Here is a 144,179-nt window from a genome sequence, read left to right on the forward strand (position 1 = left end):
AAGTTGATGACGTGATCTGTGGTGATGAGGTGAGGTGGCAAGATGGGTACGTTATCCCCATCCGGACCGTTGGTCCTACTCCAGTGCCATTATGGTATTTCATGTCGCCTGACCGCCATCACTTTCATTATTCCGTTATATGCCGCCACCACTATCGGTTCTGAGCTTTTTTCTTCCCAAGTTGACGGGTCACACGTGCTAACTGCGTATCTGAACTGCTGTTTGAATGGGACAAAGCTTGTTTGAACTCAACAAGGGTGATTTGAACTGAACGAGAGTGGCCAGTTCGCTAGCCACTGATTTCATTTAATCATGACCATCCCAATAGTTCATGCAGTTCCTAAATAATATTCATTCAACAGAGGAACAAGTTTAGCCACTTACCTGTTAGTCGTTGTTGTGCTCTGCATGCTCGGACTTTGGCACTTCATTTTCTCATTGTTGTTGCTGCTGGTGCTTTGCATGCTCGAACTTTGGCACTTCATTTTCTCATTGCTGCTGCTGTTGGTGCTCATGGCCTCTGAACTGGTGGCTTATGCTGGTGATTTTTCGATCAGGCTCTACTCCTTGCATGTTGCATACATCTTGGCTGCGCCAACCCTGTCTCTGGAGCTTGTTTTTTAAAGGGATCAGCTGCTACAGGAATCCTGTAGGATTTCCTGTAGCTGCTTCTCCCTCTGAAATTTCAGGCTGATGCTTGAGTAGGGACTGAAGAGACAGCTGAAGAAGGTTCTGAATGAAAGGAATAACAGCTGGAATGCATCAGGTAAGAAACAAGTGAAGAATGTTGTTGTTTTATTCATCATTTTTTTTAAGACAACAGAAAAAGAATTTTGTGTTTTCTGTGCAGGGAAGAAAAAGCGAGTGGAAATGTGGGTGTGCAGGGATGGAATGGAGAATTAGGAGTATGGATGGTGGTAGGGAGGTCCACAGGCCTTCTGGACAAATTTCTAGCCCTCGGATTCTTTCCTAAACTCGATTTTGAGCTCTCTATGGTTTCTACATGAGCCTATTGTAGAATGCACAAAGTTTCCTGTAGGATGCGAAATTTTCAGAACAAGTGAGACCAAGGCTTGGGAAAAAATAATGGTGATGGAAAAATGGACTATGAAGGGCGTATGCAGCCTGGCCATGTCCTTTTTTCCCTCTGTGACCCTCCTGCAATCTGTAATGCATTCAAAAGAAGTTAGTTTTTTTTCTGTTTTTTTCTCTTTTTTTTCTTTTTTTCCTTTTTTTTTTTCTTTTTTTCTTTTTTTTTCGTTTTTTTCTTTTTTTTTTGAGACAACTGGGGCGCCTCCAGGAGGTTTTCACCCTCACTGCCTGCCCTAGGCGCCTCCAAGAAGTTTTCACCCAGGGATCTTTGATTCCTTTTTCTGTTTTCTGTTTTTTCTTTTTTCTCTGTATATATATATATATATATATATATATATATATATATATAGCTCTGGGTGTGGGTGGAGTGGAGACAGAGACTTGCTCCACTACCAACATTGTTTTACCCAGATTCTTAATGAATTCCTGCTTGGAAAGGGGCTTCATGTAGATCTTCAACCTATGCCCATTGACAAGCATGGGGATGGCTTCTTCGTCAATGGTCCGGATCAGGATTGAACCATTGTCATTGCATTTTTCCACTGTATATGGTCTCAGCCATCTTGTCCTCAGTTTTCCCTTGAAATCTTTATATCTTGAATCATACAGCAGTGCCCAATCTCCTCGTTGAAATTGTTTTTCTTTGAGGTGTCTGTCATGCCATATTTTTCTTTGAAGTTGGACTACCTCTGAGTGGAGAAGGGCCTACAATCTCTGCTCATCCAATCCATTTAGCTGAAGTAACCTTTCCTTTTGTGCATCGTTGAGATCTAGGTCCAGCTGAGCTGCCATCCTTAATGTGTTACATTCGAATTCTATTGACAGCAGAGCCTTCTTCCCATAGACCAGTTCATAGGGTGTGAACCCTGTGGTGGTTTTCCAGGTAGTGTTATAAGCTCAGGTGGCCTCAACCAATCGATCTTCTCAATCTTTTCTGCTGCTGCTCACTACCTTAGTCAAAATCCCTTCCAAAGCTCTGTTAGTGACTTCCACCTATCCATTTGCTTGTGGATGATAAGGGGTGGAAGTTCTGTGCTTAATCTTGTGATGTGTGAGCAAGTCTTCAACCAGATTGGAGGTAAACTGACTCCCTTGATCTGTGACTAACTCTCTTGGATAGCCAAACTTGTAGAAGATATTTTCCCTCAAAAACTCAGCTACTTTTTCTTCTATTACTACCTTGATCGCCTTTGTTTCTGCCCATTTTGTCAGATAATTGGTACACACAATGATGTAAGATTTCTGTTTTGAAGGAGGGTTGATAGGACCCACAAAATCCATGCCCCACTTCTCAAATGGCTCGAAAGTCACTTGAGGTTGCAGGGGCATCTCATCCCTTGGAGTAGGTTTCCCCATCCTTTGACATCGGTCACATTGGCTAATATATCTCCTGACATCTTGATGAAGAGTGGGCCAATAGTAACCTGCTTGCAGAATTTTGAAGGCAGTCCTCTTTGCTGCAAAATGGCCCCCACAGGGCCCATCATGACAGGTTAGGAGGATGTCAAAAACTTCCTCCTCCCTGACACATCGCCTCAAAATCTGATCTAGGCCAAGTTTAAAAAGATTGCCCCCAATCCAGGTGAATGGGGCACTTTTCCTCACGATCTTGCTCTTCTCTTTTGAGGACAGGTGTGGCGGAAACTGTGCTAAAACCAAATAATTTGCTATATCAGCAAACCATGGAGAGAGTACTGAAATAGCAAATAAGTGTTCATCTGGCATTTGATCATCCACCATTCCTTCTTCACTTGCAGGCAAATCTAGTCTAGACATAAAATCAGCAACAACATTTTCCTTACCCATCTTATCAACAATGGTCAGATCAAATTGCTGCAATAAAAGTAACCATCTAATGATACGAGCATTTACATCCAATTTATTCATCAAATACCTAATTACAGCATGATCAGTGTGTATGAATGTTTGATAGTCGGTGATGTAGTGTATGAACTTATTTAGGGAATGAACTATAGCTAGGAGCTCCTTTTCGGTTACAGTGTAGTTTAGTTCTGCCTTTGACAAATTTTTACTGACAAAGTATATGGCATAAAGCAGCTTCTCATCAACTTTCCCTAAGGCTGCTCCTATCGCTTTGTTCGAGGCATCTATGTGAATGTGGAAAGGTAGGGCCCAGTTTAGACCTCTCAAAATTGGCGTAGTTACCAGTTTACCTTTCAAGGCATCCAGAGCCTCTTGACAATTGTCAGTGCATATGAACTCAGCATCTTTTCCCAAAATGCCAAACAATGGAAAGGCTAGCTTACTAAAATACTTAATGAATCTTCTATAATACCCTACTAAGCCTAGAAAACTCCGAACATCTCTTACCTTTTGAGGAGGTGAGACCCTTTGGATGATAGCAATCTTGTTGGGATCCACCTATAATCCTTGCTGAGAAATTGTATGACCTAGCACAGTCCCTTCAGTCATCAGGAATTCACATTTTTCAGGACTGAGGGACAGGTTCATTTCAATACACTTGGCTAGAACTTTCCTCAGGTTAGTCAAAGCTTCCTGGAAGTTAGAACCATAAGGGGTAAAGTCATCCATATAGATTTCCACTAAATCATGAACCAGTTCAGCAAATATGCTCAGTACTGCTCTCTGGAAAGTGGCGGGAGCATTGCACAACCCAAAAGGAAGGACCCGGTATGCAAAAGTACCCCAAGGACAAGTGAAAGTGGTCTTATCTTAGTCTTTCGGGCTGATTTGGATCTGGTTGTACCCGCTAAACCCATCTAGGAAGGAGAAGAACTTCTTCCCTGCCAGGCCATCTAACACTTGATCTATGAAAGGCAAAGGGAAATGGTCCTTCTTGGTGGCCTTGTTTAGTTCTCGATAATCTACACAGATTCTCCACTTCCCATTTTTCTTTGGCACTAGCACCAAAGGAGAGACCCATTCACTGTCAGAGATGGGGTAGATGAATCCTGCATCCAGCAACTTTTGCAGTTCTTCTTTGACAATGTCCTTAAGGGCTGGATTCATCCTCCTTTGAGGCTGCCTGACTGGTTTACAATCTTATTTAATGTAAATGTGATGAGTACAAACTGAAGGGTGGACTCCCTTCATCTCCTTATAGCTCCAAGCAAAAGCATCCAAGTGGTTTTTCAATAAGCTACACAGTTCTTTCTCCTGAGAGGTGGATAGGGATGAGTTGATCTTCAAGGTTCTTTCTGGGCCAAATTCCACATTCTTAACTCGGAGAGAGGTCGGATCATCCACACAGAGATCAACTAAAGCATTGGCCTGGGTTTCTTCCACCAACTCTTCTAATGGCAACACACTGGGGGGTGGATTCTTAATCAAGTTTTCAATAAGGTCATCCTCGGTTTGTGGGCCCCCCATGGTAGCCTCTATTGTACACAATGGTGTGGAATAGACTTCATCCTCATCTTCCTCCTCCAACCAGAGAGGTAAATCATGTTCTAACAGAGGTTGGGCAAGAGGATATAGGACTAGTTGCTTGGACATATGCCCATTCTTGATTGTCATGTTCCCAGCTCGACAACTAATGTAGGCATCTGCAGTAGCCAACCAAGGCCTTCCCAGGATGAGAGGATACCCAGTGAGCTTTGCCTTTGGCTGGAGAACCAGGAAATCAGCAGGGTACTCCCAGGAATCAATCGAGACCATTACGTTTTCCACAATCCCCTCAGGGGTCACAATGGAGCGGTCCGCTAACTGCAGTATTGTTGAGGTCTTTCTCAGGGAACCTTGAAGGTTGAGTTTGAGCATAGTGTCCCTGGTCATCACATTAATGGCAGCCACTAGATCAATCAAGGTATGGAGGATTACAGTGCCATTGATGTGGACATCGACTATAGGACTCCCAGGGTCTATATATTTCGGACAAATTACCTGCTCCAACATCAAGTCAGACAGTTGTCCTATGATATTGATAGTTCGAGCATCTCTCTTGCGCCTGCCTGGGTGCCTGAAGCACTTCTCCTTGATCATCTTATTGTATATAGGCACATCCTTTATGGCTTGGACAAGTGGTATTTTTACACATAACTGTTTCAATTCTCCCAGAAGTTCAGTTTCTTTTGGGGTCGGTTGTGTGGTTCCAATTAGTCTCTCAGGAAATGGTAGAATGACTCTTGGTTCACTTTCCTATTTTTCTTCCTCACTCTCCTTAGGAGGAGGTTGGCTATCTGGGAGAACCTTCCCAGATCGTAGGTTAATCTCCTGAATCTCCACAGCATAGGTCGGGTATAATGTTTCTCCAGTATATACCTGTTGGGCATGTCTATTATTGGGGTTCGGGTTCAGTTGAGCAGGTATTTGGGGTTGTCTTGGTGGAGCACGAGGTAATGGTTGTGGTTTAATAGGTGGTGGAGGCAAAAGAGTGGGAGGAGAGTTGTATTGGGGCCTCCACCCCTGATGAGGTGCATTCCACTGAGGCTATGGCTGAGCATAAGAGTGAAACGAATGAGCAACTAGCGGAGCCTGGTACTGAGGAGGATATGACCAAGGAGGGGGTGTGGACCAGGAAGGATGAGCAGGGGGACCCCAAGAAGGCATGGAAGTGGCTTGATTGGGGTTTTAATAAGTCTGGGATGTCCCTTGCATTCCCTGCTGGTAAGGTCTAGGTCCATGTGGCCTCCTTTGGTTCATGAAATAGAGTGGTTCAGTGGCTCCTTCAGCCCCTTGATATGCAGCTTTAATTCGGGCAAGGAAGGGCATTGATTCGTAGGATGGTCTTCTTCACAGACTAAACACACTTCTATAGAGTGCAATGGACATTCATTCCTATGATGCTTTCTAGTGCACCTGGGAAAAAAGATGGCTAAAGCCCTCTCGGCTTCCTCTTGTTTCCTTTGGATCCGCAAGATATCCATTTGCATGGCAAGAGTCTACCTCATCTCGCTCTTGAAATCTTCCAGCTGATTCTCAAGTTCGTTTTTAAGGGATGAACTAGATAAGGGTGTACTGGCTAAAGGTTGACTTCCCCTACCTCTCTTTCTAGCTGCCCTAGAATGGTTTCTAAACACAATCTTTATGTCATCATAAGGCAGTTGATAGATGTCTCCCCCAACCAGCAAATGGAGGGTATCTAGAAGGTCTTCAAGGACTCCTCTGAGCAGAACCAACTTCAAAGATTTGGGGTCAAGTGTGCATCTAGCCCTTTTATAACTGAGTTGAAACCTTTCTTCATAGTCTTCTAAAGATTCATCACTTCCCATGGTCATTCGGAAGATTTCTTCCTTGGCATCCTTTGACCTACAGTAGTCCCGGTATTTGTTGTTAAAGGCTCGCTGCATCTGAACACAAGTTGTGATATTGTTTCCTGGTAACCCCATGAACCAGCGTAATGATGCATCTGAGCACAAGTTGTGATATTGTTTCCAGGTAACCCCATGAACCAGCGTAATGCTGAATCCTTGAAGGTAGAGGGAAACAGTTTCAACTTCTGCTCGTCTTCTGCATAGTCATAGGTTCGACAAAGAACAGCAAACTCAAACAAAAAGGTATCAGGGTCTTCGGTAGTCAATCCATGGAAGTGAGGTAAGGCTGAGGGACTTATGTTTTTCATTTTTGTGTCCCCATTGGTTTCTCGGATAGGAAAGGCACCTTCTATTCTTTCCCCATTTCCTCTAACGTTTCTGTTTTCAGCCATGGTCTCAGGAGGAATGGTTTCTTTCTCTTCTTCTGTTATAGGATCTTCGTATATCTCTGGAGGTTGACCTATAGGTTCTTCTGGATCACTGCCACCAAAGAAGAGAGAAGGGTGACTTAGTGATGTGGTGGGGGTGTTGGGTAGGAATTTTCCTGAATTGCCTCTGTTCCTACGAGGCATGAAAGGAAATATCTTTTTGTGTGATTTTTGTTTTTTCTGCGTGTACCTGCAAAACTGAAATTGATTGAATAACAAATTGCAACTAGCTGAAATAAACTTGCAAAATTGAAATAAAAGCAAGGAAATGACTAATCTACTTTGCTGGAATGGAAATTGCAGAATTGAAATGAAAGCAGGAAATGACTAATCTACGTTTGCTGAAATGGAAATTGCAGAATTGAAATGAAAGCAGGAAATGCCTAACCTATGCTTGCTGAAATGGAAATTGCAGAATTGAAATGAAAGCAGGAAATGTCTAATCTACGCTTGCTGAAATGGAAATTGCATAAATGAAATGAAATAAACTACTTAACAGAATGTTGCAATAAAAAATAGAAGAAAGCAGTAAACACAAAGTACTCTGACGCTTCCCCGGCAATGGCACCAAAAAGAGTGGTGAGCTCCAATATTGCAGCAATAATGCTGCAACTCCTGGGGCTCCCTTCTTTACTTTTATCAACCCGGTAGTTCGTAACAAACTTGGAAGCGACAGTGTTGTATGCACAAGTACTAGCTCTTACTGCAGGTTGTCACTTGATCAACTGGCACAAGTTTGCTAGGAACTTAAGCCAACTTCTATGAGTTCTCAGAAGAATCTTTTAACTGTGATGGAAGAAAGCTAACTATACAGATGTTATCCTATTTGTTGAAAGAGAAGGAAAACTGAAATGAAATGCAAACCCTAGCAAACCCTAGTTTACCCACTAACCCTACTTTTGCAATAAAAGAGATGGAAACTACTAAAATGGGTGCCATTGACTACTGAAAAGGTAAATTACATTTATTCATGCTACTTCTGAAGAGAAATGAGAATAAATCATCTTTTTGTACTTTTGAATATTTTTAGGTAGAATTATTATGCTTGTGATTTGACTGGTTGTGATTATGCAGAGGGTTGGTGGCAAAGGAAGATGGAGTTGGCATTTGCAGAAGGTGAGAAAGGTGTGGAGAGGTCCTAAGAAGCCCCTAGTACCCTTATGAAGACTTCCATTGCGATCAGACTTCGAAAAATCACTCACAGGAAATTCTACAGGAGGCTGTAGGGGATCTATAGGAGGTTCTACAGAAGGATCTACAGGAGGAGGCTGAAAGTGGTTTTTGGAGGTTTGAAGGTGGAAAAATGATGGGAGAAGGGAAATGAAGGTTGGACGAAGGTGTTGGGGTGTCTATAACTTGTCAAGGAAGATCAAGGATGAAGGAGATGGTTGGATTTGTTCAAGGGACAAGAAAGCAGCTTTATGGAAAAATGCATAAATTAGGGCAGATTGGCGAAATGTGGCGAATGAGTGGGGAAATCTTGGAGAAGTGAGTTGGTGCTGGTTGTTTGATGGAGGGATAGTGAGCTGAGATGTCCTACAATAGATCTGCACATTCACTTAGCAAAACTGACCATAGCAAGAACAAAGAAACAGAGTTTTGTCTAACTTAACCTAATTTCTGACCTAAAACCAGAGAAATGCTTAACAATATCTTATGAACAGGAAAGCATGTGAAAAAACCATGGTAAATAAACAAGAAATTATCTAAGCATGTGAATCTAAACTAATGTCAACTTCTCCAACTCGAAATATCACACTAGCAGTTGCATTGGAAGAGCAAAAATTGTGTTTTTGGTGGCAGCAGTAGTGCCTTGACCTCAAATCATGGTCCCAAGGAAGGAGAAAGGAGATCAAGACCTATTGTTGACTTTTTTTGGATCTTTTTCTGTTATTGCAGCAAACTACTTAAGCAACTTGAAGCAAAAACAACTATTCTAGCCATCAAAAGCAACCTAATCTAATGAAGCAAAATGAACCTAAACAACAAAAATTATCTCATGAATGAAAGCAAAAGCATATAAATACACAAAGGAGGTGTTGGGCAGCTTAGGTTGGGCCCTGACCCAAGAGCTTCAGCCCTCTAAAAAAGATCAGTGCTGGTTCAAAATTTGGTTCATCTTCATTTATCAAAAAATAGCAATTACATCACAAAATTGTCTCGAAAATTAGTTGAGTACAATGCTGCGCAAAAGTGCGAAAATATACTAAGAACTGGCTAACCTACTGAGGCTTGAAGCCTTCTTATTTATACAAGTGGGGACTCCCAATAGTCCTCCTAAACTTAAAGAACTCGGTTGTCTAGAACTGAAGATAACAGTAGCCCTACTTGACTTGCTCGGCTGCCCCTTGGAATCATCAATGTGGGCCTTTGTACTCCGAGCTGCTGATGGAGAATTCGAGGAAGGGGTCATTAATGAAGGAGACACCCTCCTACAAGTCCTCATCCCTGTTTCCTCGAGTTTGGCTGCCATTTTGCTCATAAATTCCTTGTCCTTATCCAAAATTGTCCAAAAAATCTGCAATAAACACTCATTAGACTACATGGCAAAGTGACTAACCCATTGACTCTATTGACAACAATATATTAAAAAATATGCATAAAACTATTGAGAATAGTGGATTAAATGAAAATAATAGGCAAAATGAGCCCATATAGTTACCCATTTCTGGGGCTCATCATGGACGTTAAAATAATTTCTACTTATTCTTCTTCTTCTACTACTATAAGGAGAAAGCTAGTACAAGCTTATGAGGACCAATTTTGAAAGTAAAGGAAGGCTCAACGATGATTTTTTAATATTATACCTATCATATCAAAAAAACAACACAAGAATGAAGTGTCTTGGAAAGGTTCAAAAGTGTCGTATCTGCTAAAAGAGAAGCCAAAATCAATTTATATTTACACCAATGCCTACAACTTTTGGCTGAGACCAAAACCATGAGACATGATATACATTAATTTTATTACCGAAAGTTACTTTCATTTAAAATTATAGCTTAAAAGCTTCATAACTTTATCAACAAGGAGATATATAATGATATGTGTAATGAGGCCTACTTAATCCCTATTTATACTAGTAAAGTGATTCTCTTTGAGGTCAACCTGGTAGTATATTGTAGGACAACCTTTGTCGAGTATTATGAGTCCAAACCTTGTGACCTCCCTACAAGTGGGCTCACAATCCACTTCTATATTTATGTCAAATCATGTTTCCCTCACTGAAGTCCCTTTATTTTCTTTAAAATTAGGCTATGATTTGGTTAAATTGAAGGATACACCAGGAAAATTTTATCTTTATAAGAATCCTCTTATTCATGGTTGTAATACATTAGTAGCATTACAATCCAAGTGGGGTATCATATCGTAGAATACAATCATTGCACCTTTGTCACTAGTACAAGGTTGCAGAGTTATAATTCAATATGTAGGGATCATTTACATGCTTAAGTAGGATTACACACACACTAACTTTTCCATAATTGCTTTATCATTTTGTAGGTACAATGTTAAAATTAGAAACTAGGGCCAAACTCCATGTGGGTCATCTTATTTATGGCAGCTGATATTTTTCTTATATTCCTCTCATTGAGAGGTGTAGGATTGATCTAACGATAATCCGATTCTAACATGTATTCATGGAGATATGAACTTATTTGTATTTCTTAACAATTTGTCAAGGTTAGCCAGCATGTAAAATAGTGTTGCACACCCCCAGCTAAACCTCAACGTGGGATATAAATAGAGGAGACCTTGAGGCATTAGATCACTCATCTCATCCTCACATATCTTCTCTCTCCTTGTCTCTTGGGTATACGAAGGAAAGAGGACGCAGTTCTCACGTGGGAAAGAGGATGCAGTTAGGGCATCATTGTGAGAGGATACAGTTAGGGCAGCAAGGACGCAGGAAGGTGCAGCGATCTTGTTTGGGGTGATTTAGGCCTGCGTTGACTAGCGTATTGCCTCCATTGACTGCGAATTTGAGTGGGCAGCCTCTCCTAGGCTAGGGACAGCGTGCGTTGACATGTGGGAGGGCACATTTATGACAGCATTGACTGGTTAGGGTTGGTTGCAGTTTGTTGTAGCATTCATTGTTGTTTAACCATCTTAGATTCACTATTTTGGGCTTCCATTACTGTTGTTGGAGACCGAGTTCTCCTAGGTTGTCTTGAGGGAATTTTGGGAGCTGATTGATCACCTTTGCTATTGTTGTTCAAGGGTTCCATTACTACTATTTTAAAACACAGATTTGTGATATTGTACTATCTCTCTCTCTCTGTTGAATTGTTGAAGAATATAGAAGAATTGATCAAAGGGTTTTCCCGCATTGGGGTTTGTCCCTGGCTAGCGCCACACCTTGTATCTCTTGTCTTGGTTTGTCTTATGTTGATTCCATTTATGTTCTTTCAACATTTTACTTTTATGTTAATGTGATTGCTATACTGAGAATTAACATTGGGCTAATAGGAATAATTGAAGTAAATTGCTCTAAGAATAGAACATACCATAATTTAACATGGTATCGGAGCTGAGGTGAAGACAAAGCCCAAGCAAGAGCAAGAGAAATCACCGAAACAATTGGAAAAAGTCAAAAGGCTTCATGGGTTCCTCAACACACTTCTCCGCCAAAGACAAGCTTCGTGAGAAATCTGACTATCACAGATGGAAGATGTCTCATGATCTGACATTGGAAGAGCAGGAAGTGTTGGACTATGTGAGGGGCAGAATTACAGAACCTCCATCAAATGCACCGGCTGCTACAAGGAACAAGTACACTAAGGGTGAAGTAAAAGCAAAGAATATCATCCAAGACTCAATTGACAAGCGTCTGGTGGCCTACATTTCCGAGTTGAACACCTCCAAGGAGATCTAAGATAGACTGGTAAGCTTGTTTAAAGTTAGTGATGCAAATCAAGTTTTGTTCCTCAAAAATAAGTTGAAGGATATTAAGAAGGGCAAGGATGAGGATATTCAACCCTACTTCTTAAGGATCACTGAGATCAAGAATGATATCCTATCAATCAGAGAAGTCATTTCTGACAGGGAACTAACTATTTGTACTCTTGGAGGGCTCCCATCCGAATGGTATGTATTTAGAACCAATCTTCTCAACAATTATCGAATTCTGGGATTTAAGGAATTGATGGCGAGATGCATTCAAGAAGAGACAAGGATGGTGGAGCAAGAAATGCCTTCAAGTAAAGGCAATCCCACTGCTTTCTCCTCTCATGCCAAAAGGAGAAATAATTTTGGGTCTAAAGGTCACTTCAAAGGAAAGACCGGATTGAAGGGTGGAAGGAAGGGAAGATGCTTCGTTTGCAATAAATTTGGCCACTATGCAAAGGAGTGTCCAAATAGAAAGGACTCATCACATGACGATGATCAAAATCACTCCCGGGGCAACTCCAACCACAATCAAAGGAATGGCAGGTTCAATGGAAAAGGAAAGAGAAATGCGGGAAATCAAGGAAGTGGTCAACCCTCCAAGAAAGCAAGGAACTCCATGTATGAATCAAATGTTGTTAACAATAAGCAAGATGAGTATTATCTGATATCGGCCCTCTCCACTACCTCTCCTCTGGACTCGTTGGGCAATTGGCTTATTGATAGTGGTGCCTCAAGGCACTTCACTAGTTACAAGGAAGTTCTCTCTAATCTGATAGAGAAGGAGACAAACTTGGAGATTATTCTTGGAGACAATTCCACCTATCCTGTAGAGGGTGTAGGGAATGTTACTCTTCAATTAAATCAGGGTAACACAATTCATTTGCAAGAAGTCTTATATGTACCTGATCTCAAGAAGAACTCGATGTCCATTTTGGCAATGGAAGGCAAAGGCCACAAGGTGGCCTTCATTGATGGCAAGGTATGTGTGTGGAAAAAGAATTTTAAAGATGCTTTCACTCTTGGGTTTCGAGTTGACTCTTTACATCAAGTTGGAGGAAGTCCGTTGGGAGTCATCTCTTGCGACACATCTCTTCTGTCTGAACACCGCCGGAGGTTTGCCCACCTTCATTATAAGGCTCTACCCAATGTGAGACAAATGGTGACATGTATTCCGAGTTCAAAATAGAGCATGAAGGTGTATGTCTGGGATGTGTCGAAGGAAAGCTCAAAAGAGGACCATTCCCCTCTAGCCATAGCAAGACCTCTGACATTTTGCAGTTGGTTCACTCCGACATATCTGGTATGATCCCTGTGAACTCTTCGGGAGGATATCTATATTATCTCACTTTTACAGATGATTATTCTCGCAAGACTTGGATATACTTCTTAAAAAAGAAGGATGAAGTGTTCTCCTGGTTTCGTCACTTCAAAGTCTTGATCGAGAATCAAACCGAGAAAATTATCAAGATCTTAAGGACTGATAATGGGACCATGTATGAATCTAATGAGTTTCATGACTTTTGCAAAGAAGCTGGCATTAAGAGGGAGACCACAACACCGTACGCTCTTGAGCAGAATGGTGTGGCGGAAAGGAAGAATCATACGATTGTGGAAGTTGTTCGTGCCATGCTCCATGATCAAAGGCTTCCGAAATTTCTACGGGCCGAAGCTACGAATATCGTCATATATGTTCAAAACCGATGCCCTCATCAAGCATTGGATTCCAAGACTCCGAAGAAATGTTCACTGGTAAGAAACCCGACGTCTCTCATTTTAGAAATTTTGGAAGTCTCATATATTTTCATGTGCCGAAAGAGAAAAGGAGCAAATTGGGTGCATCTAGAAAGAAACGAATCTTCGTGGGCTATAGCGAAAATTCTAAGGGCTATAGAATCTATGTGGTTGGTCAAAGGGAAGTCGAGATAAGTCATGATGTCATCTTTGACGAAGATATGGCTCTTAGCAAGGTTGACAATCTTCCTATTCTAAGAAAAGATAAAGACGCTGACACCAGGAAGTCGGATGAGAAGGAAGATGAGACGATGCCCGATGTGGAAGAACCTATGGATCCCATTGATCCCCCTCCGCAAGAGCCTTCCTCTTCTAGGAAGAGGCCCTCGTGGCTTAGGGGGACTCTTGAAGATGTCGAGAGACATATTGCACCCAAAGGGACTTTCCGTGAAAGTAAGAAGTCAACCAGGTATCAGGGATACTTGACCATTATGAGCACCATCATTCAAAACGAGCCTTCATCATTTGAATAAGCCGTGAAGCATCAAGTATGGAAGGATTCTATGAATGAGGAATACGAGTCCATCATGAAGAATGATGTCTGGGATGTGGTCCCCAAACCCCAGGACAAAACAATTGTCACCTCGAAGTGGCTTTACAGAATAAAGCATGGCGTTGATGGGAGTGCTGAAAAATATAAGGCTCGCTTTGTTGCTCGAGGCTTCTCTCAAAAGGAAGGTGTAGATTATGACGAGATATTTGCACCTGTTGCCCGATACACCACTACCTACTTGATCATAGCCTTGCCTCTTCACAAGGATGGAACCTACATCAGATGGATGTCAAGACCGCGTTCTTGCATGGTTCGATTAAAGAGGAAGTCTATGTGGAACAACCCGAGGGGTTTGAGATTCATAATCGGGAATCTCACGTATGCAGGTTGAAGAAAGCCCTCTATGGGTTGAAGCAAGCACCCCGAGCTTGGTATGAGAAGATCGATAGCTACTTGATGAAGCTGGGATTCACTAGGAGTGACGCCGATCCAAACCTTTACTTTAAGGTTGAGGATGATAAGCCTCTCATACTGGTGTTTTATGTTGACAACCTCTTTCTAGCAGGTGCAGACCCTCTCATTCACAAATGTAAGAGGGAGTTAGCTTCTGAATTTGAGATGAAGGACCTATGACCAATGCACTATTTCCTAGGGCTGGAAGTTTGGCAAAAGCCAGGAGAAATTTTCCTATCTCAAGGAAAATATGTGGTGAAGATTTTGGAGAGATTTGGTATGGTATGATGGAGTTTAACTTCAAGAAGGTATGCGGTAGTGTTGCGCAACCTGTATTGGGTAATGCTTTTGAGTATCGTCAACTCATAGGAGCATTGATGTTCTTGGTGAACTCCCGTCCAGATATATGTTTTGCAGTTAACATGTTGAGCCTCATCACGCACATTGGATTGGTGCCAAAATGTTCTGAGATATCTTCGGAGGACAATCACTTATGGGTTGAGATACATTGCCGAAGATGTGAGGCTACATTGATATTTGATGCTGATTAGGCAGGCAGTGTGGTGGACCGAAAGAGCACTTCCGGGTGTTGTTTCTCTTTGGGTTCTGCCTCGATATCCTGGATGAGCAAGAAGCAGAAGTTTGTGCCTTTAAGCACCGCTGAGGTAGAGTACATTGCTGCGAGTATGGCCTCCTGTGAGGCTATCTGGTTGAGGAAGCTCTTCAATGAGTTGTTTGGACATACATTGGATACTACCATGATCCTCTGCGACAACCAGAATGGGATTTGTTTATCCGAGAATCTCGTATTTCAGGATCGCTCCAAGCACATCGATATCAGGCACCACTTTATCCGGGATACGTATAGCGAGGAGCAATAAGGCTCCATCATATTGGGACAGATGAGCAGGTTGTCGACATTCTCACGAAGCCCCTGGGAAAGGTCAAATTCTTGACTTTCCAAGAACGACTAGGAGTCGTTGAGAGACCCTCTTATGAGGGTCCTGTATAATGCATACAGTGAGCTATGGGAGCTCGGGGGGTTTGGGGTACTTCTTGGAGTGACGAGCGACCATAGGGTGACTCACCCTCCCCTAGTGGTGTGCTATGTATAGGGTGAATGATTCAGCCTTCCCCTGCGATACCCCGTGGCGACATGTAAGCAAGATGAGTGGTTCATCCTTCTCCTACCGAGACATCCTACCCATGCAGTCTGGGACTCATGGGAAGTACCTCTCATCTGGCCAATGAATAGGGAAATGAGGATAGGGACCATAGTAGTATCGATGGACGCATCGTGTATCTACTGTACTCCCTATGCTAGGATGACATTGATCTGGGATCAATTGGAACTGACTTTGGGTCAGTAAGAGTGATATAACTCACTCTCTTTTGGAACTTACTTCGGGTCAGTAAGAGTCGTATGACACACTCTCTTCATTAGGACTGACTTCGGGTCAGTGAGAGTGCTATTGGGCACTCTCTTTTATCTGGGACTAACTTCGGATCAATAGAGGATGGTATGATACATTCTCGATCATTTCTTCTTCTTCATAGTTCAACAGAGCAGAGCAGTGCATTTGATGGCTGAGATAGTACCGACAAACAAATGGATTAGCAGATGGAGTTCTCCCTAGTTGAGAGGGATTGTTAAAATTGGCAACTAGAGCCAAACTCCATGTGGGTCATCTTATTTATGGCAGCTGATATTTTTCTTGGATTCCTCTCGTCGAGAGGTGTAGGATTGATCTAACGATCATCTGATTCCGACATGTATTCATAGAAATATGAATTTATTTGTATTTCTTAACAATTTGTCAAGGTCGACCAGCATGTAAAATAGTGTTGCACACCCCTAACGAAACCTCAACGTGGGATATAAATAGAGGAGACCTTGAGGCATTAGATCACTCATCTCATCCTCACATACCTTCTCTCTCCTTGTCTCTTGGGTATATGAAGGAAAAAGGATGCAACTCTCACATGGGAAAGAGGGCGCAGCTAGGGCATCATTGTGAGAGGACACAGTTAGGGCAGCAAGGACACAGGAAGGTGCAGCAATCTTGTTTGGGGTTATTTAGGCCTGCGTTGACCAGCGTATTACCTCCATTGACTGCGGCTTTGAGTGGGCAACCTCTCTTAGGCTAGGGACAACCTGTGTTGACTTGTTAGAGGACACATTTATGACAGCGTTGATTGGTTAGGATTGGTTGCAGTATGTTGTAGCATTCACAGCTGTTTTGACCATCTTACATTGACTTTTTTGCGGTGCAATTACTGTTGTTGGAGACTGAGTTCTCCTAGGTTGTCTTGAGGGCATTTTGGGAGCTGATTGATTACCTTTGCTATTGATGTTCAAGGGTTTCATTATTGTTGTTGTAAATCATAGATTTGTGATATTGTACTATCTCTCTCTCTGCTGAATTATTGAAGAATATAGAAGAATGAATCAAAGGGTTTTCCTGCATTGGGATTTGTCCTTGGCTAACGCCACATCTTGTGTCTCTTGTCTTGGCTTGTCTTCTGTTGATTTCATTTATGTTCTATCAACATTTTACTTTTATGTTAATGTGATTTCTATACTGAGAATTGACATTGGGCTAATAAGAAGAATTGAAGTAAATTGCTCTAAGAATAGAACATACCATAATTTAACATACAAAAAGTCAATCCTTAAATGGGAGATGAAGGGAGACCATTCCCTTATGTTACGAAGTGTTTATATGCATGCCTTGTTTGACTTGTGATATCCAACTATATTAACAACTTATTGTTATATCAATACAACTTGAGTGGCCCTAATTGTTAAAAGCATTTGTTTCCTCCTAAAAGGTCCTAAGTTCAAATTCAAAGGGCAATAGAGTATGTACGCCTCTGTAGACTTTAGCAATCAAATCAATGAACAGAGCCAGATCCCTTGTCCCACAAACAAGGAGGTCCCATGCACCAATTTGGTGTTTGGCTTGATTGTGACCTTAAAATTAAATTAAATTATTATTATTATTATAACAATATCAAGACTGTAGATCCAATACGTAAAGTCAGACATATTGATGTAAGTCAAAACATGTCAATCTACATAGTTTGTAGTTCATCAACCCGACACAATGCATATCTGCGTCTTGATAAGCTAAAAAGGCTTATTTTTTTACCACGTTAGTAATTGATTTTCTATGAACCAATTAAATTTACCAATGTCACAAGGTTTCGTTTCCTTGAAGAATAATTATGTCTCTATTTTATAGGATTTATTGGCATTAAAACCTTAATGTGGTTATGACACTGCCTCCTACCTAACATTACTATTAAACATACTTACAAGCTCAAAATGATTATCATTTATCCTCTAACTATGGAACTCATATTCAAAGTCCATACTTTCTTTTTGTTGGCTTGACCATGACTTGCGGAACCAGGTTGAGATCTAAAAAACCGCAACCCAAGGACATCTAAACCATCAAAATCACATGGGGATCACACCCAGCCAGGCCACATCAACACTTTACATGGCTGGATTTTTCTTTTTGGCATCTCTTCCCAACTACAACAAGTTTCAAACCTTGGCTGCCTTATAGAATGAAACCCTTGAAATCCAGTGATGCTAATGGGATTTGATTATTTGGAGCCCACACTTATCTAACTGCAATCAAATTTGACAGTGGAAAAGGCATTTTTAATGAAAAAATTTACTGATAAAACTTAAATTATTTCAAAGGTTGCTCACCCAATATACATCAGCTAAGAATTTGATGCCTCCATGAACATAGTATAAAAAAGTGGGATAAGATGGACAAAGTGTAACGTGTAGAAGTGCTGCTCATGCATAGTCGAGGATGTTGAAGTCTTGGATATATTTGATCCCTCTTACATAGAGGAACCCCACCAAAGTATAATGATATATTGTATTTCAAGCATCTGAACTTTGAAAATGACTACCCAAAATAAAACTGCATTTGTATAGCATAAGGTATTTGCCTATTGAGACGGTCTACAGAAAATTAGAATGATTCGGAATCAATTTTTAAGAAAGCCTGCAAAGAGAACAGCTACACTTGCAGTGATTATATATTACTTAAAACGAGAAGATTCCAAATGATGCAAAGAAATATTTGGCTTGTATTACGTTTTTACCGACATCTAATTTAAGATAACTCTGTAGTTGCACAACCCAAACGCGCATTATTCAACACTAGCTTGAAACAATACACAATTTGCACGTATGCACACATGGAATGCAAGTATGTATAGAAAGAGGAGAATAGTTCTTTTTTAATCAATCAAAAAAACACAGAAATGTGTGGAACAATAATCAAGTTGTTCCACGTGGTTACAAAAACTCTCAGGAACATGCTTGACCTGAATTTCGAAAGGAATTTTCAAATCCCTTGGGCATTCTTCAGCAATCTGCCCTCCTACAAGATATATTAAGAGTAGAAAGAGAAAAGACTTCAGGATAAACTACTAAACATTCTCTGATGCATCATCCGTTGAGTCATCACTCGCTTTGACTGTTTGGCTTGCCTTTGCAGAAGCCAATCTTTCTTCGAGAGCACGAGCCCCACGTTCCCTGTACAAGGTTAAACAGCAACAGATCTGAATCAGCTTCCTAAATAATACATTTCTAAGGTTTATCCCTCAAGCATGCACTGGATGCCTGTGTATATATGTGCATATACATTTATTATCTGGACATTCATGACTTTGAGCAATGAACATAGAATCAAAGCAGATTAATAAGACTACGGTGATGTAGATACAGAAGCATGATTTTAGAGAACCTGCCCAACACATTAGCCCATAGAAAGAGTTTTCCATAGCTATATGTGGCAAAAATTTAACGTTTGAACCACAATTCAACGTTCACTTACAAGTCAAAATTCATTTATATTTAAAATTCATAGCATACATACAAACATACACACACTTATATCTAACCTTCATTTCAGAAAATGAAAATAATCCTTCTGTTACATGCCAATAGCTCAAATATAGGTACTCGGAATTAATTCTATTAGCAGGGTGCCTCAATTAAAAGCCCAGTCAGTTTGATAGAACCAGGAATTATTCTCATTCATTTCCAACAACCATGCTTTTGCAGAGAGGGAATAAAAACCAAATCTGACATTAGAACACATTTTGACTGACTGTCACTTTGTTATGCAGTAGTGATACTGATAGTGATAAGGCCACCAATATACTATAAATTATCTTTATATGGGTCAAAAGAATAGAATAACTTCTACTGATTAAAATAGAATGTCATCAGTGGATCATTAAAATGGATCAGAAATCACCCACAATAAATCTCAGTAAAATCAATCAGGATGCATATTGCAAGCATAACACTGGAGTTACAAAATCTATAGATTAAGATTAAAGTGATATCATGATATTGAGACAATGAGACCTCCAGAAACGTTTGCCACAGCTACAGTTTCACAATTCATCCTGGTTATGTCAATGCCCCCATGAATCCCCAGCCCTACAAAACAGATTGACACCACCAACTTCACTACCATCAGTTTTGACAGCACCTTCGCCTCTCCAAACTCATCCTACTTTGCAAATCCCACCCAATGGTCGTCACCACGACCTCGGTCCCACTCCCCTCTATGCCCCCTCCCTCCTCGACCCATCTCTCCCAGCTCATGATGGAAAAAGGCAAGTAGAATACCCCTCTAGCAAGAGATTTGGCAGTGGCTTTGAAGCCATCAGCCCAGCCCTTTCACCCAAACACTCGATCTCATCAACTTTTTGTTACAACGGCCCTACTTCAAAGGCATAGTATTAACCAGTAACCAAGTGGAGAACCCCTGACCCCCGAAGTTTGAATGGTAAATAAAGTTCTTAGCTTTGTCCACCATAGTGGTTGAAGACACAAATGAGCAGTCCAACTTCTCACAAGAATAGGCATTAGTATGCAAATTCAATGACCTCTAGCCAAAGTCAATTGATTAACAACAATGGATCTTCAAAATGTGGAAGCCAAAAATCAAATAACCCTACATCTACCCATCCGCAAAACGGTTTTTTGTTGTGGAATTCAACCTCCCAAAGAATAGTGAACAAATACTCAACTATGGCCCCTTTGGTTATGGGGCAAAGTGGGACTTCTCATGATGTCATGGGCTCCAACTGATTCAATAATGGACACTCTCCATAGCTCCAATCTATGTAAGAATGCCAAACCTCCTCTCTATGCCTCCTCCCTCCTAGACCCAACTCGCCCAGCTCAACGAAAAAAGGCAAATAGAAAACCCCCATAGCAAGAGATTTGGCAGTGGCTTCGAAGCCATCAGCCCAGCGCTTTTGCCCCACCACTCAGATCTCATCAACGATGCTACAATGGCCCTGCTTCAAAGGTAAGGTGTTAACGAGGGACCAAGTGGAGAACCCCAACTCCCAAAGCTATGTTGAAGGAAATGCCTAAAAAGGTGGTGTACCAATACCGAGGACAGCCCGAAATGCCGAAACGACTTTGAAACGCGGCTGAAACGCCGTTGGCCATACCGTACAGCGTTTCACTATTTCGAAACATCGTACGGTACGGCCGACGATGTTTCAGCCCCGTTTCGGCTACTGCAGGCCACGTTTCGAGCAACAGAAAGGTGAAATTAATTTTTTTTTACTTTTTTCGGCCAGCTCAAGGGGTGAAAAAGGGCGTGGGAAACTTTTAACACCCAAATGTCCAGATTTAGAGCTCTCTCTTTCTGATCTAGATATTTGTGCCAATGGTGGTGCAAGTGCAACTGGAAGTCCTAGTAGAGTTGCATCTTTCTATTGAACAAGCATCTTGTTCTATCTTTGCTGATGAGGATGAGAAGGTTATTAGTAATGATATGTTAATGTAGCCATAATTGTCTTTAGCTCATGTTTTATTTCAGTTTTAGCACATATAGCCTCACATATAAAGGTTGATTTTGGAGCCTTGGATGTAAAGCCTCATCTATAAAGGCTAATTTTGGATATTTGCATCATGTAATCATCTGTTGGAGTTAATATAAATTTGGATTTCCTTCTAAAATGTCATTTATATGTCTCATTCTTTATTTTCTTGGAAAATAATGTGTTATTTAATATTTGACTATTTATATATATATATATATATATATATATATATGACGTTTCAGTCACATTTCCATTTTCTAGGGGTCACGTTTCAGTCTGTCCCCGTTTTGGAAACTTCTAGACGTTTCGGCATTTCGTGCAACTTAGTCCCAAAGTTTGAATGGTAAATGAAGTACTAGCATTGCCCATCATGGTGGTTGAAGACACAAATGAGCAATCGAACTTCTTGCAAGAATATGCATTGGTATGCAAATTCAATGGCCTCTAGAAAAAGATAATTGATCCACATCAACGGATCTTCAAAATGTGCAAGCCAAAAATCAAATAACCTACATAAGGGATTTTTGTTGTGGAACTCAACCTCACAAAGAATAGTGAACAAATACTCAACTTTGGCCTTTGGTTCTAGGGCAAAGTATGACTCTGCGTGAAGTCATGGACTCCAACATTTGATTCGACAATGGACACTCTCCATAGCTCTAGTTTATCTAAGAATGCCAAACCTCCCCTTTCACTTATGGGGTTTTGATCCATTAAAGATGATAGGAGATATGATAGGAAAATTTTGTTTCACAAGTGTCAAAACCCATCAAAGGCACATCACTACCTTCACACGCATTTGTGTTGGCATGGACTTTGAGAAAGGATTCCTAAGAGAAATAAAGATCGTAGCCAAAGACCATGCCTCTCGACTACAAGAAGGTTGCATTCAAATATAAAGCTTGCTTCAAAATAAGCCACATCACAGCACACTATGCCAAGAGATCTAAGATGTCAAAAAATCATATGAGGAAACCCATCTAGTGGGATGGAACAATGCATCTAGTAGGTTCCACCCTCTTCCAAGTCCCTACAATCATCCTTGTCTCTCGCCTCCAAAGAAACACTAACGCAAGAACCATCACCAATTTTAGGATGCAAGAAGGGCTAAAGGCAGATCTAGCCCTCTCTCTTTGAACCTTAACTTCCTCCCATGGTCCTTCAAAAGGGCAAGGCAGACTGGGCATATTTGGCTAAGATTGAAGAGGTGGCTCTCAAAATCTTTGATGTCTAGCACACCTTGATGGAGAAGGGAGAACTACCATGGATCTAGACGAAGGTTAGTTGTTAGAACCAGTAACATCCTACAAAGACCAAACTGAAGAATAAATTGCTATCTTCAAAAAGGAAAAAAAAAAAAAAAGCAAACCTCTCCTATGAACAATGACCTAAATGACTAGACACTGACATAAGAATTTATTTTAGCTATGTATTGTTTCAGCATTTAGTTGTGTTCCCAATTTTTTCAAATTTACTCTTGTAAACTAGTGTTTGAAAGAAACTCTGGAAAAAATATAAGACTCGCAAGTAAGGAATCACATAGTATTGGCACTAGGAGAATCCTTTAGTTGATCTATGCTCTCACAGCTCAATATAGTCTTCACCATAGGGGTATGGCCCAGGGCTGCAAGGGAGCACCCCCCCCCCTCGAATTCGTTTCCAAAGCGCACTCTAAGCAGGAGCGCATAGGTAGCAACCCCGAGAGCGTGCTCCCGTTTGGGAGTGATTATCAAGAGCATGCTCCCGAACAAAAAATAAATAAATAATCACTCCCTACCTTTTTTCGCAAAAAAAAGAATTATAAAGTCATTAAAACTGCAAATTTTTCAAGCCTGTGGCCCTAGTGTTGATATGCAATTCATTTTCATCCTTTTACTTGAATTTTTAACATTACCATGAAATGACTCAGGATGCTTGAGAGTGGTTCCGACCTCATTGAATTTCATATGAAGAAAGTAGAATTTTAGATCTCACTCAAAATCCAATAGACTTATCAGTTTTTTAGGATTTCAGGATTGGGGGGATTGCAATGATTCCATTGGATTTTTTCATGTACGGTATGGAACTCGTATTTAATCAAGAGCACCAAGCCCTCTATGTACCTTGATGTAAAAGACATTGGTTTTCAAACTATCATGACCCTACTACAAATGTACCCATCACACATGTTGAGAAATCAATAGGGCAACAAATAGGGTGATTTCTCTTCTACTTGATAATTGCTTGTGAAGATATGTTGGCTTTTTATTACTTTTATTATGTTCTTTTCATCAAACAATTACCAAAACCATAAACCAGGAAGATCATGAAAAGACAATGAACACAAGATACACGCTCCAAGCCGGGGCAAAAACCCCTCCAAGGGGAAAACCCAGTCAAATCTTATCTTCTTATTGAATCAGATCAAAGAGAGAAATCCAAGGCCAAGACCTCCCACAAGACCCAAGTCAACCCTCCTTTAAAGCTCTTCCAACAAGTCAAAGTCAACTCAAGTCAACAATAGTTAAATCCTTCCAAATTTGCTCAAACTTTAGATTTTCAGCCCCTGCAACAGATTTTCGACCCCTGTAATTAGGTCTACAATTCTCAACCACTGCAATTCTTGAAGTTTTCACACGTGTGGCCGATTCTAGGGCAGATTCTTTGCACGTGTGGTAGAATTCTTCCTTCTTTGATCTTCGCTCTCTCTCTTGACTTTTTCGCTAGTATTTATCTCTCTTCCGGGCACAGAAATCGAACTTGTTTGCTTGTCTCTAAATGAGGTTGAATTATTCTCTATTTATACATATCCAGGAGGTCGAATGGGTCCCTTCCAAGGCCGACTTGTCCAAGCAAGGTCGACTTGGTCTTGTGGGGGCAAAATTGACAATTTTGACTCAAATAAAATTATTTTTCCATCTCTTTTCAAAAGTCCAAATGGGACTTGACTCTAGTACTCGTGACAAATATTCTTTTGACTCAAAGAACCCTAGAAGCTTGAAGAACGTGCTTGACCTAAATAACAATTTGATTTGAGCATGAAACCCATGCTTGAAAACAAAATTTATTTTTCTTCTTTTGCATTTTACATGAAATATACAATGACATAAGTACAATGATAATTATAAAGACCGAACCTAGTTACATTTTCCAACAACTCAAACAAAATCTTGACTTGACATGCTATGTTTTTTCTATCTTATGTTAACGCTTAGAGGGTGATATTAATGACAAAGATCCCAAGATAGGCAATGACTTTGATGACAATTAGGTATTTGTTGTAGCATGAATTTTTTGGATGCTAGCAGCGAGTGGCCATCTAGAGCCTATTTGTTGATGTATTTTCAGTTCAGAGATGGATCTCACTCGATGCTATTTTGGTTATGTGCACCCTTACATGCTATATAAATGAGAACTATAATTTTCGGACCTGCCGTTAATGAAGATTATAAGAATGATGTTATATGGTTTAATCCATGTTTTTATGTTTTTTATCACTAATTCATCATTATACAAGCTTTTGTTGACATATATGCAGCAAAATATATATTATATAAAATTCGCTCCCAAAATCGCTCACAACCCGGGAGCTTTTGAAATTGTCACTCCCCACTCCCGCTCCCAAGCAGCCTTTGTATGGTCACAGTTTTTTACTCAACACAATATGGTTGTTTCAATTAGAAAAAATAGAATATCATCAATTCTCACCTATAATCCAACCACTACATGAAATCAAGAGGAATCAGGGTCAAATTTCCAATGGTAACAGTCCTTTTGACTACTGGTCACTTTATTATAGCATACAAGTCAAGAACACTCTTGACAAAAAAAATAGACCTTGCAAGTCACACCTCAGCCTCCCTTTGAACATTGGTTTCTATCTCAGGGTATGATAAGTTTGCAACGAGAGTCATCAAGAAAACAGAACAAAAAAAAAAATAGATGTCAGGCCTTCACTTACTCATACTTCATTCATCCTTTACATGGTACATAATGAAGAACCTTGAAGATACAGGTCTATGGATTTATGGAAATACAGGATTGTCTCAATTTTGTTCAGCTATTATTACTCCAGCGAATCAAGCATGTTATACTGTGCTATAGCAAGAGAAAAGGCCCGTTTCGGGATATATATTGATTGTCTTTATTTAAAACTTACATCATACAAAATGACAGATGTTGTTGTACTGATGTATGCAACAAATAACCAGACGAAATTTATTGAGAACAGTGACAAATGTTTCAGCTCCAGCTGCTTCAACTGTATATGACACTTCCCTTGGTCGATCACTTTTATAACCTCAGCTCATAAACAATTACCTCTGGTAGCCGATCTCAATGTGTTCACAACTGCATGGTATTCAGTACAACCCTAGAACTGGCTTTTCACAATCTTTTCTTAAAGCAAACAGACAAGTTAACCACTGAATAGCTATAGAATACAACTAAAGTTAAATTTTCTTAAAGCAAATCTCCAAACGTTCTGGCACATCTCTTTTGCCATAGGAAGCGAAGAGTTATGATTTTGATTACCTACCAAAGATTCAAGAGTTCAAATAGATTTTAGGTTCGCACCAAGGATCTTCAAGCAAAACAGCCCACCAATGGAGTTGTGACATGAACATGTATACAAACAAGCTTTGTATCCATGTCTAAAATTGCTTAGCAAATGAGCAACTCCAAAATGTACACCCAACATCTCCTAGTTTACCATAATAACTGCTACTCCCATCTGTGGAGTCTTTTATGAAAATCTTCCTTTAGTCAAGGGCATCGTGTACAAAGCTAACCAAGCAAAGAGCCTCAATTTGAAGGAAACCCTTGAATCCCAAATATCATGTATGCTTTTGAGTTGTTTACTTTGATAAGCAGTGAGATGATCTCTTTTATTCAGATTGGTTTCAACACAAGGTTTGACGATCATATATATTAGAATTCTCTTACATTGTATATTGTAAAAGATGCCTCGTAACTCTAGCTCCAATGGCCAACCCCTCAAATCCTAGGAGACAGGGGCAACTAACCTAATCTTAGTCTTCTCCTCTTGAGGAAAAGCTTTACAAACATTAAAAAAAAAAAAAATAGAGCTTTGACACTCCCTATTAACCCTTTCCTTCTAGTGAAACCTTTACACTAGAACCAATCTTGCTTTTAGAAGTATCAGAGGTCCTTCCACCAATTAATCCCTTTATTACTAACATGCTCCCCCCATACATGTCAATCGAACTAAGACATCCTTTGGCAATTGCAAAGCTCCAAATGTCGTCATTAACAATTGTAATTTGTAAGGGACCCTCTAAGACCCACTAGGTCCCTTTCCAGATTTATTGCAACCTCTTGGCAACTTTGACGAATGCTCTTCAACATAGGAGTATTCTCTTTGTCAAATCTCTTGCATGAGTGATGATGTCATATAAGTTGAAAGGGAATTAAAGACCCTTTCACTGTTTGAATATAGCAAGAAAATATGGAGTGACAAGTTCATTCATATTATAATGTCAAGGTTAGGGGATTGGGGGGTTAAACTACCATAACCACCTTAGGATGCTATAAGATGATATATTGAGAAATGACTAAATCGATACATGTACTTGTTGACATTTATAATCTCCATCATAACCATTTTTTATTTGCTTATACATGAGCCCCTCCCACCTTGGAAAAATTTTACCATTGCCTTCTCCATCATAGAAACAGGAATTTCTTTCTTTGGGGAGATGCAAGCCTTGTGAGGCCCTCCTCCATTCACCTAAAACCTTTTGACGCACCCTTTCCCTCAAGATAACACTCTCCCCCCACCACAATCACCCCCAACCTTCGACTTAGATCATTAGTCCATGGTTTCACATACTATCTCCATTTATGATGTTCTTGAGCAACCACCTATTTGTATAAACTCCCCCCCCCCCCCCCCCCACCTCCTGTCATATTCTCTCCTCCAACAACATCAACAAAGCAATCAAGGCTATGAGCATTCATAAAGCAGTTGATGAGGAAGCCTTCCACGCCAAGTTCCTCAAGCATGGCAACCACTCTCAAATCCCACACTATTGATTTGTTTAACCACGTTGCTTGTTTTCCTTTCCCTTAGGCATGCTCCCAATATACCATCCACCAATTCAAATCTACATAATTATATGGCCATCAAGATTGGGCACAACTTCTCCAAGATCTATGCTATAGTCCTTCATTTATGACTCTCAAATGAGCTTCAAAGGACGTGCATCAAGACTAAATGACAACCAAGTTTCCACCCAAGGTACCAGACCACTAATTATTTCTCCATGCTCAAGGCCATGATTAAGGAGGCTCGTCATCACTCTTCAAAAGTGTTTTAAAATTCTTCTATTGTTTTGTGGACTTTCCAAAGGCATATGACAGGGTCACAAGAGAGGCTTTGTTCCATAGGCTCCATGATATTACTCTCTCGGTGACCCTTTTGGCTACCATCGTGAGACTCTATGAGCTTGTTATTGGCCATCTACAAACAACCCACAACGTTTCAAATTTCATCAAGAGTAACATTGAGGTTAAGAAGCAATACCCTCTCTCACTAACTCTCTTCAAGATTTACATTAATGAGCTAGTCTTTTCTCAATGAGCATATTCAAAATGATTTGGGGATTATGTTCACATAGTTGTGCTTCAACTTGCAACATGCTCTCCAACCTTAACTCAACAAGGGATATGGTTCCCTTTCCCTCATTGAACAACAATGTTCCTATAACCATTTCCAAGACGTCTCATACAAGGTGCACCTCTTGGACACAATTATCAAACCCACTATCCTTTATGGTTTTGAGGTTTAGGGATCAAGTTTAATTGAAAACAATCAAGTTAAGGCAAAGAGAGTCTAGACCTTCCTCCATAGACACATCATCAGAAGCAAATAGATCATTCCTCAACCTATTGTTCTAGCACAGTTCAAGGCTCTACCTTTACAACTCAAGAAATTTTCAAATTGATCTCTTTCCTTCATAGAGTTCAAATCTTTGGGGACTTGACCTCAAGTAGGGACTGATATCCTTTCTTCAACTTTGTTCTTTTGAGCCCATTGCCTCAACAAACCCACCATGGCAAGTCCATTGTAGGTTCTTAGGGAGCTTCTCAATTACTTTAGTGAATGACCATCTCACTATATCATCTACCCCACTTCAAGTACTCCTTAGATGCTCTAAGTCACCTACTTCCATATAAACAAGACTTTGACCAAGTAATAAAAGAGGATGCTTATAACTAATATATCCAAGTAACTTCGATCACACCTCGTAAGGGTTTTGGTCCAAAGATGACCCTTTATTCCAAGCACTTTCTAGCACTAATAGATTGCCTTATTATCAAACCTTTGTATATGCACAAACATTGAATGCACACCCTCAAGATGCTCCTTTGTTAGTTCCAAGTGGGTTCTCACTAACATCAAGTTGTGACTGGTCAATACATCTCATGATCAGATAGAAATTGCTAGATATAACACCTATAGAACACCAAGATAGAGAAGCATCTCATTTTCTGATGTCCTGTCTACCATAAGATTAAAACGAAATACTACTACCTCTATCAAGACTCAAGAAGCTCCCTCTCCCTTTGTTTCAACCCAATTTCATCCAGCAGCCCAAGAGAATAAATACCATATGAGTATGAATCAATACCTCAATGTTACAACCCTTGCGGCACTTTTCAAAATATATAACAGATCTCAAACGTTATATTACAATGGATTAGAATAGCAGCAAATCTGCTCCTTTATCTTCCAAATGTGTTAAATCACTTGACCAATGCAGTGATATGTTTTGTCAAATCAGCATCAACAATGGCTGAAATCTACTTAATCATGAAGATAACAAAACTGAAAATCAAATCTGCAAGTACACACTATTTGAACAGCCAGAAACTTCATGTATTTATAAAAGATGAAGTACAAATACATATCACAGCTCTATCACAAAGCTGGTACAAATCAAGCTCTACAAACCCTAGCTAGGGAAACCATAAGAAAAACCTAGCAACCAACTCCTAGCTAGGAATCACTCCCAACCTAAGTTATAGGAAATGTGTGGGGGGAGTGGGGAAGCATAACATGTGCATTTTCATACAAAAATGTGGAAACACATGTGGTACACCCTTGAAACGTTTTTCCAACTACACAAACACATCTCGCGTGTGGGAAACATGTTTCATACCACCGAAAGGGCATTTCTAGGCCATACCACCATCCATACAACACATTTCCAAGAGAATAAATGCACCAATTTTGAGTGGCAATGTTATGTTCTTAAATTTGTCATTTCCTTTATCTTTCATTTTCTATTCTTCTACTTAAAATTTTTATATTACCATTTTTTGTTTCAAGATGTTTGAGAGTGGTTCAAACCTCATCAAACTTTCATATCCCATCGAAAATTCAATAGACTTAATAGTTTTCAAGATTTCAAGATTGGTAGGATTTAAGTGTTTTCATTCCATTTTATCTTGCATTAGGGCATGGAATTGGAATTTCATCAAGAGCACCAGGCCATTTATGTACCCCGATGTTGGTGGTGTTATTTGTTAAACTCCTCTATCATGGCCTTCACAAAAATGTATCCTTCACTCAATCCAACATCATTGATTAGACATGTTAAGCTTTTTCTACCATATTTTAGGGATTAAACTAGGCAATTTCATCAAATTTGGATGGTATTGACCGATATGTGTGTATGTGTATCGTGTTTCCCATTTCCAAATTTTTGAGGAGTCATGTTTCCCATGTGTTTCCATTTCAGAAAATTGTACCCATTTCCCTGTATTGTGCAACTTAGATCCCACCCAAAGCTAATCACTCCAATAAAGATCCTCGAGATGCTAGCCTAAACACCTACAAGTCTTCCTCCACACATACTCCAAGCTTAATCACACTAGCACTAACCCTATCCATGTTGCATCACACAAATACATGGCAATACAACTCTGGCGCTAACCTCCATTCTAGTGTTTGTGTCCTCAAACCGTAGGTCTTCAACTCTTACATCAATACAAACAAAAGACCTCCATGGAACATCAAGAATATTATAACCAAGTCTTCTTCCAAGCAAGGCATCACACTAAGCTTGACACTCATCAAGCTAGGCTCTCCATGATCTTGCCCTAGACTCCATTCATCCCACCAAAATGAAGCTACGATGTCATGCAAGGCATTAGCTCCACTCTCCTTGTCTTCAACTAGGGAAGAAACCCTAGTGGTACGACAAGAGCCACAAGACAATCCATCATCACTTCTAACGTCATGTTCTTCTCTAAGGTTTACTTGCATAACACAAGCCCTAGAATCTCACAAGACCAAACCCTAGCATCACACGAGAGCAATCTCTCCAAGAACAACTAAGACATCTCTATCTCTTCTTGTCTTCTCCTAGGGTTTCCTTATGGACCCTGGTGTTTTGCTCCCTATAAAACATCCCCAACACTATTACAAAGAATAGAGTAAAATGTAATAATGATATAACAAAGCCCTGCCCTACCCTTATACATACAATAAGGGAGGAGGCTAACATAAAACACGGCTATGTGTGCATACAAGTAATCAACAAGGAAATCCCACATGGAGTCCTTTACAATACAAGGATGTACAAGCATCATACTAGGGTTTATCCAACCCCCAAGATGAAACACCCTACATAATACAAGCATCAATCTCCTGCGAGTCTTTCTCCACACATACTCCAAGCTTAAGCACACTAGCACCAACCCTATCCATGTTGCATCACACAAATACATGGCAATACAACTCTAGCGCTAGCCTCCATTCTAGTGTTTGTGTCCTCAAACCCTAGGTCTTCAACTCTTGCATCAATACAAACCAAAGACCTCCATGGAACATCAAGAATTTAATAACCAAGTCTTCATCCAAGCAAGGCATCACACCAAGCTTGACACTCATCAAGCTAGGCTCTCCATGATCTTGCCCTAGACTCCATTCATCCCACCAAAATGAAGCTACAATGTCATGCAGGGCATTAGCTCCACTCTCCTTGTCTTCAATCAGGGAAGAAACCCTAGTGGTACGACAAGAGCCACAAGACAATCTGTCATCAAATCCAAGGTCATGTTCTTCTCTAAGGTTTACTTGCATAACACAAGCCCTAGCATCTCACAAGACCAAACCCTAGCATCACACAAGATCAAGGCAAAAGCCTTTTCGAAGAAGCACACAAGCTTCAGATCTCATTCAACATTCAATATAGTTCAGCCAGGCAGTATTCAAAGAGTAGAAGAGGTTGTGTTTAGGTGTTATGAATATAATTTATAGAAAAATAATAATAAAATAATGTAAACAATAATAATCATAATTAATTATTAACTAACTAATAGCTAGTAGTCAAGAGGCGTGTTCTAAGGACATGTCCGTTTGTGAAGGGGTACCTGCCTAGGTATATTAAGCAGGCCCTAACCCTCAATTGTAATCATCATCTCACTTGTATTCAAAATATTCTAATATACATTCTTATGCTCAATGGATGCCTTTGTCTTTGAAAAGGCTTTTGAATTTCAAGTACTATGTCAACTTCATCGATGACCATTCGAGCAAGACGTGGATCTTCTTCATGGAGAAGCAAGACGAGGTGTTCTTGAAGTTTCTGGAGTTTAAAGCATTGGTGGAGAACCAGACAAGAAAGAAGGTCAAAGCGTTGAGATCAGATAACGGTGGGGAGTACATCTCCAATGTCTTCAAGGATTTGTGTGCCAAGGACAACATCAGGAGGGAGTTCACCACACTCTATATCCCTCAGCAGAATGGGGTGGCAGAGCACAAGAACAGGAGCATTGCTGGAGCCAATGTTGCACGAAGCGGGAGCGAAGCGGAAGCGCGGAAGCGGAAGCGGGAGCGCGGAAGCGTCATTTTCCAAAAATCTAGGAAGCGAAGCGTCCGCGGAAGCGTCTGCTATATATATATATATATTTTTATATTTTTTTGCATTTATACTCAAAACAAACATCCCAAATACCAAATTAATTGTAGAAGACATGAAAACATGCATATTTTTGCATAAATCAAGATAGATATGGCATCCATGATTCCATTGTAGTTACTAGTATGTACAACAATCATCTATATTCTAGCTATTACAAACATACATCAAATTTTTAAGCATATTATAAAACATAAAACATTTAAGCATATTATAAAACATAAAACATAGAGCATATTATGATTTATCTAGCAAGTGAGCAACTGTCAACATTTGTCATGTCCAAAATTCAAATAATAATGTTTACAAAATATGTCACTTGGTCACCGCCAAGCCAAAAAGGTTCAAAATTCAAATTCACAAGTCTACAAGTCTAATGAGTAATCTATGACAAAAAGTAGTAGATTGTGAATATATCTACTAATCTCTCCTCCTTCCACCACGAATAGAACGTGATGGCGGGCCTCCACGTGGTGGCAATGAAGAAGATGGTCCCTGTGTAAGTCGTGGCACTGAAACTGATGAAGAAGAACCCCCTGCTGTTGGTGTTGAACCATGGAACCTAGGAACCAAGGGACCAGATGGGGGTGGGGGTGGTGGCATATCAACACGGTCATCATCATCCTAGAATCGCTCAAAAAATTCATGCAAAAAAAAAAAAACACTAGTTAACAAAGAAATTAAAAACATGAATTAGAGAAATGCTTTATAAGGGAAAATTGGAAAATTCATACCACAATGGACATACCTGGATAAGAGCATCCTCTAATTGCTCTAGTCGCAACACTCCATCCTCCAAATTGGGCTCCTCTGGATTCTTGTCCCAAATCAACAAGTCTTTATTAGACTTTGCATCTTCACAGTAATGGGACAACAATCGCAAGTTGTAATGAACATAAACCAAGCTCTCTGCCTGGTCTAAATTCAACCTGTTCCTTTTAACACTGTGGATGAAAGAATAAGAGCTCCAACACCTCTCTGCAGAAGAAGTGTTTACCACCTGTGATAGCACCCGCAATGCCAAACTCTGTAGAAGTGGAGTACCCCCTCCATGCATGTTCCACCACTCAAGAGCAGAAAAAGTCTCTCGATCTTGAATTGCACGCATGCTCCCAAATGGACCAGTGTTGAGCGTATAGTTTCTCACCTGTCTCCGTACCAATGCAGCCTCCTCCTCATCAGGGATTAATTTACTCAATGCAGCCATATATTTTTCGTGAACCTCTCTATCTTGGTGTGGTTTTTCCCTGCTTCCCCCCCCAGGTGCTAGTGTTGAAAGCCATGATGGATGATAGTATTTAGGTGTCAAAACATATGCTAATGCATGCAATGGAATATTTAGCATTTCCCATCGGTTTTGCACCTCTACACGAATATAATTGTACAAGGTGGTATCTCTAGGCTCAACAATGTCTTTAATCTGCCCCAACATGCTATCCATTTGCTCATACACCTCCCCAATTACTGGTCGATCTGAATCTGCAAACTTGATCATGTAATAAATTGGTTTGGTGAATTGCAAAACATATTTAACCTGTGACCAAAAGTAACTGTCAAGAACAGTGTCCTTGACTGCATTAGCACCATCTGTGTCAGTGTTAATTTCATCTCATGTTTCAGCACACACCAGATTAGTTAAAGCTTGTCTCACCCTCACTAGCCGCCTAAAGGTGAGGTAATAACTAGCAAATCTTGTCTTTGCAATTTTAAGCAATTGCAACTTGGAGTAAGTGCCATAGAAGTAGTTTACCCTTGTATGCCCTGTGATGAATTTAATGAGCTGCTTCCCTTTCCTGTAAACCTCAGCAATCCACCCACAATCTTTGTGTTTCACAATATCATGCATCAAAAGGTTCAATGTGTGAACCAGGCACCCAGACCAAAAGATGTGTGGATGAGTACGCTCGATAATTTTTCCTGCTGCCTTACAATTTGCTGCATTATCTGTGATCACTTGAACCACATTATTCGGACCAACATCTTTGATTGATTTCAATAGGAGATCTGCAATGTTTTGTGCAGTTGCACTGATGGAGGAGGAGTCATGACATGCAATAAATACTGCACCACTAGAAGAAACACCAAGAACATTTATCAAATGTTGGTTTCTAATATTTGTCCACCCATCTGATACAATGGATACCCCAGAATCCACCCACTCATGTGTAAAACGTGTCAAAGCTCTTTGAACCTTAGCTTTTTCTCTTTCTAATAACATTGTTCTAGCTTTCTCATAGTTGGGGGCCTTGTATCCTTTTGGGGCTTCATTGATGGCCTTTACCATGTCATGCCAATAGGGAGAGCGAAGCACATTGAATGGTACACCGCAAGCACAAAGAAAACGGACTATCTTTCCATCCACATCATCCCTCCCAGCAACATTAAGGAAATCCCCTATTGTTCTTCTACCTCCAGAGGTTGCAGAAGTACCATGAGGAGATGGGCAACTACCAAATTTAGAGGTTGCACTTGAATCAGAATGAGTTTTTTGTTTCTTGTTTTTTTGTTGTGCAGCCATCTCTATTTGGATGTATTTTCTTCTTTCTTCAGTTGAAATGTTTGGGCAAATTTGTACCCCCACAGAACCCTTTTTTTCATCACTGTCCAGCACCCCACAAAGATGCCTCCTCAGACGGGTATATGAACCACAATATGGTTTTCCTCCATGACAACCATGAGGGCACACAAATTTGTAAGATCCACCACCCTTTCCCCCATCAAGTTTGGTCACATAGTTCCACAAGGGTGTTGATGTACCTTTCCCATCTTGTGCTTCAGTGTCCCCTTCAAGTTCATCCCCTTCCTCTTCAAACCCTTCCTCCTCATCATACATTGGGTCACTACTATTAGGACCAAGTTCATCCCCTTCCTCTTCACTTCTATTCCTCACCCTTGCCATCATTAAAACCAAGAGTGGAATGATACATAGAAGCCAAAAGAACACCATCTTGGAATATGGATATAGGTGGTGGACAACCTGTAAATAAAGGAGCAAGTAGAAACAATGGGAAAGAGTAGGAGAGGGAGGAGAAAAATACAAATTTTTTTTCAAAAAAACAAGGGAGTTTGGGGTTTGAACTTACCTCTTTAGCTCTTGTAGATGAAGTCCTCCAAGCTCTTGCTCCAAGCTCCTCCTCCTTCTCCTAGCTCCTCCTTCTTCACTCCTCCAAGCTCTCCTCTCTTCTCCTCTCCTTTCCTCTCTTCTCTTCTCCTCTCCTCTCTTCTCTTCTCCAACTCTCATAAACTCAAAGTGAGAAAATGAGGAATGAATGGGAGCTTTATGCTTTTCATTCCTCACCCTAAACTCACCCTAACCCACCCCCTCATTGCTAAGTTAAGTTAACTTTAAAAAAAAATTTAAAAAAAATGAAGTGTCTTTCCTTAGCCCGCGCGGTTTTTTCGGAAGCGCTCGTGAAGCGTACGCTTCCGGGCCCGAAGCGTGGCGCTTCCGGAGGCCCGAAGCGCCATCCGAAGCGCGCTTCGGGGCCCACGCTTCTCAAAAACCAGGAAGCGCATAAAAAATTAGGAATCGCGCTTCGGAAAAGTTGGAATCGCGCTTCCTTGGGCGCTTCCGGAACGCTTCCGTACGGGACGCGATTCCGGCCTAGGATCCGGGGGGGGCGCTTCCTGCAACACTGGCTGGAGCGGCCAAGGCCATGGTGCATGACCAAGGACTGCCATTATTTCTTTGGGTAGAGGCATGCAATGCTGCAATCTTTCTGCAAAACAAGAGTCCACATAAGGTGCTTGGACAAGTTACACCAAAGGAGGCATTCACCGGCAAGAAGTCGAACATTTCTCACTTCCTGAATTTTTGCAATTTGGTTTACTACCACATGCCTTCAGAGTGCAGGAAGAAGATGGAGCCTACAACAGAAAAATTAAAAAATTAAAAAAACAAAAAACAAAAACAAAAAAAAGGCATTTTTGTGGGCTACATTGAGATGTCCAAGGTGTACATGTACATACCTGCACTGAGGAAGACAATTATCAAGCGTGATGTCAAGTTTAAGGAGGAAAGGGCTCTCAGAAAGTCCCTAGAGAGTGAGCAAGCTATAGCACAAGTGGAGTCGTCGCATGCTCCTAAGAAGGAGGCTCAACCAGTTCCTCAGGCCACGTAACAACCAGTGATTGGGCACGTAATTAATTGAGGAGGCAACACAGGAGCAGGAGCACAGAAAAGAGTGAGCAACGCCCACTCCAGCGGTTACACCTAGCATAGGCAGAAGGAAGTCGAGGTGAGTTGATCGGTTGATTCAGGAGGGATTAGGGCAGGGTTGGGGCACCCAACACTACATTTAGGCAGAGCAAACAACCACAAAGACACACAGGTTATATGGCATTTATGATTGAGGCTTTAGACTCAGAGCCTTCTAGTTACAACGAGGAAGCCTCTCAGCAAGTTTGGTTAATGATGCAATGTTGGAGTACTCTTCTATCATGCAAACGATGTATGGGATATTGTGCGAAGGTCAGAGGGCATATCTGTGATTGCATGCAAGTGGGTTTACAAGATTAAGCATGGAGTTGACGAGAGCATAGAGAAGTACAAGGCTAGATTCGTAGCCAAAGGATTCTCTCACGTGAAGGGCATTGACTACAACAAGAATTTTGCACTCATGGCCCACTATTCGTCCATTAGGACCATTATAGCACTTACACTGCAGATGGGGTGAAGATCCACCAAATGGACGTGAAGACTCCCTTCCTCAACAGTGTGGTTGAGGAAGAGAGCTACATTGAGCAGCCAAAGGGGTTTGAGGCACATAGCAGGGAAACGCATGTGTGCAAGCTCAAGAGGCCTCTATATGGGCTCAAGCAGACCTCAAGAGCACGGTACCCTCGCATTGACACTTATTTTCTAAGATTGGGCTCCACCAAGTGTGAAGCTGACCCTAATCTATACTACATCATGGTTGGGGGGAAGCCTCTCATTCTTGTGTTGTACATAGACGACCTCTTACTGACAAGGGACGAGAAGCTCATCAGTGACTAGAAGAAGGATCTTGTAGCATAGTTTGACATGAAGGATATAGGACTCATGCACTATTTCCTTGGGTTGGAGGTTTGGCAGGGAGATGGATAGATTTTCTTGGGATAGGGCAAGTATGCTCTAGAGATTCTCAAGAGGTTTTGCATGCAGGATTGCAAGCCCATGGCCATGCCTCTAGTGACAATAGCGGAGCAAAGCGAGTTGATGCCACTCTCTACATGCAGCTTATAGGGTCATTGATGTATCTTGTGAACATGCAACATGACATTTGCTATGCAGTGAACCAGTTGAGTCAGTTCATGGTAGAACCTACTCAAGTACACTGGGTTGTTGCCAAACATATCCTCAGGTACCTCAAAGCCACAGTGGATTATGGGTTTGACGTACAGATAGGTTGATGGAGTGAAGTTGGAAGGTTTCATGGATGCAGATTAGGCAGGGGGTTCCACAGACAGGAAGAGCACTTCAGGTTGCACCTCCAATGTTGGGTTGGCAATTGTTTCCTGGTTCAGGAAGAAGCAGAGATCAGTGGCACTGAGCTCTGTCGAGGTTGAATACATGTCTGCCAGCCTGGTAGCTTGTGAGGCTATCTAGTTGAGGAAGTTGGTTGTTGGGATTTTAAGTCAGAGATTGGAGCCTACATTCATACATCGTGTCAATCAGAGTTGCATTAAGCTCTCAGACAATTCAGTGTTCCATGACTACTCCAAGCACATCGAGATCTAGTACCACTTATCAGAGATTGTGTTCAAAGGGGTAAGATCAGACTTTAGTACATTCCTAAAGCAGAGCAGACAGCAGAGATATTAACCAAGGCTTTGCCTAGAGGGAGCTTTGTCCATTTCAAGGACAAACTGGGTGTAGTTCATAACACCTTCCTCTCTAAGAGGGAGTGTTAAATGGAGTTAGAGGAGGAAGGGTTCTAGTAAATTTAGCAAGTGCACTAAATTTGGCAGGGGGACCCACAAGTAGGGCCAAGGCACAAGTTTACTTTTTTTATTATTTTTGTCTTAGGAAAATTTGAATTTTCCTATTGTCAAGAATTAGAGCGGTCTGAACCCTCCAATGAGATTTAATCTCAACCCTTCATGGCAGTGGTGGGCCCAAGTCAATCTCTAAGAGGGAAAAAGGGCATTCACTTGGCTCATTTATGCACTAGAGATTTGGTGCCTAAAGGCAGCAAGAAGAGAACAATTCAAGCTAGGGTTTTAGCGAACTAGGGCTTCAGATCAACGCATATAGAGGGAGAAAGAGAGCCACACAAGCTTCAAATCTCATTCAACATTCCATATACTTCAGCCAGGTCGTATTCAGGGCACAGAAGAGGTCGTGTTCAGGTTGTACGAAGCAATACAAATTTGTACAGCGTGTAAATTCACTGGACCGAGAGGCTAAGAGAGGGTGTATCAACGTGTTGAGGAATTTGCAAAGACAAGGGAAGTTTACCCTTCATTGTAAAAAAAAAATTGAAAAATATTTTTTTGCTAAAGCAGCCTAATAGAAGCCACCAAGCTTGCAGGTTTTCCTAGTTGGGGTTTCCAGGGTAAATTTGTTGTGTATAGTTTTCTTGTGTTTGTCTTCTTTTGTTCCTTATTTCTACTACATGCTAGTTCTAAACTTAGCATGTTTGTGGGTTAAAGTCAAAGTTCAGTTTTCCGCTCTATTCTTAGTATAATTGACAGATTAGATAACTGAGTTTTAAGAAAAATAACACCCTCATTCAAATTTCAAAGTGTTACTCCACATTTACGCAAGCAGACATTTTTCCATCTGGATTTTCTTCCCCTAGGCCTTAGGTGTTAAGTGAGTCGGGCTAACCCACTATTGTGTTCCCCTTGGGATCATGTAGGTAACCCCCCTCAACCTTGGCCACTCCCCTCAGGACATGATCCACCTGTGCATTGGCCCTTTCATAGTGATTGATGACTCTTATGAAAAAGGCTACTTGTCAATTCCCCCACTCGACCTTCATAGCTAACTACAATGTGCCTTAACATTTTCTATGCCTAGTCTTAGCTTTTATCATTTTTATGTACTTGTAGCTCCTCTTATAGTTTCTTTTAGCTAGTTAGCTAGATAATTAGGTCATTATCTATATATAATTTGATACCTTTGATATAGGAGTTTCTTTCACATTTCCACTTTATACTTGCAACAAATGTACTCTTTTAGTCCTACTGACCTACTTTGGTGGTGATTTGTTGAACATTTATATAATTATCTTATCTTATCTCCACGTTTTATGTTTTGATGCATTATTCTCATTTTTCTATTTCAAAAAGGAAGTAGCAACCACAAAAGTACTACCATTGTCACATTAGCAACAACTCACTTCATTTTAGATATAGACACAATTCAACACAACGGGGGCTTCCCTAGTAGTTTTAGGGATCAAGTAGCCTGATTTAACTTAAGCTAAATGCCCTCAAAGGGTTCTAAAGTTCTACAACAAGATTTCATACATGAATAAGGATAGAAAAATTGGGGTTTTGGGTGGATTAAGGTATGATGATCACATGGAACAACAAGAGTAACTGACAACAACCATTCAAAATATGGAATAACAAAGTAGTGAGGATGATAACAAGTGTTAAGTATGGATAATCCAATAATATGAAATGCTAATATCATCAAAGCCTTCTATTTGTGCCCCTCCTAAACAGTGAAAGAAAGACCCTAAGGAAGGTCACACTAGACTAGGGCCAAGTGATTACCACCAAGGTGAAGTAAGGAAACAAATATACAACCAATAGTGGTCTATCATTCAATTCAACATGTGATCCATACTAGAATTCCATTAAACACTAAATGGAAGCACTTATATATAAATTTAAAAAAAAAATAGAAGTTCTTGTTCATGAGTGCAAAAGTGTTGATATTTAATGGAAGAAATGAAGTTGTTAAACATTAAGAAATTCAAAATTATGTGATGAAGCCATAAACATATAGGTGGAAATGTCCAAGGCCAACATGACCTTTCTAGAAGGATTTATGGAAATTAAACAATTGTATATAAGTTTTTAGTCATAGGAAATGTTGGAAGTGTGATTTATTGATTGAAAGGTTCAATTATTAAAATTTTGGCCTTGGCACTAAATGAATGGTAATAGTTATATTTTGTAAAAAAATGTCACTTTGGCATGAGGCAACATAGAAATTTGTTACAAGGAAAATGAAACCAAAATTAAAACCATGTATAACCTCAAAGGAGAGAGAACACCAATATTTAATGTTGCCCCCTTAAAGTATGTTGAAGTCATTGGCATTGATTTCCAAGACTAGTTTAAAGTTTAAACCCTTAAGCATATGATAAATCTAATAGAGCACTTCCTAGGGTGAGAACAACTACAAACATAAAGTCTAACATAGGAAATCCAATGTTTATAGATAGTTCTCTCATGGAAGTCTGATAAAGGTCTCTAGATAGAGGGATCTCAATATGGTGATTGTTTATAATAATAAAACAAGATAATTTTATTAATGTCCAATACGTGAACATAAAAGTTGATAGAAGGGACTAAAAGATACATCCAATGTAAATCCAATGTGGGAGTTTGAAGGTAACGCCTAATACAATGCTAAAAGAAAGATGCTAAAGGAGGTGAAAAGAGAACTAGGTATCTAACCAAGAGCTATAAGCTAGTAGTCCAACAAAAAGAAATGATAATGTAGCTGCGATGATACAATCAAAACCCCGACACGGGAGATCTCACAACTATATAAGAGAGGGAGAGATGATGTCAAACTCCCACTATTATTGATGGTCAAGGGAAAGAGAGGGGATCAAGATGCAGGTTCATTGTTGGAACCATCAATCACTATAGCTACAACAAATGATGATATCGCCCGAGAAGTGGCTATGACAAAGGGGACCCGATCATATGAACCTAGAGAAAGCATAACATTGAGGGAGCCCTGTTATCCTACCATCCAAGGTCAAAGGAAAGAAACTCCTAATAGAAGATTGGCTACTCAGTTGGGCCTATGAGGTATTTTGACAGTTGAGCCAAGCCTGGCCCTAATTCCATTTAGATTTAGCCTATCCTTCGGTCTAGAGATGATGATGCATGCTCTATGCCCTAGAGCAACAACTCCTCATGAGTCTGAACTCCTATCATAGATTTCACACAATTGTTGTACACTTGGATTTTTTACCATTTCTCTATACCACTTTGGACATTTCTTTTCTTCACTTGAAGAATTCTAAATATCTCCCTCGTCTTCCTCCTTATGAGATGGAACATTTTATCCCAATATGTTGAACTTTAGTCTATTCTGATTGATCTTCACCATTATTCTTATTAAAAATGACATCTCTACTAACACAAACCTTCTTTGCTTTAGGATCACGAATCATATATGACTTAGCCTCTTTAGAATATCCCACAAAAATACACTTTTGCTTTTGTCACCCAACTTCAACCAATAATCATTTGAAATGTGCATGCATGTTGACCTACCATACATCTAATATGCTTGAATGGTGGCATGTGATTACTTCCAAGCTTCTTCTAGGGTCTCTCCACAAACTAATGTTGTAAGACTCCTTTTCAAATTATACACCTAGAAATAGGACATGTCTCCCAAGGCCTACATGTCTATATATTGTGTGTCGAGTACATGACAAGTGTTAGAAACACGTTTTAAATGTGTCCTAGAATAAGACATGTGTCAAACATATGTCCAAGTGCCCTAGCACTATCTCGACATGTCAGGACCAGTTAAGTCCACAACAAAGCATTCAATTTCTTCATTTTAGTACAATCATCAATTTTGCTTAGACTCGCTGAGATTCCAATGCTAGAGAAGGACAATTTTGATGATGATGATCCTCTTGAGGGGTTATCCTCCACATCAATAGATGTCAATCCTAGATTGGATATTGAGGAGGAGGATGGAGGAGAGATCAATGGATGTGGTAGTGACCTTAATGATCTTGACATGGAGGAAAATGACTAACAAGCTATCATATTCTTCCATCTTCAGTTCTAGTATCTAATTATTTTGTATATGCCATCAACAATCCCACCTACAGTATTACTGACTCAGTCTCTATGCAATACATTTTGGATTTTGAACATATCTATAGTTTGTGGTTCTAACTTCTAAACCTATATTTTATGTGTATTGAATATCCTAATTCCTTTTGTGCTTCAATCTAGATCATCATTGTTGTAGTAACTAGTTGTATGATGGATCATTATTTTAAAAATGCTTCAACTTTTAAAAAAATGGGATATTTATGTTTATATTCATTTTTTAATTCATTATTTGTAACTTATGTGTGTGTGTGTGTTAAATGTGTCTCCATTGCCTTGTTTCGGAGGTTGAGGTGTCCTATGTCAAATACCCATATCCACATGTCCTACATGTCAAGTGTCCTAGTGTCATGTGACTTAGTACACCATTGTATTCACTTCTTCAACACAAAACATATGACTCTTTTTCTTACTTTTGTGCATGCATCTTGCTATTTCTACATTTGTTACACACTTTCTCTTAATTGCATTATTCCACTGAGGTGCATAGGAAAATCAATTGTCTTCCAATTCCATGAGACTTGCAATAACAAGCAAAGTTAAACTCGCCACCACTGTTTTCTCTCAATACTTTGGTCTAAAAACCATTACGTTTTTCAAACAAAGCTTCAAAAATTGTGAATACCTTAAATGCTTTAGTTTTTTTTGCTTCAAAAAGTATATCCAAATGTTCCTTGAATAATCATCGAGGAAAGTCAAAAAATTTATTGCTCCAACAGATGATAGAATACTCATCAATCCTTAAAAAACACAATGTACCAATTCAAGTTGATAATCTACTATCCATGCTCCAATCTTCGGAAAACTGTCTATCACTTTCCAAACATACATCTTCCCACAAATCTTTGATCTAGTGTATTTTAGGCAATTCATAAACCATCTTATGCTTTCACAACAATAAAAAGTTGTGAAGGTTGAGATGACCATATTTTCCCTGCCATAACTAACTTACACAATCAATGGTGGTCAACAATGTTGGTCACTATAGAACAACAGCAATAAGTTCAAATCCATACTCTCGAAAACCTCTTTAAGAAAGGAAATAGAAGGGCCAGGGCGTCCTGTAAAGGAGAATTATTTTTGTTTGTGTGGTCCTATCCCCTGAAGGGTATAGCTTCCAATTCCTCTCCCTTTGGTCACAAACCATAATCAACACCTATAGCAACAACCTGACAAATATTGTCTTGTCTTTAATGAGGCATTACTTATTATAAAACTCCACTTTATACCTGTGCTTGTTAATTTGACCTCTTATTTAGTGTAGCTACAAGCAGCTTAGTGCACTCAATTCACATAATTCATTTCTCCATTTTGCACTTTTATGTGAATGATACCTTCCCTTTGACTTCGTGTTTACAGTGATTTCCAAGCATGACTATTTCATTTGAGATTTCTCCACCATTATTGAAGGACATGAAAAAAAATTTATTGCATGGTATTGCCTCAATCTAGCAGGACTTGTGAGAGGGCTCACAAGACCATAACTAAACCAAGGGGCAACAATGAGGTCGAGGTCCGCTGCGCTCCACCCCCTACTCTTTAGTGGAGTTTCATCACCAGGGAGGCTTCTCGATATTGGTCACCTAATAGATATTCTAGGGCAATAGTTCAAAGGTGACAGTTGGAATGGGTTCAAGAAGCGCACTCAAACTAAGAACAAGGTTCAATCCAATGAACCAAGGAACAACATGCTCCCCAAGAAACCTATCAAGGGTACTTATAGCCTAGGGTTTGAGGAATATGCAATCAGAATGGCTCACATAGGCACATAAGACTAAGAAAAGGCTTGTGAAAAATAGGTATGTTCAACAAAAGGAACCACAAGCCTTTAACAAGCCCCGAGTTGAAGCCTTAATGCTAAACTAGGGTTTCCTAAGGGAAAATTGCCTCAGGTTAGTGACATTAGTGTTGGAAATATAACTAGTTTCGGTCTTCATAATTGTTATTGTACTCATTTCAATATGTATCTTATGTAACAAACAAAAGAGCAAAAGAATAAGTTATTATTTTAAAGCATGAGTGTCATGCTCTTTATTGATGGTCTTCTAGGTAAAAGCATGTTCTTCGTGCTTCTAGGATTTGTTAGGTCATAAGATTTATTATCATGAGTCGAGAGAGTCGACGTCGTGTTTTTAAGACCCTTCCGGGCAAAATATATCTTGTAAAAGGATTTATTTTGAGTCTACAAAATCCTGGAAACCTCCAAAGTACAAGTCGACCCTGGAAGGTTCAAGTCGGCCTAAAGGATGGAATTCGCCCCTTGGAAAGGCTATATAAAAGAGCAAATTCGACCTCATTTAGCACTCACCAACACACAAGTTCGATCTCTCTTGAAAAGGTTTGATCTAAGGCTAGAAGAGGCAAAGAAGGAGGAGTGAAGATCAAGAAGGCAAAAGGATTCCAAGAAGTCAAGGAAAAACTTGTTTTTTGGCTATATCTCTCTCACACCTGCAAAAATATAGGGTTTCTGCAACTACAAAGAAGGTTGAAACTGCAGGTCTGAATTGCGGGAGAGAAAGTTGCAATATCAAGTTGTTGGAGGAGAGAATACTCTATCTTGACCTTGTTGACAATGGGAGGATTTGTTTTGCTCAAAGGAAGGTCTCTTGAGGAAGCTAAATTAGGGTTTCTACAGCAACTACAGGGTTGAAGCTTCAAGACAAAGTTGCAGGGCGAAGGGCAAAAGCTGTGGTCGAAGTTGCAGCAGAAGTTGGTTCTATTGGAAGGGTTGACTTGGTACTTGGAGGAGGACTTGGTCTAGGGTTTGGGTCTTTGTTCTCTCATTTGAAGTAGATTCTATAAGAAGAGAAGAGTTTCTGGGTTTTCCCCTTAAACGGGATTTGCCCTAGCTTGGAGCCTAACTTTTGTGTCCATTGTCTTCATTATTTTTCTCTTGATATTTGTTTGATGAAGAAGATCTAATAAAGAAACACAAGAAGATTAATAAAGTTCACAAGCATGTATTAAGGTTAAGGAAAATTGGAATTAATAGTTGCAACATTATATTTTCCAACAGTCAGCCCTACAGAGGGTATTCCAACTGTAGAAAAGGGTAGATTTTGATGTTATAAGGTCCAATCCACAAGAAAAGCCTCAAAACAAGCCAACGACTTAGCCCTAGTTGAACTTGACCCTATTCCCTAGCAGCTTGCCTTGAATGGACGAAACCGATAGATAGAGGCAAAAAATAAGGTTGTAATGATGTTTGATCATCTATGTGGAAGTCAGTGCCTACTTCTTGGGTGATGGAGTCAAAGGAAAAATTACTATGGAGATATCAAACCCTAGAAGGGAGTAATGGGAGAAAACCTTAGTTTTCCACTTCAAAACCCTCGCTATCACTCAATGACAGGATAAAATCAAGAAAAAAGCTCTCTAGAAGGTTCACGAGGGATGTCCAAGATTCTCCAATTAAAACATACAATATTTCACCAAAATTCCATATAAAGACATGCAATTGAACACGAACACAGAAAACCCCAACAAATATATTGCACGCAATAATCATTGGAAGATATTCAACAAAAATACTCACAAGGTATCCATGAACAATCCTTCATTTATCTTAAAGTGACGTCTCCACAATAAGGACTAGTCTCCAATAGCATAAATATCCACAAAGATCACATCTCCACAAGAGTACAAGGCTACAAGAGCTAAGTCAAAATCTCTAAGGAGATCAAAATTGTCCACAAGTGATGATGAAATACAACAAGGAGGTGACCTCTATTGATATGAGGTCTACCTTAACTAATTTTAGCCTATGAAGCCCCTAAACAAGTTTGATATTGATAAAATATAAAATAATCCTTGGGTTATAAGCCAACCCACTAGTTCAATGTGAAAACATGCCACAAAAGACCCAAACGTGTGAGTCGTAAGCCTCTAAATGATGGCATCGTGCCCTTTTAGGGCTTCAAATGCCACACGATGGTGAGTATAAGGTTCAAGGTGTCATGACGTGTCATGAACATCCACCATTTGAGGAAACCCATAAAATCCAACCTCAAAGCAGCTCCAAGGGTCCCAAATCCACTTGGGGTATCACCACGTCATCTCCATGGATCTCCAATGGTTAACACAATGCCTCCTCTCTCCAACGTTAGGGCTCCATCAGGTGCAACAAGCCTTTTGTACTATCCTTGTAGTCATCTCATGGAAGACCAACCTCATCTAGGCTCTAAATCATGGTCTGCCCATCAAGTAGTGTTAAGGCCAACCTGGGGGCATGCTTGGTCCAATGGTGCAATCATCAAGAATCCTTTGTAAAGATCAGTGTCCTGGGTTTTGGAGGTACTATGGGCTATGCATGAGCTACTCAAGTCATCATATTGCCCAACGCTCTGATGTAAGTGGGCAATGTTGCATTCACTAAGTCATCAACCTCTCTGATAAGGCTCGGGTACTTGTTGAGTGGGTGCCCTCAAGGCCTAGGTTGTTGAGGACGACCTGACAAAACCAACTTAAACTTCGTTGACAATAACCATTCATTAGAGACTAAGATCATATAAGCATCTAAGTGGACCAAGCTTGCATGTTAAGGGCATATTAATACTTCGAACTGGGATCACTTCCCAATATCTAACTAGACCAAGTCCCATAAAGGCGTTCCGTATCTTGAATAGAGGTGGCCAATGGTCAACCTTATTAGGTGCTTCCAAACCCCAAGGGGAAGTGACGTTTCCAAGGCCAACCCCTCAATCAATAGGTATTAGTGTAAATGAGTGGAAATGGAAGGGAAAAGGCTTCATGGACAAGTGCCTTGATCAAGGGGACTAGCTAATGGGATTCACATCTTGAGTTCATAGATGTAATATGTTAGTTCGTGTAGCATCGGATAGGTGTTCTAATTTCAAATGATGCTAAGAGGCTAAGGAGCACGAGATCTCCAAAACCCATAAAAGGTTTCACGAGATAAGCTTGGGAAACACCTTAATTAAATTAATTTGCCATAATTAAACTATTTCCTAAGTCTAACTTAGAAAAAGTGGTAAATTAAAGATAATTAATTAAGAATGTTCTAGATTGCTCTAGAGACTTATATTGATGAAGTATAATTGATCTTCGTTGTCGATGGAGATTAAATTATGGTCGTTGAAGACTCAATGAGAGATTATAAGAGCAGGTCGAAGGGCTTGGAGATAGCATCACGAAGATCAGTGTGATCAAGTTCTGAGAGGCAGATCGAGCTACGCAGTGTGCAGTATTCAGCGAGGGTAGAGTTCGAGCTAGGGTAGGAGAGTAACGGGGGTTTGCAGCAGGGATAAGTTCCGTAGAAATTCTCAAGGGGTTTTCCAGTTTCAAGATCTAGGAAAGGGAGGTTGAATTACCCAGCAAGGAGGCCGAAAATCTACAGTGCCAATTGCCCAAAAAGTGTGAGTGCGGGATCTAGAGCGAAGTGCAGCATCCCAAATGCAGTAAGATAGACAATTACAGAGCTAGTAGTAGTTAGTACTTGAGAGAGTTGCAAAACTAGTTGCAGTGACACAAGTAGTGCAAATTGGCTAGTTTTAGAATGCAAGGCGCAGTTCCTGCCAGAGAAGTTTTCCAATTTTCGAAGGAGGAAAGGAGGTCGAGCTAATTCGAGCAGATGAAGCAAAGGGAGGCAGTGCGAATTGTCCAGTTGCAAAGAGCAAGGCACAATTCTATCCATAGATAGTCAACCAGTGTGTGCTAAAAAGGCTACATATCGTGCGCCAGTATCGGGAGGTGATCCGAAGGAAGAGCGAGTAGCTTCAGTGAGCAGCAGGAGGCAAAGTTACTACTAGAAAGGGTTTCATGAGACAAGATTGATTTTCTAGCAATAGAACTACACAGTCTAGTTCGGCATGAAGACACGAGTGCGAGTTGCAGAAGAGAGGCTTTGTTGGAAGAAAAGAGAGATTTCCTAGTTCTTATTCGAAGGGAGATCGAAACTTAATATTGCAGTAGTTGCCATGGCAATGCAGTGATAGCAACATCACAGGGGCAACAACTGTATGAGTAGTGCAGAGATAGCATTGATTGGTTCAGCTACAGTTCAGTGGCAGGCAAATGAGAGTTTGTGCAGTAGCTTGGTGGACAGTGAGAGCCAGTGGTATCACAACTATCAAAAACCAGCAGGGCAAGTTAGTCCAACTACGGGATGTTCTCATAGAATTACTCATATCAATATAGTGCAAAACACCTTCCTCGCTAAGAGGGAGTGTTAGTTTGTGTAGCATCGGAGACGTGTTCTATTCTCAGAGGATGCTAAGAGGCTAAGGAACACGAGATCTCCAAAACCCATAAAAGGTTTCACGAGATAAGCTTGGCAAACAACTTAATTAAATTAATTTGCCATAATTAAATTATTTCCTGCATTAGAACTACGCAGTCCAGTTCAGCATGAAGACACGAATGTGAGTTGCAGAAGAGAGGCTTTGCTGGAAGAAAAGAGAGATTTCCAAATTCTTATTCAAAGGAAGATCGAAACTTATTATTACATTAGTTTCCATGGCAATGTAGTGATAGCAACATCGCAGGGGCAACAACAATATGAGTAGTGCAAAGATAGCACAAATTGGTTTAGCTACAGTTCAGTGGCAGGCAAATGAGAGTTTGTGCAATAGCTTGGTAGACAATGAGAGCCAATTGTATCACAACTGTCAGACACCAGCAACGCAAGTTAGTCTAGCTATGGGATGTTCTCATAGAATTACTCATATGAGTATAGTGCAAAATACCTTCCACGCTAAGAGGGAGTGTTAGTTTGTGTAGCATCGAAGAGGTGTTCTATTCTCAGAGGATGCTAAGAGGCTAAGAAACACGACATCTCCAAAACCCATAAAAGGTTTCACGAGATAAGCTTGGGAAACACCTTAATTAAATTAATTTGTCATAATTAAATTATTTCCTAAGTCTAACTTAAAGTGGTAAATTAAAGATAATTAATTTAGGATGTTACAAATTTCTCTAGAGACTTCTATCAATGAAGTTTAATTGATTTCAGTCGTCAATGGAGATTAAATCATGGTCGTTGAAGACTCAACGACAGATTATAAGAGCAAATCGAAGGGCTTGGAGATAGCATTGGGAATATCAGTGTGATCGAGTTATGAGAGGTAGATCGAGCTACCCAATGCGCAGTAATCGAGGGTAGAGTTTGAGCCAGGGAAGGAAAGTAGTAGGGGTTTGCAGTAAGGAGAATTTCCAGAGAAATTCTCAAGGGGTTCTCCAATTTCCAAATCCAAGAAAGGGAGGTCGAATTATCCAACATTCGGGCTAAAAACCTGTAGCGCGAGTTGCCCAGTTGCACAGAAAGTGCGAATGCAGGATCTAGAGTGAAGTACAGGATCCCAGATCTACATCTCGAAGGCAAAGCAAATCAAATCCAGGGGCAAAGAAGGGTAGGACGACTCATCTAGAAGTGATCTAGAGGCAGATCAAATTATTCTGAGCAAATAGTGCAGATTTCCAATGCAATTGTGCGAATAAGCTGGGAAGTGCAAATTAGCCAGAGAGGGCCTGATCCAGTTGTTGTGAGGGAAAAGTATTTCCCAGATTGTTTTCTAGTTGCGATAAATTGTTGGAGGATTGCCAGTTGGGCATCCAGATGGTAATTCTCTATATTTTCTACATAATAAAATAAACCCTCATCTGTTGCACTGGTTTTCCCTTCCAGGTTTTTCCGAGGACATTAGTCCAAAATAACTATGTTAATATTTGTGTGTGTGAACATATTTCTCAGTTCCCAACTTTACTTCCACAATATATTTTTTATTGTGAAGAATTGCAGTGTGATTTATTTGTGATTTGTCATATAACAATAAATTGCTAATAAGTTAGAAGAATAAACTCCAGTTACTGCAATTTAACGAAATTTTACATAATAGAGGGAGAAATCCTGGAGGCATGAGTTACCCTGCTCGGCCTGCTTTTTCCACCCCTCTAGTGCGCCTTTTAGTTTTTCATAATAATGCTTTTTATTTTGGGTGCATAGCTCAAGGGTATGAGCTTGCTCTTTATGATATAGCATTTGATTTTGTACCTTAAGATGAGGCAATTTATCGCTCAACGAGATTGGAACATGCAAGAGTTCCTTTTGATGGAAGGGAGCATTAAGTGCTCAGGGACCGGGTGATGACCAATGAGGAGGGTAGAGCTTTTGCTAGGCTTTTTTCCACGCACTAATTTATGTCCCAACCATCTTTTACATTTTGATTTTCTTCCTTTTCTTTCATTGTGACCACAATTGGCTTTTCCATTCTTTTACTTGCATCAATCTCTAGGGCAGTGTTTCCCGGCCCTACTCAATGTGGGTAATAGAGTGCCATATCCCAATGAAACAATGACAACTTAGACCCGAAGAATGGATGTGGTATATAAGGGTTTTGTAATGTGAGATGGAAAGTGTCAAGTATGGTGTAAGGGAGAATGAACATGCCATTTCAATTGGGGTTTTCCAAGTAGTGCCCCTCCTATAACCCTAAGGCCTCCAAGGATGTCCCACTGGACTAGGGCTAAGGATTAACCCCCTTGGTAAGGTGAGAGAACACATTTATATTCAAGATCAATCAATCTTCTAGGGCAGTGTTCCCCAGCCCTACTCAATGTGGGTAAGAGGGTGCCATATCCCAATGAACCAATGACAACTTAGACCTGAAGAATGGAGGTGGTATATAAGGGTTTTGTATGTGAGATGGAAAGTGTCAAGTATGGTGTAAGGGAGAATGAGCATGCCATTTCAATTGGGGTTTCCAAGTAGTGCCCCTCCTATAACCCTAAGGCCTCGAGGGATGTCCCACTGGACTAGGGCTAAGGATTAACCCCCCTGGTAAGGTGAGAGAACACATTTATATTCAAGATCGGTCAATCTTCTAAATCACCCCTTTATCCATACTAACTAACCAAAAAAACAAGTATAAGCACCTGATTGCAAAATTATCAAGGTACCTTTTGAATAGCAGCCCACCTTCATCCAAGAGGAAATGTCGGGTGGTGAGAGGTATGTGGTTGATACTGATGGCGGAGGCATATGGCATATCATGATCGAAAAGTGAATACCAGGGACTGTTGGATGGCTGGCTTTCAAATGTGGGAGAAAAGTTTTATCCTATGGAGTTACCCATTTTAGTGGGTAACACGTGGCATGAGCTTTGTAGCTTTTAAATCAATATACCAAGCCTCTTCCACAACGTCAGTGAACATGGTAGTGAAAAATTGTTTACAACTCTTACCATCATCTTTTGGGAACTGACTTTTATTAATTTCATTGTTTGCAAATCTTCTATTCTTGTCCTTAATATCAAATTGACTTTTTCATGCATTCTTTCACATAACCAAGTCTGCTACAACATTTTTGCTTGAAAATTGTATTCCTCCAACCACCTCCTAAAGTTCTTTGCTTGCATTCATTGTTGTTGTATCATCATGCTATTCCCTTGTTTTTCTTGATTCTGTTGTTTTGATTGCCCAAATCTTTATTGGAACTTTATATCCTCTAATCTTGAGTTTGGAGGCAAAAGCTTACATCATAAACTTTTGACACAAATTATTTATAATAATTACAATAAAGTCTGACTCAATTTTTCCCTGAATAGCGCACTATTGATTTTTAATTGCCTTGAACTTAATCTAGTGACTAGTAACTGAATCATTGCCAAACATCTATGTATTATGCGGCCAACTCCTAGAAAATAACAAACTAGATTTAATTGATTATTCATACAATTTTCTATGAATTCACCAATGTTGCAAACATCCACATCGGGATAAAATTGGCAAGGGTTCGGAAAACCAAAAAATCGGGAAAATATCGGTAAAAATTGGCAACCATCAGTAAAATTAAGATACCATCAAAATATTAGTAAACATCGGCTAGGCCAAAAAATCATGATTCAGGATAAAATCAGGATGTTATCGAGATGTTCGCAACGCTGGAATTCACCATGTCATTAGAATCCTTTGCATCAATTATCTAGGCAATTTTATCATTGGATACTTCCATGATCAATGTGCAGAGTGCCACCTAATCTCTCTATTTATAACTAGCCAAGTTTTTCACACTCAGTGGTTTTGTCTTTTTACCAAACCACAAATTCCACAATTTTTACAACAAGAATATTCTTAATCTTCAACTCCTATATTCTTAATTTTTACACTCAACGTCGACAAGATGTACATAATACTGTGGATGATCCGAATCACAATTTTCCAAAAGAAGACCACAGAAGCTTAAAATCTAACATAACTTCTATATTGCTTAGCTGTTTTAACTTTTCATTCAACTTATACAAATCAGGGACAATAGAGCTTGCAAGCATATACATCTTCCAGCTGAAAATTGGACTTGAATCTCCCCTTTAAACCAGCAGAAATAGATCAAAATAACTTTACCACCAAAATACTCTAATGAAATTTTACACAATCTGGAAAAACAATTCCCTCAAAATGGACTCTTTATGCAGATGTTATGGATTTTTGAAGAAATAGTCCAGTAAACCTAGGCAAAAGTACCATGTGACTATGAAAACCCCTTTTCATTGGCATGTTTGTCACTCATGTGACCTTGATGGACCCTTTTGAATAAAACTAGTTCAAAAAGTATCTTAGGGTGGCTTGAAAGTTTGACTTCCCACTTAAAACCACAAACAAAGCCTTAACCAACAGAGACATTATTTTTGTTTATAACCACATCTAATAAACTTTATGTTTTTAATTTTTACCTAATACAGAAAAATAAAGCAGGAAAGTCACAGCCCCCTACTTCCACATATAACTACAGCTTTATCCAAAAAAGGAAAGATTTCAAACAGCATAAAACATTCCATTTTCAAATAAAAAGAAAATTTGAGAACTGAACATATTCAAAGAGGTCAGGCAAAAATTTTCACGTTGCTTCTTCTGCTGATTTGTTTTCTTCTCATTCCCTCTGTACTTCCTCCTCCCACTCAATTTCTCTCTCCTGCTATATAACACTTTTCTCTGCATTTCCACGTACATTGACTGGGATGGGAAAATTGGTATTGGCACTTTCAAAGCTCCAGAACAATGACTATATATATTATATATATCCGTGTAACAAAACACCCTACCCTTCAGCCCATAGGCAAGGGTAAGATATTCTTCATGGCTCAAGGCCATTCAACAACAAGGCTCGAAGCCATTACAACAATATACTTAATATGAGCTCATCACATCACTTGAGAGAACTGAACCTGGGGGGATAACAATCATCCCTCCCAACCACCCAATATAAACTCAGATAATGTGTGTGTGTGTGAAAAAGAGATTAAATAGTAGGCAGAAGCCCTGTGTTACACTCCAGTGGTTACATTGGCATGGACTCAGGGCAGCACAGAAACCAAAATTGAAAAACCACATTTTTTTGGTTGACTTTTGTATAAACTTCATAATAAAGGCCATTAATGCCACCTACAGTAAAGAAAAATTCAAAAATATAGAACTAACATGAACAAAAATGCTGGGGAACAGCCATGAAACATCCCATAGACGTTTCACAGCAATTTCCAACATACCAGAAAGGAATTTTACATGGAAACAGCTGAAGAAACAGGCATTTTCGTTAAAGAAATCCCAATGTGTGTCATCCTAAAACCAATCCTGTTAATCAAACCAACAGTCTAAACCTGAATAATTTAACACACCCCAACCTTGAAGACCAGAAAGCCTGACACTGTGGATGAATGTCCAGAGAATTATCCTGAGAACACTTCACAGACTTTATAAGCATTTGTAGGCTCCAAAATATTTTGAGTATGCACCAAATCAAGGAAAATATTTAAATATGGCCGTGAACACTGCCATCCTTTCAGCCATGCTAACCAGAACAAGGAATTACAGAGATAATCTCATCAAGCATATAGTGCTTCAGGATTCTCAATCATATGATTCATGTAGAAGAAAACAGTAGAAAAATGGACAGCATATACAGATTGTTTGTGATTAAATATACAAAAAAAAAGGCAAGAGATCTGATCTGCTAATAATCGGACCATAGGTTTCTCTCTAAAATATAAATCACCCATGTTACTGTTAACTAAAGCAATTCCAAAAATAATATGTTAGGAAATTTAAAAGAGAACTACCTTCTCCTAGATGCCTCAACAGGATCAGATCCCGGCAAAGGTATGCCACCTAAAACATGCCCTTCTTCTTCACTAGAAATTTGAGATCCTCCACAACAGATTTTCTCACAAATTGCTGCAATTGCATCCACAATAGGTCTGTACAGCAGGCATTGTGATGCTAAGTTATGTATGCAACAAATACACAAGTAATAGTATCTAATTTATGTCCATTAATTTCACTTTTATGCAACAAAACTTATCAGTAGGACCAAAACTATCATATCCTTACCCCATAAATTCAGGGAAAAATGTCGAGAAAGCAAACTCATCACTTGGATCACCCTTCAGATTTGTTTCTGGTTTCCTTTGGAGGAACCGTAGATATAGCCAACTCGCATAAGTGCCAAAGATTATAAAAGGAAGATATGATGTGAATTCCATTGCCAAAATGCTTACAATTATTGACACCAAAACCAGAAGGGAAGATAGCCACTGAGATGAGTACATTCCAAAAATGAAAATTTGTTAGTCCATTAAAGTTTATCAGCAGAAATGCAAATGTTAAGGAAACTTCATTTGAAAACAAAAATGCAAGAAAGGCAGAACGAATCAATGCTGTGCATGATGGAATCTTAATGATACCTTGGCACGCAGCTTCAAAACAAAAAGAATAGAAATTTCTTGATCGGGCATGATTTGTTTCACACCAACTAGGAACCCTGACAAGACTCCATGGAAGCCAGAAAGTGGTGTGTACCTATTAAAAGAACCAAGAAAACTAACGATTGATATATTCCACACATATCTCTGATGCAGACTGAAAAATCCAATAAAAAGGGATATATGACCGAGATTTTGGCGCATGTAAATAATACAAGAGTTTTTTTTCATAACATCCTTATATTTTTGAGAAATGCATTATGTATTACTTCATGAAACAAATAGGAACAAAGAGAGCTACAACAATCTAACAGCATGATTACAACGAAATTCTCATCCTAAAAATGCCAGAAATGCTATGAGCCTGTGCCCCAATAGGAAGGGACTCCACATCTTTATAGAAAAAACTGAATTTGAATGTAACAGGCAAAAAAAATGCCTGCTTAAAGAGACTCAATTCCACTATGCAAATAGTGGATGGTTCCTCATGAAATGTAGCTTTACACCAATTTTTCCACAGAAAACAATACAAGACAACTGAACTGTCTGCCATAAAGATTTGTAATCGTCCTCAATTATCGAAATGTACCCCAAGACAGGACCTTTCCAAGAAAGCAGGGTAGTAAAATAAATAGTTAGATTCAACCCAAAACCATGCTCAAAATGTCATGGCAGACAGGTGCCTTCAAAAGACATGCTCAACCATCTCATCCCTACCATAAGTAATGCATGCAATTGTTGTAACACCAACTTTGTAAAGCCAGGTCTTGGCAACTAATCCTTTGTGATGCATAATCCAACCCCATACTTTCAGCTTGAAAGAATGGTGATACTTTTGAATGAGTCATCACCTCCTTAACCAACGTACTTCAAGATCCCTCATCCCCCACCCTTTGTTTAAGCATGAGACAACATTAGAGGTGTATCTGACAAGTTCATAAAGGTACTTTGCCACATAGATGTAGAAGGGTTTCCCACTATTCCATCTCCAAACCCTCAGATAGGAATTGACCCATTGAGTTGCATTTTGAAAAGGAAGATTTCATGAATCATACTACAAATGAGCTCATAACCTGTTTTGTAAGAACATTTAACTTTCAGGGTAATTAAAATCATACCAAGTTTTTCAATTTTGGTGCTCACAGTTCTACAAATCCCACAAATAGAAAATACCTTTTCTGACTAGTTTTTTGGCAGCATAGTGCAGAGACCAAGCTGACCATCAGTAGACTATATGTCCAGATTGCCACCAAATCTCAGTGATGGGATTTGGTGTAGTGAGTATGTATTTTGTGTGTAATTTCAATTTTGTACTTCATACTTGTCTCTTTTTGGGTGATTTAGTCTAAATTGATCATTCAGCCAGTTTACAGTATTTTATTGGAGATGTTACCCCTCTCAGCAGCGGTACCCCAAAACTTTTGCAAAGGACCACACCATTTGTAAGCCCAAATGTGTGCAATCTTTGGCCCTATAGGCCATATGGAATGAAGTGTAAAAGTGCATCCTAGTTCCCCCTAGGTGGGCCGGTCAGGTGCTGATTTTGTAGCCTCAAAAGGTCTTCTACATTGGCTTGGTGTCTTAGCATGTAGAAGATATTTCATTGCCTCTTTAGGTGCTTGGCTGTTGGAGTAAGTGATTTTAAGATTTCTTTCCTAAGGTTAACATAGGAAAAGTACAATAATCAATTTAATTAATTATTGTGGACTATTAGGTCAAAGTTTTAAGGATAAATAATAAAATTATTTAAGTGACGACTTAGGTATAATCTCAACCATTGATCTCAAGTGAGGACCAAATTTTAATCCTAGCCATTGCTCACTTGCGAGATTAGGGTTAGGATTAGGGTGCAAATACATTATGTCAAGGAAGTGATTTTCTCAAGAGCAAACGACTCGATTAGATCGAAGAGAAGTGAGGAGAATTGTAATAAGGAATTTCGGGAGAAATTTCAGGGAAGCCAAAGCTAGGAAAGAGAGGCCCAAGTCAACTGAAGAGGAGGGACAAATTACATGGGGAGGGCGGAAATATCCAGAGGTTGAATTTGTCAAGTTCGCAAGGGCCATACGAGGGAAAAGAGAAAGACCGACTCGCTGGTGAGTGAGGCTAAATTTTCCAAGGGTCGCACTTCATCTATAATGCCAATTTCTAGGGGCCAATTTCGTTGAGGCTGATTTTTCCTAGTGGAGACGAGTCACAGGTTCCCAGCAATTGTATTTTTCTATGTATTCCCTGTGGGTCAGGCCCAAATTTTCTTGAGAAAGTTAATATGAAGGAAGCTTGTGTTGGCACAAATTTGTTGTTGTTCTTGTGTGATTGACTTCCCATTTTATTTCTGCTACATTTTATTTCTAAAAGTCAATATACTAGTGTGTTTGTTTTATCAGCAATTTCATAAATATTTGAGAAAAATATTTTCTGAGTTGTAATAGAATTGTTGAAGTAAAATAAATCAGATCTTGTATAAAAGATTTAACATCATGATCGGTCTTCTTAGTTTCATCTTCATTGTGCTTGGTTTCATGGCTTTGCTAATTGCCCACTCATGGGTGGTAATTCCCTGCCTTGATGGACATTCTTATGTCCTGGGTTGGTATTCATGCATAATTGTTAAAATTGGCAACTAGGGCCAAACTCCATGTGGGTCATCTTATTTATGGCAACTGATATTTTTCTTGAATCCCTCTCATCGAGATGTGTAGGATTGATCTAAAGATCATCCGATTCCGGTAAGTATTCATGGAGTTATGAATTTATTTGTGTTATAAGACAATTCGTCAAGGTCGGCCAGCAACCAAATAAACCCCACATGTGCTTCAACGTTTTAGGATAAAAGGAGATGACTTGAGAGTCATTTCTCACACACACTTCTATCTTGATTTCTCTCCACTTGTCTAGGGTTTTAGTGGAAGAGAAATCTAGGAGTGGAAGCCTTAGACATTGGAGGATTGAGGCTGCCCTAGCCACAGTCAAGAAGAAGAATGCTGCCCTAATCTAGAGGACGCAGTCAAGTGAGAAGCCCTAACTCTACAAGGAAGACAGCCCAAGTATCTACGCAATCAAGTGAGAAGCCCTTACGCTACAAGGAGGACAGCCCTAGTATCTATGCAATCTAGAAGATAGCAGAGTTTGCGGACAGCCCTAGTATCTGATGATAGTTTTGGATGTGGATTTTAGAGAAGACAAGCCGCAGCTCTTAGCCACATTGCAGGAGGCGAGAAGGATGACTTGAGGACTGTTTTGTGACACGTTGGAGCAGTCCTACCTTGCTAATCAAGCCGCAGACTATAGGTGAGTTTTGTGCATGTTTTTGAGGTGCATATCTCTGCGTATAGGGCTGCAGTAAGGGACTACTACAGCAGTTGTTGGGAGGTGAAATTTAGATGGTCGAGAGGCCAAGAAAGGCCCTCCTAACCAGGCCGCAGTCATCTCTAAGGGACAGCGTAAGGAGACAGCGTGGGGGGCTGTGATAGGAGCAATTGTTGTGGGTGACAGCGGATCTATTAAGGGCTTGTTTAGGGTTGTTTCTAGGCACGGTTAAGAGCAGGAAAGGCAAGCAGCCAGACCGAGGAGAATAGGAGCAATACGCTGCTATTTGTGGACTGATAGCTGGGTGTGTAAGGGCTGCCAGATGCCCTAACCAGTCACCATATAAGCAGCAGTGAAGGCAGCAAATGGAACAGCAGTGTTGTGGACAACAATGCTAGTAAATGGGACAGCTAGGAGCTTGGTGGAGCTAAAGATGCATGGGACAGCAAGGTGACATAGTGCTGTGAAGATGCATGGGACAGAAGCAAGGTATGTTAAGACATGTGGGACAGCAGCTGTGACATGGCAGCAAGGCACTTGGACAGCTTGAAAACCATGGTGCAGCATGGCAAGCATGGACAGCATGGATAGTAGTGGCAAGCATGGTGCTACTAGCACATGAGACATGTTGTATGAGCAGTGCAGCATAAGGTGCAGTAGTATGACATGTTCAGCATGGTCATGAGGTCCAGCATTGTGATGATGGGTGAAGCAAGGTGCAGCACGGTGAGGTGCAGCATGATGACGAGATGCAGTGCAATGATAGGTAAAGGAGTCACCCTGGAGAATCAGTTGAAGCAGCATGTCTTCAACTGATCTCATGTATCATCTTCTTAGAGATGATCTATGATTTTATCTAAATAAGTCAAAGTGTTGGCTTGTTGTAAAGGTACTATCTCTCTCTCTCTCTCTCTGCTGAACTATTGAAGAACATATAAGAAGAATTGATCAAGGGTTTCCCCACATTGGGGTTTGTCCCTGGCTAGCACCACATCTTGTGTCCTCTTGACTTGGCTTGTCTTCTGTGATTTATGTTTATGTTCTATCTGCAGTTTACTTTAATGTTGATGTGATTGCTAATCTGGAAAAGATATTGAGCTAACTATGAGAATTGAAATAAATTGCTCTAAGCATAGAACATACCAAAAATTAACATGGTATCAGCGGTGAGGTGAAGACAAAGCCCAAGCAAGAGTGAAAGAGCAATCACCGAAGACAGTTGGGAAAGGACAAAAGGATCACTGGATTCATCATCCCTCTTCAAACTCACCAAGGGTGAAGTCGAAGCAGAGAATATTATCAGAATGGCGCAGCGGAAGCTTCTGATGGCCTACCTAAAGACAACTTCATTGGGAAGTCTGGGATATAAGGGTGGAAAGAAAGACAGATGCCTTGTTTGTAATAAGTTCGGCCATTATGCGAAGGAGTGTCCGAATGGCAGGGACACACCTGTTGATGAAGATAACAATCATTCCAAGGACATCTTCAATGATCAAGGGAATGACAGGTAATGCAGGTCGTCAAGGAAATGGCCGACACTTCAAGAAAGAAAGGAACCTCAGGTATGAAGAATCAAATATTGTTTCTGATAAGATAAAGAAGCGTTATCTTGTATTGGCCCTCTCCTTCAGATTCTTTGGGAATCTAGCTTATTGATTGTAGTGCTTCAAGGCACTTCATCGGATAGAAGGGTGCTCTCTCTAATTTGGTAGAGATGGAAACAATCGTGGGATTATACTTGGAGTCGATGCCACCTATCCCGGAAAGGGTGTAGGGAATATTACCCCTCAATTGAATGAGGGTAACTCGATTCATTTACAGAATCTCTTTTATGTACCTGATCACAAGAAGAACCTGGTGTCCATTTCGGCAATGGAAGTCAAAGGTTTCAGGGTGGCATTCATTGATGGAAAGGTACATGTTTGAAAATAGAATTTTCAAAGATGTTTTTTCTCATGGGTTCAGGGTTGGCAATTTGTATCAAGTTGCAAGATGGTCCATTGGGGATCATGTCAATTGACATATCTCATCTATAACAACGGAGGTCTACTTATGGGGCCCTACCTGATGTGAGTCAGATGGTGACAGCGATGCCTGAATTCAAGAAGAGCATGAAGGTACATGTCTGAGATGTACCAAAGAAAAATCTTACAAGGGGAACATCCCCTCATGTAGCACGTCCACAGGTTTGGAACAACCCGAAAGTTTGAGATTCATGCTTGGGAATTTCATGTGTGCAGGTGGAAGAAAGCCCTCTATGGATTGAAGCAAATCACCTTGGGCTTAGTATGAGAGGATTGATAGCTGTCTGATGAAGCTAAGATTCACAAGGAGTGAAACCGATCCAAAACCATTGCTCGAAGGTTGTGGATGATAGACCTCTCATACCGGCACCTTATGAGGACGACCTCTTTCTGACAACTGCAGACCCTCTCATTTGCAGAAGTAAGAGGGAGTTGGATTCAGGATTTAGAATGGTGAAGAGCAAACCCGGGACTACCTCGATGGAGCTTAACTTTCAGAAGTTATGTGGTAGGGATAACGGACCTGATTTGGGAAATGCCTCTGAGTTTCACAAACTCGTACTAGCATTGATGTTCTTGGTGAACTCCCATCCGGATATATGTTTTGTAGTTAGCATGATGAGCTCATATATGGTTGAGCCTCACTGGATTGGTGCCAAGAATCTTCTCAGATATCTTCGGGGCACAATCTCTCATGGATTGAGATACACTACCGGAATGTGAAACAACATGATTATTTGAATACTGACTGGGCAGGCAGTGTGGAGAATCGCAAGAGCACTTCCAAGTGCTGGTTCTCTTCGGCTTCTGTTCGATATCCTGGATGAGCAGGAAGCAGAAGTAGGTTACTATAAGCACCACTGAGACCGAATACATAGCTACGAGTATGATCTCGTGTGAAGCTGCCTGGTTGTCGAAGCTCTTCAACGAGCTATTTGTACACATGATGGATACCACCAAGATCCTCTATGTCAACCAGGGGGGATTCGATTGTTGAGGAATCTCGTATTCTATGATTATTCCAGCATATAGACATTAGATACTATCTTATCTGGGATATGGTACGTCGATGAGCGAGAAGGCTCTATCGCATTGAGACTGATGTACAAGTCGCAGACATTTGCCAAAGCCCTAGGGAAAGGTCAAATTTCTGACTTTCCCAAACGACTTGGAGTCGTTGAGAGACCTTCTTATAAAAGTCCTGCATCATGCATGCATTGAGCTCTAGGAGCTCCAAGGGGCTTGGGGTACTACTTGGAGCAACAAGCAACCATAGGGCGACTCACCCTCCCCTAATGGTGTGTTGTGTACAAGGTGAATGGCTCGGCCTTCCCCTGTGATACCCCGAGGCGACTTAGGGACAGGATGAATGGTTCTCCTGTCGAGGCATCCTACCCATGCAGTTTGGGACTCATGGGAAGTACCTCTCATTTGGCCAATGAGCATGGAAAGGGGGTTAGGGACCATAGTAGTACTATCGATGGACGCATCGTTGTATCTACCGTACTCCCTATGCTAGGATGACCTCCATTGATCTGGGATCAATGGAACTGATCTGGGATCAGTATGAGTGGTTGGAGACACTCTCTTGTGATATTGATCTGGGATCAATAAAACTGACTTCGGGTCAATAGAGAATGGTATGAGACATTCTCGATCAATTTTTCTTCTTCATGGTTCGACTGAGCATAACAGAGATCAATAGAGCAGAGCAGAGCAGTGCAGGGCATTGATGGCAGAGATAGTACAATCAGACATATGGATCAGCGAATGGAGTTCTCCCTAGTTGAGAGGGAGTGTTAAAATTGGCAACTAGGGCCAAACTCCATGTGGGTCATCTTATTTATGGCAACTGATATTTTTCTTGGATCCCTCTCATTGAGAGGTGCAGGATTGATCTAAAGATTATCCGATTCCGATAAGTATTCATGGAGTTATGAATTTATTTGTGTTATAAGACAATTCGTCAAGGTCGGCCAGCAACCAAATAAACCCCACATGTGCTTCAACGTTTTAGTAAAAGGAGATGACTTGAGAGTCATTTCTCACACACACATCTATCTTGATTTCTCTCCACTTGTCTTGGGTTTTAGTGGAAGAGAAATCTAGGAGTGGAAGCCCTAGACGTTGGAGGATTGAGGTTTCCCTAGCCACAGTCAAAAAGAAGAATGTTGCCCTAATCTAGAGTACGCAGTCAAGTGAGAAGCCCTAACGCTACAAGGTGGACAGCCCTAGTATCTACGTAGTCAAGTGAGAAGCGCTTATGCTACAACGAGGACAGCCCTAGTATCTACGCAGTCTAGAAGATAGCCGAGTTTGCGGACAGCCCTAGTATTTGATCATTGTTTTGGATGTGGATTTTAGAGAAGAAGAGTCACAGCTCTTAGCCACATTGCATGAGGCGAGAAGGATGAGATGACTTGAGGACTATTTTCTGACACATTGGAGCAGTCCTACCTTGCTAATCAAGCCGCAGACTATAGGTGAGTTTTGTGCATGTTTTTGAGGTGCATATCTCTGTGTATAGGGCCACAGTAAGGGACTACTACAACAGTTGTTGGGAGGTGAAAGTTAGATGGCCAAGAGGCCTAGAAAGGCCCTCCTAACCAGGCAGCAGTCATCTCTAAGGGACAGTGTAAGGAGACAACATGGAGAGTTGTGATAGGAGCAATTGCTGTTGGTGACAGTGGATCTATTAAGGGCTTGTTTAGGGTTGTTTCTAGGCACGATTAAGAGCAGGAAAGGCAAGCAACCAGACCGAGGAGAATAGGAGCAATACTTGTTGTTTGTGAACTGATAGTTGGGTGTGTAAGCACTGCTAAATGCCCTAACCAGTCACCATATAAGCAGAAGTGAAGGCAGCAAATGGAATAGCAGTGTTGTGGACAACAATGCTAGTAAATGGGACAGCTAGGAGCTTGGCGGAGCTAAAGATGCATGGGACAGCAAGGTGACATAGTGCTACTAAGATGCATGGGACAGCAGCAAGGTATGTTAAGACATGTGGGACAACAGCTGTGACATGGCAGCAAAGGCTCTTGGATAGCTTGGCAAGCATGGACAACATAGATAGCAATGGCAAGCATGGTGCTGCTAACACATGAGACATGTTGTATGAGCAGTGCAGCATAAGGTGCAGCAGTATGACGTGTTCAACATGGTCATGAGATCCAGCATTGTGATGATGGATGCAGCACGGTGAGGTGCAGCATGATGACGAGATGACGAGATGCAGCACAATGATAAGTGAAGGAGTCACCTTGGAGAATCAGTTGAAGCATCATGTCTTCAACTGATCTCATGTATCATCTTCTTAGAGATGATCTATGATCTTACCTAGATAAGTCAAAGTGTTGACTTTTGTTGTAAATGTACTCTCTCTCTCCTTCTCTCTGTGTTGAACTACTGAAGAACATATAAGAAGAATTCATCAAGGGTTTCCCCACGCTGGGGTTTGTCCCTGGCTAGCACCACATCTTGTGTCCTCTTGACTTGGCTTGTCTTCTGCGATTTATGTTTATGTTCTATCTGCGGTTTACTTTAATGCTGATGTGATTGCTAATCTGGAAAAGGTATTGAGCTAACTATGAAAATTGAAATAAATTGCTCTAAGGATAGAACATACCTAAAATTAACAATAATGGATGTGGATTTGTCAGGACACGTGGGTTTTATAAGAACGCTAATTGCATTACCCCTATAAAGGTGATCACACAATGTAAGGATGCAAACACTCATCTTATTATTGTACTAGCACACCTATCTTTAATCCACACATGTATGATTTATGTTATGTGTGCACACCTCTTTGGCCATGGCCATCATTCTTTATGGCATTCTCACAATTCACCATGATTTTGAGCTCCACAAGGCATCATTTTACGTTCTTCGAGCAAAGGATGAAGGTCAATTTCACTCTCCAAGTTTAGCCAAATTATCTCCAAGTGAAAGCATTCAAAATGCCCTTCTCAAAGTGCCTTTTCAAGCATGTTTACATCATTAAAGGGGGGGCGACTTGTCTTGGGGCAACTATGAGGGTTAAATGAGGCAATGTGGTACCTATTTTGAGCAATGTAAAAGTAGCATCAAGCAAAGGTCACTCCAATGGATTAAGATCAAGGCACAAGCAAGATATTCAAGCTTTAAATCACTTAAACAAGAAAGCATTAGACCAAAAGCAAGGAGTCGTCCACCTTTTCCTAGTCATTGTGTTAATTTTAGGTATGTTCTATGCTTAGAGCAATTTATTTCAATTTTCATAGTTATCTCAATATCTTTTCCAGATTAGCAATCACATCAGCATTAAAGTAAACTGCAGATAGAACATAAACATAAATCACAGAAGGCAAGCCAAGACAAGAGGACACAAGATGTGGCGCTAGCCAAGGACAAACCTCGATGTGGGGAAACCCTTGATGAATTCTTCTTATATGTTCTTCAATAGTTCAGCAGATAGAGAGATAGTACATATACATCAGAAGTCAACATATTGACTTATCTAAATAAGAGCAGAGATCTTCTCTAAGAAGATAGCATATGAGGTAGTTGATCTGAGCTGAGTAGAAGGCATACTGCTTCCATTGATCCAAGGTGACTCCATCACCATGTTGCTCCTCATTGTGTTGCACCTCACTGTGTTGCACTCAATCATCACGCTGGACCTCATTACCATGCTGCACATATCATACTGCTGCACCTTATCATCATGCTGCACCTGTCACTGTGCTGCACTCAATCACTGAGTTGCTCTCATCATAGTGTTGCTCCCATCACTGAGCTGCACCCAATGCTGAACCCATCATGCTGCATCCATCATGGCATCCAATATGCTGCAACCATCATGGCATCCAATATGCTGCAACCATCATCCCATTGCACTCACCAGTCTTAGCTGCTTGCTATGGATTACAGCCTAGCAGAGCAGCTAGACTCCTTTAATAGGTCTAAAGTGCAGTCTCCTAACAGTCCTTAAAATCTACCCATATTTGACTGTAATTGATCTCTAAGGAAATATCATTTCCTTTACAATTCAGAGTAGCCTTCAAGCCCTAAACAATGACTGAACTATGTCTATGCTCACTTCTTATTACAGTGGCATACAATATTCCTTAGAACATGATTATGACAGACTATAGAATGGCTTATATCCTTCTAGCAAGAGCTCACTCAAACCTCCTACCAGCAAGCAGTTCAGCGCTTTAATTTGACCCCTGAAACAACTCTCAAATGTACACACTGATCAGTCTCTTTCTTGTTGTGATTGAGGTTCTTTTGACTGCTGAAATAGTCCTCCTACGACTGCGATCAAACCTTCCTTTCACAGCAGCTATACCTCTCCCTTAATGGTTGCTAGGACTCTCCTCCTATTTCCGCTAGAACATCTTTTAAAGACAACGTTTAGAGCTGCCTTGATTTAGATCCACTGTTTACGCAGTAGGGCTTCCTCATGACAGCGAAGTCTTTTACAAGTTAAGACCTCCTTTGACCGCGTCCTTGATTCTTTTAGCATAGTGGATGAGGGCATGGCATATCCCTCTTAACAGCGTCCATAGGGCTGCAAACGTCCTCCTAATTTCTGCGGCTAGGGCTTCCTTTAGGGCTCCTTAGATAGCGTTGAAACTCCCTTAGACAAAAGACCCTTTTCTTGGCTGCGTTTAGGGCTTACACTTTTACTGCCCCTCTTGACTACGGCTAGGGCACGTCCAAGACTCTTCCTTCCCATGGCAGCGTTCAGATCTAGGGCATGCCTTCTTCCATGACATCGTTGAGCTAGGGCATCCTCTCCATGACTGCGTTTTAGGGCATCATCTCCATTACTGCGTTTTAGGGCATCTTCTCCATTAGGGCAGCATTGTCTTCTTAGGATCTCTCCTCCCACCAAAACCCAAGACAAGTGGAGAGGAAGAGATCACAAGAAGTGTGTGTACAAATGACCTTCAAGGCACCTCTATTTATACTAAAACGTTGAGCACAAGTGGGGGCAATTTGGTTGCTGGCCGACCTTGACGAATTGTCCCATAACACAAATAAATTCATATCTCCATGAATACTTGTTGGAATCAAATGATCTTTAGATCAATCCTACACCTCTCAATGAGAGGGATCCAAGAAAAATATCAGCTACCATAAATAAGATGACCCACATGGAGATTGGCCCTAATTTCCAATTTCAACACTCCCTCTCAACTAGGGAGAACTCCATCTGCTGATCCACATGTCTGATTGTACTATCTCTGCCATCAATGCCCTGCACTGCTCTGCTCTGCTTTGCTGAACCATGAAGAAGAAGAATTGATCGAGAATGTCTCATACCATTCTCTACTGACCCGAAGTCAGTTTTATTGATCCTAGATCAATATCACAAGAGAGTGTCTCAAACCACTCATACTGATCCCAAATCAATGGAGGTCATCCTAGCATAGGGAGTATGGTAGATACAACGATGCGTCCATCGATAGTACTACTATGGTCCCTAACCCCATTTCCCTGCTCATAACAAAACTTTGTGGATTATGGAAATGAGAGGAACGGAAAAGAGCCAGCTATCAGGATCAAACCGATGACCATCGCATTACAAGTGTGATGCTCTAACCTCTGAGCTAAGCAGGCTTGATGGAATATCACTCCCCATTTCATTGGTGTGAGATCCATAGGTTCCTTTGGAATCCTAACGATTATAGCGCGAATCAGATTCAATGACGCAATCCAGATTACAATTACAACAGAACATTGTTTGAATGTAGATTCTTTCAAGGGAAAGAAAGGAGAAGTAAGGGTCAATTGATATCGATCGTTTTACTCACTCTTCCAAATAGACTAGGGAAGGATAATAACGTTGCATTTCAAATGGATAAATAATATAATGATTCCCAGTCATATTCGATTGGGGTAGAGATAGAGATGGTGAGAGAAGGGGAGAGAAGGGGAGTAGGGGAGGATATTTCTCCCACCCAATATTGAGCAAATATCCAATGAATAATGCTGATGGATATTACATAATAGGATTAGATCAAGGTATGATCTTGTTCTTCGAGAAGGGGATATGGTGGAATTGGTAGACGCTACGGACTTGATCGAATTGAGCCTTGGTATGGAAACCTACCAAGTGATAGCTTCCAAATCCAGGAACCCTGGGATATTTTGAATGGGTAATCATGAGCCAAATCCGGTTCATGAAGACAATGTTTCTTCTCCTAAGATAGGAAGGGGATAGGTGCAGAGACTCAATGGAAGTTATTCTAACGAATGAATCTCATTTGGTCCAATACTGTAGTTATAAAACGATCTATTTACACCTCAAAAATGGAGAGAGATGTTATATAACATCAGACAAAACAGGCGATCAAAACTTGTTCCAAGCATTGTATTCAAAAGATAGATGCTAGATTTGAGTTGAAGTACTGATTTGACATTAAGTAATCCAATTATGAACTTATCTACTCTAGATGGAGAATTGAATCATTTTTTGGAATAAATGGTTGGACAAGGATAAAGATAGAGTCCAATTCTATATGTCAATGTCAACAACAATGCAAATTGCAGTAGGAGGAAAATTCATTGGCTTTACAGACCGTGAGGGTTCAAGTCCCTCTATCCCCACCCAGGTTCGTACTCGAACGGACTGATCTATCTTCTCCAATTCCATTGGTTCGAATCCATTCTAATTTCTCGATTCTTTTACCTCGCTATTTTTTTCTTTTTTTCATGAAGAGAAGAAATTAGAACATGAATCTTTTCATCCATCTTATGACAAGTTGAGTTGATCTGTTAATAAGTTGATCATATGATCAATTGATTTTGTGATATATGATCTACATAGATTAGATCATTTTGAAATTATTCAATTGCAGTCCATTTTTATCATATTAGTGACTTCCAAATCGAAAATAATAAAGATCATTCTAAAAACTAGTAAAAATACCTTTTTACTTCTTTTTAGTTGACACAAGTTAAAACCATGTACCAGGATGATCCACAGGGAAGAGTCAGGATAGCTCAGTTGGTAGAGCAGAGGACTAAAAATCCTCGTGCCACCAGTTCAAATCTGGTTCCTGGCAAGATGTCAATATCCATGTCTCCATATCCATCTATCTAAATCTATTCTATCTAGATGTATATCTACATCCAGAGACACCCCGATCAAAATAGATAGATGGATCAATCTGTTCTCTCCCTCCTCTTTGCTCATATTGTCCCTCTTTGTCTGTTCCAATTGAATCTCGATACTCTGTACATATAAAAAAGTAGGATCGAGAACTCAGAAGTCAAGATTTGACAGTGGAACTAATAATTCAGCACTAGTCGGAATCTATTCATCCTATTCCATCCAAATCGAAATGGGATATATTATCCCAATGATAGATCTATAATTGCAGAGTTGAAGTAGATCCAAATGTTGCAGAGGGTATCTCGAAAGTAGATTCGAATTGAGGTTCATAAGATTGATGTAATAACTTTTGACTATAGTTTCTAGTATGAAAACTGGATCCAATATGATGATCCCTATGATTTATAGTGATGAGAGGTACTTCCCATGAGTCCCAGATTGCATGGGTAGGATGCCTTGACAGGAGAACTAATCATCTTGTCCCACAGGAGAACGAATCATCCTGTCCAACAGTCGCCACATGAGAACTAATCATCCTGGCCCATAGGAGAACTAATCATCATGTCCCAAAGTCGCCACAGGGTATCATAGGGGAAGGTTGAACCTTTCACCTTGTACATAACGCACCACCAGGGGAGGGTGAGTCGCCCTGTGGTCGTAAAGCCCCCAGAGCTCCCAGAACTCTATGCATGCAACATGCAAGACCCTTATAAGGTCTCTCAATGACTCCAAGTCGTTCGAGAAAGTCACAGATTTGACCTTTCCCCGAGGCTTTGACAAAATGTCTGCGACCTGTACATCAGTGTCAATGCGATGGAGACTCCTCGCTCATCGACTTACCATATCCCAGATAAGGTAGAATCTGATGTCTATTCGCTGGAGCAATCATCGAATACAGGATTCCTCAACAATCGAAACCCCCCTGGTTGTCACAGAGAATCGGAGTGGTAACAGCTCACTAAAGAGCTTCCACAACTAGGCAGCTTCACACGAGATCATACTCGTAGCTATGTATTCGGTCTCGCTGGTGCTTATAGCAACCAACTTCTGCTTCCTGCTCATCCATGATATCGAAGCAGAATCCAAAGGGAACCAACACTGAGAAGTGCTCTAGTGATCCTCCACACTGCCTGCCCAGTCAGCATTCGAATAATCATGCAACTTCATATTTCCGGCAATGTATCTCAATCCATGATAGATTGTGCCCCGAAGTTATCTCAGAAGATTCTTGGCACCAATCCAGTGAGGCTCAACCAAATATGAGCTCACCATGCTAACTGCAAAACATATATCCGAACGAAAGTTCACCAAGAACATCAATGCAAATGAGTTTATGAAACTCAAAGGCATTTCCCAAATCTGGTCCATCTTCATTACCATATAACTTCTGAAAGTTAAGATCCTCGAGGGAGTCACGGGCTTGCAATTTACCATTCCATACCTGGAATCCAACTCCCTCTTACTTCTGCAAATGAGAGGGTCTGCACCTGTCAGAAATAGGTCGTCATCAGAAGGTGCCGATATGAGAGGTCTATCATCCACAACCTTCGAGCAATGGTTTGGATCTGTTTCACTCCTAATGAATCTCAGCTTCATCAGACAGCTATCAATCCTCTCATACTATGCCCGGGGTGTTTTGCTTCAAGCCATAGAGCGCTTTCTTCCACCTGTATACATGAGATTCCCTATCATAAATCTCAAACTCCTCGGGTTGTTCCAAACCTGTGGACCTGCTACACGAGGGGAATGGTCCCCTTGTAAGATTTTCCTTCGGTACATCTCAGACATGTACCTTCATGCTCTTCTTGAATTCAGGTATCTGAGTCACCATCTGACTCGCATCGGGTAGGGACCCATAAGTAGACATCCGGTGCTATAGATGAGATGTGTCAACTGATATGTTCCCCAATGGACCATCCTGCAACTTGACACAAATTGCCAACCTTGAACTCAAAAGCATCTTAGAAAATTTTATTTTTAAACAAGTACCTTTCCATCGATGAATGCCACCCTGTAACCTTTGACTTCCATTGCTGAAATGGACACCAGGTTCTTCTTGTGATCAAGTACATAAAAGAGATTTTGTAAGTGAATCGAGTTACCCTCATTCAATTGAGGGGTAATGTTCCCTACACCCTTTCCGGGATAGGTGGCATCGGATCCAAGTATAATCCCACGATTGTTCCATCTCTACCAAATTAGAGAGAGCACCCTTCTATCTGATGGAGTGCCTTGAAGCACTACAATCAATAAGCCAGATTCCCAAAGAATCTGAAGGAGAGGACCAATACAAGATAATGCTTCTTTATCTTATCAGAAACAACATTTGATTCTTCATACTTGGAGTTCCTTGCTTTCTCTGAAGAGTCAGCCATTTCCTTGATGACCTGCATTACCAGTCATTCCTCTGATCATTGAAGATGTCCTAGAATGATTGTTATCATCATCAAGTGATGTGTCCCTATCTCAGACACTCCTTCGCATAATGGCCGAACCTATTACAACCAAGGCATCTGCCATTCCTTCCACCCTTAGATCTGGACTTTCCATAGAAGTGATCTTCAGGTAGGCCATCAGAAACTTTCGCTGCGCCATTCTGATAATATTCTCTGCTTCGACTTCACCCTTGGAGAATTAGAAGAGGTATGAGGAATCCATTGATCCTTTTGTCCTTTCCCAACTGTCTTCGGTGATTGCTCTTTCACTCTTGCTTGGGCTTTGTCTTCACCTAAGCTCTGATACCATGTTAATTTTAGGTATGTTCTATGCTTAGAGCAATTTATTTCAATTTTCATAGTTAGCTCAATATCTTTTCCAGATTAGCAATCACATCAGCATTAAAGTAAACTGCAGATAGAACATAAACATAAATCACATAAGACAAGAGGACACAAGATGTGGCGCTAGCCAGGGACAAACCCCAATGTGGGGAAACCCTTGATCAATTCTCTTATATGTTCTTCAATAGTTCAGCAGATAGAAAGATAGTACATATACATCAGAAGTCAAACCTCCTACCAGCAAGTAGTTCAGCCCTTTAATTTGACCCTTGAAACAACTCTCAAATGTACACATTGATCAGTCTCTTTCTTGTTGTGGATGAGGTTCTTTTGACTGCTGAAATAGGCCTCCTACGTCTGCAACCAAACCTTCCTTTCATAGCAGCTATCAGTGTTGTGAAAATCGCGATTTTTTCATTCTGCCGATCAAATCGCGATTTTTATACGAAAAAAATCGCCGGTATTTTTTCGCTGATTTTTACTGAAAAAATCGCGATAAAAACAAAAAAATCGCGATTTTTTCTTAAAAAAATCGTCGTCGGGGGTCGTGGCAGCGTGGTTTTATAACCTTTTTTTGGGTTTTCCATGCGCTCATTTGGACAGTCGCGCGCAGAGGGAGGAGGAGCTCTTGGAGACCAAGCTGAAGAGGGTTTTTAGCCAAATCTAAGTGCTTAGAGGAGAAAATCAAGAGGAGACCACCGATTTCTCCATAGAAACAATATAAGGATTAAATTTTTTTTGTTTTCATTGTTTAAAAACATTGTTTTTGTATGTTTTTCATTGTTTTTGGTTGGGAAACTTGGTATGGGCACCATTTTTCTTTTGTTTTAATTGTTTTTAAAGAATTTTTTGTATTTCTTCATTGATTTGGGATGGGTAGTTGGTATGACTATGGGAACCAATTTTTTTTTGTTTTCATTTTTTTTAAACATTGTTTATGTTTTTTTCATTGTTTTTGCCATTTGGTTGGGTAACTTGGGTTTGGAATGGTTGGGTAATTTGTGTTTGAATTTTGAAACTTTGAACTTTAGAATGGTTGTTTTAGGTTGGGTTACGGGTAACTTGGATTTTCATTGTACAATCATCAATGTAAAAATTAAAAAATTTAAAATACTAAATTGTAATTTGTAAATTTGTAACTTGTAATTTTGTAAATGCTAAATTGTAATCCTAATCCTTATTTTCCCATAGGTTCACAACTGCACCAAAACACCATTCAAGACTTCAAGTTTGCAACTTCAAAGTTCAAAAACAAACATGCCAAGGAAATTGGATCCTTTCTGGGAATATGTTGTACCTCATGCTTCGAATGATAGACAAAACTTGAGTTGCAAGTTGTGTGGAAAGGAGATGTTCGGGGGGGTGTACAGGTTGAAGTTTCACCTTGCACAAATCCCTGGACATGATGTGGGGCCTTGTACAAATACAAATGCTGAACTTATCCAAAGAGCCATGAGAGCATTGGAAGAATTAGAGCAGACTAGAGAGGCCAAAGAAGAACTCAAAAGGCAACTAAAAAGGTCAGCTGAAAGAAGTGGGCCAAGTGGCACCGGTTCTACTGCAGCGTCAGCCAATCCGGTAGCTGCATCATCATTTTTTGTTCCTCGAACCACACCTGGTTCACAGCCATCTATCGATTCAATGCTAAAAAGAACTGAGAAAGAACAAGCTGACAAGTTGATGGCAAAATTTCTCCTCTGGAGTGATATTCCTTTCAGCATTGTAAGGAATAATCCATTTTTCCAACCTACTGTTGATGCTATTGCCAGTGTTGGCCCAGGGTACAAAATCCCTTCTTATCATGATTTCAGAGGCCGGATTCTTCAAAATGAAAAGTGTGACTGCACCCAAAGATTGGAGGATTTTAGGGCATCATGGGCACAAACAAGATGCACTGTTATGTCAGATGGTTGGACTGACCAAAAGGGGAGAACCCTTATAAACTTCTTGGTTAGTTGTCCCAAGGGGACTATGTTTATCAAATCTGTTGATGCATCTGCACAAATCAAAGATGCAAGAACTTTATGTGATTTGCTGGATGTGTTTATTTTGGAGGTGGGTGAACATCATGTTGTCCAATTCATAACGGACAATGCTGCAAATTATGTTGCTGCTGGTAGGATGCTTATGGACAGGCATCCTACTTTATTTTGAACACCTTGTGCTACCCATTGTATTGATTTGATGTTAGAGGACATAGAGAAAATTCCCTTTGTCAAAGATATTGTTGACTCATCAAAAAGCATTACAAAATTTATATATAATCATACATTTGTGCTTAGCTTGATGAGAAGATTCACCAACAACAAAGAGTTGGTGCGCCCCGCCATTACACGGTTTGCCACCAGTTTCATATCTCTTCAATCCCTCTTGACTTCTATATGTATGTGAAGAGAATGTTTCTTTCAGAGGAGTGGCGTGCTTTGCCAATGAGCCGCAAACCAAAAGGAGAGGCCGTATGCAAACTAGTTTCATACCAGGAAGACTTCTGGGCGGGAGTGCAGGAGGTGTGTGCCGTTACTGAACCTTTGGTAAAGGTTCTTCGGTTGGTTGATAGTGAGAAGCCCGCAATGGGCTATTTGTATGAAGCCATGGACAGGGCCAAAGAAGCCATTCGGGCCTACTATGATGATAAGGGAGATGATGGGTTTCAGAAACAACTCCTTCTATGGGGAGTGATTGATGAGCGATGGAACAACACACTCCATCGTCCCATTCATGCTGCTAGGCTTTTCCTGAACCCTGCATTTTATTATGCATGTGAGTTTGATTTTGATGCTGAGATCATGGATGGATTCTTATCCTGTGTCCAGAAGATGGTGGATCTCCAGAACAACGTACAGAGATCTCTAAACAAATTGAGACATATAGGATGGCAGGTGGCACATTTGGCTTTGACATGGCTATCACTGATAGGACGATTAAAATACCAGGTATTTTTTAGTTTGTAACTTTGTTTCAAATTTCATTGTCTCTTCAAATTCCATTTTTTTCTTATGTTTATTTAAAATTTTATTTGTAATTTTGTTGTAGATGCATGGTGGAAAATGTATGGTGGCAGGGTACCCCTTCTGCAAAAGCTTGCCATTCGCATCCTTAGCCAAACATGCAGCTCCTAAGGATGTGAGCGCAACTGGAGTGTATTTGAAAAAATACACAACAAGAAGTGCAACAGGTTAACACTTAAACATTTAAAATATTGCAAATTTCCAAATAAATTTTTGAATTCATTAAACAATATTTTTTTATAATTATTAATTATTATTTCATGATCTTTGTACAGGTTGGAGTCCCAGCGACTTAATGACATGGTCTACGTCTACTACAATCTTCGATTGTGGGTGAGGCAACTTGAGAGGACACCTGATGTGGATGCCATCTCATTGGATGGGATTGACACCACTGTTGCATGGAGGGTTGAGGCCGAGAGGCCTCTCATGGATTCTGCTGATGATTGGTTAGTGCAGGATGTAGTGGAGGGGGAGGAGGAGCAGGAGCAGGAGCAAGAGGAGGAGGAGGAGGAGGAGGAGGAACAGGAGGAGGAGGTGATACCGCCTGCCTGGGCTACCACTGCCACCAGTAGAGGACGTGGTCTACCTCCTATAGCTCCTACTTCTAGTTCTTCAGCTTCTAGAGCACATCAGACTCCACTGCCATTTCCACCAGCACGGGCACCAGCATCTACATCTAGAGGGAAAGGGAAATCTGTGGCATTTTCTCGCAAGAGGGGCCGAGGAAATTAATAGGATTAGACTTTCATTTTATTGTATATGACATTATGACATGATGAGATACATTATCATATTTTTTGTTGATATTTTGAGGCTGAGTTGAGACTCGGGAGTCAGGACTTACTATTCAGGACATGATTCAATGTTATGTGTGATTTTAGCGCTAGAAATGATATTAAACATCTTATATATTAGTTTTTTATCATATTTATGTGTCAATGTATTTATTTTATGTTGTATATGGTTTAGATATTAAAAAAATTGAGAAAAATTAATATTTTTGTACCAAACGATTTTTTCCCGATTTTTTCCAATTTTTTCCCGATTTTTCCAATTTTTTCCGATTTGTTCCCGCGCCGATTTAATCCCAATCACAACTTTCACAACATTGGCAACTATACCTCTCCCTTAATGGCTGCTAGGACTCTCCTCCTACTACCGCTAGAACATCTTTTAAAGACAGCGTTTAGGGCTACCTTGATTTAGATCAGCAGTTTAGGCAGTAGGGCTTCCTCATGACAGCGAAGTCTTTTACAAGTTAAGACCTCCTTTGACTGTGTCCTTGATTCTTTTAGCATAGTGGATGAGGGCATGGCATATCCCTCTTAACAGCGTCCATAGGGTTGCAAATGTCTTCCTAATTTCTGCGGCTAGGGCTTCCTTTAGGGCTCCTTGGATAGCATTGAAACTCCCTTAGACAAAAGACCCTTTGGTTGCGTTTAGGGCTTACACTTTTACTGCCCCTCTTGACTGCAGCTAGGGCACGTCCAAGACTCTTCCTTCCCATGGCAACGTTCAGATCTAGGGCATGCCTTCTTCCATGATATCATTGAGCTAGGGCATCCTCTCCATGACTACGTTTTAGGGCATCATCTCCATTACTGCGTTTTAGGGCATCTTCTCCATTAGGGCAGCATTGTCTTCTTAGGATCTCTCCTCCCACCCAAACCCAAGACAAGTGGAGAGGAAGAGATCACAAGAAGTGTGTGTACAAATGACCTTCAAGGCACCTCTATTTATACTAAAACGCTGAGCACAAGTGGGGGCAATTTGGTTGCTGGGCGACCTTGACGAATTGTCCCATAACACAAATAAATTCATATCTCATGAATACTTGTTGGAATCGAATGATCTTTAGATCAATCCTACACCTCAATGAGAGGGATCCAAGAAAAATATCAGCTACCATAAATAAGATGACCCACATGGAGATTGGCCCTAGGTGCCAATTTTAACACATTGGGAGGTCAAAAGGTCAAATTAAGGGAACATTAAGCATCTTAAGGAGAACATTGAGCCTCCCTTACATCTCTAATTTTACTCCAAGCCACTTCAAGCGAGATTTGAGGGGAATGTTGGTGTTAGACCCTCAAGATGGTGGGCAAGCATGCCTCACCCGAGTTTTCACCGACACCTAGTTGGAGAGCACAATGACACTATCGCCAGGACAAATTGCATGGAACGAGACATTCCAACTCATGGATGGGCTCAAATGACATTGGCTAGATGAGTTCTTTTGGACAACCAAGACTTAAGGTGGGTATTAAGCGGACATCAGTTAGGGGGTCGCCAAAAATTTGGGGTTTCCCTAGACCAAGCACCTGGTGCGACACGAGATGGCTTGTTCAAGAGAGCCCAATGAGTTGGGCATGCTCGATGGACTGAAAAACCAAAGAGATGACTTGTTCAAGCAAGCGGCATCAATTGGGCATGCTCGTTGGATCAAAGAAACCAAGGAGATAACTTGTTTGGGCAAGCGCCATGAGTTGGACGTGCTCAGTGGACCAAGGAAACTAAGGAGGACCATCAATTGGGCGAGTTAGAAAATATGAGGTGCACACAACATGGATGCGTGCAACCGAACGCACAATCAGCTTAGTGACTCATGATTGAACGACACGTCAATTGAGCAAGGTTGGTGGAAGGAGTTCACCATTATATATTGGGTTTTCTATATATGTAATGGAGGTTCCTACCACCCAAGTGAGGAATCAAGTCAGATAGGGTGTTACGCTCTTCTCTTGAGGTGTCGTAACTAGGGAATGGATGGGTGTTATATGTATTGGATTCGGCCAAGGTGTCGCAAGATTCTTGTTGTGTATTTCAATTGCTAGTACCGAACAGTTGGTGAATCGAGTTATAAAGTGAGATTTTGTAACGGGCTGTAATAATTTGATTAGTTGAACCAAACTATTGTAACATATCATTATATGTATTGATATCATTCTTCGAGTGTTAGGCTGAGGACCGCCCATCATATATTCTCGTGCACTATTGTTCGCCATTGTTGGATTGATATTGTTGCACGATTTATGGTTTTAAGCTATAGACATTGAGAATTGATTAAGTGTAATACAAATTCCACTGAAGAGTTCACTACAAGAAAGACTAAGTAAGAAGTTTTGAGAAGCATAGTCCATGTCGGCTACAACTGACCTTGTCACACCATCGATTGGAAAGAAATTGGTGCCACACACTAGAGATCCACACTGCACCTTAATCCATGTGGGTTCTCTAGGGTCATGACACTTGGCCTTTTGGTGCAAATCAACCTCCTCCTTAGCAAATCAAGCCTCTCAAGGTGACATCACCTCCTTAGGGGGGTTTTAAGTAATGAGATAAGATAAGATAATTTTCTTAATGTCCAAGGAATGACCATAAATAGGTCAATGGCACTGAAGGATACAACCAATACGAGTACAATGTGGGAGTGCAAACACAACTCCTAGAAAATGCCAAAGCTAAATCTAGGATAAAATGAATTAAAGGATACAATAATAGTATTAAAAAAATCCCAAAAAACACAAAAGTAGAAAAATATAACCATCAAAAATAAAGAATAAACCATTGAAAATGTTTTATTTATTGTCTAGACGAAGGTTGACAAACTATATTTTTGATCTAGACAATTCTCTTCGGATTTGTGCTATATTGGTATCTCGAGGCCTGAGCAAGAACAGCCCTCTTATTTAATGCTTTCAAGGACTATCTAACATCATATTGAGGGTCTTGAAGGTGTCTTCACAATTCTGAAATTTGGTAACAGCAATATCTTTTGAAGGATTGGTAAGGCTCCTTACCTAGAGTTTTGTGAGAGAGGTTGTTTCTAACCCCTTAAAGCCCTAGTTTCATTTCTTAAGTATTTAAACTGCATATTATCAATATTTGGAAGTGTTTAAAGCTTCCCTAAGAGCTGCAAAATATTTAATCTTCATTAGGACATTTTCCATTTTTGACCCTATGGGGATTGGACCCATTTTCATGCAAGTTGGGATCAGATTGCAGTAGCTTACCATTTACTTGCATTTTTATCATGGCTAGGCTGTGTTTTCACTTAGATTTCAGTCCCCAAACTCAAGAACCAAAGGATCCAGCATCCCAGTGTGTTCCCATACTTCTAGGTTGCTTCAAAGACACTCCAAATCTGGTATTTCTATATTTTCTGGTTATTTTGTAGATCTGGAAGTGTAGGACAGCAGCAAGCTCGTCCAAATCATGTAATAAATCAAGTGACAATCAAGGATAGGTCATCTCACTTGGTATATGTACATTTCCCTCATTCTTAAGCATCAAGTTAACCATTTATTGGATATTTTGAGATAGTTTTCTATGCTGGTTTGTATTTTCTGCAGTTAGTATTCATATATCAGACTTAGTATTTTGTTTCAATTCATTTCTAACCTTCATCATATATATTGTTTCTAGGCATTAGTCTCATAGGCTTGTTGGTGAAGTATGTGTAGATTGGGATGCCCCCTTGTAGCATTGTAGGCATTGGCCTAAAGTGAGAGGAGATTGCAGTGAGATGACAGTAGGTGTATCTCCTATGTCTGCCTAGTGTCTTGACCGGACCTTGTCGAGGCTGCTAATCCAAGCGTATCAGGAGACATGATCAACTTCAACTCTCCTAGAAAAATTATGTACTCTCTCTCTCTCTCTTTCTCTCAATCTTGACAAGTGTTCCACGAAACGCCCCCCCCCCCCCCCCCCCCCTGCGAATCAAAACCCCGAAACGCGACCCGTACGGATCCGTGGGTGATCCATCACCCGAAACACATCCCGGAAACTCTGAAACACGAATTGGGCCGGAAAAAACACTTCCTGCCTTGTGGGAACCGCCCGGCCCGATCCGCGTTTCGGAATTGTCAAGACACATTTCGGGCGGCCGATCACGCAGCTGAAAAGCAGCGTTTCGGGGCAGGATTCGTACGGATCACGACCGGTTCCGTGGCCAGCCCGCCGATTCTGTCGTGCAGCCCCACAAAGACGTTTTTTTATCTAGTGGTTGGGGGTGGGTCCAAGTTGGGTTAGGGTAGGGGATGAAGAGATTAAAAGGCTCTTTCACCTCTCATTTGCTCACTTGTATTTTTTGAGAGCTTGGAGAAGAGAGGAGAAAGAGAGGAGAGCTTGGAGGAGTGAAGGAGGAGCTAGGAGAAGGAGGAGGAGCTTGGAGGAGTAAAGAAGGGCTTCCATCTACAAGAACTAAAGAGGTAAGTGCAACCCAAAACTCCCTCATTTTTTTGTCATTGTTTTTTGTATTTTTCTCCTCCCTCTCCTACTCTTTCCCATTCTTTCTTCTTGCTCATTTAATTGCAGGTTGTCCACCACCTATATTCATATTCCAAGATGATGTTCTTTTGGCTTCTATGTATCATTCCACTTTTGGTTTTAATGATTACAAGGGGGAGTAGGAATAAAAGGGAAGAAGAACAAGAGGATAGTGGTTGCAATATCAGTGACCCAATGTATGATGAGGAGGAAGGGTTTGAAGAAGAAGGGGGTGAACCTGAAGGGAACACTGAAACACTAAAGGGGAAAGTTGCATTGACACCCTTGTGGAACTATGTGACCAAACTTGAAAGGGGAAAAGGTGGTGGAAGCTACAAATTTTTGTGCCTTCATGGTTGTCATGGAGGAAAACCATTTAGTGGTTCATATACCACTGTGAAGAGGCATCTTTGTTGGGTGATGGACAGTGATGATAAAAAGGATGTTGTGGGGATACAAATTTGCCCAAACATTTCAGCTAAACAAAGAAGAAAATACATCCAAATAGAGGAGGTTGCACAACAAAAAAGCAAAAAAACAAAAAACTCAGTCTGAATCAAGTGCAACCTCTAGATTTGGTAGCTCATCTCCTCATGGTACTTCTGCAAGCTCTGAAGGTAAAAGAACAGTAGGGGATTTCCTTAATGTTGTTGGGAGGGATGTTGTGGATAGAAAGATAGTTCAATTTCTATGCTTGCGGTGTACCATTCAATGTGCTTCGCTCTTCCTATTGCCATGAAATGGTAAAGGCCATCAATGAAGCCCCAAAAGGATATAAGGCCCCCAACTATGAGAAAGCTAGAACAGTGTTATTAGAAAGAGAAAAAGCAAAGGTTCAAAGAGCTTTAACACGTTTTACAAATGAGTGGGTGGATTGTGGGTATCCATTGTATTAGATGGGTGGACAAATATTAGAAACCAACATTTGATAAATGTTCATGGTGTTTCTGCTAGTGGTGTAGTATTTATTACATGTCATGACAAAGCATTGCAGATCTCCTATTGCAATCAATCAGAGATGTTGGTCTGAATAATGTGGTTCAAGTGATCACAGATAATGAAGCAAATTGTAAGGCAGCAGGAAAAGTTATTGAGCGTACTCATCCACACATCTTTTGATGCATGATAATGTGAAGCATAACGAATGTGGGTGGATTAATGAGCTTTACAAGAAAGGGAAGCAACTCATTAAATTTATCACAAGGCATACAAGGGTAAACTACTTATATGGCACTTACTCCAAGTTGCAGTTGCTTAAACTTGCAAAACAAGATTTGCAAGTTATCACCTCACCTCTAGGCAGCTAGTGAAGGTGAGACAAGCTTTAACTAATATGGTGACCTCTGAATCATGGGAGGAAATTAACATTGATCGAGATGGTGCTAATGTAGCCAAGGACACTATTCTTGACATGTTCTTTTGGTCACAAGGTAAATATGTTTTGCAAATCACCAAACCAATTTATTACATGATCAAGTTTGTAGATTCAGATCGGCCAATAATTGGGGAGGTGTATGAGAAAATGGATAGGTATGTTGGGGCTGATTAAAGACATTGTTGAGCATAGAGATATCACCTTGTACAATTATATTCATGCAGAGGTGGAAAACCGATGGGAAATGCTAAATGTTCCATTGCATGCATTAGCATATGTTTTGACACCTAAATACTATCATCCATCATGGCTTTCAACACCGGCACTTGGGGGGGGGGGAGCAGGAGAAAACCACACCTAGATCCAGAGGTTCTAGAAAAATATATGATTGCATTGGATAAATTAATCCCTGATGAGGAGGAGGCTGCCATGGTACAGAAACAGTTGAGCAACTATAAGCTTAGTGTTGGTCCATTTGGGAGCATGCATGCAATTAGAGATCAAGAGAGTTTTTCTTCTCTTGAGTTGTGGAACATGCATGGAGGTGCTACTCCACTTCTACAGAAAATGGCATTGCGGGTGCTATCACAGGTGGTAAACACTTCTTCTGCATAGAGGTGTTGGAGCTCTTATTCTTTCATCCACAGTGTTAAAAGGAACAGGTTGAGTTTAGACCATAGTTTTAAAAACCAGTGGAAAAAACCGGTTACCGGCCTAACCGGCCGGTTGGAAGGCTGGCCGGTCGGAACCAGTGGAAAAACCCGGTTTAAAGCACCATTTGCCCGGAAATATGCCCTAACCGGTAAAAACCGGCCGGTTTAGGGCGGAACCGGCCAGTTTATTGCTAACCGGCCGGTTCCGTCCTAAACCGGCCGGTTTATGGACAGGCCGCCGGTCAAGCAAAAAGCGCAGCGGTTTTTTGGAAATGAGGGCGGTTTAGGGGTTTTGGGGGTGAGGGAAAGGGATTTTCCCTCCAAAAACACCCTCACACTTGCTATAAGACACCCCTCTCACTCTCATTTGTCTCACACAACTGATTTGGAGTGTTTGTGAGTGTTTGTGAGTTTGTTTGTGAGCTTGGAGAGTGTGGAGTTTTTGCTGAAGTAGTCATCTTGGAGTTGGAGTTGGAGCTATTTTGGAGATAGTGTGTAGCTGTCAGTGGAGTTGCCATCATCAAGAGGAGGCTAAGGGAGCTACTTTGCATTTCCAGGTAAGGATTTGCACTTGATAATTCCTCATTTGGGTCTGCTGTCCATGAATTTTTTTTTTGTGCTATAAACTTCTCACTTCAATGATCTATCATCTATGCTAAGCCTATGAACTCTCTAGCTCTATGCTATCAATTTTTGTAGCTTGCATGTGCATTTTTTTTCCTACATTTATCATTGGTTTTCCATGTTCCTTAGCTGCAATTTTTTTTTTAAATGGCAGATTTCTTTGCAAATTGTTATTATTTCAAGCAAACATGGCTCCAAAAGGAAAGGACAGTGCATGGGTTCATTGTGATGTAATTGAGGGAAAAATGATATGCAAATTATGCCATAAATCTATTGGAGGTGGGGGTATTCTTAGGTTGAAACAACACTTGGCTGGGGTAAGAGGCCAAGTAAAGCCATGTGATGCACCAAAAGAACTGTTAGGTCCTATTAGGGCAGAATACATTGCCAAGCTTGAAAAATTTTATGAGGATAAGGCTAGGGAGAAGGCCATCCAAGATGAAATTGCAAGGAAGAGGGAATTAATGGAAGCCATGAATCTTATGAAAGAGAGTGGGTATGATGATTATGAGATTCAAGACTCCACTTCTATCCCTTCCACCAATGACCCCTTTCACTATGTTCATCCTTCTATTGGAGTTGGCCAACCATCAAAAGGAGCAAAGAGACCAAACATCCAAAGTTATTTCTCATCTTCTGCCAACATTGCCTCTTCTAAATCTAATCCCACTTCCTCCCAGCCAAGTTCTCAACCCACTTTGGATCAGCATTGGAAAAAACAATGCAAAGAAACTTCTCACCAATACATTGCTAGATGGTGGTATGATTCAGATATCCCATTTAATGCTGCTCGCTCACCTTATTACCAAGCTATGTGGGACTCTGTTATAGCTGCAGGAAAGGGCTTCAAAGGCCCTAGTATGCATGACTTGAGGGGAGCTCTTTTGCAAAAAGAGATATCTTCCATTGATGAGTATTTGGCTGAGTTTAGAGAGTCATGGGTCAAAACAGGTTGTTCCATTATGTCAGATGGATGGACCGATGGAAAGAACCGCACTATCATTAATTTCCTTGTTTCTTGCCCTCAAGGAACCATGTTTTTGAAATCAGTTGATGCATCTGATAGGGTAAAGGATGCAAGCCTTCTATTTGAGCTTTTGGATAACATTATTCAGGAAGTTGGGGAGCAGCATGTTGTGCAGGTCATCACTGATAATGCCTCAAACTATGTTCTTGCTGGAAAGATGCTTGAGGCCAAATATAACACCATATTTTGGACTCCATGTGCTGCACATTGCATAGACCTCATGCTTGAGGATATAGGCAAGGTGGAGTGGGTAAAAAACACTGTAGAGCATGCCAAGTGCATTACAAAATACATTTACAACCACTCATGGGTATTGAGCCTAATGAGGAAACACATTGGAGGCAAAGAGCTTGTTAGGCCTGCAATTACGAGATTTGCAACTCACTTCCTCACGTTGCAATGTCTCAATGGTCAACATAGAAACTTGCAGAAAATGTTTTCCTTTGATGAATGGTCTGAATCTCGGTGGGCTCGTAGACCAGATGGAAAAGACACCAAAAAGAAAGTGTTAGACACTTATTTTTGGAAAAGGTCTGTAGAGCTTGTGAAAATTACCGAGCCCCTTGTTAAGGTGCTAAGGTTGGTGGATGGGGAAAGATTGGCCATGGGCTACATTTATGAAGCTATGGATCAGGCAAAGGAGCAGATACGGGCAGCTTACAATGACAGGTTAGCTAAATATGGCCGTATATGGGAGATCATTGATAACAGATGGAACAATCAACTCCATCGTCCTATACATGCAGCCGGGTATTTTTTGAACCCAAGGTATCACTATAAAAATCGGCTAGGAGATCAGCATGATGGGGAGGTCAGAGCTGGATTGATTGATTGCTTGGAGCGCATGGTCCCTAACCATGTAGACCAGTTGGATATACATAGACAGCTTACTATTTTCAATCAAGCAAGTGGTACTTTTGGCAAAAACTTGGCAAAGATGGCAAGAGATGTGGACCAACCAGGTAAGCAATTCCAATTTCCATTTTGTTTTTCATTTCAAGTTAAAATTGTTTACGTTCTTTACAATTCAAATTATAAACTAAGTTACTAATTATTGCCTTTTTCTTTGCAGCACATTGGTGGGAGTCATTTGGTGGCCAGTGTCCTCAATTGCAAAGGTTTGCAATTAGAGTCCTCAGTCAAACTTGCAGTGCTTCAGGTTGTGAGCGCAATTGGTCTGTTTTTGAGCGCATACACACGAAGAAGAGAAACCGTTTGGAACAAAAACGGTTAAATGATCTTGTTTTTGTGCAATACAACCTTCGACTGAGGAGGAACCAAATGATGAGCAAATCACCTGATCTAGATCCCATTGTGTTGGACGATATTGATCCAACATCAGAATGGGTGGAGGAGACTGAAGATCCTGTGTTTGAGGCTGATTTTGATATCGACATGGCTTTAGCGGAGGATGAGGCAGATTATGTGGCGGCATCAGAACCAGGATCAGTAGCGGCATCAAGGAAAGGCAAGGAACCAATGGAAGGCACTAGTCGTGCAGGTCGAAAAACTCATGCTTCCATTAGGTCCACTTCTATTGTCATTGGTGGCATTGATACTGATGTTGCAGATGAGGCAGAGGCATCCTCAGACTCTGAACCAGATGATGTCTATGTAGCTCCTGATGATGATCCTGTGTCTAGTAGTGGTGATGGACTTGATGATTGATCATGTGTACACTGTAGACTTGTAGTAGGCCAATGGCCTCATAGCTTGCAGCATTGTTTTTGGACTTTATAGGCCATTTAGAGCCTCATTTCTTATGTATTTTGCTATTTTGTCGATGATATGTATTGCACTCGGTGCCATTTTGATATATTCACCTTTGCATGGTATATAAATGAGCAAACTTTGCATATTTTGTCTCTATTGGCTTGGAATCATGGTTTTACATCTTAAAAATAGTTTTGTTTCATTAAAAATTAATTATTTAATGTATTTTTTAAAAACCGGTTCGTTTAGACCAAACCAGTCCCGGTTAGACCGGTTCCGATCGGTAAACCGGTTCATTAGGTGGACCGGTCCGGTCACCGGTTCCAGTTTTAAAAACACTGGTTTAGACCAGGCAGAGACCTTGGTTTATGTTCATTACAACTTGCGATTGTTGTCCCATTACTGTGATGATGCAAAGACTAATAAAGACCTTAAGGTTTGGGACAGGAATACAAAGGAGCCCAATTTGGAGGATGGAGTGTTGCAATTAGAGAAATTAGAGGATGCTCTTATCTAGGTATGTCCATTATGGCATGAATTTCAAAATTCAGTGAATAAGTGGTATGTCCATTGAATTCAAATGTGTCAATTTTGCTTATAAAGCACTTCTCTAATTCTTGTTTTTAATTTTTTTGTTAACTAGTGGTTTTTTTTGTATGAACTTTTTCAGCGATTCCAAGATGATGATGATCGAGTTGAGATGCCACCCCCATTTGGTCCCTTGGTTCCCAGCTTCCATGTTTCAACACCAACAGCAGGGGCTTCGTCTTCATCAGTTTCAGTGCCACAACTTCCATAGGCACCATCTTCTTCATTGCCACCACGTGGAGGCCCACCGCCACGTACTCTTCGTGGTGGAAGGAGGAGAGATTAGTAGATATATTCACAATTTACTACTTTTGTCATAGATTAATCATTAGACTTGTAGGCTTGTTGTGAATTTGAACCTTTTTGTCTTGGTGGTAGCCAAGTGGCCTATTCTGTAAACATTATTATTTGAATTTTGGAAATGACTAATGTTCATTGTTGACAGTTGCTCACTTGCTAGATAATATGCTTTATGTTTTATGTTTTATAATATGCTTAAATGTTTTATGTTTTATAATATGCTTAAAAATTTGATGTATATTTGTAATTGCTAGAATATAGATGGTTGATGCTCGAATAATTAATCATTGATGTACAATGGAATCATGGATTCCATATCTATCTTGATTTATGTAAAAATATGCATGTTTTCATGTCTTCTACAACTAATTTGGTATTTGGGATGTTTGTTTTGAATATAAATGCAATATATATATATATATATATATTAGATGCTTCCGAGACGCTTCGCTTCCTAGGATTTTAGAAAATGATGCTTTCGCATCCCCGCTTCCAAAAAACGTCCTTGTTTCGTCCCCGCTTTGTGCAACGTTGATCTTGACACACACACACACAAATGAGTGTACAATATGTTTACATATCCAACAATCTTCTCTCATACTTGCATACTTTCACTCTTGTGTTTTCGTGTGAGTATCTTTCTTCTATTTTTGGTGTTGTGCTCCTATCACCCAGGGATCTTGAGGCCTCTCAAACTACCATTGTCAGAAAACCAGATTACATTTCCCATGCAGCCCACAACCTTTTAAGCAAACAAGATCCTAAAAGCATGAAGGCCTTAGCATTATTGATTATGTCACATGGCTTAAAGGGGCCTCAGCATGTTGATATCAATGACAGAATAAAACTTACCAAGGAGTATCTTGCTGCACTACTCATACTATGCATTTATCGGCAACAACTACTCCTCAAACTCTAATTTCAAGGAGGCCCAATCCCTCATGATACTTTGGTAAGTGCAAATATGAGAAAAGATTTACTGGAACTAGAGTAACCCCTTTCATCGCAACCTACGTGCCCCAAAGAAAAATTCTAACATCCTTCCCCAACATTTTATAAGTTGCTTGAGAAGGGGAAAAAATGGCATGCTAATAGAATTATATCAGCAATCGTAACCTCCCTATAACCTCGCAAACGAAATATTGAGGCGACTCCAAGCTTGAATTTTTTTCCAAACTTGGCCATTATCCACTTCTATTCGTCAACACAAGTGATATATATACCAAAGGGAATTCCGCTTCCACATCCCCGCTTCCAAAAAACGTCCCCGTTTTGTCCCCGCTTTGTGCAACATTGATCTTGACACACACACACACATGAGTGTACAATATGTTTACATATCCAACAATCTTCTCTCATACTTGCATACTTTCACTCTTGTGTTTTCATGTGAGTATCTTTCTTCTATTTTTGGTGTTGTGCTCCTATCACCCAAGCATCTTGAGGCCTCTCAAACTACCATTGTGAGAAAACAAGATTACATTTCCCATGCAGCCCACAGCCTTTTAAGCAAACAAGATTCTAAAAGCATGAAGGCCTTAGCATTATTGATTATGTCACATGGCTTAAAGGGGCCTCAGCATGTTGATATCAATGACTAAATAAAACTTACCAAGGAGTATCTTGCTACACTACTCATACTACACATTTATCGGCAACAACTACTCCTCAAGCTCTAATTTCAAGGAGGCCCAATCCGTCTTGATACTTTGGTAAGTGAAAATATGAGAAAAGATTTATTGGAGCTAGAGCAACCCCTTTCATCGCAACCTACTTGCCCCAAAGAAAAATTCTAACATCCTTCCCCAGCATTTTATAAGCTGCTTGAGAAGGGGAAAAAATGGCACGCTAATAGAATTATATCAGCAATTGTAACTTCCCTATCACCTCGCAAACGAAATATTGAGACAACTCCAAGCTTGAAATTTTTTCCAAGCTTGAACTTTTTTCCAAACTTGGCCATTATCCACTTCTATTCATCAACACAAGTGATATATATACCAAAGGGGATTCCAAATAACAAATGATCTCCCCAGCTTTTATATATAACGATTATGACTCAGCCAATTAAAGGGGTCATCCTTCCTCACTAACAACTGCCTCTGCAACTTCTACAAATGTGCCCACACAAAAAGTAGTAACATCCACAGATTGGTGGGTCAAGTTGAGCATTAAAATCAAGCTTCTGCATTATGGACATTTGAATGTTGGTTGTCACTAGGTAAAGAAATTCCTATAATTTCCCCTTGCACTCTAGCTACCTCCAACAAATAACCCAAAGCATTTGCTGCAATCACATCGAGATAATGGGCAAGAGGGAAAAATATAATGTTGCAAAAAAATAGAATTGAAAAGTACACTATTCACACTAACAGTCATTGACACCTACAAGAAGAATCTCCACTTATCTAGGATAGAAGGAACCAACCCCAACCAATCCAACATGTTAAGGATGAAGTCTCCTTCAATCCTATCATAAGCTTCGACCAAAATCACTTTTCAAAAACAGAGCCTTTTGAGCAGTTCCCAGATCACATTAAAGACTTTCCCAAGGAGTTATAAAAATATCAAGGATATAATTGCCCTTAATGAAAAACAATTGTTCCTTTCAAACTATTCAAGCAACCAACCCCAATACTCCTAGAAAACATTTTTGCTAGGATTTTGTATAAAACATTGAAGAGAGTGACAGGATAACAACTACCTACCAAATCCCTTTAAACATCTTTAGCAATAAGCTTGATAGGACTGTCAATGACAGACCCCACCATGCCCCCATCATTATCTATTCCTGACATGTCTTGAAATATATGAGGCTAACCACATCCCACATATTTCTATAGAAGTTCACTAAGTGGCCATGAAGACCTGAAGACTTTTCATGCTGGAACTCTTTCACAGATCCCTCCAATTTGGCCAACTCTAGTTCCCTAGAAAGATAAACCCTCTCATAAGTTTCTATCTTCTAGGGTATAACTTATTTAACAAGATCCATAGAAGCATCACACAAAGGGTCTGAGCCTACTCATTTGAAGATCCTTTAGAAATGTCCTTGAAAACTCTTAGATTTCCATCTCATCCTTTGTAAAGTTGCCACTGGGATCTCAAAGGAACCAAATGGCAAAAACCACTGAGAATAGAATTTAGAAGGTACATCCTCATTAGTGATTGATTGCATCCGCCCCAAATGTAGATCATCAAAAGGGTCCACTTCCATCCATTGCACCATTTTGCATCAAGCAATACAAGCGACAAATCATTTTATAAGCTATGCTCTTATAGAATTTGATTGCAAATCAACCTTTGTGCATACATTGGTGTTAATTTATGTTTATTGATAACTAAGAGTTATTGTGATTTATTGCAACTGAACAATGCTCTAATTAAGTTCTCGGGCTTATTTGTTGCATTTATAAACTCTATCATTGTATCAGAGCACAGGTGGAACAAGGGAATGCTTCTTTAAATTGGAGTGAGTGCAAGTTAAGAGAAGAAGACTTCATGTGAAGGAGAAAAGCATGTCATCCATGTTGACGTCGCCTGAAAACTGCTTTCATCACCATAAAGTACATTTTCTTGTAATATGTCGACAAAATCTGTGATCAATAGTTCAACTTGTAGGAAAATACCACTGTGCTGACAGAAGGATCGTACATGTACTTGCACAGTTGTTTGTTGTGATTATGATAGATGATTGTGTGATGATTCCTCACTAGTGACTCCTTTTTTACGATGATATTTCCTTTTTTGATGACGGACATTTATTTTTAAGTCCACCCATGGACTCTAACTTTGGTCTTTCTGCAAAAATGTGTTGCAATTAGGTAGACTACCTTGGAGTGCATCGATGAGAATGAGGACTCACCCACCCTCTTTTATGGATCCTGGACAGGGGCTCATCAGTTTCTACCTTCTTTGGTTTTCCCTGAAGGACAACACTATTGGAGGTGCCCAACAGGATGATCTTTTTTACTATGGCCATTATTTCTTTTTCAGACAAGCCCAAGAGGAGCTCAAGTTTCCCATGCCACTTTCTGAGTTATTGGATATGAAGACATTGGCATTAAGGAGAGGGTGCTTGAAGCATAATTCCAACACCTTCATATGGTTCTTCCTCGAGTTACGGATCTTCTCTGAGTAATCAAGTAAATGGAATGGATTTTCATCTGGTTCTTCATCTATTGATGCCTTCTTCATCAAATGATTGATGGCTTACTCCAGTGGAGTGAAGATCTTTTCTTGTACCTCCACTAAATTTTATAGGGGGATGTTGGTGATAAATTTATTGGGAGCCCAATTTAGCCCTGGGGTTGCCCCAGGTGTGGCAGCATTAAGGTCAGTTTGGATCCTTCCATTGTGCACCATGTGTCAACCTAGGCAAATTTGTGTACAGCACTTGGGCCCACATTATATGAGTGTAAAAGTATAAATTCCCATTCGATTGTCATTTTGTACCAAGAAACACATCACATTATAATCATTTTGTGTCTTACATTTATAAACTCCATCACAACTCTATGGTGAGGATCTGACTAAACAATCAGATCCATCAGAATGGAAAGGATTGCATCTCTTGATTCTTAAATAAAAACAACAATATATCATGAAAGTCTCGAGGAACATAAAGACAAAATAATTGATCTCTTCTTGACCTCTTTTTAACTATGCTAAATATACTCCACATGTAATTGAATGGAGATAAAAAAAATATAACAAGATCACAGTCCTGAAGCTGAACAGTCCACATTAACTGTGGATGCAGAATGATGGGCTTAGATAGAAAGCTTAATCCTTAGATAGGCAACATAATGGGCAACCCACGTCAATGATCATGACCAAGCTCATAGTAGATTTAGGCAATGTCTTTATCCTTCTTCAAATAAGATATCTTATCTTAAAAAGCCCCGTAGTTGAAAGTTCACCAATACTCTTCCAGACGGATTTACAGCAAAAGCTTGAAACCAAACAAGCATTATGGGAAGGCTGCCTGTTTCATATTCTGCATGTGGCACTTACATGACTAGAATCAAGATTTTTTTTAACAGAAAAGAAACCTTTGGAATATTTCTCTACTTCAGAACATTATCATAATTTATCTGATGATTTGAGAAGTTAAGAGATATTATTCCTGAATTTAATTCATAATATTAAGTCTCTCCCTTTTGCATTAGTATGGAGCTAGGAATATGGAAATCGTTGTTTTATCATTATGCCAAAATCATTTTACATATGCCCATTCTTTGGAGAAACGTTTCCACTGATATCCCAAAAGATTCAGTTAGAATAGAAGGCAAGATGTCTATTAAAAAACTACCAGGTAGAGTTATATAAAACCAATAAGAGAGTCAAAGTACTTACAGAAAAATCTCTTTCCACGTGATGTAATACAAAAAGATGGTAGTGATGAAAACACTTATTGAAGTGACAATGTTGACAATAGCAATAAATTTCAAGAACTCTCTCGAACCCCATATAGGCTCTAGCAACTTTCCACTAAAAAGGAGCCCGATTATGCTCAGGATCAACTGCAGAGGAAACCAAAAATAGTTCAGATCCTTCTCAGGTATGAATATTCCATGCCAAGAGATAAAGGCAAGAAGAAATACAATATTTCCAAACTTCACATTTATCACCCAGGAACTCTAATAAAAATTTCAAAAAGACAGATTGTTGCAATCAAGTAGACAAAGAGGATAATGGAGAGGAGAAAGCAAAATTAACTAGCAAGGACGCATTTATTTGTGAAGAGAAGGGTGTGTTATTATTGTCAAACAGTAACAGACAGCAATGTGAAGTTAAATTTAAACTGAATGCTTAACAAACTAACAGAGATTCAATACAGCGATGTTGTTACTCAGTTTAACAGAGATGTAGAATTGAACGTTATAACAGTACTTAAACATTCTAACATGAGGTAATTTAGTACCTTACATTCTCTGAATAAGTAAATAAGTATGCTCTATACCTATTGCAAAATTGAAATTTGTCACTGGTGTCACATGCGTTGACTCCAGGGAATATCCTTCTGCACCACTGTGGTGTAGGGGGACACAGATTTTAATCTGTGACGCCTTGTTAAACTATTAAAAGCATGTTCCCAGTATTCCACAGGGACACGCCCCCCAGGGTGGGGGACACACTTCCTCGCTCACCAACGCTTCTAGGACAAGGAAACTCTTGGGGGAATGTTTCCCCACATCCCCTTTTTTGGTGAAACTTGGGCAAACTCCGAGGGGACTTCTTCCTGGTGACGAAAAGCATCCCCCAAAATTTTTTTGCTAATAACAATTAAAAACATAATAAATTACAATTTTTATATAATTTTAAAAATTACAAATTTTAGTCCATGGGGTCTTGGATAGATGGTGATCGGGTGCTCTGTTAAGACACTCCTTGATGTGAAGTCACCGGTTCAATTCGCCGCCCCAATCGGGGTGATATATTGGACATGATGAAGATGTAGTCCCGCCAAGCTTACAAAAAAAAATTACAAATTTTAATATAATTTTTAAAAAATGAGAATAAAAACTAAAGGATAAATTAAAACTTTAAAACATAATCATTCACATTTTTCATTCATTTCTCATTAACCCTACGATTTTACCTTGCCACCCAACATTTTCCTTCTATTGTCGCTCAAAATTTTACCTTGCCACCTAAGTTTCTCCTACTACTGCTGCTCGACATTTTCCATCTGCAATTCGTTGTGATTCAGATTTACCATCGACCGGGGGCTTGAGACATTTGGAGTTGCAATTTTCATTTTGTGACTTGGAGTTGTCATATTAGAGTTGCGATTTTCATTTTGTGACTTGGAGCAGTGAAAATTCCTAACTCTGGAATCCTACTGCAGTCACTGATATTATCTCTTCGATTTGTTAAATAAATTAAACAAATTATTTGCAGCCTTCACAAATTAAACACTGAGGAAAAATAAATGCGAGGAAAATTAGAGAAATGCTAGCACACATATAAGCATATTAACACAATTATTTTTGGACAAATGTCCCCGGAAAACCCAATGTGGGAAAATCGGTGCAGCAAATGAGGGTTTCTTTATTATTCGTCAGCAGTAATTTATGTACAAGATATCGGACAGCAAAAATAGAGAAAGAAACACTGAGAGAAATTTAGTAATAAATTTATCACTCTCCACAGCGATTCTCTAACCCCGAAACGACCCCTCTGCCCTTACGCTGGTCTCACTGTGTCATCCTCTGTGCAGTGCCCTGATGAACTGCGTCCTCTCTCACGCTGACCCTTCCAGAATTTATCCTGCACTCTCAGACTACTGTTGATGCCCTCTCTCTCTCCCCTGCAACTCACCCTCTGGCTCTATCTTCTCTTGTTGAACTTCAGCCACTGAGAAAATTGATCTGCCTGGGCAACTGAGTATCTGCACTCATGTGTCCTCCATCTACCCATCGACTTTTTCTTATAATCTTTTGTTGGAGCACCAGCAGCCAAGATTAAAACATAATCGATGGCCCAAATTGATTCCCTGTCGATCCGTGTGAGTTTCTAGATAATTCTTACCACATCTCAATTAATATTGATTAATTAACCATATTCCCTAAGTTTAGACTTAGGAAATAATTAAAAAATTGGTTAATAATCTAATTGAGACACTTCTGGGTGGAATTTCTAGAAACGATTTCTAGGTTTTGGAGAACTCATTCATTTTAGCCTCTCCACAAAGTTTCGTGGCTAGAACACATCCGATGCCACAAAAACTAACAGGAGCCACCGGATTGGAGTTGTGATTTATTATTTAGTACTTTTTGAGAGATTTACTAGTATTTCATTGCTTTCTATGTTTACTTTTAGTTTAGTATTCTATGGTTATTTTAGATGTTAGCATAATGTCATTGTCATATGATGAATTTACTTTCGATGTGCATTGTGTAATTTCAATTGTCAAATGATTAATTCAATTTAGATGTACCTTGCATAATATTAATGCCCATTGCCAAATGATGAATTTAGATGGAACATTGCATAATGTCAAATGATGGATTCAATTTACTAATCTACTTTTAGATTTACAATTTTACATTGATGATTGTAGAAATGTCAAATATCAAATAATCATTATGATAATATACTAGTAAATCTTAATAGTCTAATACGAAATGATGATAATATTTAGATGCACATTTCATAATTATTAAGATTTACTATTTACTTGGTTATTGACATATTGTTGGGATTTTATTTTTTATTTTTATATATTAATTTTTTAATAATTTTATAATTTTTGTATGACTTTGACACTCCCCCCCCCCCCCTGTTTCCCCAAAATTTCCCTAAATTTTGGAGTTGCTTATATACATCCCCCTTGTGTGTATCCCCGCTGTCGTGTTTCCCTGTCCTAGAAACTAGGCAGAACATTGCAAAACACTGTCCTAAAAGTGCCATTTAAAGCATTTTTCTCCATACTTCTCTTGGGGTAGCCATGAGAGGTTAAAGGAGTAATGTGGCACATCTCATGAGCAAGTAAAGTATCACTTCAAATCAATGTCACTCCAATAGACCAAGGTAAACTCATAAGAAAGGAAAGTGAAGTCTTCATCCATTAATACAAGCAAGTTTTGGACCAAATCAAGGGAGCCATCCACCTTTGCCTAGTTGTTGGAGGTGAAAAGGCCAAAGTAGAGGAACATTGAGCAAGAAGAGGAAGTTGTTGGGCCTCCTAAGTGTTCGAGAAATGGGAGGTGTGCAAATTAAATTTGTTTTTCTCCTTCTTTGATAATTACTTGTGAATTTATTAGAGCATTATTATATTATGTTTTTCTTGTTTCATCAAGCAATTACCAAATGTAAAAATATGAAGATCACAAGAACACGGAGAACACAAGATATAGGCTCCAAGCCAGGGCAAAACCCCTCAAATGGGAAAACCCCTCTTCTTATAGAATTAGATCAGATGAGATATCCAAGAACCATGACCACAGAAAACTTCACCCTCTAGATGCCAAGTCAAAACCTCCTTCCTAGCATTTCATTCAGTAAGAGACCAGCAACAAGAGATTTACCAAGGTAGAATTTCCACAAATTCCAGTTCAAGAAGAAACTCCTCTCATACTTTGGCCCTCCTCTTTATCTCTATCCTTTCTGCGATTTTTCAAACCAAGATCATCCAAGTGTGTGTGTCCAAATGAGCTCCATCTTCCTCTATTTATACAGTCCAAAGCGGTGCGAATAGACATGTCCATTGGGGCAGGGCCGACTTGACAAGTAGACCATTGGGGCAGGGCCGACTTGGGACCTAGAGTGGTTTTTGACCCAAAATTACATATTTAAAAATTGATTTTTCTTTTTCTTTACAACAGGTCCAAATAGGACTTTGACTCTTTTGTCTAAAAAAATAATATTATTTTTTCTTTTTCTTTTCTTTTGCTTTTTACATAAAATACATAATGGTACAAATTATGAAGACCGAAACGAGTTACATTCTCCAACACTCCCTCTTAACTAGGGAGGTATTCATAATTGTACACCTAGTACAAGGATACTCGCAAACTGAAATATTCTCATAAGAAGAATCAGATTGACAAGCCATCTTTAAGCATCATCATAACCAACATAGCAAGGCCTTAACTAACAAGCTCTATTTATATCAAAGCATAATGCTAGGAGGCTTTACATGAGAAACCACACTACCTCTTAAGGCACATACCCCATCTGGATGTTCACTAGGTATGTCCTTTTAGAACTATTATTTTCTTGGATTTTCAATCCTCAAAGAATACCAGTCCTCTTCGACCAATCTTATCTTGGATACGCTGTCCCACCCTCAAAGAGTGTTGGTCCACGAGATTACCTCCTATCTTGGATTCTATATCCTCGAGGAGTATTAATCTCAAATGCTTATACAATCCTCCATTCTCCCTCCTAGTGCCTTCACTAGATTTACGGCTATTAGTCTTGGTCTAGTGCATGACACATGGAGAATATGATGTTTGACATCACTCCCTCTCAACCAGAGAGGAGATCCTCATTCCCTCTTATTAGGGAATAGATCCTTGCTCCTTAAATATTTAAGGAGACTTCTTACTCCCTCTCAAGCATAGAGGAGATTCCTTACTTCCTTTCAATTGGGAAGTCATAACCACAAGCTCTTTAGCTTGTCTTCATCAATACATCAACTACTAGTTCTTCATGGATATCTTCAATAGTTGCAGGGTTCCTCCTTTCCTTTGCATCATCATGTCATACTTCTTGACAGGGTTTCTTGGCTCCCGCGAGTTTCCTGGATCTCGACAATCTTTTATGCAACATTGTCATCAACTAGATTATCCATTTATCTTCAGGGAGTCAAACTTGTCAGCACATGCCATTTTACAAGGTTCTGCCTCATATTCATCAATAAGTCACATCATCTTTCCAAAAATAAAATCAATGTTCATCCAATCCATGTGCTTTCAAATCAAACAGTTGTTAGTACTATATCATCAAGCAAGCTTTTCTTCCAACTTCTTCACATGTTTTTGCAATATGTCCTACCAGGGAGCCAAGTCATATCCAAACAGATCATCAATATCAGAGTTACCAGATCATAATAACCTCTAAGGCATCATGTCAAATTCTATTACTTGCTCCCTCTAAAGTCAACATTCCTTTGCACATTCTATCTTCATACTGCAATAAAGTTATGCTACAACTTTCAATCATCAACGTGTTCCTAGAATGAACTCATCAGTTGGAAGCTTCAATATCGTCAAGGTCCTTACATCTCCCTCTTTTCACCATGCCCATCATATCAAGGAATCATCATCAAGCACAAGTCTTGCTTTAATTTGTTCTTCCTTCTTTCTCATCTTACTTCCATAATTTCACAGCCTTCATTGTGTGCCTGCAATTCTCATTAGCAAGTACAACCAAGCAAGATATACATAGACAAAAGAATGATGTCAATTCAGTCAATCTAGGGTTTCCACGATTTCTCAAGAGTGTATTTCTAGGGTTCTAGTCATAAACCCTAGACATTCCTTGATCCCCCTTATTAAGGTTTTTACTTTTAGCGAGAACACCCATTCCTAGGGTTTTGTCTCAAATCAATTTTTGCTATGGTTTTAACACATACCCTAGAGTCTTCCTCTCAAAACTTTTACAAGTATGTTACAAAACCTCAATGCATTTCATTTCTGGATCTAAGGATCTAATCTTCACATTCAACTAAATACTTGGACCATTTTTCATCATACTTGGTCTTCACATTAGTAAATACATGCAAAGTTCATAGGCTATGTTCTTGTAAGGATTTGCGATTTTCTGAGGTCACGCACCTGCAAAGAAGTGCAAGCTTCCTGGATCTAAGATTATGCAAGTTTTCTATGATGATGCTAGTCTTTCTATTGGAGGTTATTTGAGAAAATTTGTGAGTTCTTTGTGGCAGATAATCTGACATAAACACGAGTTACCTATGGCATATGAGCTGAAAATAATGTGAGTTATTGTGGATGAAACTAATGCTATCTCCTGTGGCTGAGAGGGCTTGACTTCGCTTCTTGAAGGGCTGGAATTTGTCATGGTCTTGGGTCTTGGATTTCTCACTTTGATCTGATTCTATAAGAAGAGGAATTTTTCTCAGTTTTCCCCTTTGTGGGGTTTTGGCCCTAGCTTGGAGAGCCTACATCTTTGTGTTCTTTTTTCTTTTGTGATCTTCATGTTATGTACTTTTGGTAATTGCTTGATGAAAGAAGAAAACATAAATTTAATAAATAAGCCAACAAATTCACAAGTAATTATCATGACAGAGAAATCAACCCTAATTCATAAGCCTCCAGATTTCTCAACAGTTTGGACCCCTAATTCATGCAAGTTTGGATCAGATTTAGTGCAACTTGTCAATTATTTGCATTTTTATCATAGTGGGTTGTATTTTACTATTTTCACTCATATTTCAGACCCCAAGCTCAAGCACCCAAGGATCCATCATCCTAGTGTGTTTCCACAATTCCGGGTTGCTTCAAGGACACTCCAAATCTTGTATTTATGCATTTTCTGGTTATTTTGCAAATCTGGAAGTGTAGAGCAGCAGCAAGCTTATCCAAATGAGGCTACAAATCAAATGCCAATCAAGGATAAGGCATCTCACTTGGTATCTGTACCCTTCCCTCACTCTCAAGCATCAAAGATAACCATTTCTTGAGTATTTTGTGAGTTTTGTTTGTTGGTTTGTATTTTCTGCAGTTGTGTATCATATATCAAACTTAGCATCTATTTTCTGCAGTTGTGTATCATATTTAACTCCTCACTTCATCATGCTTAGTGTTTCTAGGCACTAGTATTTTAAGATTGTTGGTGAAATATGTCACTGTAGATTGGGATACCCCATGTGGCATTGTAGGAGTTGGCCTAAAGTGAGAAGAGATTGCATTGAGGTGACAGTGGGTGCATCTCCTATGTGCTTACCACTTAGCACCTTGCCAAGACTGCTAATCCGAGTGAAAACAAACCCCATATCTTGAAGTTATATAGAATTGTGGTATCGATAATCATATCAGGAAGGTGTAATTTTCCAACAATATTTGGAAAATGTATATGAATGCATTGTCACTCAATCACAAAAAAATGTTTACTGAGCGTGGGCAAGAAATTCTGTCTCAAACTGAACCTCATGCACATTAATCGTATTTTCTAAAGAAAAAATCTGAGTCGACTCCAAAGCTCCTAGATCAATTGAGAACCACAACCTTAGTTTTTTCATTCACTATCAAATATCTAAGATTAGAGAAGCCATCATAAGCATCAATCTATTTTTGAAGTCCCTTGAGGAAGGAGGCCAAACGGATCGCATCATCAAGAAAAATGAGGATGGTAATCAGGACATAATGCAAGAGACATCCATCTCCCTCTTGGAGTTAAGTTAGGCTCAATTCAATTGCGAATTGTGAAAAGTATGGTTTACCAAATTCAAGATGCCGCAAATGTCTGAATTAAATAGCTGAAAATTTGTACTTTTATTTGTTGTGCATAAAATTTAAAGGGATTTGAATTTGCATTTAGAACAATTCCAATGGAAAGTACAAATAATGGAAAATATTTGGTATATTAGGACCTAATTTCATTAACAATTACAAGGATATAGGTTGTTGAGATTACACTTTCATAATTGAAGTTGCAAAACTTGTAAAAAAGGATGTAGCATTTAAAGGACCAACAAGTTGTCTGCCACAACCACCTCTTGCTAGATCACAATAAAGTTGTGAGGTCAAAAGAGCCACCACCTAGAGGGATTGCCAACAAGTTCCTAGGTTGAGAGATCCCACGACACTCCCTTAGATGACTAGAAAAGTTGCAAGTTTTAAAGTTGGAAAAGAGGTCCACAAGAAGGCCAAACAACAATTTGACACCTTGCAAAGGAATTAACATAGCTTTTTCAAATAGTATCGCACTCTCAAGTCAATTTTCTTATGGCTTCCTAGAGCTAGATTCAAGAACATATCTAGTGGAAGAGATTGAAATTAAAAATCACAACCACTTTCAACTCAAAAGTTAAGTGATCGAGTAAACTTCAAAGGAAAGAATGCTAACAGGTCTTCCTCAGTTGTTAAGGTGGGGGCGTTTCATACCCCCAACAGTGTTCAAGTTCCCTAGAGACACGTTTCACCCCCTTGTGTGCCATCTCACCCATGTAAGTAGTTCATTGCACGTGGTTGGGGCTAACTACAAGTCCTACGCAAATTTGGCAAAATAGATACCCATGGCTTCTCAACAAAAGGGATCATTCTAGATTTGTTAAAATTGGCAACTAGGGCCAAACTCCATGTGGGTCATCTTATTTATGGCAACTGATATTTTTCTTGGACTCCTCTCATCGAGAGGTGTAGGATTGATCTAAAGATCATCCGATTCCAATAAGTATTCATGGAGATATGAATTTTTTTGTGTTATGGGACAATTCGTCAAGGTCGGCCAGAAACCAAATAACCCCCACGTATGCTCAACATTTTAGTATAAAAGGAGGTGACTTGATAGTCATTTGAACACACACTTCACTCTTGATTTCTCTCCACTTGTTTTGGGTTTTAGTGGAAGAGAAGTCTAAGAGGAGGAAGCCCTAGACGCAGTAAGGAAGGAGCCTAAAGCTTGAAGTCTAAACGCAGTCCTAGATGATGCCCTAGCAAGGAAGACGCAGTCATGTTGTGAAGAAGAGATGCCCTAATCCTCTACGCTATCAAGGAAGACTGCCCTCATCTATACATTGTCCCAAGGGTGACCCTAACCGCAGTAAAGAGGCTCCCTAACTCGTTGTTTTAAGGATGCCCTAACCAGCAAAGAGGGACAAAACAACGTGGTGTTTTAGGGTTGTTTCTAGGGTATGTTTGAGGGCCAAATTGCTGTGAGGGGAGGCCGAGACAACTCCCTAGAGGGTCGAGGCAAGGAGAGGTTGGTTCAGCCTGCGTGGAGGTGTCTTGGGTGCAAGGAAGGGCAGCGTATGATGTTGTAGGTGGGCCGCAGGTCCTAACTCTCTTTGGAGGGCAGCGTGGAGCTGTTTAGGGGCTATCTATGCCCAGGACAGCAGCCAAGGGTGCCAGCACCTCTTCAAGAGTAGGCCGCAGTCAAGGAGGGTTGTTTTGGTGGCTGATCAAGGGTTATTATAGCAAGCAAATATGCCCTAACCAGTCACAGACATTACAGCAGTAACTCAGACTTGGAGCAGCAATGGTGATGTGTGTTGGATCCGTTCTTTGGGTCAGTTTAGATCAAATTGTTGGGCAGTCTATGGGAGCCAAATTGGTGGCTTGACACAACAGCAAGGTATGGCAAGGCTATTGGGACAGCAGCAAAGTATGGCAAGGCTATTGGGACAAGAGCAAAGTATGGCAAGGCTATTGGGACAGCATCAAGTTATGGCAAGGCTATTGGGATAGCAGCAAGGTATAGCAATGGCATAGTGCAATAATGGCACAATTGGGATAGCATGATTGTTAGGGACAGCAACTACAGCAATACAACTAGGCAGCAGTGGCAAGCATGGAGCTGCAAGGGACAACTGCATGGTAAATAGGACAGCAATGACATTGCGCAGCAACAACAGCAAGCAAATGGGACAGCTAGGCATAGTGCTTAGTACAGTATGGCACATGGAACAACTGTGGCAGTATGGTGCAACAATGGCACATGGGACAACTGTGGCAGTATGGTGCAACAATGGCACATGGGACAGTAGTGTTAGCATAAGGTGCAGCAGTATCATTTGTGCAGCATGGTCATGTGGTCCAGCTTAGTGACGATGGGTGCAGCATGATGACGAGGTGTAGCATAATGATAGGTGAAGGAGTCACCTTGGAGAATCAGTTGAAGCAGCATGTCTTCAACTGAGTTCAGCTATCTCATGTATCATCTTCTTAGAGATGATCTTTGCTCTTATTTAGATAAGTTAATGTGTTGACTTCTGTTGTAAATGTACTATCTCTCTCTCTCTCTCTCTGTTGAACTATTGAAGAACATATAAGAATAATTGATCGAGGGTTTCCCCACATTGGGGTTTGTCCCTAGCTAGCGCCACATCTTGTGTCCTCTTGTCTTGGCTTGTATTCTGCGATTTATGTTTATGTTCTATCTGCAATTTACTTTAATACTGATGTGATTGCTAATATGGAAAAGATATTGAGCTAACTATGAAAATTGAAATAAATTGCTCTAAGCATAGAACATACCTAAAATTAACATGGTATCAAACTGAGGTGAAGACAAAGCCCAAGCAAGAGTGAAAGAGTAATCACCGAACACAGTTGGGAAAGGACAATAGTATCAGTGGATTCCTCATCCCTCTTCAAACTCACCAAGGGTAAAGTCGAAGCAGAGAATATTATCGGAATGGCGCAGCGGAAGCTTCTGATGGCCTACCTAAAGATCACTTCAATGGGAAGTTTGAATTTAAGGGTGGAAGGAAAGGTAGATGCCTTGTTTGTAATAAGTTTAGCCATTATGCAAAGGAGTGTCCGAATGGTAGGGACACATCACTTGATGATGATAACAATCATTCCAAGGACATCTTAAATGATCAGAGGAATGACAGGCAATGCAGGTCATCAAGGAAATGACCGACTCTTCAAGAAAGCAAGGAACCCCAGTTCTAAAGAATCAAATGTTGTTTCTGATAAGAAGCGTTATCTTGTATTGGCCCTCTCCTTCAAACTCTTTGAGAATCTGGCTTATTGATTGTAGTGCTTCAAGGCACATCATCAGATAGAATGGTGCTCTCTCTAATTTGGTAGAGATGGAAACAATCGTGGGATTATACTTGGAGTCGATGCCACCTATCCCAGAAAGGGTGTAGGAAATATTACCTCTGAATTGAATGAGGGTAACTCAATTCATTTACGAGAATCTCTTTATGTAACTGATCACAAGAAGACCCTGGTGTCTATTTCAGCAATGGAAGTCAAAGGTTTCAGGGTGGCATTCATCGATGGAAAGGTACGTGTTTGAAAATAGAATTTTCAAAGATGCTTTTACTCATGGGTTCAGGGTTGGAAATTTGTATCAGGTTGCTGGATGGTCCATTGGGGATCATGTAAATTGACATATCTCATCTATAGCATTGGTGACAGGGATGCCTGAATTCAAGAAGAGCATGAAGGTACATGTCTAAGATGTACCAAAGGAAAATCTTACAAGGGGACCATTCCCCTCATGTAGCTAGTCCACAGGTTTGGAACAACCCGAGGGGTTTGAGATTCATGATCAGGAATCTCATGTATGCAGGTGGAAGAAAGCCCTCTATGGCTTGAAGCAAAACACCCCGAGCTTAGTATGAGAGGACTGATAGCTGTCTGATGAAGCTGAGATTCACTAGGAGTGAAGCCGGTCCAAACCATTGCTCTAAGGTTGTGTATGATAGACCTCTCATACCTTCTGAGGACGACCTATTTCTGATAGGTGCAGACCCTCTCATTTGCAGAAGTAAGACGGAGTTGAATTTTGGATGTGGAATGGTAAACTGCAAGCCCGCGACTACCTCGATGGATCTTAACTTTTAGAAGCTATGTGTTAACATGTTGGGCTCATATTTGGTTGAGCCTCACTGGATTGATGCCAAGGATCTTCTGAGATATCTTAGAGGCACAATCTCTCATAGATTGAGATACACTGCCGGAAATATGAAGCTACTTGATTATTCGAATGTTGACTGGGCAAGCAGTGTGGAGGATCTCAAGAGCACTTCTAAGTGTTGATTCTCTTTGGGTTCTGCTCGATATCCTGGATGAGCATGAAGCAGAAGACGGTTGCTTTGAGCACCACTGGGACCAAATACATAGCTACGAGAATGACCTCGTGTGAAGCTCCCTGGTTGCGGAAGCTCTTCAGTGAGTTGTTTGTACACATGATGGATACCACCGTGATCTTCTGTGTCAACCAGGTGGGGATTCGATTGTTGAGGAATCTTGTATTCTATTATTGCTCCAGCATATAGACATCAGATACTACCTTATCTGGGATATGGTACATCGATGAGCGATGAGGCTCCATCACATTGAGACTGATGTACAGGTCACAGACATTCTGTCGAAGCTCTAGCGAAAGGTCAAATTTGTGACTTTCCTGAACGACTTGGAGTCTTTGAGAGACCTACTTATGAGGGTCCCGCATGATGCATGCATTGAGCTTTGAGAGCTCCCGGGGACTTGGGGTACTTCTTGGAGCAACAAGCGACCACAGGGCGACTCAACCTCCCCTAATGGTGTGTTATGTACAGGGTGAATGGCTCAACCTTCCCCTGTGATAGCCCGTGGCGACTTAGGGACAGGATGAATGGTTCTACTGTCGAGGCATCCTACCTCTCAACTGGCCAATGAGCAAGGAAATGGGGTTAGGGACCATAGTAGTACTATCGATGGACACATCACTGTATCTACCGTACTCCCTATGCTAGGATGACCTCCATTGATCTGGGATCAGTATGAGTGGTTTGAGACACTCTCTTGTTATATTGATCTGGGATCAATGACACTGACTTCAGGTTAGTAAGAGTGGCATAACTCACTCTCTTGGAACTGATCTGGGATCAATAAGAGTGGTATGACACACTCTCTTCATATGGAACTGACTTCGGGTCAGTGGAGAATGGTATGAGACATTCTCGACCAATTCTTCTTCTTCATGGTTCAGCAGAACAGAGCAGAGCAGTGTAAAGCACTGATGGCAGATATGGTACAGTCAGACAAATGGATCAGCAGATGGAGTTCTCCCTAGTTGAGAGGGAGTGTTAAAATTGGCAACTAGGGCCAAACTCCATGTGGGTCATCTTATTTATGGTAGCTGATATTTTTCTTGGACTCTCTCATCGAGGTGTAGGATTGATCTAACAATAATCCGATTCAGATAAGTATTCATGGAGATATGAATTTATTTTTGTTATGGGACAATTCGTCAAGGTCGGCCAACAATCAAATAACCCCCACATGTGCTCAACATTTTAGTATATAAAAGGAGGTGACTTGATAGTCATTTGAACACACACTTCACTCTTGATTTCTCTCCACTTGTTTTAGGTTTTAGTGGAAGAGAAGTCTAAGAGGAGGAAACCCTAAACGCAGTAAGGAAGGAGCCTAAAGCTTGAAGTCTAAACGCAGTCCTAAATGATGCCCTAGCAAGGAAGATGCAGTCATGTTGTGAAGAAGAGATGCCTTAATCCTCTACGCTATCAAGGAAGACTACTCTCATCTATACATTGTCCCAAGGGTGACCCTAACCGCAATAAAGAGGCTCCCTAACTTGTTGTTTTAAGGATGCCCTAACCAGCAAAGAGGGACAAAACATCGTGGTGTTTTAGGGTTGTTTCTAGGGTATGTTTGAGGGCCAAATTGCTATGAGGGGAGGTCGAGACAACTCCCTAGAGGGTCGAGGCAAGGAGAGGTTGGTTCAGCCTGCGTGGAGGTGTCTTGGGTGCAAGGAAGGGCAGCGTATGATGTTGTAGGTGGGCCGCAAGTCCTAACTCTCTTTGGAGGGCAGTGTGGAGTTGTTTAGGGGCTATCTATGCCCAGGACAGCAGCCAAGGGTGCCAACACCTCTTCAAGAGTAGGCCACAGTCAAGGAGGGTTGTTTTGGTGGCTGATCAAGGGTTATTACAGCAGGAAAATATGCCCTAACCAGTCACAGACATTACAACAGTAACTCAGACTTGGAGCAGCAATTGTGATGTGTGTTGGATTCGTTCTTTGGGTCAGTTTGGATCAAATTGTTGGGCAGTCTGTGGGAGCCAAATTGGTGGCTTGACACAGCAGCAAGGTATGGCAAGGCTATTGGGACAACAGCAAAGCATGGCAAGGCTATTGCGACAGGAGCAAGGTATGGCAAGGCTATTGGGACAGCAGCAAGGTATGGCAATGGCATAGTGCAATAATGGCACAATTGGGATAGCACGACTGTTAGGGACAGCAGCTACAACAATACAACTAGGCAGCAGTGGCAAGCATGGAGCTGCAAGGGACAGCTGCATGGTAAATAGGACAGCAATCACATTGTGCAGCAGCAACAGCAAGATACAGCGAGTAAATGGGGCAGCTAGGCATGGTGCTTAGTATAGTATGGCACATGGGACAGCTATAGTAGCATGGTGCAACAATGGCACATGGGACAGCAGTGGCAGCATAAGGTGCAGCAATATGATGTGTGCAGCATGGTCATGTGGTCCAGCTTAGTGATGATGAGTGCAGCATGGTGCAGCACAGTGAGGTGCGGCATGATGACGAGGTGCAGCACAAGGAGTCACCTTGGAGAATCAATTGAAGCATCATGTCTTCCACTGAGTTCAGCTATCTCATGTACCATCTTCTTAGAGATGATCTTTGCTCTTATTTAGATAAGTCAAAGTGTTGACTTTTGTTGTAAATGTACTATCTCTCTCTCTCTCTCTCTCTCTTTGTTGAACTATTGAAGAACATATAAGAAGAATTGATCAAGGGTTCCCCACATTCGGGTTTGTCCCTGGCTAGCACCACATCTTGTGTCCTCTTGTCTTGGCTTGTCTTTTGCGATTTATGTTTATGTTCTATCTACAATTTACTTTAATAATGATGTGATTGCTAATCTGGATAAGATATTGAGCTAACTATGAAAATTGAAATAAATTGCTCTAAGCATAAAACATACCTAAAATTAACAAGATTGTTGAAAGCTAGAGACATTCCATTGTAATACCCTCAAAATGGAGAAGGGTACATTTGCCACGCAATGATAATAGGAAGCATCTTGTCACAAAAAAGGCAAGACTAGCTTGTAGCAATAAAAAGACTATCACTCCCTCGTTCAAACACAGAATCAAGTAGTCCTTGTTACATTGGAATGCAAATGAAAAAATTATGAATCAACGATTGACACCATTGAGTCCTAGTTCTAGACAGAACATTATCACTTGCTTATGCAGTTACAATCATAGATCACTTTTTGTTTATGTTTGTTGTTTGGAAAAACCTTGTGGGTTGAACTTAGCATCACTAAAATTTGTTTATTAGTTTGCATTTCCTTCAAAAGAAGGTTAGATCCTTTTATGTAGGTTGAAATATTATTATGGGTTGAACTATCACTAAAATTTGTTTATTAGTTTGCATTTCCTTCAAAGGAAAGTTAGATCCCATTGTCATAAGTTTGGCTCATCTATTTCTAATCCTATTTTATAATCCAACAAATTAATTGCAACCAAAACATGACTTTATTCTAAAAATAATTAAGACATAAACTCCAACATCAACACCTTCTCCTTTAAAATTTTATTTTGCTCCAAAACTTGGATCTTTTTTTTCCAAGGAAAACCTCACAGGATCCCCCTCTCTTACTAGGAATATCCAAATGGAGAAGCTCAAACACCCTTCAGTAACCCCAAGGACTCAACCACTTTGAACCTTTAGGCTATGACCTATGACCTACCCATCAGCAACATGTCTTGGGCAGATGGTTCAACCGATTGAGCTAACCCTTGGGGCTCAAAATGTTTGGAAACATCTTGTCCCACCCTCAAGCGCTTAAGCAAGAGTAAGTTTGTCGGTACTTTGACGACCCCAATTGGTCCACAAAGGGCAAACATGTAATGGAAAACTTTCATGATAATATCCTGAAAAGGAATAGATACAAAATAGGAAATTCGGACCGGCATTTCAAGTACAAATTTAAGCAGGCAAGAACTAATACTGCACAGAGGAAGTGGCTAGATCCACCCCATTTTGTAGTTGTAGCACCAATATAAAAGCAGTTTTTAGTTACTGAGAAATATATATTACACAAGTAGTTACAACTTACATCACAGATGATCCCTTTTTTACTTCATTTTATCTCGAACAAGTGATAAACTCGTTTCTCTCAATATTAATAAAATAATAGGGGTAACATCAGAATTAGAATGTTCTTGGTGAAATCGGAATACACTTGCTTGGACACATACAAATAGACATTCTGACATTTTCATAGACCATTGTCTCTTCTGTTCAATTGTTTCATCCCTGTAACTGGAAAGTATACTCTTTGAAAATATGAGAAAATAGTCTAGGAAAATAAGCATAACCTTAGATTTTAGGTTCTGCTACTTTTCTTTTCCCAATGGTCTCAAAAATACTTGAGCTGTATATTGAACTTGAAATTCTCACATCCATAACAGTATACTGAACTTAAAATGCAACAAACTGCACTGAGTTTCCTGCAGAAATGATCTTGCAGATTTTGCTTCAGAAATTAGACCAAATTCTAAGGTTTTTGTAAGAGTAGCGAAGAATAAGCATGCCAAAAGTAGCATGTTTTTGCTTTACTTGAATGTTTAAGCCTTCTATCAGTGTTACAGGTTAACACAGATGAACAATTATATATCATCTTAAAAACAGCACTGCAGTCTTTCAATCGTAATTTACTAGGAAAAGTTTCTGGAGACTACAGTACAGGAAGTGGCAACCACAATCTCATACTTAGGACATTCTAAACCTAGCAGTACATTGCTTGAGAGAAAAGATCAGATAAAAACTTTAAAGTTTACAATCAACAGCTCTTAAATAAGTAAACTTCGTCCTCTGAAGAGAAGCTTTGACATTATTATGGTTTCAAATCGCTGTATCTGGCAATTAAAGAATAAGGCATGGAACTCCCCACGGGAGGTGTATATTCGACATAATGCCACACACTTGGCATCTCATGATAATGTGCTCCATTCAAAAGCAATATACTGTGTAATGAAAGGTGGTGGATGGCTTGTCGGTTTAGCAGCCTTTGAGCTCTGGTCCTCTCGTGTTGGTACTCTGTGCTACGTCCTAGTCATCATGACCGCAGGGGGATTTTGCTGCACTGCCGGGGGGAAATAAGTTTAAGAAGGGAAGGAAATGTATGCAATTTGGGGGATACTGCTATTCTATTGAACGGTTTTTCTGGTCTCAGTGGAAGTTTAGCTGCCGGGAAGGGGAGTGAGAGGTGATTTTTCTTCATTGTTTCAAGATGCAACATCGAATAGCTCAACTTGGCATCACTAGGCTCAGGTTTGATAGCTGCGTAGTGAGGAACAGAGCATATGTTTGCCAGGCAAGTTGCCTTTCTCCTCCTTTCAGGATAATCCACTTCTGGCTTGGTCCTCTGGCATTCTCATCATCTTCAGGTCAGAAATCTCTTTCTTTTCCTTTTTGGTTTATGCTCAGTGGTTCATTTCCTGTTGGGTCTCTGTTTAAGTCTATGAATTTTGGAATCTTCTGTATGTGTGGTATCCTATTTTTTACTACCCCTCCAGGGGTCTGCTCTTCTCGATTAATCTCGCCTTAGTCATCAAGGCTGAGGGTATGGGCCTCTTTTCCCATCTCCCTCTTGCTGTTTATGGTGAATTTTTGGTGAGGGCATTGGTTCTTGACTCTCCTTTTCAAGCACAAAATCCTCCCTCCCTCCTCTGCAGACCGAGGCAATCTTTGTTCCTCCCTGTTGTGATCTCTGTGCTCCATCCCTCAGCCAAGTGTTTTCTGATGCCTAGGCTACATCAGGGCTCCAGCAGAAGGGGGTCACAGGCTCCCTCCTCATCAAGGGCTCAAGCTGCTGCACAACATTCTGTAGCTATTTACACCTCTGTGATTCCCCTGGAAATCCGTAAAGAAATTCAACAGGCTGAGGATGAAACCACAGTGGAATGAAGGTTCATTTCTGATGCAGACATCTAGGAAGTTCATAGTTGGATCCCCAAGACTGGTAACACCCGTACCCGGCAGACCCACTATATGCAAACAATAGATATTAATTGGCAACTGAAACTATCATGGGGAAAGTTCTAGTTGAGAGGTCTGAGGCTCAACAAGAAATTCTTCTTTGCATTGATGAGGTTCAGAGACAGCTCAGAAAACCAAACGAAACAATAGATATTAACTGGCAACTGAAAACTATCATGGGGAAAGTTCTCATTGAGAGGTCTAAGGCTCAACAAGAAACTCTTCTTTGCATTGATGGGGTTCAGAGACAGCTCAGAAAACCGGATGACAAGGTTTCAACACTGGCCAAGAAGATAACTGACTTAGAATTTTCAAATTCTAAAGAAGATACTGAACCTTCTGCCACCATTCAGGTGGACTCTGTCTACTTAAGATGTTAATCTTTTTACTTTGTCTTTAGCTTTAGATAGGTATCAGGTTTATCATTACAGCTTAGACATAGTCAAAAAATTTATCACTTTTGAACAGTGGATATCATTTTCCCTAATGGTATGGAGTCTGGACAAAAGCTTTATTTCTGTGCTACTGGTCTGGTTTCCCAGGTGGCATTCCAGTAGCAGCAGACAGGACTGTAAGTTTCTTTTAGATTAATCAATACAAACTCATGCCTAGCCTTACAAAAAGAAAAAAGAAATAAGACATGGAACAGAAAAGCCAATCGCCTTGTTCAGGAGGTAAACTGATCAAAATTACCCCAAAAAGTGATTGCTCTAAATAGCCTGCAGTTATGAGATTCCATGCGAAAGGGATGGTCCTGCAAAGCCAGCATAGATGTCAGAACATGGTACTAAATACAAGATAATATACCATCAAACATCAGAAAGATTTTCTAATTTTATTTCCAACCCACCTCTACAAAAAATATATGTATAACAATTAAATGAAAGATATTATTGAATACACCATCTATTAGATTGCATGGTTGATGTAAAATGCAAGAAGAGGTGAAGTGCAGAACATGCCTAATAGAAGATAGATCATAGCACACACTATGAATGACAAAGCAACATGGACTTTCAGCTGAAGCTTGAAGATAAAAACTAGAAAGATGGTGGGGAGTATAATCATCCCATTTCCAGTACGACCATTGTATTTAACTTTTAAATGATGTCGTTGTAAAACCAATCTCAAATTCTAATGCACTTCATGATTCTCAGATGGTAGTGTTGTATATAATTATTGGATAGCATAAATATAACTAACAGCAGAAGAAAGGAAGGTAAATAAGAAAATAGTAATATTGTAAAACAATAATACTTTGCACGCAATGTCTTGAACCCCACTTGCCACATCCACAGATAAAGGTTCACAAACCACTGAAAACTGGTTTGTGCCATACCACAATTATGCAAATACTAACTAAAGGACTAATTTCAGAAGAACGAAGGAATATATGTACACTAATTCTTATATGTTAAAAGTTAAAACAATGATTGGTTATGAACATTCAATTTGAAGGTTTATAACTTGCTGAATACTGATTCAAAGTATGAACTATGAACTGTTGCCACTCAAAAGGACTTCCTATATTCGTACATATAGAGAAACAAATAGTGTTGAACTTCATGTCATATTTGAGAAGTTATGGCCTTCCAAATAAAGGATTCTCCAATAAGATCACAGAACCCTGCCAGCATACATATAAGACAAGTTGGCCTGCCCGCAATTAAAGTAGCTACCCTCGTATCATAGTAGACCTGGCATTACCAAGGACCTATGGGTATATATACTCATGGAGGCCACCTATTTCCCCGTCATTTCATGTATCTTCTTCGTGATAGTTATGGCTATTCATAGCAGAAACTTCAGGCCAAACTTCTCCTTTTATGGCAGCCACCCTCCTCTTCTATTGTAGCATGTGCTAAGAGTAGCATCAATGTAGCAGTTGACCTCTCTGTGAAGGTCGGATCTCTTTTATTGTTGATTTCACTTCTTCAGAAGGCACTTTATGTTGTTTTCACCCCCTTCGTTGAGGGTAAATTGAAATTCAATCTAAGTCAACAAGTTAAAAATGCATACTAATATTACAATTACTATCTTTTATTTGAATTACTGAACACATCTTCCTTCACCTATGCAAACCTTGGCAAGTTTCCACTTGATATGGCATAATAAAATCTTAAAATTAGAAAAAGAAAACAAAAAAATCCAATAAATATTTATTAACTAAACAACACTACAAAGTAGAACTTGAAAAGAAAGGTTTTATAAAACTCTCCCTCTCAATCTTAAACCTATAAAAGGTAACGTATAAAGCAATCAATACATTTTACATGGGACTTCTATTTCAGTTTCTTGGAACTTTGTTGCAACTCACAAAGAATGAAACCTAAAACAATAGCACAATAAAGTTTAAACACTATCATCAATCAAATCAATTGGATTTGCATTTTCAGCTGACCTAAGAAATGCAACAACATGCTTTAGACCTGGGTAGAGTGTTGACAACAGTCTAGCAACGAACCCTGATATGTTCCAATGCAACATAGATTCATATTAATTCTCTAGCTAACACATTTCCACACAAAAAAAACCTAATTAGCAACCTTTAAATCTAATTATAAATTAGAACCCATATTCCTAACTGAGCCATGACTTCTAAGAATTGAGTTACTCCTGAGATGTCTGAGAGACGCCAATTTACAAAGAAGTTTAAAGGCAGATATTTATCAAAGATTCCATATTTCACAAGGTACAAACAGCGTCATAGTTGCCAGAATCCTCAAACATAAAGGGGAAACCAAAGTCCTGAATACTTTAGTTAGAGCAGCTCAAGATGTAATATAAAGGATGATCAAAGCAGCCTTTTGTTGTAACTTTTAGTTAATAATATTACAGTTTTGAAAAATTATTTTGCATGATCCACAGAGAAGTATTTACATAAACTTTAAACGTATTGGCCATGGTGTGTACAAATCCATTTAAAAGCTGAGCAGAAATATTCTATAGCATTTAGCAACATTGGCACTTATTATCTGGTCAAGATATTTTGCATGATTTACATATAGGCATTTATATCAGAGTATTGTCGGCCATGTTCTGTAAGAATTCATTTAAAGCCTCAGCATAGGCATTCTATGGCATTATACTAATATTGGCACTTCTTATTTGGTCAAAGTTTCAAACATCTAATATACCCAATTAAAGGTAAGAAATAACTAACTATGCTCGACTGACTGACTAGTTCAATGAGTTGGATGGTACACGTCCTGACATAATGTTATTGAGAATTTCAATTGGTTTACCTATACTTCTGTACTAGAATTTCATATTTTAATTGAGAATCTATCGTGAAACAGAATTTTAGGTATTGTTCTCCTATGGAACCTAATTAGGCCAAGCCTTTGCAACTACGGAAAAAGATATCTGCAGCTTCAGGCAGGCAGTTATATATATGCATGTCATCATAGTAGCAATGAGATAATTCCGCATCAACCTGCATAATAAGGTGATCTGCAGAAAATGTGAAAAATATTAGGAGAGCCCCTTGAGATTGAGAATAAGAATAGAACCATACTTTCCAGGAACTAGAGCTAAATATTCAACTGCGGACGGAAAAATCTGTGTAATAGCATATCCAATCACAAGTACCGCTGCAAGACCTTTAGAGAGCCGTGTGAAACCTGTGAAGAGGCCAACACCCTGACATCAAGTAAAAATGGAGCAAAGGCATTAGGAACATTATAAAGACAACACCTATATGCAAGCAGAAAAAAAAAAGTACACATAAAGAATTACAATCATCTAAAAAATTTGAAATATCAAAACAGACAGCAAGGCAGATTACTTAGTCTTAAATACCAGCACTTCCAAGTTCCAATGCAGAAAATATAAGTGTAAAGCAAATCCAAATCAATGTTGCAAACATTGTGTCAGGAAATATATCGCTGAGTGTCCAGAAAACAAATTATCGACAGCATCAAGAAGAATATTGGAAAATATCAGTGAACTTTTAGAAAATACAAAAATCTTCTTTTTTTTCCTTTTTATTTTTCATACATCTAAAGAAACCCCCTCCCTCTAGCCCCATTACAGGCAAATGTAACAATGAGTAACCCATTTGTTTTCAATCCCTTGGCTTCCCTCTTCAAACTGAGCAAAAAAATCCAAAATTTTCTTGACTCAGCTAATATTTTCCATTTTAAGTGATATATTGCTGATATATCACAATCTTTTTAAAATATTACGATATATTCAAAATTGGAAAAAATCGCAACTTTTTCCAGTAATATTATCGCTCACTATGGGCCATCATGATATATCACAATTTCAGCAATAATTTAGCAATTTTGCAACACTTTTACAGCCATAAAACCGCACCATTATAATTTGATTGACGAGTGGAAATCTTAGCCCTCCAAGACTAAATTTCTACCACCCATTTCCAGCAAATATTTAAAGTTCAAATGTATCACATAAGGCTCATACACTTTAAAGATGAATCTATCAAATAGTTTCTTTATCTGCTAATTTGTGGAAGACAGTAAACAAGCCTCTTCTCCCATATGACCTGCTCAAAGTAGTTATTAACTTATTTGAGACACACTAGCTCTCTCATTTATCCAATACCTTATGACTCCATTAGCCTATTACTAATAGGCACTGCTTTCCTTCAATCTCTTTTCATTCCATGTTTTTGTCCTTCATTTGATTATTTTGTCCTTGTCCCATTTCCATTGCCATCCTATTTCATATACTACAACTACCACCCATTTTGCTTCAGCTAACTTTTCCATTAAATCACCTTGTGCCCCCATTCTATAGCCTAAGCTATCCTACCTTTTACAGAAGCCTCCTTTGAATTGGAGAAGAGTGAACCTAAACAGAGAAGAAGAGCTACCAAGGAGACGATGGGTAGACTTCCTAAGTTGCACAAGCTAGTCCCTTGATGTTTGGGACTTTCTATCATGTGGGGGTGTTAGATAATGTTCACACTTTAACCCTTAACTTCGGTGTGGATCTGTTTTCCACCATTTTCAAACTTCCAAGCCTTTGCCATGACTACTTGTTGCACTTTTCACATGTATTAGGACCTATATTGCAGGCGAGCGCCCCCTACTATAGGATGCAATACCTTATGACTCCATTAGCCTATTACTAATAGGCACTGGTTTCCTTCAATCGCTTTTCATTCCATGTTTTTGTCCTTCATTTAATTATTTTGTCCTTGTCCCATTTCCATTGCCATCCTATTTCATATACTACAACTACCACCCATTTTGCTTCAGCTAACTTTTTCATTAAATCACCTTGTGCCCCCATTCTATAGCCTAGCAATCCTACCTTTTACAGAAGCCCCCTTTGAATTGGAGAAGAGAAAACCTAAAGAGAGAAGAAGAGCTACCACGACAACAATGGGTAGACTTCTTAAGTTGCACAAGCTAGCCCCTTGATGTTTGGGACTTCCTATCATGTGGGGGTGTTAGATTTTGTTCACACTTTAATCCTTAACTTCGGTGTGGACCTATTTGCCACCATTTTCAAACTTCCAAGCCTTTGCCATGACTACTTGTTGCACTTTTCACATGTATTAGGACCTATATTGCAGGCGAGCACCCCCTACTATAGGAGCACTCACGAGTGTCACTCCCGAGTCCCATCTGTCTAAACCTTAAAAATGTTCCCTAGGCACTCACTCATTGCTCCCATAAACCAAGGCAATTTTTTGGTTTATGGGTGCTTGTAGGAACTAAGGCAAGCTTCCAAGACGTAAAATAAGTCCGAGCTATGGTTCCTTGATGGATTAAAAGTCAAAACACTCTTTCACTCCATTTGCTCTCATTCTATTTCTCAGTTCACTCATCTTGGGTAGGGCTTTAGTGGGTTTCTTACTAGTAGTTAACGAACAGATTTGTAAGAGTTTGGAAGAGAGACTGAAGGCTTCCATAGTTACATTCAACTACCAATGGAGAGCTGAAGAGGTAGGCTCTAAGCCCATTCTTGCTTTTTTTCCAGTTATTGTAAACTTGTATATTTTCTATTTCGAATACTTGAATTTTCTCTTTCTTACTCCTCTTTCTCCATTGTTCTATTGCAGGTAGCAAGTTATTCTCAAAAAGCATGATGGGCATGTAGTTTATCCTTTTGATTCCCTAAAGCCGTAAGCATTATATAGACTTTCTTCTCAAATTACCTTGGCAACAACTTTCCCTTTTTTGTTGAACCTTTTGATCAACACAAGTAAGTGGCTACTGCTTTATTCTAGATGAAACACATGTCCTACCATGCTATGGAAAGTCTTCAGCTAAGAAGCCACAAATGATGGCTATCTATTCCACTAAAGTCATCCAAGACTTGCACCTAGCTCCAAGCATTTTCACACGCACAAGCATGTCATTGAGAAACTTGAACCCTAGTGGGGGTGATAACAACACTCCACTTTCGCCGAGACAATTAAGCATCTATTGACAAAGGCACTGTTGTTTTATTTATCAAATTACATGCTTTAATCTTGAATTCAATATTGAAACCTTCATCTAATATATTGCCAAGAAATGACAAAATCTTTATAGGGCTTGTTACAAGCAAATCTTGAAGATATCATTCTATAGGTAAACAAGTACACTACATTTTTTCTTTGACATCATGTCCACTTCACTCCCAAAAAAACAAAATCTCGGTGAAAGTGTTCTATGTAAGATGTCGTGTGTTGAATACATTGAAATCAATAAGCCTAAGTATTACTATCTCAGTTGACACGAACAATGCACTAAACCTGTTTTACTACATCAGTTGACACAAACAACGCAATGACAAATAGTTCCACCAGCATAAATGTGGTTTGTTTGTTCTTTTGCTCTATCAGCAGCCAATTTCTTTTGGCATTCATGTACATATTATGACCTAAATTTGAGTCATTTATTTCTGTAACTAGTTATTTGCATCTTTACCCAAAAATAAAAGAGAACTCTCATTCTTTAAATTTTTGGTATCCTTATGCCTTGTTTTTTGTTGTAGTCCAACCAACATAATCGTTGTGAGATTATCTATCTGATATCCAAGATACTTCTTGTACAATTCAATGATGCTTCTAAGCAAGGTCATGATTCATTTAACCAGATCAAGCCAACTAATCAACTAATGATCTGACTGTATTTGTTTTGGTCATGGAACTGCGCTCTTTCATGTCTAAATTGAAAATTTCCCCACACAGATATAACTCGCCTGCACCATCTATTGTCTCAAACACACATCTCAAAAAATCTCTAGGTTTTTATTTTTTTGGAGCTAGCAAAGATCAAGACTCAAACATAATTTCATGCTTATTAGTCCCCCATATTCTCACTATGGTGTGAAAGGTCATCATCACCAGGGCTAACAAATTTTCACAGTTCACCCGCTCAGGATTTCACTTATCGTGGTCTTAGTGACCCAAAGCAGTCTCCAAATCACCTGCTCCTTAAGGGGGTTAAACATTAAATTTTCATCATTTCACCTATGTGGAAAAGGCAGGCCCTACTCAAACATGCATCAGCTGATTAACTCAGTATGATTTATACGGAGTAGTTGAGTTTCTAAGGTTCAATAAGATCATAACTGTCTCACCTCTTGAAGTCCCTATATTCTACTGATCCTTCCATCAGTTTGACAGTCTAGCCACTTACAACACTCTACCAATATTTCTCCCTTGGAATCATTTTCATCTTGAATTAACCGATACTAAAATCTTCTCCATCAAATTCCTCAACGATAAGTTGTTTTACAGTTGCAGCCATTCCTTCATATGACATGTGGGTGATACGCCCAGAATGGAATCTGGAATCTGCAGATCCAATTATATCATTTCATTGTAAACTCACTGCTGCAAATCAGAACCTATCTCTGATGCCGTGTCAAAAATCTAATGAACCATAAAACATTAAATATGGGATTTATAGTTCCCATTGGACTGGGCATTTCATTTTCAAAAGAGAAAAGCTCATCACTGAAAGTTGGGTAATTTGATTTTCTCGGATCTACAGAGCTCTAACCCAATTACAGAATGCATGGAATCTGCTAAAATCTTGGACTTTCTAGTGATGGGTGGTTTCAAAAGTAATGACCATGGAAAAACAAACAACCAAACAAACATTTCGTCACGAAAATGCTCAGATTTCTAAACCCACGATTCGTGTGTGCTGCTAATTAAAAGTGAATAAGCCATTCGAAAAACTAAAAATATGCATGACAACAGATCCATACTGGTAAGTACAAAATTTGAAAGACGATGTAAATGAATTACTTACTCCTGGCAGGGATCTACTAATATTCATCGTGGTCCTTTCCATATCTAAACACCCGGAGATTGCTAGAAATCTCAGCGAATCAGAATGGCTTCGCCTACATTATTTGAATTGCTCTTTTCATGAGTATTGCTTTTTAACAATGTTTCATGAAGATCGCGCATATATGTTGGAAAAAGAGGGTGAGGAATTATATAAAACACCTCGCCTTAATATAGATTGACTATGCACCTTCATTGATATGTGTTTGACGACTTTGTCATAAGGTAAAGGGCAAGATTTGCACCTGGTTCGAGTATTTATGGTAGAGTATGTATTTTTTAGTGTCATAAGGTAAGGGCCAGATATGGGCTTAGTTGGAAGCATGTTAGGGCAATATTTTTTTTTTGTATTTACATTGTTAATGGTGTATATGTTTGTATATGGTTACAAGTGTTTATTGTCTATCTACATTACATTAAGGATTTACTTTTTCATTTCAAAAGAGATAAAATAGTAGAAGAGTATAATTTGAAAGTGAGCTTGTGGGTAATTACAAAGGGAAAAAAGGTCAAGATATCAATGATGCCTTAAAAGGTCAAAGATATTAATGATACCTTATAAAGGGGGTTTGGCTCATAAATGAGGTTCAAAGATATTAATGATACCTTGGGTTTGGCTCATAAATGAGGTTCATAGAGTTTTATGATTCATGTAGGTTTATTCTCATTGTGGTTTACAACATAGGAATGTTAGGTGCAAAACATGTTCTCATTGAATGTGATGGGATAGAGAATTTTTAAACTTGCATATAAGTTAAAAACAAGTTTTTAATATTTTTAATTTTTAAAATAATAATATATTGAAATGCAACAAAATGTTTTTTAATAATTTAATTTTAAAAATATAATTATAATATATTAAAATGTAAATCATTTTTTATTTTATAAAAGAAATTAATTTTAATTTCAAAATCTATTTATAATATTTTGGAGAAATTTACATAATTTATTTTATAAAATGGGATAAGGGATACAGTTCAAAATTCACTAAAATTTATAAAAATAAAAATAAAAAAATAAACATACATATTTTTTATGACATAAGCCATAGAAGAGTTCAATTAAGTGTAGTTTATGCAATTGGGAGGAATGGTTATTATCCTTCCAATTTGAGTTCAATTTCTTAAGTGGTATGTTAAATTGTTAATGAGTATACTAAGCTCTATTGTTTACCAACCTCTTACCTTGAAGATTATAGGGTTTGCGTTGGGTGCCATCTTCACAATGAGGAAAAGTACTGAGAGATTTTCTTTAGCAACGTAACCTCCAAAAAAACAAGTTATAAAAGATGAAAATACTTCACTTTTTATACCCACCCATTAGAAATAAAAGACAAAAAATACTTCCTTTTAAATTACCCACCCATCATCCCCAAATGGGATGATGTGCAATGATGAACAAGGGGGTGGGATGCCACCGCCCCACCTAGCAAATGGGCCAAGGGGTGCGGCATCTTGCCCCTAATGAGATCATAATGGCACATGCGAGTGTATTCATCATGTCTATTGCAACACAAAGGAATTGATATTGTGGTCAGCTGAGCGAGTTGCCCAAGAAATTTAAGCATGTGATTAGTAGGATGGATTGGAACTTCAAGGTGCTTGTAGTGTTTGCATTTGAGGGTTGCGAGAGCAAGATTCCATTGGTAGCGGCTCTACCTGATACATTAATCTCATTGTGTGGTCGATGGAGGTTACTGGAGCACATGATCTTGTAAATATTGAATTAGACGTAGCCAAGCTGCAAGTTTGGCTGGTGAGGAGGGAGGTGCAGGGCTCACGAGAAGGAGAAGACTTGAGTGGCACAAACCAAAATCAATTTGCATTCCTTGTAAAAATTGGTGTCAAGTCACTACAAAGGCAATTTCAACTATCTTCAAGAAAACCCATGAGGTTTGTTGGCTTGTTATGGCCAAATTGGGCAACTTTTAGTACTTTAAGGGTGGTGAATAGACAATACAGACTATGATTATGCATTTAATGGCGTGTGGTAGGCTCTTATCCCTCTCTATGGCCTTTTTGTTGGTGTCAGTCTGGTTTTGAGGGGTGAGAGGTGTGGTGTTATCTATTGTTTTTTTTTTGGTAGTTTGTTGCATAGTTATTTCCTAATTATTTAATGGGGATTTTTATATGTTGGTATTGCCTTTTTGGGGATAATGATGAATCTGATTTTTTATGAGTTAGAGTGGTGATGTGTTATTTGTATGGGGTGTGAAGTTGCATTTTTTCTATTGCCCATTCAACCCCTACCCCAACCCCTTTCACTATTTCAAAGATTGTTGGACCCTTATGGTTTAGTGTTGTGGCTTAAGAATTTATTTAGTGGATGTGGTGTTTTAGCAAGGGACTGGTTGTTGTGGCAATAGTGGTGGGCAAGTTGTTCGGGGTTTAAGATAGCAGCCATGCAAACAGACTTTTGGAAGGGCGATGTTGTGTATCAGGGGTTGTGGGGGACATATTCTTGGCTTTAGGGCAGTTGCAAGGAGTCTAGGAGGTGCAAGAAAGAAGTCGGGAGGTTTTGTGTTATATCAAAACACAGCTAGTATTTGGTGGTGCTACAGAAGTCGGGTTTTGGACCCTACTCGAAAGCAGAGAGCGCAGCAATGGCATATTAGCCCCTAAGGGAGAAAGGCATACCTCTTTGATAAATCATTTGCAATTTGGACACCTATGCCACAATAGAGGACCAAAGTTCAACGTGGGGCTACATATTACCAAGAGAGAGCTTAGCATGGGAACACTAGATTGTATCACCGCATAATTGGGACAGAGAACTTACACCCGACCACATACAGGTAAAGATCACCCAAGCGGAAGGTGAGGCTTCATCCTATAGAACCTCCTTGTTTGATTCTATGGTGAAAATAGAATGGATGGAGTGGATACCAGATACGAGACATACAAAAGGCAGGTTTAACCAATACATGCAGACGGTGGACCTATACTGGCATATGAAGTTCTTTACTTGGTAAGATGATTCTGGATCCCCATGAATTCGGGTTGGACATTATCCAATCATTAGACCACCTGCATAACCACTTATGCACTCTTGATCAAGAGATGAAGCGATTCGAGCGTCATCTAGGCATCCCCCCGAGTGTTGGGCATCCTCTAGATGGCCCACTGAACCCCATCCCAGTGGCAAGCTCTGAATAGAACCCTATGGCTTGATGATATTTTGTCCATGTCAATTGTTTTTCTTTTTTATGTGTCTTATATATGCGGTCAAGTAGGCATGTTTGTTAGATTCGACTTGGATATTTTTGGAACAATGGTTTTTCTATTGTTTATATTCTCATTAAGGAGAATCTTCTTTTGGTTATGGTCAGATCTCCCATGTGAGACATCGATCGAGACTATGTAATCCTTACTATACACCTCAATATTTCCAGTTAATAGAAATTCGCCAAAAAAACTATCGAACCATCATAAATAAGTATAAAAATATTTGCAATGATAGTTTTCTCTAATATATTTTTCCCATGAAAACTAAAATTAACTCATTTTTTTCTTAAATTGTTTATTTAATAATAAAAATGGAATCTTAAAAACCAAACTATACCTCTTGTATAAAAATTAATAACTATATCTCAATTAAGATTGTTTTTCATTTCTGTTTTTAAGAGAAGAGATCTTATAATCCAAGTAAGTCTTAAAAATGCCAAAAGTTATTCATATTCATAAATAAAAATTAATAACTATATTTTAATTAAGATTGTTTTTCATTTTTGTTTTTAAGAGAAGAGATATTATAATCCATGTCTTAAAAATGCCAAAAGTTATTCATATTCATAAATATTGTCCTCATTAGTAACAATAATACTCATATGGTAGCCCCTAGTAAAGAACAATAGCTAAAGCTTGCATGTGACCCTTAATGATGGATCCTCCCAATAAAGGTAGGTAAAAATGAACTCTAATAATTAATCTAAAAGGAACTTTAACCTGATGGGTCCATGAGGGATATTTAGAGGCCACCATGAACATATCTTAAAGGCTTACAGTGAAAGCCCTCGGAGAGCATGGATAATAAGATCAAATTTGAAGCTTTTACATAAGGAATGAGGGAAGTCCTTATTATTGGTTTCAAAAAAGTGATCCTCTATGTGATTGAAAGTTAATAATTAACAATTCGATAATAAATCCATAAGTTGCATGGAAAGTAACTAGTCATGTAACAAGGTGATCCAATCATTAGAGAACTAACAATTTGTACATGTTAAGGAATCAGTTGGCTAGTAAATCAAGTTCTTCCAACAAAAACCAAAAATCTACAAACTAATTTGATCCTCCCTTAGCATAATGAGATGGATGAAAGGAAATTTTGATTGGGCATATAGGCCCACCCATCTCCCCACTTGATTGATTTGGTGGGACAACAAATGCTAGCATTTATGGATATGGTGTTCTATAACAGTGTAATGGGATTGCAACATTACCTAAAGATGATCGAATCCAAAACTATTAAGGAGTGTTATTATTCCACCTTCGTTCAACCTTCATGAAGGGGTTGCTTCTTATGCAAATTGGTGTGATTAACTTCTATGCAATCATGTCTCTTCTCCCATAATTGGACAATAAGAGAGCATGGAGGACTTAGAAAGGATATTTTAACTTCATACCAAAGCAATCTTGACACCTAAAGCACAACATGAACACCCTTTTAGGTCAAAGGAGTGATTTAAGATCTTTCATGGCACATATTAGTCACCCTAGAAGCTCATCAAAGAGAACAACATCAACCCAAAGACATTTCCAATCACTATAGAAAGTTTGAATGTGGTGTTACATGAGCTTGGAAATCATCTATGAGATAAGGATAAAGGAATGCAACCAAGCAATCAAACATTGAGGTGAAAATGGTTGCATGTTATGTGGACACCACCATTGAGTTGAGCCATGAAGTGTCCAACATAAGGGTTTCCCAACTTACATTTTTACATTATTTCCAAAAGATAATTCTACATAATTTGAGTTACATAACCAATATACAATGAGAAAATAAGAATCACATGTCATCCATGTTCGTGTAGTATTTGGCAACACCCAATTCGAATATTTTTCCAAACACACTAGTAATTCCTCATTGTTATCTCTCACACTAACTCAGCCATTCCACCATCAATGTAACAACCCCACATAAGGAGCCCTTATTTTATGAGCTACAATTTCAAAAAAGTGTGCCCAAGTTAAGATTCAATTTGGCAAGGGTTATAAGTTCATTGTCTCCCTACTACAATCACAAGCCAATTCCCTACTAGTGCCAATATAACTCCCCACAAATCAAGAACCAATAAGAGATTCAACCTTTGTGTAAAATTGTCCTTGCCATCCTTTCTAACTCCCATACAGCCAATCAAATATTTATATGATTAGTAGTAACGAGCACGAGGGAAAATCTACATATAGATTCCAACCCTAAGTTAAGTAAAAGAACCCCCTTGAGTTTTCAAGTGAGGAATATATAGGTGGAGAGAGAATGTGCATGAGGAGGTAAGGTGTAAAGATGGGATTTCCAGGTGGTATTTCGGAATGTGCCACCTTTTATTTACATGGTGAAGGAAATAAAAATATGTCGCACTGTAACACCCCACCCCATATTTACCCGCTTTTACAAGCCCTCTGGGTAACTGTGAAGTGAAGTGCCACTATGATATGACCTGGCCTCCTAGCTCTAGTTAAGGAAATGGGGCCTACAACTGAGACTTATTGACCACAAACTGACATCCTATAGGGACTATAGATCACCCAGGAGATGAAGAAACACCAAAGATGGTCAATCCCTGAGCTGGAACTTTGTTTCGGTGGCCTAGACTCCCAAATGCACCCTTGACATTGCCTGCATGCAGTTGAAGGCCTCCAACCACACTCACAAGTCTTGCTTAATGTGGTTGTGACCTAAATTTCTCAGTTCAGTGCCTACAGTCCCAAGATCTGAGCCACAATTCTAAGCCAACCTCCAGATCACTACCCAGAACCTCTTGAGACCTTCTAGAATAATAAGTAACTTAATAACAAATCTAAACATACAAACTTGAATAAAAAACTTGACCTAACCAGGCCTAACCATGACAGTCATTTCGTCAAACATATGGTGAACATCTAATCTACAGGTCATGAATGCATTTCTGAACATAGGAGTCTGAAACTTAAATGAGAATCACCAAAAAGGTCTAATTCCCTCTCATAATAGTTGCAATGACACTTGTTAGCCCATGCAATCATTAAACATCAAATACTTATCAAATCCTGAACAAGACATAGCTAGAATACATTGAAAATCCATGCTTGTAACCAGCATATAACCATATTATTAACCATGACATAACAACCATCAAATTACCATAATAGCAAGTACAAGTGCTCATAGATTACAATAGGAAAAATAGCTATTATTAACCTATGCAAAAGCCAACCAAATCAAGGACTTCCACATACCACCCGACCGCAAATTGGGTTGAACCAAATATTTCTTCCAACCAATCACCCATGTGCCATATTCCAACCATGAATGTGGGATCTCAAGAAATAAACAAACAAGGCTTCCTAGAGATTAAACCACCTCCACCCTCAGGCTATCGTGATCCCAACAAAATTGGTCAAGAGATCACTAAGCCTAAAACAAGATTGGATGCCTCAAAGTTTCTTCGCCAATACCTCGAGGAATTTTCCTATCTCCACCCACTTGTTGAGGGCTTCCCGAAGATTACACTGCCTCCACCCCCAACCCTCGGGAATTTTCCTTAGTCCACCTCACCCAGTTCAATAACCTTCCGGAAATCCAAAGCTCAATTAGAAAAGAACCCCATCACACCATGGTTATCCGGAAATGGAAAGGCAAGGCTAAAACCATCGTTACACTAGGAAAAATCCATGCCAACAACAACAATGAATCAAATACACAAATGCATGTACCATGCATTCAAAAACTAGATTGGAAATCACACATGCAGCTTGTTACCTGCAAAGTCCTCCTGTTGAAGCTACTTGATCCAACCTTCCTTGTTTGTCCTTTTCTTTCCTTCTCTTTCATTTTCCTTCCTTTGCTTGATTTCTTGCTTTCTCCTCTTGGTGCTCTTCTCTCTCTGAAATTAATTCCAAAGAAAATCTGACTAAAAGTAAAACAAACAAAAGCTATGAACTGATCCTCAAAAGCCTTTTTATCATTAAGACCTCCATTTTCTTCAATTTCCTCTATTTTTCCTTCAATTTTCCTCTCATGCAAATATGTGACCTTTCATCTCCCTTTTCTCCTATTTTCCTTTATTTTTGTAAATGAAAGCCAATTAATGCCTCTTTGCCTTTGTCAATGCCTTTGTCATTTGCCTTATCCATAATAAACCGAAGTGACACCCACTAGGATCTTTTTCCCAACATTCAGCTTGGAATACATGTCCCATAATCTTGGTCTTTTTTTTCCCTTTATTAGCTTAATTACATGAACTTTTAACCTCGAGTTGTTATAAACCCCTCCCCCTTAGGGGAACACCGTCCTCAGTGTTCTATGACACTTATGACCAACAAACCACTGAAAACCAAAACATACTGCCTATGGAGCTTTATAACTTGGCTCGATGCAATATTTACAATGAACAACCTGCTAAGAAGCAAAACCAACATGACAACCATATTGTTTATTTGAGCTTTATAACATGACTCATTGTGGTATTTACAATAACAACCATACATAGATATGTACATATACCAAAAATATTTTGCCTTGATTGACAAACAATGAAGGATACATAGGTTGTATATGATCAATCATCTCCCATTAGCTTCATCAGGCCCAAAGTTCTTCCACTGCACTTTAACTTGCTCTATTGCTCGGTTCTGAATCATGAGTTGTTTTTGTTGCAATATGCACTTAGGTTATGGTTGGAATTCTCCTTTTGGTTCCACCTGCAATAAACACCATTCAATCACATGATCAACATCCTTCACATATCCTTTAAGCAATGAAACATGGAAAACATCATGGACCTTCAGTATTGGTGGTAGTGCAGGTATGTAGACCACTGGTCCAATCCTCTCAAGGATCTTAAAAGGCCCACAATATAGAGGTGCCAACTTGGCACATGACCCAATCCTCAAGGAGACCTTCTTGGGCTTGATGCACAAGTACACATGCTCCCCAACTTGAAACCCCTTAGATGCCCTATGTTGATCTGCATAAATCTTCTGCATGTCCCGTGTTGCCTTTAGATTCTTCTTGATGACCTACTTTTCGTGTTCCATCTCTACCAACATGTGCGGTCCAATCAGTGCCTTGTTCACTGGATCACTCCAGTTGATGGGAGTATTACAACTTCGTCCATAAAGTGCCTCAAATGGACTCCTCCTCAAGGAATATTGATACCCATTATTGTACGCAAACTCTGCCAGTGGAAGATACTCTTCCCACTTCCTCTGCTAGTGCATAACATACATCCTCAACCTATCCTCGAGTATCCTATTAACCCACTATGTTTTTCCATTTGTCTGCGGATGATAGGTTGTACTAAAAGCCAACTTTGTCCCGAACCTACAAGAAACTCCTTCCAAAACTTAGAAGTGAACTTGGCATCTCTATCAGATAAAATATTTTTAGGAACACCATGCAATCTCACTATCTCCCTGATGAAGACCTGAGCTACCTCACTGGATGAATTATTAGACTTCACTGGAATGAAGTGAGCTACCTTGGTTAATATGTCAACCACAATCATGATGTAATCCTTTTGCCTAGATGTCTTTGGCAGACCTGTAATGAAATCCATGGAAATAACCTCCCATTTCCACTGTAGAATCAGAATTGACTGTAATAAACCACCTGGATGCTTGCACTCTGCTTTTACTTGTTGAAAATCCACACACCTTGCGATGAACTCAGCTACCTCTTTCTTCAGATTTGGCTAGTAGTAAAACTTCTTCACAGTTGTTAGAGTCTTTTGATATCCCGGGTGACCTGAATATGGCTTGACATAAAATTCCCTCAAGATAAGCTTCTTGAGCTCACTATTGTTTGACACATAGATCATGTCCCTAAATATCACCAAACCATCTGTCCTGAGATGATAATCCACATCTTGATCACTTGTACCCTGTTGTTGTAACTTGTGCTTAAGTTGTTGGTACCTGACAGCCTACTGCCCCACATGCAAGATCCAATCCTATAAATTTTTCCCATATGAACTCATGGTTGTTATGCGATTTACCTGCATTCTTTTGCTAAGAGCATTCACAACCTTGTTCTCTTTACCCTTAATGTACTTGATCTCGAAGTCAAACTCACTGAGCGTAGCTAAACACCTAGCTTGACTGGCATTCGGATTAGGTTGGTCAAACAAGTATCTCAGCCCACTATGATCACTCATCAAAACAAACATTTTTCTAAGAAGATAATGTTTCCACATATTCAAGGCATGGATGAGAACTGCTAACTCAAGATCATGCGTCACATAATTTTTCTCGTGCTCATTCAGTTTCCTTGATTAGTAGCATACCACATGTCCCTCTTGAATTTGGACTCCACCAAGTCTTCTCTTGCAAGCATTTGTACACCACAAACTCTTTATTTGGATCTGCAATCTTTAGAACTTGAGCATTTGTAAGCAACTGCTTTAAGTGCTCAAAATTGGCTTAACATTCCTCTGTCGGTTCAAACTTCTTTCCTTGCCTCTGTAAAGATGTAATAAGATAGGCAATATGTGAGAAATTCTTGATGAAGCTCCTGTAATAACCTGTTGACCCAATGAATGATCTGACCTCATCTGCATTCCAAGGAGTTTCCCATTCCATGATATATCTTATCTTTTCCGGGTCCACTGCTATGACTTCCTTGGAAACAACATGTCCCAAGTAATGAACTTCTGATTGAAATAAACTGCACTTACTAAGCTTGGCATACAACTAATGCTCTCTCAATAATCTTAACATTGTTTATAGGTGCTTTGCATTCTCTTCCTCATTCTTCGAATATATCAATATATCATCACAAACTTGTCCAGATAAGGACGCAACACATTATTCATCAAACACATGAAAGTAACAGGAGCATTAGTCAAACCAAAAGGAACCACAAAAAACTCATAATGCCCATACCTGGTCCGGAAAGCAGTTTTGTAGATGTCCTCTTCTTTGATGCGTACCTGATGATATCATGGTCTCAAATCAATCTTTGAGAACATTGTTGCTACCTTCAACTGATCAAACAAATCATCAATCATCGGAAACGGATACATGTTCTTTATGTTTTCCTTGTTGAACTCTCTGTAATCAATTCACAACCTTAGAGTACCTTCCTTCTTCTTCACAAACCACACAGGTGCACCCCAAGGCGATACACTTTGCCTTATGTATCCCTTGTCAACCATTTCCGTCAACTGCAACTTCAATTCCACTAATTATGGAGTGTTCATCTTGTAAGGTGCCTTTGATGTTGGTGTTGCTCCTGGTACCGACTCAATATAGAAATCCACTTCCCTATGAGGAGGCAACTCTGAAACTGCTGCAAAATCGGATACCTCTTCCAAACTTTTGCATCCTCAACATCCTTACCTTTATCACTGGAAACATGCAATTCAAATCATACACATCTTTTCCTGTAACTATGGTTTGCCTGCATAGTTGTGACCATTCTCACCTATGTAGGCTTCTTCTTACCTTGCAATATTCTCTTTCCTCCATCATCATCCATACACTCAATAGCCTTCTCATAACCTTAGTCCTGTGAAGGTACAATCAATCCATACCCATAAGAATATTGTACGATCCCAATGGAAGTACATTTAGATGCGTTGATGTAGGCATACCATTCAGCTCAAGTGCACAAGCTCTTACCCAATGATAAACTCTTTTCTTAGTACCTGTATCCAACTGCACCAACCAAGAATTTGCATGCACTTATTTTCTCAATCCACACTTATCCACCAATTCAAAATTAACATAACTATAATTAGATCCATAATCAATCAAAATGGAAACAACTCGATCACAAGGCTTACCTTCTATCTGAATAATGGATGCCTGGTGATCTGTCTACTTGTTATCAAATGTTGCATAGATCCGAGGAACGGTCTGGCCCACATCCCCAATTGTTTGTGCCTCCTAAGCGCTGTAGATTTGAGGTCTACCACCCTGATACAATGGATAATCCTTCTTACGATGATCTTTGCCACATATCCAAGACTACAACAGTTCTCTACCACTACTCTTATTTTTTCGCTCTCCAAGCTGAGGTCCATGTCCCTTCTATTGTTGAAATTTCTAAGTCTAACCCGTTAGAAATTCTTCCTGTACTATCTGGTTTATTTCACCTACTTGTTTAATTACTTAACAATTTATTTACCATGCAAATACTAAAAATAAACACGAGTACATTATCAACATTTACAGATCATCAACCGAAGGAAAACAAGCACACAAGTGACACCGTTATTTTTGGACCAATGTCCTCGGAAAAACCCAATGTGGGAAAACCGGTGCAGCTATTTAGAGGGTTATATTATTATGCAGTTTATCTCAGTACAACTGGGTGCCTAAACTGGCCCACCCGACAAAAAAAAATATACGACAACAATACCTCTATATCCGAAAACAGGTATTTAGAAAACATGTCCCACGAAACCCTCTCCAGCACAACTGAAGCTCAGTGCTGGCCCTTCTGGCCACTGTGTCAGCCTCCTGCTAACCTGCGTGAGCCCCAGGACCCTCTATGTCAGTCCTTTGAGACACTGCGCAGCCTCCGGGAGCCTCTGCGTTACTCCCTCTGCCCTCTGCGTGGATGACGCAGTCTCTCTGGGCTCTGCGTAGCCTAGACTAACTGCTGCTCTCACTCTCTCTGTTTCTGTGCTGGTCTCCCAATATTGCCCCTGCCTCTCTGCCCCATACTCATTGCCCCTCGTTGCTAATCATTGATTCACTTTTTCTTAGCAACCCCGCTTTAGCAAAATGAATGACTGATCACTCTGGTGTATTCTCCAACTGACCCTCAAGCCTCCTCTTATACTTTTCTCGTTGGTCCATCAACGACCGATATTAAATCTCTAATCAATGGCTAAGATTATATTCGGCTTGATCCATGACTTTTGGAACCTTCTAACCCAGTTTTATATTAATACCCATTAATATTTTATTTTTCATAGGTTTAGAGTTAGGAAATCCATTAAAATATTAATTATTTTAATATCTCCCAAACTGGTTAGAATCTTCCCAAACCATTTATGGGTCTTGGAGATCTCATTTGCTTTATCCTCTCCACCGATTTTCATGGCTAGAGCACATCCGATGCTACCCCAAATCAACATCTATATCATGTAAAACTTCTTATAAGGAGCAAAATTTTCCTTCTCACTTGCATCCCAAGGTCTCGCTCACTTTGGTGGCCACTTTCCTTTGGTCTTGTCATTCCCTTTCCAACCCTGGTTAGACTCGGTCTTATGTTTCAATTGCCCATAACAATGCTTCAACTTCCCAATGACTTCTTCCAGCGACTGAGGCTCATCACACTCAATTTGATCCTTGAATGCTACTGGCAGTCTGATGATAAATCTCTGAAATTTTGCCTTCTCATCCTTGAGGTAAGCCACATACCTCAACAACTCTAGGAACTTAGTCGTGTACTCCTTGTTTGTCATAGATCCCATCTTCAACTCATAAAACTCCTTGGCCTTTCCATCATAGTACCTCTCTGACAAGTACTTCTTCCTAAAGAGTCTCTTGAATTCATGCTAACTCATCTCCTTTGTCTTGATGTATTCAACATGCTTCACATCCTCCCACCAGATGTTTGCTTTACCTTTGAGGCTGAAAATAACTATCATGGCCCTCATGTTCTCTGTATAGTCTTGCAGCTCAAAGAGCATCTTCATTCCAAGCAACCACGCCTTTGCATCTTCCAGCTTATTCAACTCTCCATCAAATGTAGGTGGCTTGGATTTCTTGAACTCGTCTGAAATGTTTCCCCTCTCACTCCTCCTGTATGGATGTGTTGATGATAAAAAACGACCTCATCAACATGTAAGGGAGCCCACCCGCTCAAAGCCCCAACAAAGCTCTTATATATTTGATGTAGTGGTTCTGATTGGTTCAATTGGGTCCAGTTACCCTCTCTCTCTCCCCGTTGGCTTATAATACATATATTATTTACCAATAGAAAGAGAGAAATTATATCTACCCTCTTGCAGAGCTCTTGCAGAAAGCGATCATTAAGCTGACTCTACGGCTCAGTCAAGCAGCAACTAAGATTTGCCCCTGCATGAGGGGACTTCTAGAATGCATAAGTAAATCTACATGCAATTTTACTCTAAGATGCAAGTAAAAAACTAATCCTATCTCGAATTGGGAAAATGATAGCCATCTCTTAATTCAAGAGCAAATGAACTAACTAACTAGGGGAAAAGATTGTTTGTATAATGATTGAATTCAGAAAATAAGATTAAATTGCAATATGCAAAATAGTTTGCATTTTGCAATTTATTAGATTGCTTTATGCAAATCGAATTTACTTAAATAAATAGTTATAAAAGCAAATTAGAAATACATGTCTGAATCCAATAAAACAACTGAATTCATTATATGTTTTTCATTAATTAAAGAAGTAGTTCATTCAATTAATGAAAGAGAAAACAAAAATGAGAATATATTTAAACAATAAATAGTTATTGCTTAGTACATTCCTATTTCAATGAATCCATATTAATTCTAATTATGTTTTGCTCCTCAGAGATAACTCTTGCAAAACTTCAATAGCATAAAACAATTGATACGACAATAGTGCTCAATATCATAATGCAATACACTATTTAGAACAAGAGTTAAAATTAATTAGAGAAATTTTGGCAATATCGTATTAACATACAATTCAATAAGAGTGCATTGGAATGAAAAATTATTAAAATCATACCAGAACTTCATTACAAATTTTGCAGTCCATGAGCAGTTTCAACTCCTTGGAGAAATTGCTTACATTAGTGCAAAATAATCTTCTCTTTCAGAACTCAAAATACTATATCTCTCTAACTCAACTTTCTGTCCATTACAAAAGTGCAGATGTCCACCAAAGAAAATCATAGAAATTCCCCCAAATACCTCAAATCTGAAGTATTCCCCTCACCTACAGCTATAATCTCCTATACAATAGTGCTTTTTGAGCCTCTAGTTGCAAAAAAGAGGAACCCATTTCCTCATTCTCAAAATTATTATTTAATAATTACAAGAAATCTCCAAAATAGAGCACTGTTGAGAGTAGTTTCCAAATCCTGAATTAGAGTTGCAAATTCCCCAATTTTCTCTTTGTTGGTCTCTTTCCATTGCTCCAAAATTTTTCATATATGAACTTCTCCGATTGATCTCTTGCTACAAACCAATCAAAACCCAAAATAAATTAAATTAAATTGCTTCAAATTTATCGGATTAGCCTTTGAGTGTTGTTGGGGAATGAATAAGTTGTAGCGATTTTCCCAAGCCAATGAAATTTGCCCAAATCAAATTAAGAAAACCAATTATTGTTGCAAATTCCTCACTTTGTCTTCTGCTAAATTTTTGAGTCATTAAATCTGCTAAAATTAACATTCTTGTATTATGCTTCTCGGTCTTATCTTTCCAACAAGCTATTGTGAGCTTCATTTGGCTAATTAAACCTTGAGATATGCCTCTCCAAAGATAAAGTGTCAAAATTACCAGAATTTTGAAAAAAAAAAAGCTGCCTCAACGAAAATTAAATTTTTTAATTAAAAATCTTAATTTTAATTAAATTAATAATACTTAATTAACTAAAAATTAAAATTAATTAGTTATAGTTATTACATTAATTAAATATATACAATTTAATTATAATTATAAAATTAATTAAATTCTATTATAATTACAAATTATATAAATTAAATTAATTAATTAAAAATATAAATTAATTTATATTAAAATGACATAGTAAAGTGTGCTTAACGCACATGAAGTGGGAGTTAAAAATTATGGAAATTGGAGTTTCGGGGAAGGACTATTTTGGAGGGTCTTCTAAATTAAAGTTACGAAAATAGAAATTGTCAAATGAGGTGAGAGGGTTCAAGGTGAAGTATGGTGACGTAAGTCGTTTTATTGCGGAGGTTATTTTAAGTAAGAGTTATGACATAAAGAGTTCTGAAATGAAGAGAAGCATGAACTCCTATGTAAGGTGTGCAGGAGGGAAGGCAAGTGACGTAGCAGTGGGGCCACTTAATATAATATTTACATATCATAAGAAACAACTACAACCACTTTGTTAATGGATAATTTTGGAATCTTAGTTTTAATAAATGGGAATTTTAATTTGCTTTTGAAATTCCAATATATATTTTAGTTATTTTACAAATTCGGTTGTAGTGGTTTTGTAAGACTATTAGCAAAAACAATAATACAAAAAAAAATTAATATTTTCAATTAATTTATAAAAATTAAAATAATATACATTTTTTGTCGAGGTGGTAAAAATAATCGAACTTCCGATAAGCACCATTTTGCAAATTATGCATCCAAATGAGATGAAACGAGAACCGATGGAAAGTAAGCAAGAAATCAAACGCAATAAAGTAATTAGAAAGGAAATCCGAAAAAAAAAAAATGAAAATCTCGCAAAACTGTCGGACACTTAACCAAATGGTCCCTATTATTATTATAAAGATAATAAATGAAAAAATGGGGGTGTGATTTCAGCATAATAATGGCGACACACAGGGAAGAACTAGTTATCTCCGATTAAAATATGATGAACTTTGCTTTATCCAAAAGTTAAAATGATGGATTCCATTAAACCGTCAAACAATAAAACATTTCTCATGGGTCCCACATTAGTGATTTAAGCAATATAAGTTCAAAAAAATAAGTACTCGAAGCAGATTGAGTTTAAAGTCATAAATCTGAATTTTGGGAAATATTTAATACTTAAGATTACCTCGTATGAGAAATACAAGAAGGTACAAATAGGAACTTTTTGATAAAGCATATATCCATCGATATGAATGGTCTCTGACATTGCTTTGTTGTCAATGAGTCTGGTCAGTACCCTGACGAAGTTGTCTTTTATGCCATACAAGCATGGCCCCATTGCTAGCGAACGTCCATAGCCCCGATAGGTTTACTTGTATTTCCCATACTTCCCCTTTTAATCACCCATTTGATAAGCATATTTGTGAGCTAAATTTATAATGTATATGAGTGAAAGAGGTGGGATGTCAAAAGAGACTTAAGCAAATGGATATAATACTTGCATAATGTTGACTCTGTATTCTTTCACCGCGACCATTCATTCAAAGGCTTTTATAAAGTGGAGGAATGGGAGGGATTCATTGAGTTAAATTCAACTCAATTCTTTCCTTGCAAAGATGAACTATATCAATTAGAAAATATACATGTTCCTACGTGAGAAATATTTAAAGCAAAAGGGCTTTAGGATTCCATAAAAATATGCCTTTAAGGTAAATGAAACCCATTAAATTGACAAAGTAAAAATTTCCCATGTATGTCAACCATTATTGGGTGAGAAAAATTCCTTCCAAATAAATCTTAGTAATATCAGGAAAATCCATCCATAACCAACAACAAAAGGAAAAAAAAAAATCCAAACTAAAGCGAAAGAAGAAATCAACAAACTCCAAAAATATCAAATAAGGAAAGGAGAAATGAAAGAAAATCCCAAATTAAAAAGACAACCCCAACAAGAAAAATGTCTCAACGGAAGAGTAAAATAAGACAAGCATGAATGCTCATCTTATGTTGAGATTTTAATCAATCTTATCTTGCTGAGTTATAAGCAATTAAGCTCTCAAACCGTAAAGTGAAAAGCAATCATGAGGTAAAATGAAGCCAAATGAGAGGTTTCTACCCTTTGCAAATGTTTGATTTCAAAACGAAATCTGCATGAGAACATCTTAACAATTTTATGAGAAAAGCAGTGCTTGTAAAAAAACTAAAGGTTCAGGGACTCCCCAATTTAGCTGATTTGATGAACATCGTAACTGCTCTCCAAAACTTGAAAGCAAACAACGAGGAAAATCAGTGTCAAATCTGAGATGGTAGAGGGGTGAAAAAGTTCGTGATGACCTGCAAAACAGAGTTTTATATCAACAAAACTAAAAACAAATCTGAAATAAAAATGCAAATAAATAGAAAAGGATGAGAATGGGCATATGAGACTTACCATTTGAAGAATTTCGTTTAATTTTTCCTGAAAGTTGTCGATTTTCTCTAACAAAAGATAACCTTCTCCTTTTAATTTGAATTAAAACTATGAAGAATGGCCTTCTATGAAGTTGTCATTGACCCCAAACTCATCACTTATTAAATCTAAATTAAAGCAAGTAGCAAACTAGAATAAAACAATGATTCATATTCAACGAATCAGAAGTAGATAAATTCCATGAGAAATTAAAATAAAGATGTGCTTCTGTATGAATTGTAGCGACAATTGTTCTCTTTGTCTTTTCAGATTTCATATCAACTCTAAGGTTTTCATAAAATCAAGATCAAGCCCCAACCTATGTAGTACTTATGTGTGTATGGAGAGCAATTAAATATTTTGTACGATAAATATGGAGCGATATATCAAAAATAAGAGGACCACAAGAGAATTCAAACATATGTTGCCCATGATCCATTACCTTTGCATGTTTTAAATTTCCTTACCAACTATTGCATTACCATAGTGTCTGCTCAAGGGTGCCTTGAAAAGATAAAAGGATGCATATTCCAGGACAAAAGAAAAAGAGATGGCATCCAATAGTAGAATAAAGACCAAAATACGAGTAAGCCATATGTGATGAACTTTTCATTAGCAGGAGGATTGTCGTGTAGAGTAAAAGGAGGCTTAACTATACATGTCAGGATATATGTCCAATGAAGGCACAACGATAAGATCCATGTGCACACACCATGAACAATACATATCTCTAAAGTCACAAAGTAATCTCGAGAAATAAATGTTTGGGGTTTGATGAAATTGTAATTAAAAATGCATCCAAGTTCTTGAATACCCGAGTAACATGAAAGTTAACTTGAAGATACAAAGATAATCAAAGAGGACTCCACGTGAACATAGTGATGGGTTGGATTGTCAAATAATGGGTGAATTGACCAAAGGCCAATAAGATTACATTAGTTTGATATCTCACTAATATGAGAAATTAAGAGGCTAAATATAGAGGGAAATGGAAATCTCGGAAGAGAAATCTCATATTGTATGTAAAATAAAATTTCGAGAAAAGGAGTCTGAGATCAATAAATATGAGAGAGGGGGTGTATCAAAAATCTCGGAAACCATTTTGCAAATCAAATCATTGTACGAGACTTTGAGATCATGAGACCCAAGCGAAGACAATGAAGTGGGGGCCATTTTCCTAATTAATTGTAATGGGCACGGCAATTGAGGAAAAGGTCGTGTGGATCTCGGGCTAGAAATCTTGGGAGGTATTTTAAAATGTCTTCGATATAGGACGAACCCGAAAGTGCAATAAACCTGAAGGTTTGAAGTCTTGAGGAAAATAATCTCATAAGAGTTATTTTTAAAAATGAGACAAGGAGCAGAGGTCCGAGATTCTGAGATTTATAATATAAAGGCTTTGAATAATCTCGGGAGAAGGAAATGTGAGTAAAGGGGAAATAATATGAATGAGTTCAATGCAATGGTTCAACTCAACTCGATAAATGAACGATTTAGAACAGGTAAAGGTAAAATCATGGACAAGAGTATTTGCTGCAAGATTTTGCAATTTTCCTTTGCTTGTAGGCTCTTTGAATAATTATTTGAAATGTAGGAAGCTGCAGGCCCGTGACAAATCTAAACAAAAAGAAGCCAAGCATTCAATTTCAACCACATCAACGCAAAGCGAAATATGATTCTTGACTAATCTCGAAAATTTGTAAAGAAAAGAAATATGAACAAAAGCACAAATACAAAATACCAAAACTCTGATGAAAAAGCAAATACTTCCCTGAACATGTTAATGGTCTGGAAAGGGTTGAGTGCTCGCTTTATTTTAAAGCTAATTAAATTTGCTTATAAAATTCTAGTCTCTAAATCAAGCTAATGAAGACCTGCAAAAGAAGCAAAACTAATCTGAATGGAAATTGGCATCCACCCATGATATTCATCGACCCACGATATTTATCTACTCATGGAATATACCCATGGTATTGTAAGTGGCATCCACCCATGGTATTCATCCACCCAAGGTATTTATCCACCCATGTAATTTACCCATGGTATTATAAGTGACATCCACCCCTCCCATGATATTTACCCATGGTATTGCAAATGAGATCCACCCATGGTATCTACCAACCCATGGAATTTACCTGTGGTATTATAACTAAAAAAAGACTATAAGTAACAAGTCTCATTTTGTAAAAGGACATATTTTCCACCACAATGTAGCTTTAACAATTATTCTCTATTTTAATAAAAAGTTTCTTGGTGGTTTTGTTTAATGTGTGTTTTCATGTTTCCTTCTAGCATGTCAACTTTTTAAATCTTCGGGGTCTCCCCCCAAGATTCGGATCAGTGGTATTAGGGCCAGGTTACGGCTCCATGGGAATGAGGGTTTGACGCATATTTCAATTTAAAATATTGCAACAATATTCAACAAACTTCATGCACGTGCTACGACTTCCATAGAGCACTTTCTTTGGCAAAGCGGGAAGAATTTTATTTTGCAGGAATTTTTTTGAGTGACGAGTTTGTAGATCAAATATGAAACTTTTGCGGGGGAATTTACAAAACCAATAACATATCTGAATCTTTTGCCAAAAATACTCAAATTCAAAAAAAAAAATCGGCTGAATCGAAGTTCAAATGAGGGAGATATTGCTGACTTAAAATCAGTTGTGTTGTAGAAATTTTTTCTGACGACAATTCATTGATGGTTGCTCTCCTATCATTTTTTTTATAGTTTTTGTGAAGAATTCCAGAAGAATTAATATAGATCTAAGCTTCTCTTGAAAAAAAACCCAATTAAAAAAAAAATGGTCAAATTAGAGTTCGGATGAGGGAGATATCATTGATTTAAAATCAACGATTTTTTAGAACTTTGCTGACGGCGGGACAGCTGCAGCGCGAATCTGAGTTTCCAGAGTGTCCATATAGGGATTTCAATCATATGGGAAGATGTAGAATGATCATTCTATTTCCAAAAACATGTTAGAATAAATATTTTGAGTTATATTGACCAAGTTATGCCCATTTCAAATTAGTTTTAATATCTGGAGCAACATTCGGAGCAGGTTCCCTTTGGAGACGTGCCCTCCCACCCCGCTTTAGTAGGCATCTGCTTCACATTCATCAGTTTCAGCATAACACTATTCGACTTGGGTTCTTTGGAGACGTGCCCTCCCACTCTAGGCTATGTTAGTGTCTGTTACTTCATCAACAGTCAACATCACGATTATGGGTCAACCACACAAAATCCTTGTCATCGAAGTCCATTTGCTAGGCCGCACAATGCTAATATCACATTTGGTCACAAGCATTATAGGGTATTTTTATCCTCGGATCTTCGTTTTTCATGGTTATGGGTAATCCACTAACCCACACTTCATTGAAGTTCATTTGCTAGGTCGCACAATGTCAGTATCACAGTTGGTCACAAGCATTACAGGGTATCTCTATCCTCAGATCTTCGTTCATCACAGTTATGGGTTAACCACACAAAACCCTTCTTTTCAATGACTCTTCATATTCAACAAAGACTTCTTAGGAGGGAACTTCATGCAATGGGGACCATTTCTTCTTAAGGAGGGAGGAATGATCCGAATGGAAATTGGCATCCACCCATGATATTCGTCGGCCAATGGTATTTATCTACTCATGGAATATACCCATGGTATTGTAAGTGACATCCACCCATGGTATTCATCCGCCCAAGGTATTTATCCACCCATGGAATTGTAAGTGGCATCTTCCCATGGTATTCATTCTCCCATGGTATTGTAAGTGAGATCCACCCATGGTATTCAATCACCCATGGTATCTACCCACTCATGGGATTTACTTGTGGTATTATAACTGTTATCACCCCAAGAAACTCTCCTAGGTCGAATATCAGAGATGCTCGGGAACATTACAAACTCAACAAGAATGTTGGAAAATGGTGGATGAATGAAACAAATGTTGCATATTCAAGCCAGATAACCACTTCTACTATGCTTAAGCCTAGACATGGGTGAACACCCCCAGACTACAAGGCTTCAGACCACCAATTACTCACAGTTTAAGGAAAATGTGATGATGGAGAATACTGATCACACCATCAGATGCACAGGACCTTGTGATGGCCAGCTGCAACCAGTAAAAAGGTCTGTAAATCTATTTTCTAATGCATAGACAGGATGACAGCTCTCTGGCATCAAAACAACAGAAACTTGCACACACATTCAATAATACTAACTAGATTCTAACACAGAGGTGGGATGGCAGCCCCTCTAATGCTAAACATCAAGAGCAAATGAAAAATGCATAACAGGCACAGCCTGGAACAAAGAAGAAGTGGAAAGTGAGCAATTAACAGCAAAAGAAGCTTTCTTTAGCTGAAAATGAAGACCAGAAGCTGCAAGTATCACAGTAGTCACAGTCTCCAGAAGTTGAACCTTACATCAAAAATAACATTCATCAACCATCAACCCCTATTACATTCTGTCTTCTGGGTATATATAGAGGTTGATTACAAAAAATATCTGCTATCCTATGCGTGGAGGTGTCTTAATGGACCACCAATCACATTAACAATCTGATATGGGCCTCTGCTGCAATCTGAGTGTTTTTAATGAACAAAATCGGCCTTTTTAGATATTCTGATGTCCTTCTCTGAGCAGGCGGAATGCTGACTGATAGAAGCTCCATAACTAATAACTGTGTTTATCTGCTCGAGCTCTGCATGTTCCTCTTCGGCCATGCTTTCCTTTAAATGCAGTTGTTGAAGCTTTATTACGCAGGGTACTGTATTCCGGCCTACTTCTTCCCTCGGGTACACGGGACAGACCATGAACAGAGACAGAATGGCGGAAACATGACTGCGACGGGGACAAGGCTCGGCCGTTGGATCGCGTGGATCAACGGCGAGGATCTGTCAGAGGGGAAAATCAGGCAGAAGCGGGTCAAACAGGTGAGGGCCGTCAGATCAGCTAAATGAATGGAGAAGATCATTTGACGGAGGATATCGGAAGATGTGGAGCAGGGAGATCGAGGGCTGTTGGATCTCGGGCGGGGAGATCCAATGGTCGACGGGCGCTGAAGACGCGAGGAATTTAACGAGCGAGAGTATGGGTAGGAAGGGCGGTAAGCGGTTTCCCTGCACCGCTCACGGGAAATAGTGGTAAACGTACAGTGGGGGCGTGATCCAATACATTTGTGACGCGTGGCAGATGTGATGGGCGTGAAACCGCCGCGATCGCGCGTTAACAGGCAGGCAGGTCATGCGAGCGGGGCTTGCGACTACCGTCCGATCGTGCGACGGACGGTCAGATGACGAGGAAAGTGCGCGGGGTTTAATCGTGCGGTAAACATAGCGGAGACCATCGGATCGTGGGCGATCGACGGTGGAGATCAAGGTGGAGGGTTAATTACACAGGTTTCCCACTGTTATGACAGGGAAACGGTTAATTCGAGGATCGAATGAAGGCACGGGGCTACATGGGCGCGGAGTCAAAAGGTAGCTAAAGCTTAACACTCGGGGTTAGAGGGAACACGGGGTTTCGAAGGGTTTTGTAGGAAAATGGAGGAAAGCGGGGAATGAAGATTTTCATAGAAGAAACAGAGACAGCGGAGGTTAAGTGGGTGTGAGGAAACCGAAGGAGAAGAAGGTGAATGACCGTTGCGAGCACCTTTCTCGGCACAAACCAATCACCAGACCTGAATTTGACCTTAAAACACTGAAGTTTATAGCAGAGCTAACAATAACTAAAAAAAGACTATAAGTAGCAAGTCACATTTTGTGAAAATGACATATTTTCCACCACAATGTAGTTTTTATAGTTATTCTCTATTTTAATAAAAAGTTTCTTGGTGGTTTTGTTTAATGTGTGTTCTCCTATTTTCTTCTAGCATTTCATTTTTTTAGATCTTGGGGCCCTCCCCCCAAGATCCGGATCAAAAACAAAAATAAGAAGTAAACTATTAAAAAAAAAGAAAATTAACAACAAATGAAGATGAACATGTTTATGCATACCTGGAAGAGTCTAATTATAAATTTACCTTATAGATCTTGACATTCTCCCATGTATTATCTTCGATTTTGCATATGTTTCAACATCATACACTTGTTTAATTTAAATTAACTACTAAGTAATGATTTGTTAATTTATATCCACTTCATATTGAAGAACAAGAGTGGTGGAAGAGCAAGAGTGGCGAATGAGATCACTTAACACTGCTTGAGAAATTATTATTTCAAATGTGCTTAGCTGTAATAGAGTGAGATAAACAAGTGCACCATAAGCATAAATATAATATGAAAATACTAGATGGTAAATATGTTTTGAGTCACTCTTTAGGAAAAAACAAGTGAATATTAAGGTAAATGCTTGGGCTTCATTACCTACTTATTGAAAAATCTTCAATATTGAAATAAATAAAAACAAGAAAGAGAAATATAACTAAACTAATTCTATTCCTAATTTAACTGCATAAGGAGAATATGACTAGGTATAGTCATATTTCCAATATAACCATTCTCTTAGTTTTATTTCTGCACATATGAAAATGTCACAGATCAACAACATGAATAAAACTGCAACTAAATTATTAAAAGAAACATTCATCCTACTATGTACATCTAACAAGTTTAGCAAAATAAACTAATTTACAAAATTATTACCTTGAAATATTTCCAAAACTCTGCCTACCAGATCATGAAAAACAAGGTGTATTTCAGAGAATATTTGGAAGAAGTTCAAAGGAAGAGGAAACATAAGGCCATCCTTGAATGATATATTTTTAAATATTGAAATTTGCTGAAAACTGACAATATTTTGTACAAAAGAAAATTCATGGAAAGAAATCTTCTCGGTAAATGGAACTCCTAGATATTGTCCAAATGAATTAACAAGATGTGGATGGGAATTAAATAGAAAGTTCATAAATTTTTTAGAAAAATTATATTGTTGGTCACACTATACATGTGCTCTCTCAAGTGCCAAAAATTGTGAAGAATTTATTTGAAAACGATGCATGAATTGGTCAAACATGAACAAATAAAATTTCAAAATAAGAAGTAGTTGATGTTTAAAGTTCACGAATTTATTATCATATAAGCTCATTATTGCACTTGAGGAGAGTCTTGAGTCATAATGTTCAAAGTGCTAGCATATTGTATTTAGAAATTCAAAAATGAAATTTGAAATAAACATAAATTCAAACCGAGAAAATGAAGATGAAGCAGATTCAATTTTACATTAATGTTACAAATAATGGTATAACATGGCTGATATTCATTTGCAAAATTTCCCTCTCGAAGTGTGTACGGAGATTATGAAATCAAAATTATTGTTAGCATCAAAATTATTTCAAAAGTGTCTAGCTATAATGGAGCGAGATAAACAAGTGCAGCATAAGCATAAATATAATTTGAAAATACTAGATGGTAAATATGCTTTGAGTCACTCTTTACCCAAAATCAAGTGAATATTAAGGTAAATGCTTGAGCTTCATTACCTGCTTATTGAAAAATCTTCAATATTGAAATAAGTAAAAACAGGAGAGATAAATATAATTAAACTAATTCTATTCCTAATCTAACTGCACAAGGGAGAATATGATTAAGTATAGTCATATTTCCGATATAACCATTCTCTTAATTTTATTTCTACACATGAAAATGTCATTGATAAACAACAAGAAAAAAAATTGCAGCCAAATTATTGAAAGAAGCGTTCATCCTACAATGTACATCTAGCAAGTTCAACAAAATAAACTTATTTACAAAATTCTTACCTTGAAATTCTTCCAAAACTCTGCTTATGTGATCATGAAAAACAAGATGTATTTTAGAGAATGATTGGAAGAAGTTCAAAGGAAGAGGAAACATAAGGTCATGCTTGAATGATATATTTTTAAATATTGAAGCCTGCTGAAAACTGACAATATTATGTACAAAAGAAAAATCATGGAAATAAATCTTCTTGGTAAATGGAATTCCCAAATATTGTCCAAATGAATTAACAAGATGTGGATGGGAATTAAATATAAAGTTTAGAAGATTTGTAGAAAAATTATATCGTTGGTCAGAGTATACTGGTCCTCTCTCAAGTGCCAAAAATTGTGAAGAATTGATTTGAAAATGATGCATGAATTGGCCAAACATGAACAAATAAAATTTCAAAATAAGAAGTTGATGTTTAAAGTTCAGGAATTGATTTTCATATAAGCTCATTATTGCACTTGAGGAGAGGCTAGAGTCATAATGTTCAAAGTGTCAGCATATTGTTTTTAGAAATTCAAAAATGAAATTTGAAAGAAACATAAATTTAAACCGAGAAAAATGAAGACGAAGCAAATTCAAATTTACATTAATGTTGCAAATAATGGTATAACATGGTTGAGATTCATTTGCAAAAAAATTCCTCCCGGAGTGTCTGCAAAGATTACGAAATCAAAATTATTGTTAGCATCAACTCGTGGAAATGGGAAACTTTTAAGTTCATGATCCCAAAAAGGTATTTTATCATCGTAGGAATCATAGACTGGAATAAGTCCATGACCACTGAAATCACTATGATGGTTGAATGATTGAGAATTAACTAAAATATTTAAACTAACATTCTTTTCATCTTCAAAAATAGATTCATCTAAGAAATTGGGAAAATGGGAATCAATTAAAACCATTTTTGAAGAAAAAGAGAAACGAGGCTCAAAATTTTCAGTTTTCAATTCATCATCACAAATAATTTCCTTAGTGTTTTGTTCATTTCAATGAAATAAATCAGAACCAGACAGAAGATCACATGCAAGATAAGGAGAATCTCTAGGATCATTATAAATATTATTAATAAAATTTTCTCTATCAAAATCAGAATTAGACAATGATTCAACATTAAATAAATTACTAACAACTCCTTTGTTTTCTAAAATTAAATTTGTGTCCACAGAAACAGTTAATTGACTAACAATTAAATCATCATTGCTGAAAAGATCAGGATAGAGACAAAAATAAGAGGTTGAAGATAAATACGTGAAAGTTTCTCTCTTTACAAAAGATTGCTCATTTTCTAAAATGTACAATTCATATTCTTCTACATTTGAATCATTGCAAACTTCGGACTGCTAATCAATTTCTTTGTAAAAATCAGATTCTTTGTGCATTCAATCGATTTGCAAATTGTTGCTAAATTGCGCCATGACTTGCAATTTATTATCGGCAGAAGAGGATTCCAAATAATTGCAGTAGAATGTGCATTACTAACATTCTTTGGATGATTTAATTGTTGATGATTTATTTGATGTTGATTGTTATTAATGAACTGTGCATCTTGTTGAATTTCTACTTCATCGACATTATGTAAATTTCGAGCAATTCTGGCATAAGCATCATTTATTTGAGCATCAACAATTTGTTTGTTGATTAGCAGTATTTGCAATTTCATTTTGTGAAGAATCAACATTGTCGTTTCGAGCTATTGATTGTTTATCAACAATGGATATGTTTTTTGCTTCTTCATAATTATCACAGGATAGAGACACTAAATGTTTGAACTATCAAATTAATTAAAATTAAGGAGGGAAATATTTGGATTGAAATTACATTAAAGTTAATTTAAATCTAATGTAAAAATTATCCAAAGTCTCACCTTTCATCCTACATAATTCTTCTAACTGATCACAAACATTTTTGTAATCATATTCCTGAAAAGCGTGAAGGAAAATCTTCGAAAACTCATCCTAGTTATGTATGGAAGCAACTGGAAGAGATAAGCACTAGTCTTTGGCTTTACCTGTCAAAGTAAGAGTGAAGATCTTGCAAATAACACCTTCATCAATATTGAAATTATCACAATTTAAAATAAATTGAAGGAGATGATTAAAAGCATATGA

General features: G+C 39.2%; 2 protein-coding genes and 1 non-coding gene across 3 annotated transcripts; 2 read left to right on the forward strand and 1 right to left on the reverse strand.

The window, feature by feature from the left end:
* Positions 1-18,621: 18,621 nt before the first annotated feature.
* LOC149226398 (rhomboid-like protein 19) lies at positions 18,622-117,335 on the reverse strand. The gene is made up of 8 exons (XM_089377478.1): positions 117,115-117,335; positions 112,407-112,531; positions 109,583-109,643; positions 91,074-91,240; positions 54,919-55,033; positions 54,566-54,768; positions 54,295-54,432; positions 18,622-18,945 (listed from the first exon to the last, which is right to left on the reverse strand). The coding sequence occupies exons 1-8, from the start codon at positions 117,154-117,156 to the stop codon at positions 18,840-18,842; spliced, it is 957 nt and encodes a 318-aa protein (XP_089233604.1). The 5' UTR covers positions 117,157-117,335; the 3' UTR covers positions 18,622-18,839.
* TRNAF-AAA (transfer RNA phenylalanine (anticodon AAA)) lies at positions 68,254-68,326 on the forward strand. The gene has a single exon. It is a non-coding gene; the product is annotated as a tRNA-Phe (tRNA).
* On the forward strand, positions 82,113-89,856 carry LOC149226400 (uncharacterized). The gene is made up of 4 exons (XM_089376842.1): positions 82,113-84,076; positions 84,187-84,689; positions 85,498-85,592; positions 89,712-89,856. The coding sequence occupies exons 1-4, from the start codon at positions 82,144-82,146 to the stop codon at positions 89,854-89,856; spliced, it is 2,676 nt and encodes an 891-aa protein (XP_089232968.1). The 5' UTR covers positions 82,113-82,143.
* Positions 117,336-144,179: the final 26,844 nt, after the last annotated feature.

This window comes from Pinus tabuliformis, chromosome J, assembly GCF_031772625.1.
Source record: "Pinus tabuliformis cultivar Carrire ecotype Pingquan chromosome J, CPIR1, whole genome shotgun sequence".
In the NCBI taxonomy this organism is placed as follows: domain Eukaryota; kingdom Viridiplantae; phylum Streptophyta; class Pinopsida; order Pinales; family Pinaceae; genus Pinus; species Pinus tabuliformis.

Bases quoted from the DNA above. Each gene is read 5' to 3' on its own strand.
- LOC149226398 (XM_089377478.1), bottom strand. From the start codon at position 117,156: ATGGAAAGGACCACGATGAATATTAGTAGATCCCTGCCAGGA. The intron at 55,034-91,073 runs GTAAGTACTTTG...TTCTTTTAATAG, and splicing joins ACGTGGAAAGAGATTTTTCT to GTACACACCACTTTCTGGCT. The intron at 18,946-54,294 runs GTAGTTCTCTTT...AACCTTGTACAG, and splicing joins GTTGAGGCATCTAGGAGAAG to GGAACGTGGGGCTCGTGCTC.
- LOC149226400 (XM_089376842.1), top strand. From the start codon at position 82,144: ATGCTATCAATTTTTGTAGCTTGCATGTGCATTTTTTTTCCTACATTT. The intron at 84,077-84,186 runs GTAAGCAATTCC...TTTTCTTTGCAG, and splicing joins AAGAGATGTGGACCAACCAG to CACATTGGTGGGAGTCATTT. The intron at 85,593-89,711 runs GTCTTCATCAGT...TTTCTTTTTCAG, and splicing joins ACACCAACAGCAGGGGCTTC to ACAAGCCCAAGAGGAGCTCA.